The sequence below is a fragment of the Vipera berus genome, assembly GCF_964194415.1.
Source record: "Vipera berus genome assembly, chromosome: 11".
NCBI lineage: Eukaryota > Metazoa > Chordata > Lepidosauria > Squamata > Viperidae > Vipera > Vipera berus.
The window spans coordinates 20013760-20157938 of record NC_138214.1 but is presented as its reverse complement, the minus strand read 5'-3'; the positions used below and the strand labels follow the sequence as shown (position 1 = coordinate 20157938).

Here is a 144179-nt window from a genome sequence, read left to right as displayed (position 1 = left end):
GAGAACCAGTCGGTCCGAGTCTGACCGAACACAGTTAAGATCCTTTTCTAGATCTTATCTTGTGGCAATGAGGGTGGCAAAGCGCGCCTACTTCACCACCCTCATTACGTTCGCAGATAATCGCCCGGCCGCCCTATTTAGAGTGGTCCGCTCCCTTTTAAGTCAAGAGACGGGAGAGGACCCCCTACATGGACGGGCTGAGGAATTTAGTAAATATCTGGTGGACAAAATTGCTCAGATTCGGGCTGGTCTGGACTCTGACTGGGCAGTATCTAATGAGAGGAAAACGATGAAGTTGGCCGAGTACATTTGGGAAGAGTTCGATCCTGTGACTCTGGATGAAGTGGACAAGATCATGGGGAAACTAAGTGCCGCCACATGTTTGTTGGACCCGTGTCCCTCCTGGCTAGTCTATGCATCTCGGGAGGTTACACGAGGCTGGCTCCTAGCAGTTATCAATGCCTCACTGAGTGAAGGGTACTTCCCTGCTGCCTTGAAAGAGGCAGTGGTAAGGCCCCTCCTCAAGAAACCGGCACTGGACCCAGCTGTTTTAAACAACTTCCGTCCTGTCTCCAACCTTCGCTTCCTTGCGAAGGTCGTTGAGAGCGTGGTGGCACGACAGCTCCCTTTGAACCTGGAGGAAGCTGAATATCTAGATCCGTACCAATCGGGTTTCAGACCTGGGCATAGTATGGAGACGGCATTGGTCGCGCTGGTGAATGATCTCTGGCGGGCCCGAGATAGAGGTTATTCCTCTGTCCTGGTCCTATTAGATCTATCAGCGGCTTTTGATACCATCGACCATGGTATCTTACTGCGTCGTCTTGAGGGGCTGGGAGTGGGAGGCACCGTTCTGCGGTGGTTCTCCTCCTACCTCTCAGACCGTTCGCAGACGGTGTTGGCAGGAGGGCAGAGGTCAAGCCCTAGGCCTCTTAATTGTGGAGTGCCTCAGGGTTCAGTGCTCTCACCCCTCCTGTTCAACATCTATATGAAGCCGCTGGGAGAGATCATCCGTAGCTTCGGGGTGAAATATCATCAATATGCTGATGATACCCAGCTATTCATCTCCACCCCAAACCAACCCAGTGATGCCCTCGATGTGATGTCCCGTTGCCTGGAAGCGGTACAGATTTGGATGGGAGAAAACAGGCTTCGACTCAACCCGGCCAAGACTGAGTGGCTATACATACCGTCATCTCGTTTAGTCCAAGAGGTTCCATCTCTGACTATTGGAGGAGAGATGTTAAATGATAGAGCACGCAATCTGGGCGTCCTCCTAGATTCACGACTCAGTTTTGAAGATCACATTGGAGCCGTGGCTAGGGGGGCATTTGCACAGATTCGTCTTATATACCAATTGCGCCCCTTTTTGGACCGAGATGCCCTATGTACAGTCACCCACGCACTCGTTACCTCCCGTATTGATTACTGTAATGCTCTCTACATGGGGCTGCCCTTGAAGACCACCCGGAGGCTTCAGCTGGTGCAGAATGCAGCTGCACGGGTTGTGATGGGAGCTCCCCGATACTCCCATATTACACCCCTCCTGCGTGAGCTGCATTGGCTACCAGTTGCCCTCCGGGTGAGATTTAAGGTGCTGGTACTTACCTTTAAAGCCCTACATGGCTTAGGTCCGGGATACTTGCAGGACCATCTGCTGGCGGGAACAAATTCCCATCGTCCAGTACGCTCACACAGAGAAGGCCTCCTCAGGGTACCGTCAGCTAGGCAATGTCGGCTGGCAACCCCCAGGGGGAGGGCCTTCTCTGTGGGAGTGCCAGCCCTATGGAATCAGCTCCCCCCTGAGCTTCGGATGGCCCAAAACCTCCAATCCTTTCGCCGCGGCCTCAAAACACTCCTGTTCCACCAGGCTGACCTAGACTGACAGGCATTTTAATTAATTTATATTTAGTATTTATAATTTATTTTTTAAATTCTCTAATTTTAATTTATTGCACAGATGTTCTCAATTTTATTTCTATCTTGATTTCTGTACTTATTATATGTTTTGCTGTTAGCCGCCCTGAGTCCTTCGGGAGATAGGGCGGGATATAAATCCCATCAATAAATAAATAAATAAATAAATAAAATCAACAGAATTCCTTGGGTTTAGAATTGATGCACTAGGCATCCACCCTACAGAGGGAAAAATTAGGGCAATAAAATTAGCTCCAGAACCCAAGAACAAGGCAGAATTACAAGCTTTACTAGGCTTAATTAATTTTTATCACACATTCCTGCCTCACAAAGCAGCTATTGCTGAGCCCCTCCATAGACTTTTAGACAGGAAGACCCCCTGGCAGTGGCAGAAAAAACATAGGACTAGTTTTCAAACACTAAAGGACATACTGTCCAGCAATTCTACAGTCACTCACTTTATAGAAAACAAACCCATATTCTTAGCATGTGATGCGTCCCCTTATGGAGTGGGAGCAGTCATAAGCCACATGGATGAGCAGGGTCAACAGAGGCCTATAGCATACAGGCCTATAGCATACAGGCTTCAACTGAACCCGGACAAGACTGAATGGCTGTACGTACCGGGAAACCAGGAGATTCAGAACGTCCCACTGCTTAACATTGGGGACAAGTTACTTCCCCCTGTTGATAGGGCCCGCAACCTGGGTGTCCTCCTAGACTCGCAGCTCTCCCTGGAAGACCACATTGGAGCTGTGACCAAGGGGGCCTTCTCCCGGGTTCGACTAATTCGCCAACTACGGCCTTATCTGGACCTGGATTCCTTACGTACAGTCACCCATGCCCTTGTGACATCTCGCCTAGACTATTGTAACGCTCTCTACATGGGGCTGCCCTTGAGATCCACTCGGAAGCTTCAACTGGTGCAAAGTGCGGCGGCACGGACACTCTTGGGAGCCTCCCGATACTCCCATATCACACCTCTCCTCCGTGCGCTGCACTGGCTTCCGGCTGCCTTCCGTGTGAAGTTCAAGGTGCTAACGATGACTTACAAAGCCCTACATGGCATGGGTCCGGACTACCTTCGGGAGCACCTTCTGCCGATGTCAGCACCCCACCGTCCTGTGCGCTCCCACAGAGAGGGCCTCCTCAGGGTGCCACCGCTCAAGGAATGTCGGCTGGTGGCCCCCAGGGGGAGGGCATTCTCAGTGGGTGCGCCAGCCCTCTGGAACACCTTACCAACAGAAATCCGGATGGCCCCTGACCTCCGTACCTTCCGTCGCGACTTAAAAACTTTCCTGTTTCAGCAGGCTGGCCTGGCATGATAGCGTTAATTGGGGTCCCAGTTTGTGTTCATTAGTGTTTCTTATTATTTTTATTGTTCGATCTGTATACCTTCCTTCCTCTGTACACCGCCCCGAGTCCCTCGGGAGAAGGGCGGTTTATAAAAACTAATAAATAAATAAATAAATAAATAAAATATTATTCCAGGACCTTAACAAAGGCGGAACGGAATTATGCACAGATTGACAGGGAAGCATTGGCCATCGTGGCAGGCATAAAAAAATTCCACAATTATTTGTATGGTAGGGACTTTACCATTTACACTGACCATAAACCCCTGTTAGGGTTATTCACTACCGATAGACAGACACCACAAATAATGTCACCCAGGATGCTCAGATGGTCAATTTTCCTTTCTGCATACACATTCTCAATTAAGCATAGGCCGGGCAAAGAGATGGGGCACGCTGATGTACGGCCAGCCGATATCCAGTCAGGCAACATAAAACCCCTAGCTATCTGAAGGACTATGTCAAATAGTAAATTTCATCCAGGGGGGAAGGGGTGTTGTATACATAGTTATGGGAGTGGTTTCCCTTCGGCGGGAAAACCTGGTGCAATCATTGGTTGTTACTTCCCGGCGGGAGATTTTGAGCCGGGGATTGGTTACGTTTGAATGGAACCAAGTATATAAGGTAGGGTTCAACGGCTGCTAGCCAGTTGACCCATGTGAGTTCGAATAAACGTTCATTGTTAGACATTGCTGTCTCCGCTCGTCATTCCGGACTTAACAGCACCCAATTCTCAGCTTTGCAATACTGCAATATCTCTAATAAAACTATACCTTGCTCAACAAATGAAGCCCACAATTGTTTTTATAAAGAGTTTCGAGCTGTGGGCAGTCTGACAGTATGCATCTTTATTCATTTCATGGTAAAATCAAAAGGGGACAGCTTTTTTCTAAGAGATTTTATTTGAAGGCAGGAGCTTTTAAGAGTTGCAGCTGACCTCAGCTCCTCCTCAGGTCATATTCTAATGCTATCAACTTGAGTGGACTTTTTTCTTATTGAAGTTTGTATGGGATTGCAGTCTTAGACATGTGGATTATTAATGTTGGATTGAGCTGAAACATAAGTGCCAGCCAAATAGTATTAACAGCAAGCATCTCATGCAAGCTTCTGCCTTTAATAAAATCTGCTAGTCGGAAAAGAGGCTCGCAGACTTCTTCTGATCATTTGGCCACCGTAAGAGCACTGCCGTTCTCCTGAAATTTGAGAAGGGGTGGATAAAGTGCACAAAATTGAAATGTGGAGTATCTTATGAGAATATGTGGTTGAAAGATAATTTCTGATTGAGTTAAAAATGGTACATGATGGAGCTAAATTGTACGCTAGAATAAATAAATCAAATAAATCATTAACAAATGATTCAAAACTGAGCAATGAGTAAAAATAAATGTTTAATGTGTATATGGGTAAATGAACAAAGAAGGCTTGTGGGGAAACCAGGAGTGAGTTGACTGTAAATACAAATTTTGCAGAGATTTTTGAATGTACTTAATGCTGTGTTGGCTGAGAAACCAAGAGATTTGCAGAGAATTGTCAATAAATTGCATGGATCTGAAAGTTAATGTATCAAAGACCAAATTAATAGTCTTTAAACCAGGGGTCTTCAAACTCGGCCCTTTTATGACTCATGGACTTCAACTCCCATAATTCCTCAGCCAGCCTGGCTGAGGAATTCTGGGAGTTGAAGTCCATGAGTCATAAAAGGGCCGAGTTTGAAGACCTCTGCTTTAAACAGTGAAATGGGCTGAATAATTGCACATTATACATGAAGAGAAAGCATAGAGAAAGTAGATGAATTTACTTACTATGTTTACTGAAGATAGGAACATAGATGGAAAAAAATTAAGTCATGCATCTGCTAGTAGAAAAGGCATTGTATGTGTTCTGTAATGAAGAACGAAGGTTTGCCAAAAGCAAAAAGAAGAAGGCAAATGTGGCTGTGAGTAAGAGAAGAATTCTGGTCACTTTGTTTCATGGGAGTGAAGGTTGGATCCCAGGGAACTTGAGAAGTGGATATCGGTTCTGAATGGTATAAATTCAAAGAGGGCAGAATTTGATTTAGTGATGCCAGGTCGCATCTAATGCGAGCCAAAATTCAGTTAGTGCTAGCCTAAGCACATGGGGGGACCTGAGACAAGCACTTGTGCAGCTGTGCCATTGCACTTTTAGACCTTCCATGTGCGAAATGTGGAAAGGGAAGGCTCCATTGGAGGAGAGCTCAACAAGGAAGAGGCTCATTCTGAAGAACCACAGCAGGAAGGAGGAGGAGAGAGTGGAGATGCTTTGGATATGGGATTTTCTTCTATTACTGTTAGTCCTCCACTTACAGACACAGTTGAGGCCAAAATTCCCATTGCTAAGGGAGACAGTTGTTAAGTGAGTTTTGCCCTATTTTATGACCTTTCTTAACATAGTTCTTTTTTTTTATTGAAAAGTTTACATTTTATCTTTAACAATCCCCCCTCCCCCCCACCTATCCCTCCCTACCCCTCCCCCCCATTTCCCCCTTCCCCCCCCGACTTCCCAGAGCTAAGTACAGGGTATAAAAACAAAGAACAATCATAGACATCCATATGCTAACAACAATAAACTCTTAAATCTATCGCTCTCTAGCTCATATAAGATAACTACAAGCAATATTAATATTACATATAAAAAGAAAGAAAATAGAAAAAAGAAAGGAAGACTTATTCAAATGCTAAATGAAACTTCTTAGTCCCATATTTGTTCTGGATATAATCAATCCATTTTTTCCACTCCATAATATAACGTTCTTGCGAATGATCTTTCAGGTAAGCCGAGATCTTTGCCATTTCCGCCAGGTCAGAAACCTTTAGAGTCCATTCTTCTATAGTCGGCAGTTCCTCCTTCTTCCAATATTGACCTATTAAAAGTCTTGCTGCTGTAATTAAATTCAACATCAACTTAGTGTCCACAACAGTAGCATCTGTAATTATACCCAACAAAAACAATTGCGGACAAAACTTTATCCTTTGCTTGAAGATCTTCTGCATATTCCACCAAATTTTTATCCAAAAAGCCTTAACCTTTTTGCAGGTCCACCATATATGAAAATATGTTGCATCTTCGCCACCACACCTCCAACATTTTGGCTGATAGCTCGGATACATACTTGCAAGCTTTTTAGGATCTAAATGCCATCTATAAAACATTTTATAAAAGTTCTCTCTTAGGTTTTGGGCTTGTGTGAATTTTACGTTCCTCACCCAGATCTTTTCCCACGTGTCCATTGTAATAACTTCTTGGATATTCTGGGCCCATTTTATCATACAATCTTTAACAAGTTCTGTTTCTGAGTCAATTTCTATCAATGCAAGATATATCCGTTTGATATGTGCTGGACCCTGATTTCTAATTTGCTTTATCAAATTTTCGTCAGTCATTGCAAAACCAATTTTCTGATCTTCTTTCCACCTGGCCCGTAACTGGGTATATTGAAACCAAGTTTGAACAATCTTCTCATCTCGCAAGAGGTTGTACGGCTTCAAACACCAGACATTTCTTTCCAAGCTTAAAATCTCCTTATACGTAGTCACATCATGTTTGAAGCCAACATTTATGTTTTCTATTGCGTGTTTTGGAATTGCCCACAATGGCATCTTGTAATCTAACTTATGTCTATACTTCTTCCAAACTCTCAACAATGCCTGTCTTAAAATATGCACTTTAAACACATTCTCTACCTTCTTATCATACAACAAATATGCATGCCAGCCAAATAACAAGTCATGGCCCTCAAGATTTAATAATCTCTCTTGTGTCAAATTAATCCAATCACTTATTCCTGCTAACGCAGCAGCTTCATAATATAATTTAAGATTTGGCATTTTAAGACCACCTCTTTCACGAGTATCCTGCATAATCTTAAGTTTAACTCGTGGCCTTTTCCCTGCCCAAACAAATTTATTGATACCCCGTTGCCATTCTTCCAAATTAGAATCTTTCTTAAGAACCGGTATCATTTGAAATAAGAATAAAAATTTAGGCAGGACATTCATTTTCACTGCTGCGATTCTTCCCAGCAAAGACAATTGCAATTTTTCCCAACTCTCCATTTCTTTTTGAATTTTTCCCCATAATTTTTCATAGTTATTTTTATATAACTTTGTATTAGAGGGTGACAAAAACACCCCCAAATATTTGACCCTTTTAGCAATCTCAAATCCAGTTAATCCTTCTAAAAGAGCCTTTTGCGATACTGTCATATTTTTGGCCAGAATTTTAGTTTTTTGTGCATTAACTTTAAATCCAGAAACCTTCCCATATTGCATTATTATCTCCATCAGGTCCACAACAGAGTTCTCCGGCTGGGTCACCGTAACAACCAGATCGTCTGCGAACGCTCTCAATCTATAATCCTGATCTCTAATTTGTATACCCTTAATTCTTTCCGAATTCCGTATTTTTACCAGTAATATCTCCAATGTTAACACAAATAGTAAAGGCGATAACGGACACCCTTGCCTTGTGCCCTTCTCAATATTACATGCTTCAGTCAAACTATTGTTAACTATTATTTGGGCAGTTTGTTTTTGATATAATGCCCTAATTGGTTGCAAAAATTTATCCCCAAAATTCATTTTATCTAAAATTTTCATCAAAAATTGGCAATTCAATTGATCAAAAGCTTTTTCAGCATCTAAAAAAATTAGCGCCGCAGGGATCTGGTTGTTCCTTTCCAAAAACTCTAACACATCAACTATATGCCTCACATTGTTTTTCATTTGCCTACCACTAATAAACCCAGTTTGATCCCCATGAATCACCTGTTGCAGAACCCTCATCAATCTGTTGGCCAACACCTTAGCAAATATCTTGTAATCTGTATTTAAAAGTGATATCGGTCTATAATTTTTTACTTGGGTAACATCTTGATCTTCCTTCGGAATCAAAGAGATAAAAGCAGTTCTCCAAGACGGAGGCACCTTTCCCCCTCTCTGAATTGTCTGGAACAGTTCCTTTAACGGCTTTATCAACTCCAATTGTCCAATTTTTGTAGTAAATCGCAGTCAAACCATCCGTACCTGGCGCTTTATCCACCTTCAATTCCTTAATTGCTATAAGAATTTCTTCTTCTGTTATCAATTGGTTAATCCCCTCTTTTTGTGCCTGCGTAAGAACCGGGATGCTAGCATTCTCCAAATATACATCAATGTCTTTTTCATTAATCTTCTCCTTAGCATATAATTTAGAATAAAAATCCACAAAGGCTTCCTTAATAAGATCCTGTTGAAACACAACCTTTCCCTTATGTTCAATTTTGTCTATATTAGAAGCCCTTTGCTTTTTCCTTAGTCTGTAAGCTAGCCATCTACCCGGCTTATTAGCATTGCAAAAAGTATTATGCCTAGCAAACCGCAAATTGGTTGCCACTTGATCAGCCATCAATTTGTCAAATTGTCCTCTTAATAGCTTAATAACCTCCTTAGTCTTCACATCCAATGGGTTCAAAATTAAGGCCTTTTCTTTTTCCCTAATTTCATTCTCCAATTCTTTCCTTCTGGCTTCCAAAGTACGTCTGTATTTGTTATTCATATATATCAACACCCCTCTCATGTAGGCCTTGCTAGCATCCCAAACCATGTCCATAGAAGTATCCTTATTCATATTAATTTCAAAAAAATCCTTCATCTGCTGTTTACATTCTTCCACATTTCTCTGATTTCTAAACAAATTCTCATTTACGCGCCACGAGCGCCTGTCTCTATTGTCCTTATTGATCTCTAACCAAACTGGACTATGGTCCGAAATAGTTCTTGCACAGATCTTTACCTTCTTAATCCTAGAAAAAAAATCATTAGTCAGCAAAATAAAATCAATCCTGGAAAAAGATTGATGTCTGTCAGGAAAAAAAAGTATAATCCTTTTCATGTAGGTGTGTGTCACGCCAGATATCTCGCAGTTCCAAATCATCCTTCATTTCAAAAAAAGATTTAGGCAATCTGGCATGACTCGGAACACGCTTAAAAGAACCAGCCTTATCCATCTGTACGTCCAAAACACCATTCCAGTCCCCCATAAAAATAAACAATTTGTAATCCAATTGAGTAAGCTTTGTATGAAGTAAACTAAAAAAATCAGCTTGTTATTGATTAGGAGCATACAGTCCAACTAGAAGCGTTTTTTTACCTTCTAACAGCAAATCTATCATAACATATCTTCCTTGCTTATCTACTTCAATTAATTCCGCTGTTAAAGTACTTTTAACGTAGACAACCACTCCATTTTTCTTATTCATCGCAGAAGCAACAAATTGCGTGCCCAGCCTTGAGTTCGATAAATACTTTTGGTCCATAACCCTAATATGCGTTTCTTGCAAACATATAACATCAATCTTAAATTGTTTTAAATATTGAAAAACTTTCTTTCTCTTCTGTGGTGAGTTTAATCCATTAACATTCCAGGTTAAAAATTTAGTCCCCATGCGTGGCGCCCCGAAGCTTTTGGAGCACATCTTCAATAGCCCCTATATTTTCTTTGGGCCGCGCTCCTCCCACAGCTTCACTGTAAGTACGCTTTGAGAGTTCCATAAACTTCTGCTGGTCTTGCTCTTGTACTTGTCTTGCTCGTTTTAAAGCGGCACGCGTCAGCCTCTGCTCTCCAACAGCAGCCGATAAAGCTATAATTTGATCCCCTCCAGCACCATTCTCCTCTGCCTGTCCACCATCAGCCTCTTGAGATTTCCCCTCTCCAAATCCCTTTGCAGCTTCCAGGAGTGATAGAGGGGTTGCTTTTAAAACATTGTTGTAGAAATCACGCGCCTGAGTCACAGTAACCAATCGATATCTTTTACCTTCGTGCATCACCACCAATCCAACTGGAATCTCCCATCTGAACTTAATATCACGTTGCTTAAGTTCCTGTACAAGAAATGAAAAATCTTTCCTTCTCCTTAAAATCTTTGGAGGAATCTCTTTTAGAACCAGAACTTCTTGCTCAGCAACCACAACTTTAGTATCATAAGCAGCTTGAATAACTTCATCTCTAGTTGCTCTCTTTGTAAAATAGACCACCACATCTCTAGGTAACTTCCTCTGCCTTGCAATCCATGAATTTACACGAAAAATTTTATCCATGCATCCCTCTATTTCAGATGCTGGCTGGCCCAATACTGCTTCCAAAGCCTCAGAAATCAGCTGCTTTAAGTCTTCTTTAGGATTCTCTTTTAAGCCCCTGATTCTAATAGCATACTGCATCTGATGATACTGGACAAGGCTCAATTCTCCGTCCATTTTATCCCTTAAATTTTCATTCTCCAGTACCTTTACTTCTAGTATAGAGTTCTTTTGACTAAGATCCTCCACTTTTTCATCCAAACATTGCACACATTCAGCCACGCTTTCAACTGTAGACAAAATGTCTACCCTCATTGCACTAAACTTCTCTTCCATCTTCTCCTCCATTACATTAAACTTCTCTTCCATCCTCTCCTCCAATTTCTTCAGTTTCTCCTCCAGCTTTGCCATCTTATCACCCATCATTTCTGACATTACCTGGGATTGCTTTGCAAAGGCGTCTTGTAAGTCCTTAAGCGTCAATGCCACCGGAGGTGCAGGAGGAAGCAAAGCTTGCAACGATGTCTGTTGCACCGGAGAAGTTCCCGCACTCCGAAGAACTTTAGAGGAAGATTTAGCCGCCATCTTTCCCCACTTTCACTTGTTGCGTACTTTCACTTTAAAGCTGTAAAGTCCATTGAGCTAGGGAGTAAAAATAAAAATCCTCTTCACCTTGACCTCCTGTACCGCTCTGCCTGCTCCTTATTACTCCAAAGTCATTCCTTCTGGCAGGGGTGGTCGCAAACGCCTGGCTCTGCTCCAAAAAATCCCGGAGCAGAGACGCTCAACAGCTCGGAGCAACCCAGGCTGCGGGGGGGCTCAATCCTTCAGCCGCCCGAGCTTTCAGCTCAGGCGGCCCCGGAGAGCTCAACCCCTACCTGGGGCCTCACCCCCTACTCTTCTCCCGAGGAGGGGGCTTCAAATCCACCGAAACAGCTGATCGGCGCTGTTTTCGGTGGAAAAACTCAGCTGTGAAGCGGACAGCCCGAAACGGCTATCTTCGGCGCCGCGCCGCCACCGGAAGTCCTCTTAACATAGTTCTTAAGTGAATCACTGCAGATGTTAAGTTAGAAATATGGTTGTTAAGTGAATCTGGCTTCTCCACTGACTTTGCTTGTCAGAAGATCACAAAAGGAGATCACATGACCCCAGGCACCACGACTGTCATAAATATGAGTCAGTTGCCAAGAGTCTGAATTTTGATCACATGACCATGGGGTTGCTGCAATGGTTGCATTTGTGAAACCTGGTCATGTCACTTTTTCTAGTGCTGTTGTAACTTCGAACAGTCACTAAATGAACTATTGTAAGTCAAGGACTATCTGTACTATTATACATTTAATAAAAGTATAACATTTATGTTTTAAAAAATTAATTATGTATTTCCATCAAGTGTGATCCAAGTACCCTCTTTTCCTCAGAACTGCCACTTCAACTAGTACAGCCATTTTGTGGGGTTCATTATCTTCACCCCTGAAGACTTTCCTGAATGGGTGTCTGGTAGCAAGAAGAGGGACCGAGTGGGGCTGGAGGGTTTCAACAATGAATGCCCAGCAGGAAGAAATACTTTGTGGAGTCAGGGAGAATTAAATTGAAAAGCAAATAGAAAACAAGACTAAGAAAATCGTGGTTGGAGGGAGCTAGAGGCCCTCAAAAGAAATTAGAGAAATATAAAGAGCAAACCTCACTGCGCAAGGCCTGGGGAGGGTGAGGAAGCAAAGAAGGTACGGTGAGGAAGAGACAATCTTGACAGTATCAATATCTACATTTCGTTTCCTTTTCCTTTTGATGTACTTAATTCCTTTTTGCTTATTAGGATTTACAGTATATATCGCTTCACTCCAGCAGGCCTTTCAGTTCTTGGCTTATTACAGGTAGTCCTCGACTTACAACCACAACTGAGCCCAAATTTCTGTTGCTAAATGAAACAGTTATTAAGTGAATTTTGCCCCATTTTGTGAACTTTCTTGCCCCAGTTGTTAAGTGAATCAGTGCAGTAAAAGAAAAAGAAAAATACTCAATTCAAATAGCCTTAACAGGTAATACTAATATATAAAATATACCCATGTTTGAATTTTTGCACAGATGGAAAATGTTATTTTTATGATGTACTGCCAATAATTACTTAGCAGCTCTGGAATTCCAAAACCCTCCCATCTTAACTCCTTCTCCTCCCTCCATCATCCATCTGGGAAAGAATTAAAGCCTTCATTCCACTCTGGGCAGGGATCACTCTGCCAAGGTTGAGCTGTGCGGCCTTTTTTAGCTCAAAGACAGTTTCCTGGTTTTGCTGTAAAATGAAGAGAACAACTGTATCATACAATGAACTACTTCCTTGGTTGACATGTTGATATTTGTTAAACATCTTCCAAAAGGTCCTTGAATTAGTCCCAACATTAAATGACAAAGGTGGATGTCTTCTTCTCCACAATCCAGTTACTTCTGTTGGATAGCAAGATGGGTGAGATATAAATTTAATAAATAAATAATTTTATGCCATGGATTTTCCAGGCAAGCTGAACTGTAACTCTCATCTAGCATTTTGCCTATTGAATGGGGAAGACAGGAGACTTGGTCTAATATATCCAGGAAGTAAGCAACTGAAAGACTACAGATTCTCCTTTCACCCCTGAAGGTAAGCTGCAAAGTAAAGGGTCATATTACTGACTTCCCCACTCCAGAAGGGCCTTAAAGGGGATGCTCTGGGCCACACATTTTGCACGATGACCTGGGGAGGGAGAGAGAGAGGCTGGAATAGAAAGAACAAGGAAAATAGCTAGGACAACTGCTGAACACATTTTAAATGAAATCAGGGCTCTGTAAACAGAATGATAATTTTACCTTTAGATAATCACTGTATCTCCCTGCTACATGCTCAAATGCAGGATATTCAAAAGGAGATCACAACAAACATGAACAAAAAGTCATAATTAATACATCTTAAAAGAAACTCTCAGAATAAGAACCACCCACAGTTTCTTGCTAAACAGGATACTCTCACCTAGGAAGTAGAAGCAACTCTGGTTTTGCCCCTGGAGCTCTTCCCAGGTGCACATCCCTATGAAAAACTTTCTTATGTCTTTGTTGAGAAGAGAAGGAAGATGGCTTCCCTTGACTGGGGAGGGCAGGGCAGGCCAAAAGGACCTGTCCCATTGCTGCTCTCGGCTAGAACTGCTCTGTCTGATTTACAATCCCGAAGTCTAAGATGAACAAGAGAAGGAAATGCAATCTGCAAAACAAAAGGAGGAAGAGCCCAGTGAGTGCAAAGAATCTCTTTGGGCAATGAGGGAGATGGAGCAGCCGGCTCCTGAGTCCACAAGGGCCTGTGGTAATGGAAGAGGAAGGATGTAGGCTGATGACTCTTTTGTAGAGTTTATGATAACTTGTTTATTGCAATGTACATGGACTGTGTAATGCCTGTGGCAACAGAAGAGTAGGGACCTCTGCATTTTATGCCTCCAATGCACAGCGATTCAACACATGTCTCCCCTTACATGGTGGAGTTCCTTTTACAAAATGTAACTGTCTGCTTGCAAAGACACCCCTGGCTAACCATTGGTCTCTCTCTCTCTCTCTCTCTCTCTCTGTGTGTGTGTGTGTGTGAGAGAGAGAGAGAGAGAGACAGACAGACAGACAGAGAGACAGAGAGACAGAGAGACAGAGAGACAGAGAGAGACAGAGAGATGTCAAAAAGAATCTGATGTCTCTCTCTCCACCAGCTCCTGGTCTCTGGGATGTAGCACAGATAGAAATTCACCCATTACTTTAACACATTCCTGAAGATCCCATTATCCATTTGCAAACTGTGCTTCACACACCTCTTTTTAAATGGGTTGATCAATGGCAGAAGCATCCTGAGGGGAGGGAGGGATCAAAATCTTGCAGGTTGGACTACCATCTCATGAACATCATTGATCCACTAGTTGACTTAGAAAATGCAAAGCTCTGAACTTGACTGTTGCTGTTTTAACCGTTTAGTCATCTCTGACTCTTGGACCATTTATAGGCAAGTCCTCTCTATGCTTCCCTGTCAGGCTCAGCTTCTTTCAGTTGTTGGATGTTCATCTTTGTATCAGCTTTGATGTGACTGAGGCAGCATGTTCTTTGTTTGCCCCTTCTTGACCTTCTTCTTGTTCCATTCCAAGCATCACTGACCTCCAATGAATTTGCACGCATGACAGGGCCAAAGTAAATCAGACGTAGTCTTGTGATTTTGGCTTCTAATGATGTGTCTGGTTTTACATGATTCAGCATCTCTCTGTTAGTGGCTCTGGCTGCCCATGGTATAGGCAATACTTTACGCCAGCACCACAGTTCAAAGGTGTCAATTCTTTGATCGGCCCTTCCCAGTGTCCAGCTCACACATCCAGCCATCACTATAGGGAAGACTATTGCTCTAACTAGCCAGCTTTTTGTATTTATATCACTATCTCTGTTTTTTCAGATCTTATTCATGTTAGCCATTGCTGTGTGCTCTAAGGTTATCATGCGTTTGATTTTTGGAGTGAATACTTTTTGATCCAGGGAAGATAAATTCTCGAACTAATTCAATTTCTTCCTTGTTGATTTTAAACATCTCATGTCCATTTGCAGCTTTCATTATTTTCATTTTCCTGAAGTTAAGAACTCAATCCTACTTTTTCACTTTCATCCTTGGTTTTCCAGATCATGCTGCTGCTGGCCGAGGCGACTCCGGGACTCAGGGGTTTTTAAAACAGCTGCTAGGCGCTGCTCCCTGTGGCGCTGAGCCCCCCCCCCTCCGAAATAGCGGCTTGTGGATTCTAACGAGCGGTGCCGAGAACTGTCTGTCGACTTGCTGAACTCCATCATGGCGCTGAGCGCTGCCACGTCGTGAAGCTCGGGACGTCTGCTTTGTTTCCATCTGCTCGCGGGCCGAGGCAGCTTTGGGGATTGGGGATTGTTGGAACAGCTGCTGGGCGCTGCTTTTCGTGACACTGAGCCCCCCCCAACCAGCGGCCTGCTGATTTGAATGAGCAGCGCTGAGAATTCCCTGCCGACCTGCTGAGCTCCGTTATGGCGCCGAGCACTATTACAGCACCGGGAAGCCCGGGACGCCTTGCCTGTCTTCCTTCCTCTGCTTGCTCGCCGTGGATACCCTCTGTTGTCGGAGGGGCAGCGGCGATGATCCCACCGGACGGAGATTCTTCTATTACCATCGGCTGGCTGGCACCGTTTTCTGCGGTGCGGAGCCTCCTTCTCCTCCCGGATGGTGGTTGCAGACTGTGGGCCTGGTCATCGGCCTCGGCGGACATGCTAGCGAACTTCTTGATTCAATATAGCTGCTGGGATTACCTCTTGCCTCCGTTGGAAGATGGTTTGGACTGGCGGACGGGCACTGACTGACAGCGCTGATTGGCGGTGTGAGGATCGACAGAGGCCTGGCCTGCCTGTCCTTTGCTTTCTTTGTTGACAGGCAGGCTTTATGGCTGGCTCCGTACCTGATGGGAACTAAGATCTCCCTATTGATAGCCCAATGTGGACGGGACCGAACCGTGGTGGGAGGACGGTTTTGGACTGGTCAGCGTCCACCTCACTGGTGTGAGAGACCAGTTGGGGTGGGCCTGGCTCAGGATTCCCCTTTTCTCTCTCTGCTCCAGTTAGATGCCTCAGCCGGAGTGAGAGGACGGCTGAGGTTGTCTCTTGGATTTCCATCTCAGGTGAGAGCTGAGATGGCTTTGCAGATTGAGAGATATGCCCACTGGACTTCTTCTTTCTCCATCTATGTACCATCAACGAGCGACCCTCTGGATATACTTGCAACATCGGCCCTGAGAGACTATTCGAGCGCAATATGATCTATCGTTATTCCGAAGCGGACTTGTATGCCCTTAGGGCGGTTCCTGCCTCATGGGCGCGACCTGTCGCCTGTTTCCATACTCCCCTTAATGACGGGTCCAAGATTTGGGACTCCAAGAGGTGGTTGGGCTTAGACAGGGGCCTCGAGTTAAGACGCGCTAAGAGGCCCCGATAAGATTCTTAGCCGGTTATTTTAAGAGGTTAGGGAGGGGGAGGAAGGGGGGGGCAGGGAAGGAATCTGTAACCGGCACTCAGTCTGGACCTGTTAGAGGTCCCGACGGGACGGGGTCGGGGGAGGTGGCTGCTGGCGCTGGGAATGTGGGGGTGGGGCATCGAATCCCCACGGCGATAGGGTATGGCAGCAGGTGTTTGCACGGAGGGCCATATCAACATCTGGGATCGCGCCCCCGCTATCTCCGAGCGGTGGCGCGCTCCGACCCTCCGGTTAGCACCCTCTTACCCGGGGATGAGGGTGATCAGGTCCCTGAGCTCAGGTTGGTCTATTTTAACGCTAGATCCGTAGTTAACAAAGCTCCCCTCATCCGTGATCTGATCGAGGAGGAATGTGCAGATCTAGCGTGCATCACGGAGACTTGGCTGGGCTCGGAGGGAGGGGTGCCTCTCTCTGAGTTATGCCCGCCGGGTTTCCGGGTGCTGCACCAACCACGGGCTCAGGGCAGGGGTGGTGGGGTGGCAGTGGTTATTCAGGAGACTTTGTGTCCCCGGGAGGCCACCATTTTCCAGATGGCCGGGAGTGAATCCCTCCTCTTGAGGTGTGGTCCTCGGGTTCAGTTGGGCTTGTTGCTTACATACCTGGCGCCCAGCTGTGTGGCAACAGCTCTGCCTGAGCTGCTCGACACCCTCTCAGGGTTGGCGGTGGAGTTTCCCAGGCTTATAGTCCTGGGTGACTTCAACCTGCCATCACTGGGAGGGTCGTCGGAGTTAGCTCGGGAGTTCATGGCCTCCATGACAGCCATGGGCCTGACCCAGGTTATTGAGGGCCCGACTCATGAGGGGGATCATACTCTCGACCTGGTGTTCCTGTCTGGACAGTGGTTGGATGATCTGGGAGGGGGTTCCCCGTCCATCACCCCTCTGTCATGGACAGATCATCACCTCCTGAGGCTGGTTTTTCGTCATGCCACCCCCCGCCGCTGGGCGGCGGAACCGACCAGGTGGTTCCGCCCCAGGCGCCTAATGGACCCGGACCGGTTCCAGAGGGCGCTTGGGCCTATACCTATCACCCTTACCCACAGCCCAGTCGATGCTCTGGTGGAGGCCTGGGAAACGGCTGCCGCCAGGGCACTCGACTGTGTTGTACCCATGCGACCTCTGACCCGTCGCAGATCCCGCTGGGCCCCATGGTTCTCTGTGGAGCTCCGGGAGATGAAGCGTCGGAGACGAGGTCTAGAGAGCGGTTGGAGGTCCAGCCGATCCGAATCCGACCGATTGCAGTTAAGGACCTTTATAAGGTCTTATCTTGCGGCGATAAGGACGGCGAAGTCTAACTACTTTGCCGCCCTTATCGCGTCCGCAGATAATCGCCCGGCCGCCCTGTTTAGGGTGACTCGGTCCCTCCTTAACCAGGAGGTGAGAGAGGATCCCTTGCAGGGACGAGCCGAGGAGTTTAGTCATCATCTGGCGGACAAAATCGCTCGGATCCGGACCGGTCTGGACTCTGACTGGGCAGAGTCTGAGGTGGAGGAATCAGGCGGTCTTGAGCACGTTATCTGGACTGAGTTCGACCCTGTTTCCCCTGATGATGTGGACAGGATCATGGGGAGACTGAGCACCACCACCTGTTTGTTGGATCCGTGCCCCTCCTGGCTAGCTTATGCGGCTCGGGAGGGAACACGAGGCTGGTTCCATGCAGTAATAACTGCTTCTTTGAAGGAGGGTGTCTTTCCTGCCGCCTTGAAGGAGGCGGTGGTGAGACCCCTTCTCAAGAAGCCTGCTTTGGACCCGGCTGTTTTAAACAACTATCGTCCAGTCTCCAACCTTCGCTTTCTGGCGAAGGTTGTTGAGAGTGTGGTGGCGCATCAGCTCCCTCTGTTCCTGGAGGAAACTGATTATCTGGACCCGTACCAATCGGGCTTCAGGCCCGGACACAGCACGGAGACGGCATTGGTCGCGCTGGTGAATGATCTCTGGAGGGCCAGGGACAGGGGTTGCTCCTCTGTCCTGGTCCTATTAGATCTCTCAGCGGCGTTCGATACCATCGACCATGGTATCTTGCTGCGGCGTCTCAGGGGGCTGGGAGTGGGAGGCACCGTTTTACGGTGGTTCTCCTCCTACCTCCAGGGCCGCTCGCAGTCGGTGTTGACAGGAGGGCAGAGATCCGCCCCGAGGTCTCTCATTTGTGGAGTTCCTCAGGGGTCGGTTCTCTCGCCCCTCCTGTTCAACATCTATATGAAGCCGCTGGGCGAGATCATTCGTAGTTTTGGGGTGGGGTATCACCAGTACGCTGATGATACCCAACTTTTTCTTTCCACCCCGGACCAACCCAGTGATGCCCTCTCCGTGATGTCCCGGTGCCTGGATGCGGTTCAGGTCTGGATGGGGAGAAACAGGCTTCGTCTCAATCCTGCCAAGACTGAGTGGCTGTGCATATCGGCATCTCGGGTTAACCAAGTTATTCCATCCTTAATGATGGGGGGTGAGGTGTTACCCCCCGTTGATAGGGCTCGCAACCTGGGCGTTCTCCTGGATTCACGGCTCAATTTTGAAGACCATATAGGAGCCGTGACCAGGGGGGCTTTTGCACAGGTTCGCCTGGTGCGCCAGTTGCGTCCCTATCTGGACCGAGACGCCCTACGCACAGTTACTCATGCGCTTGTGACCTCCCGCTTGGACTACTGTAACGCTCTCTACATGGGGCTGCCCTTGAAGACCACACGGAGGCTTCAACTGGTGCGGAATGCGGCCGCGCGAGTTGTAATGGGAGTCTCCCGATACTCCCATGTAACACCTCTACTCCGCGAGCTGCATTGGCTTCCGGTTGCCCTCCGGGTGAAATTCAAGGTGCTGGTTATTACCTATAAAGCCCTACATGGCCTGGGTCCGGGTTACTTGAGGGAACACCTGCTGCCGGCATCAAATGCCCTTCGTCCAGTGCGCTCCCACAGGGAGGGTCTGCTCAGGGTTCCGCCGGTGAGAGATTGCCGGCGGGTGACACCCAGGGATAGGGCCTTCTCAGTGGGAGCGCCTGCCCTCTGGGACCAGCTGCCGGTGGAGCTGAGAACTGCCCCCGACCTCCGATCATTCCGCCGGGGCCTGAAGACCTGGCTCTTTGAGCTCTCGGGCCAAGGCTGAGGAGAAATTTTAATTGGGGTTTTAATTGTGTACAGGGTTAATTTAATATTTTTAATTCGGTTTTAACTTTTGTATGTTGGATTTTTTAACTCCCTGTAAACCGCCCTGAGTCCTCAGGGAAAGGGCGGTATATAAATTAAATAAATAAAAAATAAATAAAATTTTTTAAGGGCTTCCTTATTTTCAGCCAATAGTGTTGTATCATCTATGTATCTCAAAATTATTTATGGTTCTTCCCCCATTTTTCTCTCCAACTTCAGGTAAATCCAGATCTAATTTCCACCTGATCACTTCAGCATGCAGAATGAACAAAAATGGTGATAAAAATACATCTCTGTCTGAACTGATCCTGAACCAGTCTGTGTTGCCATGGAGGGTTCTCACTGAGGCCTCTTGATCTGTGTCTGGTGATCTAATACATCTGATCAGACGGGTTGGGACACCAAGATCACATAAAGCTGCCCACAGCTTATTGTGTTCTACACAAACTGACGAGCTCATGCTTAATGCATGTAACTGAAAGTGCAGTTGAAAGGGCTTTGGGCTTGTACTGGTAGTCTTTCACTTACAACCATAATTGGAACCAGAACATCTGTCACTGAGTGAAGCAGCCTTTAAGTAAGCCACACCCAATTCTATTGCCTTTTTTGTTGCAGTCAGTAAGCACAATCCAGCTTTGATTGCCGGAAGTCCCCCGGGATGGTCGCAAATGGTGATCACAGGATCCCTGATGCTGCATCTGCTGTAAATACATGCCAAGCACCCCATTTTTATTATATGACCACATGGACATAAGTGCAAGGACTGGTTGTAAGTTACAGTTTTGAATGCCATCATAACTTTGAATGGTTGCTAAACAAATGTTCATAAGTCAGAGGCTACCTGTATCTCTGAGGTCTGTAATGTGAGGAATTCCCTTCCCAGAGGCCAATGGCCCCTTCACTTCCTCAGCTTGTTATGTTCTGCTATCTCACCTCAACCTCCCCAGCAATGTCTCTCAACCTGGCTCTCCAACAGTGGCTGCATTGCATTTGAGCAAGACAGCAGCTGTCTTTCCATTTGAGGAAAACTTTGGTGGAATTCGACAGTTGGGTAAATATTGCTATGAAGGGTTTGAATTCTACAACAAGGGCCTATTCTACATTCCTGAAGGACTCCTGGAAAGAGAGGGGTTACATCTTACAAAGACCAGGAAGGAAGTGTTGTCAGGCCCTTCATCAATCTGGTCAAGAGAGTATTAAATTAGAATAAAAGAGAAAGAATGAGAAATATTGAGCAGTGCATATTAATCAAAGACCAAAAGTGAAAAGCAGGAAAAGGAGTCAGCCAGGAGGAAGGACTCACAGTGTCATAAGAAATGGTAGGGTGAGGGCGGTGGGCAATGCCATTAAACCAGGCACGGGGTATAGATGAGACAGAGTTAAAGATCCTAACTCAGGAACAAAAACATCACAGACAGGTATCCCCTGAAACTTCATTGGATGTTGCTTATGATTAGAACAGCAGTGAAAATCTACAACTTATTCAGAAAAACTAACAAAGAGGTTAAGGGTGATAGACTATAAATTTGCACAAATTCTTCTCCTCTCTTGCTGACAAATTCATCTGCCAAAAGGTGAAAGAAAGAACCAGGGTTTGCTATCCTGGACCTCGTCCTCACCAACAAAGAAATTGATTGAAGAATGAGGGAGGGAAAGTGATCCTGTCCTCTTTGAATCTGAGAGATCCACAGAAGGAGGCCCTGAGAAGAGTCAGCCGACACCACAAACACAGCAGAAGTGTGATGAACTCTGAGGAAAGACAGGTGGAATCCAAGGATCCAATGGGGTAAAATCCTGAGGGAGAACAATGTCCAGGAAAGACAGGAAATTCTACCATACTGAAGACTCAATCACAACCACAACTCCCCCAAGGGAAAAATTGGAGGATTCTCTAAAATGCTGAAAAGGAAAAAGGATATATTCAGGAAATGGAAGGAGAAGCACTGGTGGTCCTGGGGCAAATAGAAGGAGAGGGCACTTTTGGGCCACCTTGATTTGTACAAAATAAATATAAATCTAATAAACACAGTGTTATGTATTGATGTAAATTATTTGGGAACAGTTATAAAGTGTTAACTGCTGTGTTCGTTTAAATTCCAGCCTGTCTGTCTGCAGAATTGTAAGCTTGTGTTTTGGGTGGGAGACTTGCTTTAATTTCATTGGCCGCCGCCTATCGGCGGTCCATATAAATAAAAGTTGAGCAGCAGTTAGTGCTGTTCCTGTGTTAACTAAATAAACATTTTGTTACTTACTCCTTCGCCTCGTCAATGCCTCAAAGATCCCAGTATTTAACAGTGGCAATGAAGGTAGGATGTGCTGCTAAGGAAGAGAGAGCCAGAAGTCACTGGGGTAACACCAGGCATCAGCGCCCTGGTAGGAACCACATTCCTTCCTCTGCCTGCCAGCAAGCCACGCTAGAGGCACCCACATGCTAAGGGATCTGTCCCTAGGATCAACACAGAATCCCTTAGCAGCACAAGGCATTGAGAGGTCAGTAACAGCTAACCATGGCCAAGGTTGGCAAGCTGTCGGAGTTCAACGTGTCATACCCAGAGAGGTGGAGCTCGTACGTTTCACGAGTCAAGAACTATCTAAGGGCTAACCAAGTTAGCGAAGATGGCTTAAAGGCTGCAACATTACTTGCTCCAGCAACTCTAGAGTCAGTTGCGTACACTGAGCTCAAGAGAAAACTCAAAGAGCATTTCAAACTAAGGCTCTCCATCATTGCATGGAGACATGCATTCAAACAAAGGGAGCAGCAACCCTGAGAGTCAGCTGCCGAATTTGTGGCTAAAACAGGTGTCCAGGCTCTGCAACTTCACAGACCTAGAAGAGAGGCTTAGAGACCATTTAGTTTGCGGTTTGAGGAATACAGACCTTCAGCAGAAGGTGCTTGCGAAGGAGACCTTGATGTTCCAAGATGCCCTGAAAGAGATAATGGCAGAAGAAGCCACCAGGGGAGGGCCTTACAGCCTTCCAAGAATACTCCCAGCCCAACCTCCATCCACCATTAGGAATCGGAAAGGACCGATGACATAGACGGGGTAGATAACATCGACTGGCTGCAGAAGCTACCACAGAGAGGGCAGTGGCCATTTGAAAAGGAAGTTCCCCTTTGCTCAATGTGTGGGCTGTGGAGGCCAACACAGATGATTGGAGTTCAGGTTCTATACAGCAATGTGCTGGGCATGTGCCAAACAGAGGGACGTTCCACAAGAAGAATTTCCCAGGAAAGGTACAGGGGCCCTGGCCCCAGTAGAAGGTGTGTTTTTAGAACAGGTGCCCATCACCCCCTTAAAGAAAAGCTTACACTCAAAGTAAAGCTTCAAGGAACTGGAACTGGACACAGGGTCAGCCCTCTCTATAGTTTCTCAAGGAACTTTTAACCACATTTGCAGTTGCAGTGGCAAAAGAGTTAAACTCAAACCATCAAATCTCCTGCTGATGGATTTTCAAAACTCCCACATAGCAGTTAAAGGAGAAGCTACGCTCAAAGTACAGTTCAAAGAGTTTGAGGGTCCCTTTGATGTAGTGATAGTCAAAGGCCAGCGCACAAGCCTCATCAGGCTGCACTGGTTTGATGCCTTGGGTGCTTTAAAAGAGCAGGCAGGACAGCAAAGTTAAGCAACTTAACTTTATTAGGAACCAGGCAAAACAACAGAAGAACAACGCTCTTATTTATACTCACAGCTGTCAACGTTTGTCCAATCAGGGCTGAGCCGGTTTCCCGCGCCGTCTGCTTCGCCAATCAGAGCCGGCTGGTTTTGACAGCGCGTGCTGTTGCCAGGTGATTCTGACAGCCGAGAGCTGTCAGACGGTGGGCGCCTGCGTAGTTCTGTCCATTGCATTGCAGCCAGTAGATAGCAGCTGTCAAAAGCTGCCGCGGCTTTACCTCAGCCCTGTATATTCTTAATGTTAACGTTAATAAACATGTGAATACATAACATTGGGTATCCATGTGACTGGCATTAACAGAATGCAAGCAGTGGACCTGTCGTCAGTTTGCCAGGAATTTGCTGATGTTTTCAGCCCTAGCTTAGGAAAGTACAAGGGACCTCCAATTGCCCTCCACCTTGATCCAACTGTAACCCCAATCAGAATCAAGCCTTGCCCTAAAACCAAAAATTGATGAAGAGCTGGACGAGCTAGTGCAACAAGGCGCATTGCAGCCAGTAGATAGCAGTGTGTGGGAAACCCTATAGTAACACCACTTAAAGCCAATGGTGAGGTGCGCATATGCACGGATTATAAGTGCACTATAAATAAAGCACTTCAGCAGCATGCATATCCAGTGCCTGTAGTCAGCCATATTTTGGCATCACTACAGGGAGGTCGCGTATTTGCCAAATTGCACCTGACACAGGCGTACCAGCAACTTGGTGTGGATGATGCCATGGCAGAAGCTCAAACCATAGTAACTCACAGGGAAGCATTCAGGGTTCATCGTCTGCAGTTTGGGGTCAGTGTGGCCCCAGGGCTCTTCCAAAGCATGATGGAGCACACACTCAAAAACATTCCAGGTGTGTGCCCTTATTTCGATGATGTCCTCATAGCTGGGGAGTCAATAGAAATATTGGCAGAATATTGGCTCAAAGCCGTCCTTCACCGTTTCCGTGAGGTGGGGCTGGAGCTTAAGAGGGACAAATGCCAAATAGGAGTGGACTCCACTGAGTTCCTTGGTTTTCGCATAAATGCCGCAGGCATTCACCCAGCTGAATCCAAGCTCAAAGCTATTCAGCAGGCTCCCAGATCAAAGTCAAAGGAAGAGCTACAGGCATTTTTAGGGCTACTTAATTTCTACCATGCCTTTCTTCCACACAAAGCTACGTTGGCAGAGCCTTTACATAGGCTCTTGGACAAGAAGTCACAATGGCAGTGGACGAGCATCCACGAGCAAAGTTTCAAGGCAGTCAAATCACTGCTGTGATCAAACTCTGTACTGACACATTGTAATGAAAAGCTGCCTATCAGCATTGCATGTGATGCGTCCCTGTATGGAATGGGGGCTGTGTTGAGCCATTTAATGGCTGATGGGAGGCAAGCACCCATAGCTTATTATTCAAGGACTCTGTCTCCAGCACAACGCAACTACACCCAAATAGATAAAGAGGCACTGGCCATAATGGCTGGTATCAAAAAATTTCGTGATTTCCTTTATGGTTGTCCATTCACGGTATTTACTGACCATAAGCCACTTCTCGGTCTGTTCACAACAGATAAACAGACGCCTCAGATCCTATCTCCACGAATGCTGAGATGGTCCATCTTTCTCACCCTTTATAATTACAGTCTAACTCACAAACTGGGCAGGGAAATGGGCCACGCTGATGCGCTCAGCAGGCTGCCTCTGCCCAACTCAGAGCCAGACCCCGCACCTGCTGCACACATCCTGGCAATCCAGGATTTGCTGGAGTCTCCCCTTCATGCTGGGGATGTGGCCGCTGAGACAGCCTCTGACAAAACGCTAAGTCGCGCTAAGTGCTTAAGGGGTGGCCAGACAAGAGTCTGTGGGCAGAATTTCATAGTTTCAGTAGAAGGAAGGATGAGTTGTCTGCTCACAAAGGCTGCATTCTTTGGGGTAGTAGGATTGTAGTTCCCAACTCTTTGAGGACTAGGATTTCTGCATGAGGGACATCCTGGGATTGTCAGGATGAAGGCACTCGCGAGAAGCTACCTGTGGTGGCCAGGGTTGAATAAGGATATTGAGGTCCAAGCACAAAATTGCCACACTTTCCAGCAATCCAGACCTGAGATGCCTCTAGCCCCAGTACATCACTGGGAAACCACGCAAACTCCGTGGTCTAGAATCCACATAGACTTTGCGAGACCATTCCAGGGACAACTGTTCCTCATTGTCGTGGACAGTCACTCTAAGTGGTTAGAGGTTGCACCTGTCCCAACTATGACTACTGACAGGACCATTCAGGAACTGCACTGAATCTTTGCCACACCCGGGTTATCCGACGTAATCGTTTCAATTTACCACTGTGGAATTCCAGTCCTTTTTGAGGGCTAACATGATCAGGCATGCTACTTCAGCCCCCTTTCACTCAGTTTTGAATGGCCAAGCAAAACGCATGGTTTGAATGACCAAAGAGACGTTAAAAAGAATTGTCACCGGCGATTGGCATCATCGGCTGGCAGACCTTATACTCTGCCAACGCACGACACTATTTCTACAGGCAGAAGCCCAACAGAGCTCAGATGGGGACGCCGCTTAACTACCAAGCTGGACTGTCTGCATCCAGACTGAGTTGCCTTGGACACAGCACAGCCAAAGCCCGCTTGGAACTTGCAAGTTGGCGACAGGGCTTGGCCACGAAATTACAGACAAGGGGCACCATGGGTGGTAGCTGTGGTTTGTAAAGTGTCAGGACTACTTTCTTACGAAGTGGTCCTGGAAGACGGTCAAGTGCTGCACTGGCATATTGACCAATTGCGCAGGAGGGTAGCAAACCAGCCGCTGGCTCAGGAACAGCTGCCCGATGACTGGGTGAAGGTAATAAAGTCAATTTATCGGTGAGGGCATCCACAACTCCAGCGATGGACAGGAGTAAACAAGTCTTGGGGTTCAGGTTCCAAGCCCGGCCAACAACAGCCGGGCCCCCCTGCTGCCCAACATCACCGAGCCCCACCGCCAACACCTCCAAAGCCGCCGAAGATGTCAAATGGCGACAACAAAATCCGAGCCAGTCATCCATCTCCATCTCTCAAATATAAGTCACAACCAAAGAGGGGCTGTGGTAAGCCTCAGGGCACAGGTGTCATCACAGAAGATGGAGAAGGCTCACCTCTGTTCTTCAATATGGTTCCCAAGGGGCCACCGCAGCCTCAGGCGGCCCAGGCATCGGGCACCAGCAAACAGTTCCATAGGGTCTCCGCAGAAGAGGGAAGCCATCCACCGTCTGGCTCATCACTCGGCGCCACGAGCCACAGGTGCGGCCTCAATGCTGCAAGTCCCAGTTGTCTCAGGCCTCAGATGCCTTGAGTGCCTCGCCATCCGACTCACTCCACCTCCATCCTCTAGTGGCTTCGTTGGGTGCCTCCACCCTCCAAAAACTACCCCCAAAGGGCCTCCGCGGAGGAGGAAGCTCACTCTCGGCTCGTCGATCAGCTCGCCTCCACCCTCCAAGGAACCTCCCCCAAAGGGAAAGCTCACTGATCGAGCCGTCAGTCGGGCACTTGGGCGACACAGGCCCCAGGCGCCTCGCTGCCCTGGTCACCCCACCTCCATCCTCCAGCGGCCTCAAAAGGGGTTGCCACAGCTCCAGGGGCTCCCGCCACCCAGCCGAGGCTGCACGGCAGTCAATAGCCCCATCAATGTCCAAAAGGCCGAAGCTTGCCCTCCTGCATCTGGTGCTCAGCCGCGGGCCATGGCCATCTTCTTCGGAGGTGGACCAGGAAGTGCCTGGGTTCCCCAGGCATTCCACAAGGACTTGCAAACTTCCTGCTTATCTTCAAGATTTTGTCCTGAAATAATGAACCTATAATGTTGTATGTACCTTTATTGGGCTGCTAGCTAGGAATCACCTGTATTAGCTAGGATGGAAACGTGTTAACTCACACTATGTTATACCTTTTGTAAACTGTATTGCTGTAATTACTTTCCTTTGTTGTTATAATGTTTGTTCATTCTAGGTGGGAGGGGTGTAATGTATTGGGCTTGTTTTGTTAAGGGAACACCACGTGGGAAGGTTGCTTGAGCAGGGAAGCTGGCTAACGGCTCCCAGCTCCTCAGACAACCCATCTCCAGCGCCACTAGGGCAGCAATATGTTGCTTTAAACCTATTGGCAGCCACCTAGAGGCCAGGGTATAAATTGCTGCATTCACAGCCCTGTTTCTCAGTTCAGATCCTGCAAGCAATAAACAATGATCTTTGCTGAACTCACTCTCCTCGTCTTCGTCATTAAGCAACGAACCCAGTACATAACACCTTCTTCACAGAGACAGGCCTGGGACTCCTCCCCTCCGTCCCCCCATTGCCCCTCTTCACTTTGTCAGCATTGTTAAGTTTTGATTAGAGCCACATAGGTGAATGTCTGTGAATTGTGTCTTCTGCTTGTGGAAATAAAATGGAAAAGCTCTTCTATTTTAATTTTGGGTCAGGAGCATTTTTTCCCTGGGAACCGTGAGATGGTAAGTGAGTGTTCCCAGGCGTGGCCTTTGCTACCAATTATGGAAAAGTAGAGGAGCCGTAGATGCCCTGCTGTTGGAGGACGCAAACTCTTCCAGGAGAGGATGCAAAGCTAGACTGCTGAAAATCCAGAGCTGGCCGGTCTCCTTTGACTGCCAGCCCAAGATCCTCTGTGGGCTTTGGGTGGTTTGGATTTCCCCTGGGAGACCTGGACCTTCGAGGCAAAACAGTCAGGGTCAGGCACAGCTTTTCTCTTTTTGCCTGCAAGAAAAGGACTCAGATTATGCCAGGATGCTGTTTGTCTCCTCTATCCCTAAAGCAGCTGCTCCCTCTGCTGCTCAACTGGATGGTTCAGCTTTCTTTCTCAAGCCTCTGCAGTCATCTGGCTGCAAACCCCAAAGAAACTCCTGGTGGTGCCTTCACCTTGGGGAAACTTATTTTATCCTGATAGAGTCTTAGCTGATGGTGGCGTCTGGCCAGCCTGCCTTGAACTCAGAAGCTATGTGGGATTAGACCTGGTAAACATGTGAACAGGATACTACCAATGAATTCAGGGTTCTAGAGGCGACACCTGAGGAAGGGGAGAGGGAGGATAAAAAAGGTCAAGATGAAGCCCCATGCAGGTCTTCAGACAGGCGGTGATGACCGCCATCCTTCCTCTGCTCCTTTCTGGAGGCTGAACTGGGAAAGGGAAAGCCAAGCCAGTGCTAAGAGACCAACCCAGATGTGCCTTGAGGGAAATTCGACTTACCTCCTTAATATGCTTGGTGATCTTCTCAAAGATCTCCATGATATTAGACCTGCCTTATCTAAACTCTCCACTGACTTGCGGACATCTTTGCCTTTGCTCAAATCAAAGGCAACCAAAATTAATTTTGGATACAAAATTAATTGGCTACATAGAATGTTGCATTTGAACTACTCCTTGCATTGTGATAGTTTCAAATTGTGGTCCATGTTATCAACAAGGGCTAACTGTTGATCAAACTGTTTATTGCAGATGAAATTATAAAGGGGGTGATACTAAAATCTCTCTTGCACTAGAGCAGGGGTTTCCAAACTTGTCAATATTGAGACTTCTAGACTTTGACATCCAGAATTCCTCAGCCAGCATGGCTGAGTTCAAATGCAACCTTCTATGCAGCCAATTAATTCTGTATCCAAAATTATCTTTGGTTGTATTTGATCTCAGTAAGGGCAAAGGAGTCCACAAAGTGAGTGGAGAGTTCAGACAAGGTAGATTTAACATTGTGGAGATCTTTTAGAAGAAAAGCTCAAGATGCAAAAAGATCTTGACAGACGTGAACACTGGGCCCTATCTAAAAAAATGAAATTCAATGTAGATAAAAGTAAGGTTCTGCACAGGCAAGAAAAACCAACTGTATAGGTATAAATTAAGTGAAATTTAGCTTAATGCCAGTAACTGAAAGAGGGATCCTGGAGTCCTAGTGGACAATCACTTAAATATAAGCCAACAGCATCAGCAGCCCAAAACACCAATACAATCCTAGGATGGATTATCAGAGGGATAGAATCAAGATCATGTGAAGTGTATTACTGCTTTACAAAGCCTTAGTAAGACCACACATGGAATACTGCATCCAGTTCTGGTCACTGCAATGTAAAAAAGATGTTGAGACTCTAGAAAGAGTGCAGAGAAGAGCAACAAAAATGATTAGAGGGCTGGAGGCTAAAACAGATGAAGAACCATTACAGAAACTGGGTATGTCTAATTTAATGAAAAGAAAGACTAGGGGGAGACATGATAGCACTATTCCAATATTTGAGGAGCTCCTACAAGGACAAGGGGATCAAACTATTTTCCAAAGCACCAGAAGGCAAGACACGAAATAGAGAGAAGCTAAAGAGAGAAGCAATCTAGAACTAAGGAGAAATTTCCTAATGGTGACAGCAACCAACCAATGAAGCTTGCCTTCAGAAGTTGTGGGTGCTCCATCACTGAAAGCTTTCAAAAAGAGACTGAACAATCATTTTTCTAAAATGACAGGGTCACCTGCTTCAGCAGGGGTTGGTCTAGAAGACCTCCAAGGTCCCTTCCAACTCTATTATTCTATGTTCTATATTAAGAGAGTAAGCAGAATTTCATGGCTGGGTGAGGAATTCTAGGAGTTGAAATTCACACCTCTTAAAGTTGACCAGGTTGAAAAACAGAAGACGCCTGACCTCCAGATGTGGGTTGTTGGCGTCCTCCCTGGGCCTGAGGGCCTCCCCCTCCCTCCCTTACTCCCTCCAGCTGTGGCCCCCTTTCCACAGCAGTTCACAGCAGCTGCTGGTGATTGCGGAAGAAGCTCCCATGCCACAGCGGATGAAGCTGATGCAAACCCTCAACTGCCAATTTTGAGCAAGCAAGTCCCCCCATCAAGGCTGAACACCCAGCGGTCAGTCACTTCCTCCAGGCAATGACTCTGCACGGGAGGTAGCAGTGTTGAAAGAGGGCCAGGCTGCTGCAAGGCGGGTGGCTGATAAGCAGCACATCTGCCATCAGTTCAGCAAGAAGAAGGCCAGGATTAGGATTCTGTCTGCAAGAGATCATCGGGGACCTTGCAGGGAGGGGGTGATAAACCTCTTTGAGACCATCTAGGTGACCCCAAGAAGACCCAAGGTATTGTCCTGGCCTGGCTTCCCACATGCTGTTCAGAAAACACTTCTACTAGAGGAAATGGGGTGGAGTCCCCAGTTCCTTCCAGATGCAGGTCGTCCTCAGCTCACAATGTTTAGTGATTATTTGAAGTTAAATGGCACTGGAAAAAGTGACTTATGACCATACTTCTACATTTACAACCACTGCAGCAGGGTCACGGGATCAACATTCAGACGCCGGGCAACCGGCTCCTGTTTACAATGGTTGCATTGTCCCTGGGGGTCACGGGATTCCCTTTTGCAACCTTCTGACAAGCAAAGTCAATGGGGAAGCAGGATTCACATAACAACTGAGTTACTAACTTAACTAGTGGGGTGCCCCAGGGCTCTGTTCTGGGCCCAGTGCTCTTCAACATCTTCATCAGTGATTTGGACGAAGGGATAAATGGGGAACTCATCAAATTTGCAGATGACACCAAGCTGGCAGGTATAGCCAATACTCCAGAAGATAGGCTTAAGATACAGGAGGATCTGGACAGACTCGAACAATGGGCACTATCTAACAAAATGAAATTCAATGGTGAAAAAAGTAAGGTTCTACATTTAGGCAGGAAAAATCAAATGCACAGGTATAGCATAGGTGGTACCTTGCTCAATAGTAGTAACTGTGAGAGGGATCTCAGAGTCCTAGTGGACAATCACTTCAATATGAGCCAGCAGTATGCTGCAGCTGCCAAAAAAGCCAACACAGTGCTAGGCTGCATTAACAGAGGGATAGAATCAAGATCAAGTGAAATACTAATACCACTTTACAATGCTTTGGTAAGGCCACACCTGGAATACTGCATCCAGTTTTGGTCACCACGATGTAAAAAAGATGTCGAGACTTTAGAAAGGGTACAGAGAAGAGCAACAAAGATGATTAGGGGGCTGGAGGCCAAAACATATAAGGAACGGTTGCTGGAATTGGGTATGTCTAGTTTAATAAAGAGAAGGACGAGGGGTGACATGATGGCAGTGTTCCAATATCTCAGGGGCTGCCACAAAGAAGAGGGAGTCAAGCTATTCTCCAAAGCACCTGAAAGCAGGACAAGAAGCAACGGATGGAAACTAGTCAAGGAGAGAAGCAACCTAGAACTAAGGAGAAACTTCCTGACAGTTAGAACAATTAACCAGTGGAACAACCTGCCTCCAGAAGTGGTGAATGCTCCAAAACTGGAAGTTTTTAAGAAGAGTCTGGCCAGCCACTTGTTTGAAATGGTATAGGGTTTCCTGCCTGAGCAGGGGGTTGGACTAGATGACCTCCAAGGTCCCTTCCAACTTATTATTATTATTATTATTATTATTATTATTATTATTATTATTATTATTATTATTATTATTAAATTTATTGAATTTATATACCGCCCTTTCCCGAAGGACTCAGGGCGGTTTACAGGGTATAATTTTTAAAACATTAATACAAAAATTAAGACCAATTTAAAAAAGATTAAACTAAGTCCCTGCAACATGTAAAACCCCAGTTAAAACCCCAATTAAAACTCAGCCTGAGCCGGAAAGCTTGAAGAGCCAAGTCTTCAGGTCTCGGCGGAATGATCGAAGGTCGGGGGCAGTCCTAAGTTCCGCAGGCAGCTGGTTCCAGAGGGCAGGCGCCCCCACAGAGAAGGCCCTCCCCCTGGGTGTCATCCGCCGGCATTCTTTGACCGGCGGCACCCTGAGAAGACCCTCCCTGTGGGAGCACACAGGACGAAGGGAGCTTGATGCCGGCAGCAGGTGTTCCCTCAAATATCCTGGACCCAAGCCATATAGGGCTTTATAGGTCATCACCAGCACCTTGAATCTCACCCGGAGGGCAACTGGAAGCCAATGCAGCTCGCGGAGCAGAGGTGTTACATGGGAGTAACGGGAAACTCCCATCACAACTCGCGCGGCTGCATTTTGCACCAGTTGAAGCCTCCGAGTGGTCCTCAAGGGCAGCCCCATGTAGAGAGCGTTGCAGTAGTCTAAACGGGAGGTCACGAGCGCATTATTATTATTATTATTATTATTATTATTATTATTATTATTATTATTATTATTATTATTATTATTATTATTATTATTATTTGCAGTGATTCACTTAACAATTGTGTCAGGAAAGGTCATAAAACAGGGCAAAATTCATTGAACTGTCTTGCTTAGCAACAGAAACATTGGGCTCAGTTGTGGTCATAAGTCGAGGACCACCTGCAAGGCTGTGGCTCAACAGACCCCTCGTGCCGCCTCCCTAGGTTGGCCCTTCCCAGGTAGCCAGGAGCTGCAGCCTCCAGACCAGCTGCGGCTGACAGGGCAGAGGTCTGCCCAGTTGCCCTGGGACCCTCAGAGGAGGCGGCAGGCGAGTTTCAGGACCCGGTAGAGCTGCTAGTCAGCAGCAAGTCCTCCCCATCTAAGTTCTGTGGTGAGCGTTCAGCACAGGCCTGCTCTGCAGCAGGGAGAAAGGGGCCCCTCGGTTGTCAGCAGAAAAGCTTGCATGCAAACATTGATATGTTTCTTGTGTTTTAGAAAAGGAAAGCTTCACAGCAAGGTGAGAACTAGAGTTTCATTTAAGCATTTTTTATTTTTTTTATTTTTATTTTTTTATTACATTTATATCCCGCCCTTCTCCAAAGACTCAGGGCGGCTTACAAGCTTAGCAGTAGCCTTCATTCTATGTATATGCCTGCTTGTTAGGGCTTTCACACACACCCCAAGCGGCATTATTACAAAGTCAGCTTAATTGCCCCCAACAATCTGGGTCCTCATTTTACCTACCTCGGAAGGATGGAAGGCTGAGTCAACCTTGAGCCTGGTGGGATGCGAACCTGCACTAATTGCAGGCAGCTGGTGTTACTTAAGGAGGCATCAGCCCACTGCTCCACCAAAATTACACTTGTCTTTGGAGCTGAAGAGGGTCTTACTTCAACTTTTATAAAACATTTCTGGCAGCAACAATACTAACGGTCACATTGTAAAACCACGTAGTCCACTCCTAATCTCCATTTGGTTCTCGGCTCCTTTGGGTTCATATCCACTTAGGCGTTAAAATTATTTGATGCTGCAGTTTTAACTATTTCAACTATCTTTTGGGGTAAATATGCAGCTTTCTTCTCCTTTCCACAAAACATTCTTTGGTACAAGATCATTATTTTCTTTAAAGCCTTTGCATCAGAAAAGTGGCGGTAAAGACAACGTTGGCTTGGCCTGAGCTCTCAGCCGACACAGCAGCCTCTAGGCTCTTACAAGGCCACAGGCCAGCCCCAAAGTGGGGCAGGGAGAGCTGGGAGGGAGGCCGTCGGTCCAACGCCATTCAGATCCACAAACAGCCCCGTGTCCTACACGGACATTTCCTGTCACCTGCAAGAGATCCATCTGGGATGTTTGGCCATGAAGGGATTTAGGCAGGTGCCTGGGAGAAAAGCATCTTGAAATAAAGGGATGCCCTGGGGCTGTGTAGCAAGTTGCTCGCTTTCTCTCCTAGAAGGGGTCTGCAAAGACATAGTAGCATTTTCTGCTTGCTCAGAAGATCCTTCCTTGTGAGGTCCATCAACCTCTGCCAGAATTTGTCTTCCTCGGTGACAAGCCAACATAATCTTTTCTTTCTTATCAACTCTTCTTCAATTTGATAAAAGATCATTTGCTTTCCATGGGTGAAAAATGTTGCAGACCAAGGTGGTGGTTTTATCTCAAGTTAGTTTGGAATGGCAATTTTGCTGAATGATCTTCCCCCACCCTCATTCCACTGTACATCTTCCCTTGAGCTGTGCAGCCTCTCCTGATCCCAACCTTTACTTAAGGCCCTGGACCCCATCTCTCCTCTGTGACAGCCCCTCAAGGACTGGGAGACTGCTGTCATGTCACCCCTAGCCCTTTTCTTTGTTAGACCAGTCGTACCCAGTGCCCACAATTGTTCATTGTACATTTTTTGCCTCCAGTCACCTGATCATCTTTGTTGCACTTCTCTGCAATCTTTCTAGAGTCTCAGCATCTTTTAAGTGTTGTGTTGACCAGAATTGGATGCAATTCTGCTAATCAAGCTAAGCTATACTCAAAAAATCCTCCTGATTTGTTTCAATTATGCTCAGAAAATAAGTGGTTCCCACTGGTTGGTTTTCAGCCATGCTAACAGTGGCCATTTTTAGATTTTCATACTCTCTGCCACCACCACATTCTTAGATCTTCTACAGTGGGGGATCTTTGTTGGGGTTGGTCACCCAGGAACAAACTGGACATCTATAATACTATTTCTTCTATAACCAGGACCATATTGTCGAACAAGGTTTTACTGATGTCAGCAATCTTCTGTTACAGGGTTTGGGAAGGCTCAAAATGCATTTACTCATCCAAGCCTTTAAATAATTCTCTGATAATTTATTTTTATTGAAAAGTTTTAAAGTACATTTTTAAAAACATAAACTCCCTCCCTCCCCCTCCCCTCCACTTTTCCACCCTTCCCCTCCACCCCCTGACTTCCCAGAGCTGAATACAGGGTATAAACTTTGACCAACTTAAGCTAAAATATGCTAACCAACCAAAAAAAGACACTTTAGATTCTATCGCACTTTAACTCCTCTTAACATAACTAAATAACTAAATAATAATAACTAATTAATAATACATCATATAATACTAATACTTATTCACAGTGCTTTTTTTGTAAAAGAAAAAGGCGCCGGAACTCACATATGTCATACAACCCGCCTTGCCTACCTTACAAGGTTCCATCCAAAAAAGGTGCTGGAACTCTGTTCTGAGCGTTCTATGAGAAAAAAAGCCCTGCTTATTCATATACTAAATGAAACTTTCTAGTCCCATATTTATTCTGAATATAATCGATCCATCTTCTCCATTCCAAAATATATCTCTGTTGCGAGTGTTCTTTCAAATATGCTGAAATCTTTGCCATTTCCGCCAGGTTTGAAACTTTTAAAGTCCACTCTTCTATAATATAATATAATATAATAATAATATAACACCAGCTCCCTGCAATTAGTGCAGGTTCGCATCCCACCAGGCCCAAGGTTGACTCAGCCTTCCATCCTTCCGAGGTAGGTAAAATGAGGACCCAGATTGTTGGGGACAATAAGCTGATTGCAATAATGCCGCTTGGGGTGTGTGTGAAAGCCCTAACAAGCAGGCATATACATAGAATGAAGGCTACTGCTAAGCTTGTAAGCCACCCTGAGTCTTCAGAGAAGGGCGGGATATAAATGTAATAAAAATATAAATAATAGGCAGTTCCTCCTTCTTCCAATATTGCGCTACCAAGAGTCTTGCTGCCGTAATTAAATTTAACATCAATTTAATATCTATAACAGTACAATCTGTAATAATACCCAACAGAAATAACTGTGGAGAAAACCTTATCTTTTTCTTAAATATCTTCTGCATATTCCACCAAATTTTAATCCAAAAAGCTTTAACTTTTTTACAAGTCCACCATATAGTATATGATAATAAGTTGCATCATAACAACTACACCTCCAACATTTAGGCTGATAATTCGGATACATACATGCTAATTTTTTTGGATTAAATGCCATCTATAAAACATCTTGTAGAAATTCTCTCTTAAATTTTGTGCCTGTGTAAATTTCACATTTCTGACCCATATCTTTTCCCAGATATCCATCGCTATGAGCTCCTGAAAATTCTGGGCCCATTTTATCATGCAATCTTTAACAAGTTCCGTTTCTGAATCTATTTCTATCAGTGCATTATATATCCTCCTTATATGTGCTGGACTTTGATCTCTTATTTGTTTAACCAAATTTTCATCGATTGTCGAAATACCAATTTTCTGATCCTCCTTCCATCTAGCTTATAACTGATCATACTGAAACCAAGTCCGCACTATTCTTTCTTCTTTTAAAATATTGAATGGCTTTAATTGCCATACATTCCTTTCCATTCTAAGAATATCTTTATATGTAGTCACATCATGTTTAAATCCCACACTTATATTTTATATTGCATGTTTAGGTATTGTCCAAATTGGTATTTTATAATTTAGCTTATGTTGATATTTTTTCCAAACTTGCAACAGGGCATACCTTAATATATGTGTCTTAAAAATATTATCCACCTTCTTATCATACAATAAATATGCGTGCCAACCAAATAATAAATCAGATCCCTCAATATTCAGTAATCTCCCTTGTGTTAAATTAAACCAATCACTGATGATAAAGCCGCAGCCTCATAATATAATTTAAAATTGGACATTTTAAGATCACCTCTTTCACGTACATCTTGCATTATCTTAAATTTTACTCTTGGTCTTTTCCCTGCCCAAACAAATTTATTAATACCTTTCTGCCATTCTTCCAAATTTGAATCTTTTTTGAGTATAGGTATCATTTGAAACAAAAATAAAAATTTTGGTAAAACATTCATTTTCACTGCTGCAATTCTTCCCAATAAAGACAATTGTAATTTTTTCCAGCTATCTAACTCTTTTTGTATTTTTAACCATAACACTTCATAATTTTGTTGTTGTTATTAGTTGCGAAGTCGTGTCCGACCCATCGCGACCACATGGACAACGTTCCTCCAGGCCTTCCTGTCCTCTACCATCTTCTGGAGTCCATTTAAGCTCACGCCTACTGCTTCAGTAACTCCATCCAGCCACCTCATTCTCTGTCGTCCCCTTCTTCTATTGCCCTCAATCTTTCCCAGCATTAGGCTCTTCTCTAGTGAGTCCTTCCTCCTCATTAGGTGGCCAAAGTATTTGAGTTTTAGCTTCAGGATCTGGCCTTCTAAAGAGCAGTCAGGGTTGATCTCCTCTAGGACTGACCGGTTTGATTGCCTTGCAGTCCAAGGGACTCGCAGGAGTCTTCTCCAGCACCAGAGTTCAAAGGCCTCAATTCTTTTGCGCTCAGCCTTTCTTATGGTCCAACTTTCACTGCCATACATTGCAACTGGGAAGACCATAGCCTTGACTATACGCACTTTTGTTGACAGGGTGATGTCTCTGCTTTTTAGTGTGCTGTCTAGATTTGCCATGGCTTTCCTCCCCAGGAGCAAGCGTCTTTTAATTTCTTGACTACAGTCCCCATCTGCAGTGATCTTGGAGCCCAGGAAAATAAAATCTGTCACTACCTCCATTTCTTCCCCATCTATTTGCCAGGAATTGAGAGGGCCAGATGCCATGATCTTGGTTTTCTTAATGTTTAGTTTCAACCCAACTTTTGCACTCTCCTTCTTCACTCGCAACAAGAGACTCTTCAGTTCCTCTTCACTTTCTGCCATTAGAGTGGTATCATCTGCATATCTTAGGTTGTTGATATTTCTTCCGGCAATCTTAATTCCAACTTTTGATTCATCTAGCCCTGCCTTTCTCATGATGTGCTCTGCATATAAGTTAAATAGGCAAGGCGACAGTATACAGCCTTGCCGGACTCCTTTCCCAATTTTGAACCAATCAGTGGTTCCGTGTCCAGTTCTCACTGTTGCTTCTTGGCCCGCATATAGGTTTCTGAATAGACAAATAAGATGGTCTGGTACTCCCATCTCTTTAAGAACTTGCCACAGTTTGTTATGATCCACACAATCAAAGGCTTTAGCATAGTCAATGAAGCAGAAGTAGATGTTTTTCTGGAACTCTCTAGCTTTCTCCATGATCCAGCGTATGTTGGCAATTTGATCTCTAGTTCCTCTGCCTCTTCGAAATCCTGCCTGTACGTCTGGTAGTTCTCGATCCACATACTGCTGGAGTCTAGCTTGTAGGATTTTAAGCATAACTTTACTAGCATGAGAAATGAGTGCAATGGTGCGATAGTTTGAACATTCTTTGGCACTGCCTTTCTTTGGAATTGGAATGTAAACTGATCTTTTCCAATTCTGTGGCCACTGTTGAGTTTTCCAAATTTGCTGGCAAATTGAGTGTAGCACTTTTACTGCATCGTCTTTTAAGATTTTGAATAGCTCAGCTGGAATACTGTCACCTCCACTAGCTTTGTTGTTGCTCAGCTTTTCTAAGGCCCACTTCACTTCACATTCTAGGATGTCTGGCTCGAGGTCAGTGACCACCTCATTGTGATTATCAGGGACGTTAAGCTCATTCTTGTATAGTTCTTCTGTGTAATTTTGCCATCTCTTCTTAATCTCTTCTGCCTCTGTTAGGTCCCTGCCATTTTGGTCCTTTATCATGCCCATTTTTGCATTATCATGCCCATTTTTGCATTCATCTCTCCAATTTTCTTGAAAAGATCTCTGCTCTTCCCTATTCTATTGTTTTCTTCTATTTCTTTGCACTGTTCATTTAAGAAGGCATTCTTATCTCTTCTAGCTATTCTCTGGAATTCTGCATTCAATTGGGTGTATCTATCTTTTTCTCCCTTGCCTTTCGCTTCCCTCCTTTCCTCAGCTATTTGCAAAGCTTCCTCAGACAGCCATTTTGCTTTCTTGCATTTCTTTTTCTTTGGGATGGTTTTGGTTGCTACCTCTTGTACAATGTTGCGAACATCTGTCCATAGTTCTTCAGGCACCCTGTCTATCAGATCTAATTCCTTAAATCTATTTGTCACCTCTACTGTATATTCAACAGGGATATGATTTAATTCATACCTGAGTGGCCTAGTGCTTTTCCCTACTTTCTTCAGTTTAAGCCTAAACTTTGCAACGAGAAGCTCATGGTCTGAGCCACAGTCAGCTCCTGGTCTTGTTTTTACTGACTGTATAGAGCTTCTCCATCTTTGGCTGCAGAGCATATAGTCAATCTGATTTCTGTGTTGACCGTCTGGTGATGTCCATGTGTAGAGCCGTCTCTTGGGTTGTTGGAAAAGAGTGTTTGCTATGACCATCGTATTCTCTTGACAAAATTCTATCAGCCTGTGCCCTGCTTCATTTTGTACTCCAAGGCCAAACTTGCCTGTTATTCCGGTTATCTTTTGGCTTCCTACTTTAGCATTCCAATCCCCCATGATGATAAGGACATCATTTTTTGGTGTTAGTTCTATAAGGTGCTGTAGGGCTTCATAGAACCAGTCAGTTTCATCCTCTTCAGCACCGGTGGTTGGGGGATAGACTTGGACTACTGTGATATTGAGTGGTTTGCCTTGGATTCGAACTGAGATCATTCTGTCATTTTGAGGATTGTATCCCAGTATTGCTTTTCCTACTCTTTTATTGACTATGAAGGCTACTCCATTTCTTCTGAGGGATTCTTGCCCGCAGTAGTATACCTGATGGTCATCTGAATTAAATTCACCCATTCCTGTCCATTTTAGTTCGCTGATACCTAAGATGTCAATGTTCAGTCTTGTCATCTCTTGTTTGACCAGCTTGCCTTGATTCATGGATCTTACATTCATGGATCTTACATTCCAGGTTCCTATGGAGAAAAAATCTTTACAGCATCGGACTTTCCTTTCACCACCAGACATATCCACAGCTGACCATCCTTTCGGCTTTGGCCCAGTCGCTTCATTCTTTCTGGTGCTACTAGTACTAGCCCTCTGCTCTTCCTCAGTAGCAAATTGGACGCCTTCCGACCTGAGGGGCTCATCTTCCAGCGTCATATCGTTTTGCCTTTTGGTACTTTCATGGCAAAGATACTGGAGTGGGTTGCCATTTCCTTCTCCAGTGGATCACGTTTTGTCAGAATTCTCTGCTATGACCTTTCCGTCTTGGGTGGCCCTGCACGGCATAGCTCATAGCTTCATTGAATTACGCAAGCCCCTTCGCCACGACAAGGCAGTAATCCATGAAGGGGAACAGTTCATAATTATTTTTATATAATTTCACATTTGAAACTGAAAGATATACCCCCAGATATTTAATCTTTTTAACTATTTCAAATCCTTTTAATTTTTCTAAGACTACCTTTTGTTCTGTGGTCATATTTTAGGCAATATTTTAGTTTTTTTGCGTATTTATCTTAAATCCAGAAACTTTTCCATATAACAATATTGTCTCGATCAGGTCTACAACTGACTGAGTCGGTTGACTTAATGTAATAACCAGGTCATCTGCAAACAGTCTATAATCTTGATCTCTTATATTAATTCCCTTAATTTTATTTGAATCACGTATCTTATTAAATAATATTTCCAATGTTAAAACAAACAACAAAGGTGACAACGGACACCCCTGTCGTGTACCCTTTTCAATATTACATGCTTCTGTCAAACTACCATTAACTATTATTTGAGCTGTTTGCTTCTGATATATTGCCCTAATAGGTTGTAAAATATTATCCCCAAACTCCATTTTCTCCAGTGCCTTAAATAAAAATTACCAGTCCAATTGATCAAAAGCTTTTTCAGCATCCAAAAAGATCAGCGCTGCAGAGACCTGGTTATTTCTTTCCAAAAATTCCAATAAATCTACAATATGTCTCACATTATTTTTCATTTGTCTACCACTTATAAATCCTGTTTGATCACTATGAATCATTTGCTGCATAACCTTCATTAATCTATTTGCTAAAATTTTTGCAAATATAATCAGCATTTAAAAGTGATATTGGTCTGTAATTTTTGGTTTGGGTAAGATCTTGATCTTCCTTTGGAATCAACGATATAAAAGCTGTTTTCCACGATGGAGGCACTTCTCCTCCAGATTGAATTGTTCTAAATAACTCTTTCAGAGGTTCCACCATTTCTAACTGTAAATTTTTATAATAAATGGCAGTCAAACCATCTGTTCCTGGTGCTTTACCCACTTTTAATTAATTGCCAAAATAATTTCTTCAGCATTTATCAATTGATTCATCCCTTCCCTTTGCTCTTGTGTGAGTACAGGAATATTCATTTCTTGTAAATATCTATCTATATCTAAACCTTGAATTCTATCCCCAGCATATAACTTAGAATAAAATTCAATAAAAACCTTTTTAATATAATTTTGCTGAAACATCTCTTTACCCTTATATTCTATCTTATCTATGTTACGTGACCTTTGTTTTTTCCTTAACAAATAAGCTAGCCACCTACCCGGCTTGTTAGCATTACAAAAAGTATTGTGTTTAGCATACCGCAGGTAGAGATGCCACTTGATCTGCCATCAACATATTAAACTGACCTCTTAACAAAGTAATTGCTTCCTTCACCCTCTTATCAGATGGGTTCAAAGTTAGAGCCTTCTCTTTCCTCTTGATTTCCTCCTCTAACTCTTTACGCTTGTATTCCAATCTACGTCTATATTTATTATTCAAATATATTAACACTCCTCTCATATAGGCTTTACTTGCATCCCAAACCATTTCAATAGGAGTACCCTTATGCATATTTATATTAAAAAATTCTGTCAACTGTTTTTTACATTCATCCACATTCTCTTGATATCTAAACAAATTTTCATTTAATCTCCAAGATCTTCTATCTTTCCTCTCCTTATCCAATTCCAACCATACTGGACTATGATCTGATAAAGTTCTTGGACATATCTTAATCTTCTTGACCTTAGAAAAAAATCATTAGTAGTTAATACAAAATCAATCCTAGAAAAGGATTGATGTCGATCAGAAAAAAAGGTAAAATCTTTTTCTTCCAGATTTCGTTCTCTCCAAACGTCTCTCAATTCCAAATCATCTTTCATCTCAAAAAAAGATTTAGGCAATCTGGCATGATTCGGAGTACTTTTTAAAAGACCTTTTTTGTCTTTCTGTGCATCCAAGACTCCATTCCAATCTCCCATCAAAATACACAATTTATAATCCCATTGAATTATTTTATTTTGTAAAAATTTATAAAATTCTCCTTGTTGTTGATTAGGTGCATATAGTCCAACTAAAAGTATTTTCTTGCCTTCTATTAAAAGTTCAATTATAACATATCTTCCTTGTTTATCAGCTTCAATTAAATTGGCTGTGGTTTTTTTTAATTCCATTTATATCCTGCCCTTCTCCGAAGACTCAGGGCAGCTTACAAGCTTAGCAGTAGCCTTCATTCTATGTATATGCCTGCTTATTAGGGCTTTAAATTGTTAAATTCTTCTTTACATAAATAACTACTCCATTTTTCTTATCTAAAGCAGATGCACTAAACTGTACACCCAGTCTGGAATTTATCAAATATTTTTGGTCTGATACACGAATGTGCATTTCCTGTAAGCACACAATATCATTTTTAAATTGTTTCAAATACTGAAATACTTTCCTTTTCTTTTGTGGGGAGTTTAAGCCATTAATATTCCAGGATAGAAACTTTGTCACCATCTTTTGCGACCTGAAGCTTTCGGAGCGCGTCTTGCAAAACCACAAGCACCTGCTTCTTCGGTCTCACTCCTCCCACTGCTTCACTATAAGTAGATTCTTGAGATATAATTGTGGATTTCTGTTCTTCTTGTTCTTGTCTTATCTGTCTGGTTGCAGCCCGCATCATTCTTTGTTCCTTAACCTCTTCTAACGATGCCTGGGGCTGCACAGTTTCCGAAGTTTGCTGAAGTACTTTAACCATCCGCGAAATGACTTCTTCATCTCCCTGTGTACTCTCCATTTGTGTCTGTCGCCCTCCATCTTCCTTCCTTCCTATAAATTCTGGGGATGGCAGAGAACCTGCTTTCAATATATTAGAATAAAAGTCTCGTGCCTTGAAAACTGTGTTGAGATGGTATCTCGTGCCTGAATAATTCACCACCAAGCTTATTGATATCTCCCATCTGAACTGAAGCTGGTGTTTCTTTAGTTCATCTGCCAAAAAAGTAAATTCTTTCCTTCTCCTTAAAATTCTCAGTGGAATTTCTTTCAAAATTAAAACTTCTTGATCAGCAACTTTAAATCTATTGTGATAAAAAGCTTGGATAATCACATTTCTGATCGAGCTCTTTGTAAAATAAACAACCACATCTCTAGGTAGTTTCCTTTGCCTGGCAATCCAAGAATTAACACGAAATATTTTATCTATATCCCTTATAATTTCTTCCGCTTGACAGCCCAAAATCGGTTCCAGGGCTTCTGCCAGTAACACTTTCAAGTTTTCCTTTGAATCCTCTTTCAATCCTCTTATCCTCAAAGCAAACTCCATATCTCTATATTGTATCATAACCACCTCGTCCTCAGTCCTATCTATTTTATTCTCAGCTTCTGACATTTTAGCATCCAATCTCAAATTATTTTGATACACCTCTTCCACATGTTCATCCAAACGCTCAATGCAAACTGCCAGCCCCTGAAAGGCCACTAAAATGTCCTCTCGTATTTCTTTATTCTTCTCATTAATAAGTTCAGATATTTGCTGAGATTGATTTTTTAAAGCATCTTGTAAATCTGGTGTTTGCACCAGGTATCTGCACCAGGTGCAGGTACCTGCACCAGGTGCAGGTACCGCTGGGGGTGGCATCAGTGCCTGTAATGAAGAATGTTGAACTGGTGATGCACCAGTACTTCTAGGTGCAGAAGCTTTAGCTGATTTAGAGGCCATTTTAACACCCAATTAATCTTTGTTGCGCACTTTCACTTTTCCACTCAGCTTGCAACTTTGTTTCTCCCCTATTAAATATACAAATCCTTAAGTTCACTTTTAAACCAATTTCAAATATTTTGTGCAGAGTGACTTTAAAAAAACCAATTTCTTCCTTCTCAGTCTTTATATTTTATAATATATTCCTTGTCCTTTTATTTTTCACTAACAATTCACTCCTGCGCCATCTTTCTTCCTTTCTTTTAGTATAAACCGGAGTTAAAGATCTTATACTTGCTGTTTCAAAATTCTCCTGCACAGCTCTGCCTGCATCCAAGTAATCCAAAATACAATGTTTTGATAATGAATCTTGATAATTGTATTAAGATTAAATTGTGTTACAATATTGTCTAATCTAAGAGGGGAGGGGTGTTATGTATTGGGCTCAATGGTAATACCATGTGGGTTGCTGGAGCAGCTAACAGCTCTCCAGCAACCCAGACTACAAGTCTCCAGTGCTGCTATTGGCTGTCCCTAGGCGGCAAGGGTTGCTTCAAACCTATTGGCTGCCTCCTAGGGGCTAGACTATATGTTGCAGCTAGTTACAGTCCAATTCTCAGTTCAGATCTTGCAAGCAATAAACCATGAGTTTTCCTGAACTCACTTGCCTTGTCTTCATTCCAGTGCCAAAGAACCCACTACACAACACTGGCAACGAAGGTGGGATCCTGCTTCCCTGAAAAAGAGCTGAAGTCTTAGAGGGGAAGACAGCACACACCGGAGGGAAAAGGCATTTCCCCCCCCCCAGGGTCGGCTAGCAAGCTACGCTAGTGACCTCGTGCTCAGCGGACTCATTCCCTGAGCCAGGGAAGCAGGATCGGAAGAAATCGCAGGAACCAGCAAGAAACAGAATGCCGAAGGTCAGAAGACTTTGAGAATTCGATGTGAAGCATCGAGAAGAATGGCCAAGTTATTTGTCCCAGGTAGAAAACTACCTCTGGGCAAACCAAATTGTGGAAGAAGGCCTCAAGGCAGCAACGCTACTCTGCCTCTGCGGCCCAGCAACCTTTGATTTGGCCGAGAACCTCTTTGCTCCAACGCCAATAGAATCAGTCTCTTACGCAAACCTCAGGACGAAGTTAACCAAACATTTCCAGCCCAAGATGTCTGAAATGGCCTGGTGCTTCAAGTTTGACCAGAGAGTGCAGCAACCCGGCAAATCAGCTTCAGAATTCATCGCGGGCGTAAGGCAGGCCGCACGCCTTTGCAAATTTTAGAACTTAGAAGAGAGACTATGAGATCGGCTCATTTGCAGCCTACAGAACTGAACACTTCAACAAAGACTCTTTGCCAGACCGAATTTAACATTTTCAGAAGCACAAGATGAAGGTTTGGCTGCCGAAGCTGCCAGGGGCGCAGTTCAAGCAGTCCAGCCCTCCAAAATGACAAAGCATGAAGAAACGGTCCACCACGAGGACACCAAACACACCGAAGAGTCCTCCAAGGAGGAAGAACCAGAAATCAACAAACTTCAAAAGCAGCCCAATGTGCAACACCGCAATAACCAGCAGCAAGAGAACACTTACAAGGCAGCTCTCTTATCTAGATGTAAAGGGTGTGGCGGCAGCCATTTTCGCACCGATTGCAGATTCCAGTCAGCCACATGCAGAGCCTGCAGCCGGACAGGCCACATTGCAGCAGTTTGCAGAGCCCACCAGAGGGACCGGCCACCCAAACACCAGTCGGAAGAACCAACTAGGAGAGGTACTGGGGCTCAGGGTCCAGTTAGTGTGGGGTTTTTCAGAAGCCATAGAAGCATGTGCTGCACTGGGGCCCGACACTCCCTCAAACCTAAACGCAAACTCCTGGTAGAGCTACAAGGAGTTCCTTGTAAAATGGAATTGGACTCTGGCTCTGCAGTCTCCATTATTTCTCAAGACACTTTTAATTTCGTGTGTAGGTGCACAATTGGGCCAAACTGAGGCCCTCAGACATAATTCTAACTGACTTTCAAAATGCTCAAGTTAAAGTTAAGGGAGAAGCCACCTTGACTGTAAAATTTAAGGGGTTTTATAGGCACCTGGATGTCATAGTAGTAGGGGGCCAGAGAACGAGTCTCATTGGACTTGATTGGTTTGATGCCTTAGGTATTCAGATTACTGGTATCAGTAAACCTCTTGTCAATATGTGAGGACTATGCTGACGTTTTTGATTCTGCCCTTGATTCTACACAGGCCCGCCTAGCTCATTCAAGCTAGACCCCAATGTAGTTCCAATTAGGGTTAAGCCTTGAAGGGTCCCCTTTGCCCTAAAACATCAAATTGATTCTGAACTTGACAAGCTTGTAGAACAGGGCGTTTTACAGCCAGTTGATGGGGGGGGGGGAGTGGGAAACTCCTATAGTCACCCCACTTAAAGCCAATGGGGAAATTCACATTTGTGCTGATTATAAATGCACTCTAAATAAAGCCCTCAAACAACACGCGTACCCAATTCCAGTGGTCAACCACATTTTAGCCTCCTTGCAAGGGGGTACTATTTTTGATAAACTTGATTTAGCACAATTGCCGGTTGATGAGGCCACAGCTGTGGCTCAGACGATCGTGACTCACAGGGGGGCTTTCAAAGTAAAACACAGTTTGGAGTCAGTGTTGCCCCAGGCATTTTCCAGGGAATAATGGAACGCACACTTAAGTGCATTCAGGGCATCTGCCCTTATTTTGATGATGTTCTTATTGCTGGGGAATCCCCAGAAATGTTAGCCAGCAGGTTCAGAGCTGTTTTACAGAGGCTTCATGAAGCAGGCCTCAAATTAAAAAAGAACAAGTGTAGTATTGGGGTTCCTTCAACAGAATTCTTGGGATTCAGAATTGATGCTAATGGCATTCACCCTGCTGAATCTAAAGTGAAGGCCATTAAAATGGCTCCTAGGCCCAAATCCAAAGGTGAGCTACAAGCATTCTTGGGTCTCCTTAACTTCTATCACGCCTTTCTATCTCATAAGGCAGCATTAGCAGAGCCTTTGCACAGGCTTTTAGATAAGAAAGCTCCATGGAAATGGACTAATTTACATGAAAAAAGTTTCCAGGACTTAAAAGCACTTGTCAGAAAAGCCCACTGTAACTCATTACAAAGAGTCTAAACCAGTATGTCTTGCATGTGATGCATCTCCCTATGGGGTGGGGGCAGTTTTAAGTCACTTAGAAAAGAATGGAACACAGGTTCCTATAGTATTCTACTCAAGGACGTTGTCCTCTGCTGAGTGCAACTATGTTCAGATTGACAAAGAGGCCCTAGCCATTGTTGCTGGAATTAAAAAATTCCATGACTATTTATATGGCAGGGACTTCATGGTCTTTACAGACCACAAACCACTGTTGGGACTTTTTACAACAGACAAACAAACCCCCCACATACTGTCCCCAAGAATGTTGAGATGGTCTATTTTTCTTTCTGCATACAATTTTAAATTGATTCACAAACTGGGCAAAGAAATGGGCCATGCTGATGGCCTCAGCAGACTACCACTGCCAATAATGGAACCAGATCCAGCTCCTGCTGCCAGAATTATGTCCATACAGGACCTGCCTGAATTTCCCCTCCAACAGCTACAGCTGAATTTCCCCTGAAACAGCTACAGATAGAACACTTAGTAGAGTACTTTCATGGGTATACACGGGGTGGTTGGATAAAAGCCCAGGTTCTGAATTTCAGAATTATTTTGTCAGAAGACATGAGCTTTCTGCCCACAAAGGGTGCATTTTATGGGGAAACAGTCATAATTCCCTCTTCCCTAAGAGACAGGGTCTTACAATCATTACATGAAGGCCATCCAGGCATTGTCAGAATGAAAGCTTTAGCAAGAAGCTACCTTTGGTGGCCTGGCCTTGACAAGGACATTGAGGCACAAGTCCATGGTTGTTATACATGCCAGCAATCTAGGCCTGAAATGCCACAGGCTCCAGTTCACAGGTGGGAGGAAATGCATATTCCCTGGTCTAGAATTCACATAGACTACGCTGGGCCCTTTCAGGGACAGCTCTTTCTCATAGTGGTGGACAGCCACTCCAAATGGCTGGAAGTAATTCCAGTCCCTAACATGACTACTGCTAGGACCATCCAGGTGCTGAGAAAACTCTTTGCCACAAATGGGTTGCCAGATGTCTTAGTTTCAGACAATGGGGACCAATTCACTGCTGCTGAATTTCAGGCCTTCCTCAGAGCAAATCTCATCAGACTTGCAATGTCTGCGCCCTTTCATCCATCTACTAATGGTCAAGCTGAACACATGTGAGGACAACGAAGGAATCACTCAAGCGCATTGTAACAGGTGACTGGCATCACAGATTGGCAGATTTTCTACTCTGCCAGCATTCTACGCCCTGCACTGCTATAGGCAAAAGTCCTGCAGAACTGCGTTGGGGGAGGCGATTGATCACTAAACTGGACAGGTTGCATCCAGATAGAGTGGCAGCAGAAGCCTCTCGACCAAAACCCCCTAGGGGGCTGCAAATGGGTGATTGGGTTTCGGCCAGGAACTATGGTCATGGGAATTTGTGGGTTCCTGGTAAAATTACCAAAGCATCTGGGCCCCTATCTTATGAAGTGGGGCTGGAGGGAGGGCGAGTTGTCAGACAGCACATTGATCAACTCAGAAAACGGTTTCCAGAACGGCCACTAAGTGAGGACTGCATCATAGGTCCCTCCCAAGGTCCTCAAACTTGCGGCCAAGCTAGTCCTCACTTGGATTCTCAGGTCTTTTCCTTCATAACCGATGAGGAACCAGATGGAGAAGTGGGGAGTCCAGGAATGCAACATGGATCCCCTGAAGGAGCAAGCCAACCGGACTTCAGCAACCGCTGTGCCTACTTTGCTGATCAGTCTGACTCTGGGGTGGGCCAACCTGGAGAGGCCAGCCAGAGAGCATCTAATCCCCTTGACTCAGGAGCAACAAGGGACATGGGTCTAACCAGCCCACTGGGTAAGCTGGTAGACCACAAAGGGACTGGAACTCTGAGACGTTCCACTAGGGCACACAAGCCTTCTTCATATCTTGCTGATTACGTTGTAAAATAAAGATCTATAATGTTGTTGTATTGCAACTTGCCACTGTACTACAGAAACTGGGAGTTATGATGTTAACTGTCTAGTGTGCTGTCAGTGAAGCCTATTCATTCAGATGCTGTAAGTTAACCTTGTAACCTATATGGGTTTATTTTCTATTATTATTATTTAGGATTGTTTTGATAATGAATCTTGATAATTGTATTAAGATTAAATTGTGTTACAATATTGTCTGATCTAAGAGGGGAGGGGTGTTATGTATTGGGCTCAAAGGTAATACCATGTGGGTTGCTGGAGCAGCTAATGGCTCTCCAGCAACCCAGACTACAAGTCTCCAGTGCTGCTATTGGCTGTCCCTAGGCGGCAAGGGTTGCTTCAAACCTATTGGCTGCCGCCTAGGGGAAAGACTATATATTGCGGCTAGTTACAACCCAGTTCTCAGTTCAGATCTTGCAAGCAATAAACCATGAGTTTTCCTGAACTCACTTGCCTTGTCTTCATTCCTGCGCCAAAGAACCTGCTACACAACACTGGCGACAAAGGTGGGATCCTGCTTCCCTGAAAAAGAGCTGAAGTCTTAGAGGGGAAGGCAGTGCACGCCAGAGGGAAAAGTACTATTTTTATTCTAACAATAACAGAATCTTAAATGTCTGAGTGGGTTTCCCTCTCTCCCTTTATCTTCCAGAGAATCCAGGAGGGACTTGTAGAAGACACTTTCTCAGATTACAGTTCTTGGTCAGACGCAGATTTCTTTTATCTGAGAGTGAACTTGGTTGTGGGTCTTCTGCCTACAAGAGAGCACACTGGTTTTTCTCCCTACAATATTTTCCTTGCTGGGATTTCATTCCCTACAGCTAAGAAGACCTCAGCTAGTTGCAAGGGGGGTAATGGCAAAGTTCATCTATAAGGAAATTATTCAGTGGATGAGCTGGGAAGAGATTGAGGAGGAAGCAGCCAGGAAGAGAGAGGGGAGGAAAAACAGGTCTGATTTAAAAGGAAGGTCAAAAACTGATGGCTTATCTGTCCTACTGATGTTATGGCAGTGAGCATTTTGCTACTGAAGTGTTGCTTTGTTTTAAATAGATCCTGAATTTTTGAAATGTAGCACACTTGAAGGAAGCTGCTCAGTCAGTGTTTGAAGATTTGCTGCTCATTCTGAACAAGTTGCCCTACAGGAAACTCCCAATGAGCTCAATAGCTTAGCATTTTTTACTATAGTGGACCTCAGCAAAACTATGTCTCACTATTCCAATTATTTTCTTGTTTAATGCAAGATGTTATTGTTATTTTTTATTGAAAAGTTTTACAATACATTTTTAAAGACATAAACTCCCTCCCTCCCCCCCCCCAAACTTCCCAGAGCTAAATACAGGGTATAAACTTTACAAACCTACACTAAAATATGCTAACAAACTAAAAAAAACACATTAAATTCTATCACACTTTAACTCCCCTTAAACATAACTAAATTACTAACAAATAATGAATAACTAATGATACATCATATAAAACAAATACTTATTCGAATGCTAAATGAAACTTTTTAGTCCCATATTTATTCTGAATATATTCGATCCATCTTCTCCATTCCACAATATATCTCTGTTGCGACTGTTCTTTCAAATATGCTGAAATCTTTGCCATTTCCGCCAAGTTAGAAACTTTCAAGGTCCACTCTTCTATAGTCGGAAATTCCTCCTTCTTCCAATATTGCACTACTAAAAGTATGGCTGCCGTAATTAAGTTCAGCATCAATTTTGTATCTATAACAGTAAAATCTGTAATAATACCCAACAAAAACAACTGCGGAGAAAACCTTATCTTTTTCTTAAACATCTTTTGCATGTTCCACTAAATTTTAATCCAAAAAGCTTTGACTTTTTTACAAGTCCACCATATGTGAAAATACGTTGCATCCTCACAACCACACCTCCAACATTTGGGCTGGCAGTTCGGATACATACTTGCTAGTTTTTAGGGTCTAAATGCCACCTATAAAACATTTTGTAAAAATTCTCTCTTAAATTTTGGGCCTGTGTAAATTTTACGTTTCTAACCCAAATCTTTTCCCAAGTATCCATTGTTATAACCTCCTGAAAATTCTGGGCCCACTTTATCATACAATCTTTAACGAGTTCCGTTTCTGAATCAATTTCTATCAATACATTATATATCCTCTTTATATGTGCTTGTCCTTGATCTCTAATTTGTTTTACCAAATTTCCATCAGTTATCGAGAAACCAACTTTCTGATCTTCTTTCCATCTTGCATGTAACTGCCCATACTGGAACCTAGTTTGTACTATTTTCTTCTTTTAAAATATTTTCTTCTTTTAAAATATTATATGGCTTTAATTGCCATACATTCCTTTCTATCCTTAAAATTTCTTTATATGTAATCACATCATGTTTAAATCCCACACTTATATTTTCTATTGCATGTTTAGGTATTGCCCAAATTGGTATTTTATAATTTAGCTTATGTCGATATTTTTTCCAAACTTGCAACAGGGCATACCTTAATATATGTGTCTTAAAAATATTATCCACCTTCTTATCATACAATAAATATGCGTGCCAACCAAACAATAAATCAGATCCCTCAATATTCAGTAATCTCCCTTGTGTTAAATTAAACCAATCACTAATTGATGATAAAGCCGCAGCCTCATAATATAATTTAAAATTGGGCATTTTAAGACCCCCTCTTTCACGTATGTCTTGCATTATCTTAAATTTTACTCTTGGTCTTTTCCCTGCCCAAACAAATTTATTAATACCTTTCTGCCATTCCTCCAAATTTGAGTCTTTTTTAAGTATAGGTATCATGTGAAACAAAAATAAAAATTTTGGCAAAACATTCATTTTTACTGCTGCAATTCTTCCCAATAAGGATAATTGTAATTTTTTCCAACTATCCAACTCTTTTTGTATTTTTGACCATAACAATTCATAATTATTTTTATATAATTTTACATTTGAAGTGGAAAGATATACCCCCAAATATTTAATCTTTTTAACTATTTCAAATCCTGTTAACTCTTCTAAAACAACCTTTTGTTCTATAGTCATATTTTTAGACAACATTTTAGTTTTTTGTGTGTTTATCTTAAATCCAGAAACTTTTCCATATGACGTTATTATCTCCATCAATTCTACGACTGAGTAAGTCGGTTGACTTACTGTAATAACCAAGTCATCCGCAAACGCTCTCAATCTATAATCTTGATCTCTTATTTTAATTCCCTTAATTTTATTTGAATCTCGTATCTTAATCAATATATTTCCAATGTTAAAACAAACAACAAAGGTGACAACGGACACCCCTGTCTTGTACCCTTTGCAATATTACATGTTTCTGTCAAACTACCATTAACTATTATTTGAGCTTTTTGCTTCTGATATATTGCCCTAATATATTGTAAAAAATTATCCTCAAACTCCATTTTCTCCAGTGCCTTAAATAAAAATTGCCAGTCCAATTGATCAAAAGCTTTTTCAGCATCCAAAAAGATCAGCGCTGCAGAGACCTGGTTATTTCTTTCCAAAAATTCCAATAAATCTACAATATGTCTCACATTATTTTTCATTTGTCTACCACTTATAAATCCTGTTTGGTCACTATGAATCACTTGCTGCATTACCTTCATTAATCTATTTGCTAAAATATTTGCAAATATCTTATAATCAGTGTTTAAAAGCGATATTGGCCTATAGTTTTTGGCTTGGGTAATATCTTGATCTTCCTTCGGAATCAGCGATATAAAGGCTGTTTTCCATGATGGAGGCACTTCTCCTCCCAACTGAATTGTTCTAAATAGTTCTCTTAAAGGTTCCACCATTTCTAACTGTCAATCTTTATAATGGACGGCAGTCAAACCTTCTGTTCCTGGTGCTTTCCCCACCTTTAATTGTTTAATTGGTAAAATAATATCCATCATTTATCAATTGATTCATCCCTTCCATTTGCTTTTGTGTAAGAACAGGGATATTAACTTCTCATAAATATCTATCTATATCTACATCTTGAATCTTATCCCTAACGTACAACTTAGAATAAAAGTCAACAAAAGCCTTTTTAATAAGATTCTGCTGAAACACCTCTTTACCCTTGTAGTCTATTCTATCTATATTATGTGCCCTTTGTTTCTTCCTTAACAAATAAGCTAACCACCTACCCAGCTTATTAGCATTACAAAAAGTATTGTGTTTAACATACAGTAAATTGGTTGCCACTTGATCTGCCATCAACATATCAAACTGGCCTCTTAGTAAAGTAATTACCTCTTTAATCTTCCTATCAGATGGATTCAAAATTAGAGCCTTCTCTTTCCTCTTAATTTCCTCCTCTAATTCTTTTCGCTTATGTTCCAGTTTACGTCTATGCTTATTGTTCAAATATATTAAGACTCCTCTCATATAAGGTTTACTTGCATCCCAAACCATTTCAATAGAAGTACCCTTGTACATATTCATATTAAAAAATTCTTTCATCTGTTTTTTACACTCTTCCACATTTTCTTGATATCTAAACAAATTTTCATTCAGTCTCCAAGACTGCCTGTCTCCATTCTCTTTTTCTAGTTCCAACCATACTGGACTATGAACTGATAGTTCTTGGACATATCTTAATCTTCTTAATCCTAGAAAAAAATCATTAGTAATTAATACAAAATCAATCCTAGAAAAAGATTGATGTCTATCGGGAAAAAAGGTAAAATCTTTTTCTTGCAAGTTTCTTTCTCTCCAAACATCTCTCAATTCCAGATCAACTTTCATCTCAAAAAAAGATTTAGGCAATCTAGCATGATTTGGTATACTTCTAAAAAGACCTTTTTTGTCCTTTTGTATATCCAAAACACCATTCCAATCTCCCATCAAGATACACGATTTATAATCCCATTGGGTTATCTTGCTATGTAATAGTTTATAAAATTCTCCTTGCTGTTGATTAGGAGCATATAATCCAACCAAAAGTATTTTCTTGCCTTCTATTAATAGTTCAATTATAACATATCTTCCTTGTTTATCTATTTCAATTAAATTAGCTGTTAAATTGTTCTTAACGTAAATAACTACTCCATTTTTCTTCTCTGGAGCACATGCAATAAACTGTGTACCCAATCTAAAATTTATCAAATATTTTTGATCAGCTGCTCGAATATGCGTTTCCTGTAGACAAATAACATCATTTCTAAATTGTTTTAAATACTGAAATGCTTTCTTTCTCTTGTGCAGGGAATTTAATCCATTAACATTCCAAGTTAGAAACTTTGTCGCCATCTTTTGCAACCTGAAGCTTTCGGAGCGCCTCTTGCAGAACCACCTGCACTCTCTTCAGTTTCGCTCCTCCCACTGCTTCACTGTAAGTAGGTTTTTGAGATATGGTTGTAGCTTTCTGTTGTTCTTGTTCTTGTCTCATTCGTCTAATTGCGGCCCGCATCATTCTTTGTTCTCTAACCTCTTCTGATGGCACATGAGACTGATCCACTTCTGTAATTTGCTGGGATTCTTTATCCTTCTGCAAAGTAGCTCCTTCAGCTCCTTGTATACTCTCCACTCGAGACTGATGCTCTTCTTCGCCATTCCTTCCTTTAAATTCTGAAGATGGCGGAGAACCTGCCTTCAAAATATTAGAATAAAAATATCGTGCCTGCAAAACTGTATTAAGACGATATCTTGTGCCTGCATACATCACCGCCATGCCTACTGGAATCTCCCATCTAAACTGAAGTTGCCGTTTCTTTAATTCATCTGCCAAAAAAGCAAATTCTTTTCTTTTCCTTAAAATTCTTGGAGGAATCTCTTTCAAAATTAAAACTTCTTGCTCAGCAACTTTAAATCTATTGTTGTAAAAGGCTTGGATGACCACATTTCTAATTGATCTCTTTGTAAAGTAAACCACCCCATCTCTAGGTAACTTTCTTTGTCTTGCAATCCAAGAATTAACACAAAATATTTTGTCTATATCCCCCATAATATCTTCTGCTTGACGCTCCAAAACCGGTTCAAGGGCTTGTGCCAATAATTCTTTCAAGTCTTCCTTAGGGTCTTCTTTCAATCCTCTAATCCTCACAGCAAACTCCATATCTCTATATTGTATCATAACTACATCATCATCAATCTTCTCCATCACATTTTCAGCATCCAGCATTTTAGCATCTAATCTCATATTGTTTTGACTGAGCTCTTCCACGCGATCATCCAGACGCTCAATACAAACTGCAAGCCCTTGAAATGCAGCCAAAATGTCTGCTCTTATTTCAGTATTCTTCTCCTCAATAAGTTCAGCTATTTCCTGAGACTGTATCTTTAAGGCATCTTGTAAGTCCTTTATAGTTAATGCGGGTGCAGAAGCAGGTGCCGCAGGAGGAGGCATCAAAGCCTGTAATGAAGAATGCTGAACTGGTGAGGCACCAGTACTTCTAGGAGCCTTAGTTGGTTTAGAAGCCATTTTAACACCCAATTAATTTCTGCTGCGCACTTTCACTTTCCACACCACTTGCATCTTCTTCTCTCAAAGTATTCAGAGTTAAAGTTCAAATACTTGCTATTACAATATTCACAGCTCTGCCTGCATCCAGGTAATCCAAAGTTAATTATTGATTGCAGGGATGGTTGCAGCGTCCTGCTCTGCTCCAAAGCCTTGGAACAGAGGAGTCCCAGAGTCCGGAGCAAATTCAGGCTTCGGGGGGGCTCTCACCCTTCAACCACCAGAACTTGAGCTCTGGTGGTCTAGGGGAGCTCTACCCCTACCTAAACGCTCACCCTCCCTTCTCCCGAGGAGAGGGTTTCTGAGCCACCAAACAGCTGATCGTCGCTGTTTTTAGCGGCTCTAACAGAAACAACAGGGCTGACGGCCGAAACGGCCGCCATCGACGGAGCCTTGCCACCAAGTCAAGATGTTATTGTTATTGTTTAATGCAAATTGTAAAGTAAAAAATTTTCATACCTAGACGGTAATATATTTTTCTTAATAGATGCCCCAGAAATCTCCTCTTAGTACTTTCCTTTGTAGTGATAGCAAATTTAGCAGCTGCCTTGTTTAATGCAAATGAAAACAGGGTAGATGGGGTAGAAGAACCCTGGTTTATTGATAGAAGAGAATATTTGTAGCTCAGGGATGAACTGTGGGGTCCTTGGCGCTCTCTGAGCTTGGTGGTTTTCTTACAAACATTTCATTACCCATCTAGCTAACATCATCAGTAAAAAAACCATCTAGACTCAAACAGCAGCAAGGACCTCACAGTCCTGGCTTAGGAAGTCCATGGTGGATGAGCCCCTTAATTTTTGGACCAGCTTCTCTATTCCAGCATGGGATTCTGCAATCTGCCAAGTAATTAATTGCCTTTTAAAAAAATCTACCAAACTGTTTTAGGGATGATAGAGAAGTTAATTCATAATATCACTAATGAAAATCAGGAGTGGGTGAATTCTCTCCACAACTGCATCTAATAACTATATTTTGGTTTGTTTTTTTTGTTTTTTGTTTTAAAGTAAATCCCAAAGCTTAAAGGCACTCTTTCCATTAAGATTTTAGCAAATATTTAAATAAGAGATAAATGTATTTAGGAAAATGGATAGATTTACCAGCTTATGTAAAAAAAGGTAAAGGAGTCCCTGCAGATTTTACTCCTCTAGTTGCCGACTCTAGGGGATGCTGCACATTTCCTTTGGAGTCATTGAAGTCCTAAGTCAATGCTGGAGTCAACATTGTCCGAAGACATTTCCACAATCATGTGGCCAGCCTGATGTCACAGAGTGCTGTTTCCTTCCCACCAAAGTGATACCTGTTTATCTACTCACATTTGCATGCTTTTGAACTGCTAGATGGGCAGTTCACCCCATCGTGTGGCACTGAGGTCTTGAATCTGGGCTGCCGGCTTTCCAGCCAACAAGCCCATCTTAACCCCTGAGCCACTGTGCTGCCCCTGCCAACTTATGGTTTTAACTTTATTCAGAGCATCAGATGAGGCTTAGGCATAATTATAGAGCCTTAACCTAACCCTAATCCTTAATTTTATTATCAGCATTTTTGAAAAATACCTGAAAACCATTCAAAATTAAAAATATTTCAAATTAAAGGTTGTTTCTTGCTGGTAGCATTGATTCTGGAACCTAATCACCCACCATTATTTGAATTTGCTTCTCTTCCTTGTTTCAGCTACACTGCACCAAATACCTGCAGAAGCACTTTTCTCATAGCTTCCATCTCCCAATGTGCACTCTTAAATCCAGAAATCAAGAAGCATTTTGGTTGCTTTTCCTGAAATCATTCTGGTCCCTGGAATTAAGAGTTCTCTCTTCTGGATGTCATACCCATAAGGAAGAAATAACCGTCTGTATGAGAAACGTTAAAATTTTCTCTTCAAATTTTCTCTTTGATGATGGTTAATTAGTACAAGCCATTCAGTCCTAGATCTAAAATGCCTGTGTCTGTATAAGACGCTTCTCCAAATCTCACTCTTGAACTAAGTAACAAAACTGCAGGAAAAAGAGGGTGGGGGAAAAAACCCAACTTGATACTGCTAAGACTTGTCTTCAAAAATTTCTGAAAAATATTGTACCTCGTGCAAAAGACCACAGAGAAGAACTACTTTAAGCAATATAGTAAGTTGGGAACAAGTTTGGGCAATACAGGAAGAAGCAATTTCATGAATATATTACACTTCAAATATTACTATGTCCTCCTACTAGGGTCCATCCAACTGCTGGGAATGGAGCCACCCCGTTATTGCCAAAAGTCTTCTCAAGGGACTCTATCTGAGTCCCCAAAGCTAGCTTTCTGTGCCCTTGCTTGGGTAATGCGGAAGCAGGATCCAGATGCCTTCTCTATGTGGAATATGGGCAGGAATATATTTTGCAAATGATGGAGGGTCTTTCAAGCTCAAGGTTGTAATTCTGTGTCCCCAAAGACTCCAATACCAGATGAAGAAATTTGGTATTGAGAAATCTCTTCTAGCTTTCTCTGGCAGTCTTGAAGCTGACCCTGGTCAACATTACAAAAAGCCAATGTGTGTCTGTGTGTCTGTGTTTGTGTGTGTGTTAGTGTGTGTGTGTGTGTGTGTGTGTGTGTGTGTGTAGGGAGGAAGACAAGCACCACCGCTTTTGGGTAGGAATTGAGCCAGAAGCAAATCTTTGCACCCACAGCTACCCAGTCCTCTCACATGTTTCCAAAGATAGGGATGATTAAGGCCAGCCCATCTTAATAAGTTAAATACGTTGTTTATATTTATAAACAAGGAAGCAACAACCGAGAGAAGATGAAACAACCAAGAGGAAAATGAAAATAGCCATGTCTCGGTTGCCTTGCTGACTTCACTCTGGAAGGATATCAAAAAAATTCTGGAACGGTTTTGCGTTCATCAACAAAGTGATCCTGCAACAGTATTGCATCACAAGGATTTTTTTCCCTGCCTGTCCAGTGCAAAGCAAGTTAAGAAGACCCTGAGATGTTATGTCACACTTGTATGAAATGTCAGTGATTTGATTGTATATAAGAAATATGCAAATAGCATATGAAACTTAGTAGTTATTGGCTTTTCTCTAAACAATGAAGTCAATTTAGCCATTTCAGCAAGTTTAGTCATTTTCACTCACCTTTCCTCCATTGTAGCTATTGCCAAACCTATATACAGTATAGTATATCAGATATAAAAACATTTAGATGAGATTCTCCTGGAAAGCCACAGTGGTTCTTCAGCAGCCTTGTTTGGGGAAGGAGAGTGTGTGGGGTCCTTCCTGTATCCTGAGAAGTCCCTGTGAGGTTCCTAAGAGTTGGGAAGATCCACAGAGGCTGCCATCTTAGGAAATAAGTAGAAGTGGCCAAAGTGGCCCCTGCAACTGATGTCTGAGGCACCCGTCAAGCAGGGCAGGGCTTCAATCACACAGTGAGGGCTGCCATTTCAACTCTTCTGACCCTCCCTTGCAGACACTTTGGCTTCCTCAGAACAATCAAGGTAAAAATTTGAAAGACCCAGAGAATGAAATAAATAGAAAAGTTTCTTCCAACACATTAACATCAAGAAAAAAGTCAAGGAAACTGTAGACCCAGTAAAGAGAGAAGATGGCAAGGAAATTACATGCAACAGGGAGAAAGCTGAGCTGCTTAACGCATACTTTGCATCAGTCTTCACACAAAAAGAAACCACAGTCCAACACACACAAAAAAAACACACTGCAAAAGACATACTAGCAACAAAAATCAAAATAAACAAGAAAATGATAAGAGAACACCTATCCAATCTTGACGAATACAAATCACTAGGACTGGACAGAATACATCCCAGAGTTCTAAAAGAGCTGGCAGATGTTATCTGAGAACTGTTGCACCACATCTTCCACAAATCCTGGAGACCAGAGAAGTACCCGAGGATTGGAAAAGGGCTGATGTGGTCCCCATCTTCAAGAAAGGAAAAAACTATACACCAATCAGTTTAACATCAATAGCTGGCAAAATGCTAGAAAAGGTAATCAAAAAACAGATCTATGAACAACTAGAAGCAAACAAAGTCATAACTAGCAGCCAGCATGGGTTTGTTAAAAACAGATCATGCCAGACCAATCTGATTTCATTCTTCAATAAAGTGACTAAACTAGTAGACCAACAAAATGCAGTGGACATAGTATACCTAGATTTCAGTAAGACATTTGACAAAGTAGACCACAACCTACTCCTTGGTAAGCTAGAAAAAGGTGGAATAGACAACATCACCGCCAGATGGATCTGTAGCTACTCAATGAGTAGTCCCCAATGGCACTACATCCACATGGAGAGAAGTAATCAGTGGAGTACCACAAGGTTCCGTCTTAAGCCCAGTACTCTTCAATATCTTCATAAATTACTTAGATGAGGGAATAGAAGGGGAACTCATCAAATTTGCAGATGACATTAAACTGTTAGGAGTAGCCAACACCCCAGAAGACAAACTCAGAATCGAACAAGATCTTGAAAAAATTGAACAATGGGCCCTATCCAACAAAATGAGTAGAGTAAAGCAAAGTCTTACACTTAGACAGAAAAAACCAAAGCAAACAAATACAGATTGGGCAAGACCTGGCTTGGAGGCAGTAACTGTGAGAGGGACCTTGGAGTCCTCGTGGACGATCATTTAACTATGAGCCAGCAGTGTGCAGCAGCAGCCAAAAAAGCTAATACATTCCTGGGTTGTATAAAACAAAGGCATAGAATCAAGATCACACAAAGTATTAATATCACTTTATAAAGCCCTAGTAAGACCACACCTCGAATACTTGCAGCCAATTTTGGTCACCATATCACAGAAAAGATGTTGAGAGTCTGGAAAAAATTCAGAGAAGAGCAACTAAGATGATCAAAGGCCTGGAGACCAAAACGTACAAAGAACGGCTACGGAACTTGGGTTTCGCCATTTTAAAGAAAAGAAGAAATAGGGGAGACATGATAGCAGTGTTCCAGTATCTGAGGGGCTGCCACAAAGAAGAGGGGGTCAGGTTGTTCACCAGAGCACCAGAGGGAAGAAGAAACAATGGTTGGAAGCTGATCAAAGAGAGAAGCAACCTGGAATTAAGGAGAAACTTCCTGACAGTGAGGATAATCAACCAGTGGAATAGTTTACCCCCAGAAAATGTAGGTGCTCCATTGCTGGATGTTTTTAAAAAGAGACTAGATAATCACCTGTCTGAGATGGTATAGGTCCTCCTGCTTGAGCAGGGGGCTGGACTAGAAGACCTCCAAGGTCCCTTGCAGCTCTAGTCTAGTCTAGTCTAGTCTAGTCTAGTCTAGTCTAGTCTAGTCTAGTCTAGTCTATATTTCTCTTCTTACTGGAAAGTTGGAGGACAGATTTTGGCATCACTTTAGGAAGTAGGTATTCACCCCTCTTTATACTGGAGCAAGGAAAGCAACATGAGACAAGGGTGAATATGGAGATTAATGCTTCTAGGTACCTTAAAAGCCCCATTTTATTAGGATAAGCTCTTGCAGACTACCAGAGAACCTTCCTCAGATGTACACTCTGCAGAGATCACTACAGCCATAATTGGAGGGGCTGAGCCCATCAGGGGAAAGAGAGGAAATAGAGGAGATCCTTATTTCTGGATTGTGACCCTTTACAAAGCAACGTGGCTGTGTGGAGCCAATTTGGTCCAATTTCTAAATGAAAAACCTCTTTCTGAGTGAAATCTATAAGTCGAACTGAACTGCCAAGAAAATGGCAAAGTGTGCAAAAAGCCCTCTTTTCTGAACTAGTACATAAAAACAAAGTGATCCAGCTTAATCCAAATTGGAGTGTTAGATCAACTTGATTTTCCAAATCCGTTGTAAGCCTCTCCATTTTGGTAGCCTTCTTGACATTTCCTGGTGTTGGAACTTGGGGGACAAGATGGTGGCAATTGTGGCCCTTGGGGTGTGGGGCTGATGATATGATGCCAGGACTCCTGGTCCATCCAGCAATCTTATTTGGACCTTCAGGCATTGTAGTGTGTCTATGAGAAAGCCACCCAAAGAGTGGGGTTAAGTGGTTTTCAGGCTAGGGACTCAGCTGCAGGTGATATCTCCTTTGCAGGTATCTCCTTTGTCTGAAGAGGGTCATCCCAACCACATGGTCAGTTGGAGATAGGCCCTTTCTTGGTGGACTGTACTTTTGAATGTCAAGGTGAATAAAATTCTTCCCTTTGCATGACTCCAGGCCAGTTTTCTGGATTCTGCATTTTATCTGGGTTTCTGTTTTAATGTGGTCTCATTTGCAGTTTACACCTCTTTTAGATGATTATATGATTTATATGCTATTGTTATTATTTCAATACGGTGATGTTACTTTAATGGATTCTTACTCTATTCTTTATTAATTGCATAAACCTCCCTGGAGAATATTTTATTGCAAAGATAAATCTAACCCATCAAATAAATAAAGTAATGATTCATTTTCTATTCCAGTTTGTTATTTCAGTGAGGCATACTTTATGAACTGTCTCTCCCTCTATCCACTCTATTTTTAAGTACATGTATTAGTTTTTCCCATTCCTCTTTTATTTGAAATGAAAGAAGAAGTGATCAACAACTTAATTTGATGAATCTCTTTGCCCCTTTTCAAAAGACGGGATTTCTTTTTTAAAAACTCCTCACACACTGAGAGGTGTTGGTGCTGGATAAGGTCTGCTAAATAATTGCAAATGGTAAATACCAACTAATTCCAGACTGGCTTTTATTGCATGGACTGGAACAGAGAAGAGGATAGTCAACAGGTCATTCTCTTCAGATATCAGATTTCCTTTCCTCCTTTGCTTTTGAAAGTGAGCTAAATATTTAAAATGAGTTTACATATCCTCAATTCAAGATTAAGAGGAAGGGCTGGAATTTAAATTGGAAGCAGAACATTATTCATTAACACACATTTTTAAAATATCATTGTGTTCAGGAGAGAAAATGACATTACCCTTAAATCAATGTTTTTCAAACATGCCAACTTGAAGATTTATGCACTTCAACTCCCAGAATTCTCCAGCTGCCTTTAAAGTTACCAAATTTGAAAAACACTGTATTCAATGAAGCAATGAAGTTAAATTAATGTTTGAACATAGTTTTCATTCATTTCAACATTCAGGATAGATATGGTGTTGCAGTACCTACCCAACTTCACAGAGTAGTCATCGAGATATGTTTAAGCAGCTCCTATCAATTATGTATCCAATGTTTTTGATCTATGAGTGATAGTGTGTAAAGCATATTTTGCCCTTGAAAGATGTATGTTCTCATTCAGAGCCCCTTGGTAGCCTTGGTAGCCCTTAGATTCACCAAGAGTAGCTTTGCTCCAATCCACAGGGATAAAGCAAGGACTAACAGAGTTGGAAGGGACCTTGGAGGTCTTTTAGACCAATCTTCTGCTCAAGCAGGAGACCTTATACAATTTCAAACAAATGGTTGTCCAATCTCTTTTTATCTCTTATAAATTATTGTATAAATAAATTGATTTGAACAGAATGAAATATTATTTCAAAGTGACTTATAAATGTTGCTATAGCACTGGCCACATTCTGGTCTGACCTTTCAACCAAATTTTTCCCATGAGCATTTGACTGGGATCACACTTGTCCTGTAAGTTGTGGCATTGTGTGATTTACTTGATGGACTTTCAAAGAGGTTTAAATTAAGGTTTGGGAAATGTTAATGGTTGGAGGGCCAGGAAAGGAATCGTGGTTGGAAGAAGCATGCAGAGTTCTCATGACTTTGGGCAGAATTGAAGCTGCTGTCTTTCCTTCTCTTTCATTTCCTTTTTAATTCTATTTTAGTTCTATTCTATTCCCAGAATAATTATCTGAATTGGACACAGAGGAACAACCAAATTAGGTGCAGGAGCAGTCGATGTAGCAGGCAAGAACCAACGACTGCAGCACATTACTCAATTTTGACTTGTCAAACATCCAGCGATTTCCTGTCATCATCTGACCTCAGCGTTATCTTCCCCATTTTAGCTTCCTCTTAAGGAGAGCTCCCCTGCAAAACAACCTCTTCTCTTTGTGGACATCGCTACTCCTCCTCTTTGGCTTCAAATGGCAGAAGGAAGAGTCAAACTACCCAAATGAGGACTTCAAAGGGAGGAGGGTAAAGTATGCTTCTCAGGTTCTTCCAGGTGGTGCATTCCATAGATATTCTCATCTGGTTTGGTAAGAAGATGGATTGAATTACTCCTTTGGGGAAGGAGTAATTGGCCATTGTTTTCCAGGGAGTACAGTTACCAAAGCTGCCAATCCTGTTTAGCAATAAATGGTATGGATCCTTTCCACTTTTAGGAGTGGAATCTACTTCTTCTGAATAACTTTCTGTTCCCTAAAGATAGAGACGGACGGTATCTCCTGTCAAGGAGAAGATAAGTTTGAAAGGAGGGATGGAATCACAGCACTGGGGAGTCTCTGTCCACTTTCAAACTTTGAACGCTGGATTTGCAGATAGGTACATTTTCAAAATCTCACAAACCTATCTGAACAGGAACTAGAGTGGAACAAAAAAATGCACCCAGAGAATTAAAACAATTTCCATCACCGTTCAAAATTTGTTCTCTTTGAAACGTAAGTGGTCTAGGAATAAAAACCAAGACCTGGAAGGGAAGTGAACATTATTTGGCCTGCTGTCTTCCAACTTCATGCCTTTGTGTCCTTCCCAAAAGTTGTGTTAGGTAAGTAAGTTTAACTAATAGGTTTCTGTACCATTTCAAATGTACTATGGGTAACAGCACTACGTGCTGTTTAAACAAGACATTATTATTTGAATCTAAAGCTAAAATATTACAACCATTAACATTTAAATTTAAAGGTTTTTATTCTGGTTGAATTTGTGTCTTAAGAAACAACGTAAACAGATTAAATATCATTATTTAATTTTCCTACACAACATTCAGGTAGCAAAATAACAAAAATAAAAATGGGATAACATGAATCCTGATTTTTTCATTTAACACTGAAACAGTTCCTCTTCCATCTCTCTGTCAATTTTTAATCATATTTATATTCAATCTTCTGCATTAGAGCTAAATATTTTGTTCCCCAAATTTTAGAAAATTTAAAATTTTAAACATTTTAACTGTGCTGTACAGAAGAAAATTGAATAGCAAATATTTTACCTCTGTGTGATGAAAGTATTTGCTAAATACTTTCTATTGTTAAAAGCTGAAATGCAGGAATTTTTAAAAATGGGTTCCCATAGCTGCCAGATCCATAGTGCAAAAATAGGAATGATAGACAGAGGCCAGCAAAAAGACAAAAACATCAAGCTCTTCACTACACCTTGTTTTCAGGTGGGCCTTTTCACCCAGCTGTGCATTAACTGTAGCAAACTTAAGAATATTTTCTTGAACACTGTCTTTGGTCTTCACTTTTCTTCACTTTGGTTTATTTATTTATTTAGATTTCACATTTTTTAATATTAAAACATAAAAACAGTATATAAAAATTTAAATTTTAAAAGGATAATGAAGCCCTGCAAAAAGTGACTTAAAAAGGTGAAGGGCACCAGTCGGCCCCTCAACCGCCTGCTCTTCTGCCGCACCCTGCCTTGAGAAGCCGCAGAGCCTCTGCAGAATGCGGGGGGTGTCTCCCTCTGGGGAGAAATATTCCACGGGGGGGGGGGGAAGGGAGGCAACCACAGAGGAGGCTCTTTACCTGGACTCTGCCAGCAGGAGTTCTATAGCTGACGGGGTCTGCAACTTACCTTCCCTGTCTATATTATATATTACTATTCATGATTGTTCAGAAGGAGTGCTTCATATTATTCAGTCGAAGGGAAATTTATTGTGGCAATATGAAGCATTTAAAAAGCCATCAGAGATATTTTGTGATTTTTGAGAGCCATTTTTCATTTCCTTTTTACAATCTCAGGAATGTTTTTTTTATTTTTACAGATTTAATTATGACAAGTGTTTGTACCTTGTTTGGTGACAGGACTCAGTTACTTCTGGGAACATTAAACTGGACTTTGATTTAAAATTAAGATTAACTATTGAAATCAATAAGGTAAAGGTAAAGGTAAAGGTTCTCCGTGGTCATGTGGCCGGCATGACTAGACACCAAAGGCGCACGGAACAGTTACCTTCCCACTGTAGTGGTCCCTATTTTTCTACTTGCATTTTTACATGCTTTCGAACTGCTAGGTTGGCAGAAGCTTGGACGAGTAACAGGCGCTCACTCTGTTACGCGGCACTCGGGATTCAACCCGCCAAACTGCCAACCTTCTGATCGACAAGCTCAGCGTCCTAACCCACTGAGCCACCGCGTCCCTTTTTGAAATCAATAGGTGTGCCTAAAATTGCTATGCAACTTGACTCCTTTATTAAGATAAATTGGTAACTTGGCATCATCTTTCTTAATCTTAAATATTGACATTAATACAGAATTCTGGATCTAAACGAATAGGCATGTAATAACCATAAGCCCAGGGACGAGGGATGTGGTGGCTCAGTGGGTTAGGACGCTGCACTTGTCGATCAGAAGGTTGGCAGTTTGGCGGGTCGAATCCCGAGTGCCACGTAGCAGAGTGAGCACCTGTTACTCGTCCCAGCTGGCTCTTCGGCTTTGAAACGGAGATGAGCACCGGCCCCTAGAGTCAGAAATGACTAGCATGCATGTGCAGGGGAACCTTTACTTTTAACCATAAGCCCGAAAAACCTTTGAGACTTTCTTTTCAGATATGACTCATGAAATCCACAACCCATTAAGTAGGTTTTGGCCTAGGATGCTCTCCAACCGAGTTCATAGTTCAAGGGTGTCATGCAAGCCCAGGAAATTGGATTAATTGAAAAAATGTGATTGTTAACCATTAATAAGCATCTCATGTGACTGCAATCTTAGAAAAGTTTCAAATACTGGATAAGCTGTTCTTTGTTAATTACATGCTATAAAAATAGATGGGAATAAGAGGATTATGCTGTAGTCTTTTAATCCTCCCCCCCTCCCCGTCCCCAATGCTGCGCTGCATAAAATCTTTAGAAAACAAGCAAAAAAATTCCCAACAAATGTCATTTAACTAAAAATCCAGTGAAGGACTCAATTTCTCAGGAATCTATTACCCTGAAATCACCCTGGATAAAAACACTGCAAGGGGATTCAGCTCTAACCAGCTCATTTCAGCTGAAATCACAGCAGATACTTTTCAAGCTAATGCTGGAAGTTGTAACCAAGGCACATTTTCAATGTAAGATTTCAATTTAAGAAGTTATTGCACCAAAAAGCAAATGCCCAGGGTACCACCCAGATGGCTGGCACACATGTTCTGAGTGCAAATGAAGCCAATCTGATACATCACTAGGAATGGAAATTCTCTTTCAATGAGAACCTAAAACATGTAGGGGATTCCAAACAGTTCATTCATCATGGACAGTTAGCTTTTAATGGGCCTTTCATGGATTCATTAGCACACACCACCAACCTTCTAAATGGCTCTGGGAAAGCGGCATGCAGACTCAGTTGGCTGTTGAGCATTCTTTGCCACAGCCCTCTTGAAGCTGCAGATGCCCAGCCCTCTCTTGCCCTTGGATGCCCTTCCTCACAGGATCAGGGTTGCAAAACCCTGACAGCAACAATTAGGTTTTTATCCTCCTCTTTTTCTGCTGCCATCTAGTGTCTATTTAGGAGTTGCAGCTCAGATCTGAGTTCTAGGGGAGAACCTGTAGGGCTCCAAATGTTGGCTAATACACCCCCATCCTCCCATATCATGAGATAATTATGTCTAATTGTTGCTGGAGTTCAGCAACATCTAGATCAATGTTTCTCAGTTTCAGCTGCTTTGAGACATGTGAGCTACAACTCCTAGAATTCTCCAGACTACTGAAGTTGGAAAACAAGGATCTAGGTGTTCACATGTTTCCTCCCTTCTTCTCAGTTGGATCTCAGGTTAGTCCCAGATTGGACTGCAGTGTCCTTTTCAGCAAGATAGATCAGGGGAGAGGCAGGTCAATTATGGTTGTGATTACGGATTGGGGCTGGTCTTTGTTTCTTCTTCCTGTGCTGGCTTCAGAGATGGAATGATTTCCCATCCGAGAAGCTTGGGGTAGAGGGACAGAAAAAATTTGAGTAAAAAATATCAGAGAGAGGGAGGGGGAGAGAGAGAGGGAGGGAGGGAGGAGCCTTGTGGTTCCATGCAGATGTCTGCAGGGTAAGGTGGAAACATCAGGATGGGGGCCACACTTTGCGAGAACCCTGACCTCGGGATACTGTGCTTGGTGCAGACTACACATCACATTTACCTGCAGAATAGTCCACCTCCTTTAGTTGAGTTGTTGTGCTGACCCAGCCCAGGTCCTTGGTGAATATTGTATTAGGATGATGTGTGTTTTTTGTGTCTGTACCTGACCTTTTCCTCCATTTTATTGCTCTTTACTGTTTAAAGTGTGAGCTGCCCATAGTCGAGTTGAATGGCTTCTAAATTTAAATGGATAAAAAGCACAGTACAGCTTCACTTAGCACAGCTTATGGTTCCTTATTTGTGCAAGTCCAGTAAACTAAGCCAAGTAAACCATAGGTGAGTTAGCCAGTTACGCAGTCCAGAGTTTAGTCCCAGTCTGGTTTCACATCATTTGCAAACTCAAATGCACTTTGGCTATTTGTAGCCTATTGAAGGCTATCATATCTGCAGCCACTAGAGGACAGGAAACAATCAATTTTTGCAGCTTAGACACAGTGGTCCCATGTGTATATCCAGCCAAATAGCATCCAGCTTGGGCAAACCCAGCCAACAATTCATGAATCAGCAGACTGCTGTGTGACACTTCTCTCTGCCCAAGGGAGAGAGAGAGAGAAAGAGAGAGAGAGAGAGAGAGAGAGAGAGAGAGAGAGAGAGAGAGAGAGAGAGAGAGAGAGAGAGAGAGAGAGAGAGAGAGAGAGAGAGAGAGAGAGAGAGAGAGAGATGGGGGAGAAGCTGTTAGTACAATTGCAACCCATGCACTAAATGTTGGCTTCTCCCTTTCAAAAAGGAAGTAGCTCATGAAGCTAATTTGGGGCATTTTTTTCAATTCACCAGGTGAAATAGAAGAGAGTTGTTGCAAACATTATGTCTGTGTCCTTTCCAGACTGATTGATGTTTTTTATAAGCTTGTCATGGGAGGGAGCAAAGAGGGTGACCCTTGTTGAAGGACACCATCACATCTTGGGCACAGAAGGTGGATCTGGCCTTGGTTTTGCTGTTTGATCTGCAGCTGCCAAGCTCTGCCTTGAGGTTTGGTTAGCTGCATTAGCTGAGCTGCACAGGGGCTGATTCCATTTGCAGGACTCAGGTCATGTCTTTGATCTAAAGCTAAAGCGTTTATATGCCACTCCTCCTAACATTTCTCAAAGCACATTAATCACAAATAAAGATCATAATATGGTCACTGATTATATTGTGTCATCTATATATTCAATAATGCACATATTAAAATGTCTAGAAGGAATACAAAACTCCACTATATTTAGAAAAAGATAAGAAAAGAATCTTTCCTGTGAAAATCTTCTCCTCTGTGCAAAACTCAAGAGAATTTGGCAGGGTGTTTTTCTCAACAGGTGTTATTACTGACAAATTTAAAAAATTCTGCTGAGTGAATGTGCAGGCTAACAGCAGTTGTTTCTTCTTATTCTTCATATCCAGGTCAATTATGAATTCCACATAAGACCCTCAAACCTCTTGGGTAGTTTTAGTACATGCACACATACACACCAACAGGTGTTCATCTGGGATGGGAAGACATTCAAGGATGTAAAAGGTTTGGTACTTCATATCTCTAATTGCATTTAGATTTCCTCCAAAACTGTGAGCAGTAATCCAGTTTGATTGGTGCCCCAACTCTACCATGATCATCTATCTCTGTGGACTTCAGTAGCTGCAGGCTCACTCAGGCCTGTGTAGGGGTCCCTTATACTTCCCCTCCTTCTCCTGAGCCATCAGCATCTCTGACTGTTCTTACATGGGACCATCTGCACATCTGCACTGCGCTTCATCATCTAACTGTGCAATGCATAAAATATGTGGCAGAAATCTGTTTCCATAGCATACTGATCATTGGTATGTTTGCAACCAAATACAACATAATACTGAAACCAGATCAGCAAGCTAAGGCAACAGAAACATTCAAAAGAAATTCCTGGGCCATCCAGGAGAATCCAAAGCAGGCGGCTGGCCAGCCTTGGCAGGCCCAATTCAAGTCAAAGGCCGACTGTTTCAGATGCCTCCAAGATCAGGGAGATGCCAAGCTGCAGACAGAACATTTCATGGAGTTGCTAACTTTTGTTCTTTCACATTTTCAGGCTGCCTATTGATGAAGATGAAGCCAGCCACCTTCTACAGGAGCCCTCAGTGTTGCCCTCTGTGTATTTGACAAGCTGAGTTCGACACTCATTGTGGCAGTGTCAGTTTGTCAAATATACAAAGTGCGGCATTTGTCCAGCAACGGAACAGCAGATCTTCCAGAACTCAAGTTGCAGGGATATCAGAGGATGCAAAAAGCAAATGGCAAAATTTTGTATTTTTTCCAAGATTTAGGTACTGGTTTTCCCCATTCAGCATCTTTAGAAATGGCATCAACTCCAAGGATAGATACATATTCTGTATATATGTATTTGGTGGTGTCATCAATTCAGGGTAGACCAGGCTAGAAACCAGTCATGCGGGCTAACGTTGCTTTTATTATATGGCGTCAATGACAGAACCTTGCAAGTCTGAACAGGCTTCCTCCCTCTCTCTATCTTTGTGAGAACCAGGGAGGTGTTGTCTAAAATGCTTTCTCAGGTTACAGTTCTGGTCCTGATTCAGATTTATTTTATTTCACTATTATCTTGATAGGGGTCTTCCCCCTGTTCCTCAAGGTCATTCCTTCTGTCCATTACAGGTCAATGCTTTAAAAATTATTGCTTTGGGCCTTATGCAAAGACTCTTTGATGTTTATTAAAACAGCCTTTTTCCACTCATCTTCTTGGCCCTGACGAAAACATACTGCTGCTTTAAGGAATCTACTTATGTTGATGTAAAGTTAATAAAACTCGTAAAGGAGCTTCAGCTCTTTTCAGGCTTTTGTGTACAGGCATTGGATAATGAATTATTTCAGTTCGATCTGTGCAGACACATTTCCAAAAGCGTTTATGTGTGTAACTAATCAGGCAACTTTAATGAATAGCAAAGAGGTGTTGTGTTGAGCCACATAAATCACTCAGACTCTTTGCTGCCCTGCAGCTACTTTTGCACCCTGAATGTGGAACCCTCCAGGAGTCACCACAAGAAGAACATAAATGTTAACTTGAGGCTCTTTTCAGCCTCTGTGTTTACACGTATTTCAGCAATTGATTTTTAATTATTTGCTTTTGTCCATGTTATCTGAAAATAATGGACTGAAATTAAAATAATTGTGATTTCATGATCATCAGCTGGGTGATCATTGAAAACCATTTGAAGGTATGATACTATTTTTGTTGTTGTTTTGCAAGTGTGGATAATAGAAATAAATGCCGCCTTCGCTCCCACATCGGAATTCCTCTATTTGCTACAAAGGCAGAGGATGAACATGTAAAGGTTGCTAGCTGGGTATATAAGGTCCCAGTTTCTTACATGAACTTGAGATATCATATCAATCTAATCAGATAACCCAAGCGGAGACTTCTTGATCAAGCAGCACTTTATTTTATCAAATTAAGCAGCTGGGTGGTTAACAATCTGGAACGCTGGCAGAGTTACGTCCAGAAGTGCCACACCTTGGAAAGTTGGTAGCATTGCTTTATAAACTTTGTTAGCCAATGAAAATCAGACAACAAAGCCATTACATCAAAAAGAAGACACCAAACATTCCTGTACACTCCCTTATTCCCTCCTTCAGTACATCCCATCCATGTACATGATTCTCACGCATGCATGAGATTTCCCTAGTGCAAAAGCCGATTACAAAAACCAAGAAAGCAACAGTTAGACTAAACAATTTTCCTTTGTTCCAGAACCCTTCAGGTAAATAGTTACCAAACATGCCAACCTTTGAATCATGGAGCTATGAGAATAAGACTGTACGTAAAGAAATAACACACTTATACAGAAACCAAGCAAATCCTTTTGAAAGTATTTAAGCAAGAATAAAAGAAAAGAGGAACAAGTGATTATACTGTAATATTTGTCTTATGTATGTATGCATGTATGTATGTATGTATGTATGTATGTATGTATGTATCATACAGCAATGTTACCTTAGCCAGGAGTCTACAATGCTAACACAGAGAAAGCCTTTGCCAAGAGGTGCCCCTTTCTATTTAAGGTTTTTTTTTAATCCTCCCTTTGTTTTTATAAATAAGTCAAGGTGGCAAAAATACTCCTTCCTCCTCCTTTTTTTCCCCTAAAACAACAACTCTGTGAGGTGGGTTGGGCTGAGACTGATTGGCCCAAAGTAACCCAGCAGGCTTTGGTGCCTAAGGTGGGACTCAAATTCGGAGTCTCCTGTTAATTGGCCCATCCAGTCAGCTTTCATGCCTAAAGCAGGAGTAGAACTCACTGTCTCCTGGTTTCTGGCCTGGCCAAGACCTGGTCTAGCCAGATCATATCTGCTCTCTCCCTTGTCTTCCTTTTCAGAAGTGAAAGAAAGAAGGGAGTCTGCTACTATGTTTGTAAACCTCACAATAGGGAGGGATTGGTTGCAAGTAACTGGCACCTTGGGGAGCTTTACCGACTCCAAGGGAAGATAGGTTGGATCCAGTGGTTTCAGATCCTGAAGAGGGAAAATATCCAGGAAGGATGGGAAATTCCACAAAAGGAGGTACTGAAGCTACAATCACTAACAATCTCTGCAAGAAGAAAAAACAGGAGAAATTAAAAGAGAATGGAGTACACAGCACCCACAAATGCTGAAGAGAAAAGGGGACAGCATCACCATCAGATGGATTTGTAAGTGGCTGACAAACTGCACTCAACCATGTAGTCCTTAATGGAACTACATCTACATGGAGGGAAGTGAGCAGTGGCGTACCCAAGGTTTAGGCGCAGGACTCTTCAATATCTTCGTAAATAACTTAGATGAGGGAATAGAAGGGGAACTCATCAAATTTGCAGATGTCAGTCTAAAAATCCAGATGGATCTTGACAAAATTGAAGAAGGGGCCCTATCCAATACTCGGCCCTGGCTACACTGGAAGGGGTATGGGCTTTGGCAACACCCCCTTCCCTTTGCTCTTTAAGCATAAAGAAAGAGGAATCAAAAGTTTCACAATGTTTGTTTTACTTACATATATGATTTTAATAAGGGACACGGTAGCTTAGTGGGTTAGGACGCTGAACTTGTCGATCAGAAGGTCGGCAGTTTGGCGGGTCGAATCCCGTAACAGAGTGAGCGCCTGTTACTCCTCCCAGTTTCTGCCCACCTAGCAGTTCGAAAGCACGTAAAAAAAATGCAAGTAGAAAAATAGGGACCACTACGGTGGGAAGGTAACAGCGTTCTGTGCGCCTTTGGCATCTAGTCATGCCGGCCACATGACCACGGAGACGTCCTTGGACAAGCGCTGGCTCTTCGGCTTTGAAACAGAGTTGAAAACGACTAGCACGCATGTGTGGGGGAACCTTTACCTTTACCTTTATGATTTTAATATCTATTTAATATCTATTAAAATCAGGGCAATGTCAGAGAGTGAAATCGCAACTCCTTCACTTCACCATATTTCCACCAGAGCCTGTGTCTCTGCTTCTCTCTCCAGCCAAAGAGACTGAAAACACTTTGCACATGTTTGTATTTTCATATCAACTGAAAAACAATTTCTTAACATTACCATATGCAATAAAAACTCCTGCTACATGATTTAAGTCAGAATCCAAGTGAAAGGATCCCATGAAGACCGAGGCCTCTGCTAAAAGCCACACAGGACAATACATGTCAGATGATGTCATTTGTGCAGGGAGATGATGTTACTTCCCAACCCATGGATGCCCTAAAAATCAAAGGTGTCCAAATATCATTACCAAATTGTAAGTATTAATGAGTTGGAAGGGACCAATATTAAATATGTGACTGGACAGCAAACCTATTAAATGTTTAAATAATTTATTTGGTCCGATTTTCTGAGCTGGGTCATAAACAAACATATGATAAACAATAATGCCGCTTGGGTGTGTGTGAAAGCCCTAATAAGCAGGCATATACATAGAATGAAGGCTTGTAAGCCGCCCTGAGTCTTCGGAGAAGGGCGGGATATAAATGGAATTAAAAAAAAAAAACACAAATGGGCAGCTGCCAGGGGAAGACTTTATTCATTCAACCATGTATAATGGTTGAAGGTAGCCAACAACATTAGAGCTTTATAACAAGCGGGCTTTGATGTTTAGACATGCAGATTTAGGTTCCTGCCCTAGGCTATGACTGTGATTGCCCTGAGAATGTGTTAAATCTGAGAAGGAAGATCCTTCTTTGGTGTGGGTTATTATGAGAGGGTCATAATCCAGATGTTTGATGGAGCCACTGAGTCTAAGTGTTAGGATTGTATGTTTATTCAGTGGACTGAAGTTGCTAAAGGGAAATGGGGGGTGAATAAAAGGCTTTTAACTTTCAATGTTTTTTCTATGTTCTTTTTCTATTTAAATTCTAACGATTTGAATATTGAAAGTAGATGAAATGGGATCACATGAAGCTTTTGCTTTGGCCTCACCCACCATCCCTGAAAAGCAAGTCCAAAGAAGCCTTCAGGCCTGCTCACTTGGGAGAGAACTGTTCACTAACATTTCACACCTAGGATTCACACCAGGGAATCTCATGTCCTTTAGAAACAAAGCTGTTCCCTCTTGGTCAACACAGAGCTTTTTCAAACATCTTGCAATCTTCTTCATTATCATGGAGATCTGTGCAAAAGGGGGTAGAACAAGAGCACAGCTGATTTGCTTTCTCCAACTCTGCAAAGAGAAACCCATTAAATGTGGAGACCTTATCATTCTTCTCCAAGAGCATTGGCGGGAGGGCACTGAATCCAGTGTTGAAGGAAAAGTCTTCATCATGGTTCTGTCCAAGCCAGGGTTAAACAACATGGCAACTGCTTTAGAAAGAAGGTTGCAGTTTATTGTTCAGCAGAGCCAGACAGAAAGATGGAAAAGAGGAAAAAAAAGGGCTGAGCACATGTAGGGAGTGGGTTTTTATACCCTCTTGAGCCTTTTGTTTGGAGGTTATTTCCTGTTCCTGTCTGAGGCTTTATATTTCCTGTGTCATGTATTTTGACCTGTGTCCCTTTGGCATCTGTGGGTTAATCCTATTATGTCCTGTCTTAGACTTTGGGTGGGGTATGTAGATTTTAGGTGTCTTTGTCTTCCTAAACTTCTAGCTCCAACCTTCCTGGATTTACATCTGCATTTCTATAGAGCTGGTTTCTGCTTGGGAGAGGCAGACTTGGGGCTATTAAGAAAAACTGGGCATGCTTTTCTGCCTCTTTAAGATCCTTTGAGGAAATATATTTTTCTGGCCTTTTAATATTTCCTTCTCTGGGGGGCTGACTTCCCACACCAGCAAAGGAGAAAGCTCTTCCTGAAGGGCATCAGCACAACCACACAAGCTCCTTCTTAGGTGATTGCCAAGCCAACAACACCCAAGAGTCTGTATCTGACTAATTTGAAGACTGGGACATCCATAGGGAGTGGCAGCTTTAAAAAATCAAAAGAGGGGCTTCAGCTGGACAATTGAAGCCCTGCTCCCCTTTTTATGGGCAGGGTAAGGCTTTGATCCCAACATCTCTAATAAAGGGGCAGGCTTTGATTGTGCAGCTGAAGCCTCAACTTCACTCCTTTAACACAGAGAGACACAAAACCCCCATGATCATCCCTGTTCATTATGTTTATCAAGTGCTCAGTGGTTGCTACTAACTTTCACCTTATCAAATCCCAAATCCTAAGAGACTCTGCTTCATTCAATGCCAACACTCTGGAATCCAACTTCATATTAATCCGAAAGGGGCCTACATGTTCTGCCCTTCTGTAGAGCAGTGTTTATTTTATCAAATTTCTATACCAGCTATCTCACATAAATGATTTTGGCAGTTTACAAACAATATGCTGGCTGAGGAATTCTGTGAGTTGAAATCCATTCATCTACAGGATTTCACCAAAGAATTCTTTCCTCTTAAGTCAATATTAGATTATTTTGCTTTAAAATAAGCCAATGAATAAAAACAAACCTAGGAAAATATTTGAATGCAGGACAGAAAAAGCTGCAGTATTTGCTTGCCAATTAGAGAAGAGGGAACAACAAATGTAATTTCCACCTAATTATTGCTAATTTAAGCAATAATCCCAAAGCTACCATTTCCCGATGTTTTGCAGTGTGATTCATCAGTTCAAAATGTTTATAATACAAGTGTTTTTTATTAGGACAAATGTGCTTTTGATCAGATGGAGGAGTACAGATAGTGTATTCAAGGCAAACTGCAAACAAAAAAATCAAATACATGCACATTTTAGTGTCAACATTTTTTAGTCCAAAGAACTCCCATTCAACAAACCAAACCTGCCAAATTTGCAAGAAGGAGAAACTGAGAAAACAGAGTCACCACATGAGGAGAGAGTGAATCAAAGTTTTGCCCAGCCCTGCATCAGCTTCTCTTGGGCAGGGAGAAAAGTCTAAGCATCAGCTACTGGGCAGGTGGAGTTGCTAGGCTGAAAGAAGCCCATTTGGAGGTCCATACAGGAGAACCCCCAGTTGGGAGGAGGAGGACCCTGTTCAGATAAGGCAAGTTAATATGTGTTCATGTGGAGGAGCCAAGATGAATGTCCTTCAAAGCGCAGCTCTTGAAGATGTAGCAAGATCTACTCTTTCCTGTTACTAGTTGGCCATCAGTTCCCCAACTGCTTCTCAGTTACCAGGATCTCATATTCATTGTCCATCTTTTCACCCATTACCACGTACTCAGCAGCTTTGGTCGGCTCCATAGTATAATTGTTACCGAAACTTGAATTCGGTTCCTCATACAGGCAGGTACTGTTGACCTCTGGACTGGTTGGGATGTCTTCATTGCCCAGGGTGAGGGCATTATTGTTGCTGAATTAGACAGAAGATGGTGAAATTAGGCACGCAAGACAGGGTGTTCCACTTACCCAGGAAATGCAAGCCTGGTGAAAGATGCCTTTGCACAACACAATTTTTGTAGGACTGACTCAGAGAGATTCCCATTTGCTGCCTCTGCAAGTAGCCTGCCCGCCTCAATTAACAGCTGCCTTGCAGAGAACATGAACTATTTTGAGACCCGCAGTTCTGCTTTTAAAAAGCACAAAGGGTAACTTAGTGACATTTGTCCAGCACAAACCACCCTGATCCCAGTTGCCTTCTGCTCTTCCTCTCAAAAACATGCACACATGTGTGTGCACGCGCGTGCACACACACACACACACACACACAGAGAGAGAGAGAGAGGCAAGCAGAGGAGAAAGAGAAAAGAATAAGAAGCTTGTATGGGGGAAATAAGAAATGTATACGTAAGAAGATACAGTTTTCTCAAATCACTCTCAGATCCCCCATAATGATGGGTGACAATCTAGCTGCATTTACTATGTAACAAGAGGTGGACTGTTGTGATCTAAAGTGAAAGCTGAATGTGGAGACACTGATTTTAGGGTATAGTCCCAGATGTGGTGCAATGGTCAAATCTTATGGCAAACTAAATTATGGGTTGAAATCATCCAGCCTTTTGAAAAGAAAAACTGGTGAAATGCAATTTTTAAAATCTTGCACAGCCATGGATTCATGCAGCACAATTCAGCAAGATCAACTTAATCTCTTTGCTGGTTTGAACAAGCCTCTTTTAAGAGCTCTGGGCCCATCCTGGAGGGGCAGAAAAGTCCACCAGCAGAAAATCCTGCCTTGCTTGCTTGCTTTCCTATTTCTTCACTGCCCGTCTCACTCAGAAATGGCTCAGTTAAGGATAACATAAGCCTCCTCTTTTACTCAGACACCAGAGGTTAGATTTATTTTATTTTTTTATTTTAATTCCATTTATATCCCGCCCTTCTCCGAAGACTCAGGGCGGCTTACAAGCTTAGCAGTAGCCTTCATTCTATGTATATGCCTGCTTATTAGGGCTTTCATACACCCCCCAAGCGGCATTATTACAAAGTCAGCTTAATTGCCCCCAACAATCTGGGTCCTCATTTTACCTACCTCGGAAGGATGGAAGGCTGAGTCAACCTTGAGCCTGGTGGGATGCGAACCTGCACTAATTGCAGGCAGCTGGTGTTACTTAAGGAGGCATTAGCCCACTGCTCCACCAAGATGAAGGCAAGAACAGAATAAAGGCATAACAGAATAAATAAATAAATAGTTCGGGGGGAAGGGACCGATTATGCTGTGGTTCACTGCAGGTATGGATGCGGCACCTAGCACAGTTTGTCCCAACCTCAGTCACTTTAAGAGGTGTGGACCAACTGCCAGAATTTATCAGCCAGCATGCTGAGAAAGCCACACCTGTTAAAGTGACTGAGACACTTAAGGCACACTGCTGGCCTTATGGTTACTTGAGGCAAGCCTGCTTTGCCAGGTCTTCTGCAAAAGTAGCAATAAGAGACAGCTGCATCTTCCAATGATCTTTTGCATAGAAGGATGAAATCTGTGACTCTTTGGTTATTGCTGAACTGCAGTGCCACCTGCCCCACCCAGGACATGCTGGTGGGATCGTGCTAGAAAACACCCTCAGCTCTTTTAGCACCAATATCACTGTGGCTGTCATTGTGGCTGTGTTGCACAACATTCTTAACCCAGGTCAACTAAATCCCACAATGTGCAATTTCCATGTTGTGCAAAAGCTTGACTGGTTTTAATTTTTTTCCTCTTTGTTCTTTAATGTGTTGTATCCTAATTAAACATGTAACTCTACATGTTTAATTAGGACAGGATTTCACTTGCCGTTCAGGAAGGTAGTATTATTTTTCCAGGCATTCAAATGGCTCCTTCTATGCATTTCCTTTCTGCACCGAAAATGGGAACTGCAGGCTCAACCTTTTTTCACCAAGTCAGTTATTTACACTCAGCTCTCCAGAATGTACCCAGTCAACACAATTTACTATTGCAATCCCAGGATGAGATGATTACTTACTATGTTACTTCATAAATATTATCTGAAAAAGAAACAGCATTTTAATGACTTTTTATTTTGAGAAAACAAAGTTACCATTAAATTAAAATGCAACTACAAAACTGTAAAAAAGAAAAAAAGAAGGTAAGATGGAATGAAATAGAACAGAACAGAACAAATTAAAACAACTGGATAATTGGAGATCAGAATGGACAGTTTCTATGGCTACTCTTATAGTGTCCTGTTTTGAATTGATCAAGGCCCAGCAGCCTCTTAAAGTTGTCTTTGATAGCAGAGTGTTGGTGTTGTGCTTGTGTTTATTAACATTATACTGTGCTCAGATGGACTAGGGGCGACATGATAGCAGTCTTCCAATATTTGAGGGGCTGCTACAAAGAAGAGGGGGTCAACCTATTCTCCAAAGCACTAGAAGGCAAGACAAGAAACAGTGGATGGGAACTAACCAAAGAGAGAAGCAACCTAGAACTAAGGAGAAATTTCTTAATGGTGAGAGCAGTCAACTAATGGAACAGCTTGTCTTCAGAAGTTGTGGATGCTCCATCAATGGAGGCTTTCAAAAAGAGACTGGACAGTCATTTGTCTGGAATAATATAGGGCCTCCAGCTCGAGCAGGGTGTTGGACTAGAAGACCTCCAAGGTCCCTTCCAACTCTGTTATTCTATGTTCGACGTTCTGAAATTTCACTTCACATGCTTGAAATGTTCACTCACATGATTATAAGCCAGTTTTCACCCATCACCACACATATTTGAAATCTTGCACAAGAGTTTTCCTCTTTAGAATTCAGAATTTGTGATCTTAAATTTACGGTAGTCTATAAGTGCTACTCTGGGCTGTACAGAGATTCACTATGAGTAATTTGTTCCTAATTTGCTCCACACTTCTGATTCCTGAAATCCAAGTTATTCTACTATTGTCCCCGATCCCCAATCTGAGAAAATGAGCACCCCACAACTCACCACTCTTAGTTCTCTTTCTGCAAAAGACCACTGAGATGACCACAAGGGTAAAAGCTGCAGATAGCACAGCGATCAGGATGATGACATACAATGGCAGAGCCTTCTTCTGAGTACCGGGAGCTGGAGCTTGGTAAACAGAAACGGAGATTTCCATCAAGTTTCACATGACCTTTCATCTTTAAGATAATTGATGCAAACCAACAGGGCCTGTTGCCCACCTGATGTCTACTGGATAGCTTTTGATCGGCCATTTGACTTGCAGTATCAGATATGCTTTGGAAATTATTAATAATAACAAGGTCCTGCACTGTAGGAGCCTAAGGGTTTTGAGGCCTCTCCAGCAGCCTCAGAGTAACAAAAGAAGAGAAAAGAAAAGAAATTATTTCATGGGCACTTGGTAATCAGAAAAACAGCTGAATGGGTATTGTTCACATCTGGAGGCCAGAAGGTTGGGGAAGAAAAAAGTATCCTTTCTTGGGCTGGTGACCATAGTATTTGGTTTGGTATCAAGGACCACACTGGGGTGTGCAATATCACATGGTTGTTCAGGAAGGCCATAAACAGGAAGTGGGTGAGCCAGAATGAAACATGCAGACTAGATTCACACTTAATAAATTGACTTAATATACTGCCTCCTGAAATGATCAGCCAACTTCTGTCCATTCATGCTCTTCTCCTCAGATGCACTTCTCATCCATTGTCTTGCTAAGATCAAATCAAAGTTCATATTTGTTACTCACTTTTGTACTCAGGGCCTGATCATTCTTGATCCCGTCTCTTCCTGTTATACCACTTGAAGAAGCCCACTCCCAGGGCATCCAACTTAACTTGTCTCCTGACCTAGGCAACCTTCACCTGCCTCTTGAATGCATCCAGACAGAAATCTTTGCTTCTTTAGGCAGATCTTTATTATTGGCTATGAATTTTCTACTGAATTCTGTGCATCTTAAAATTTCTCTGTCCATTTTAGTAAACATTCTATCACACAAAATTCATCTACTTGAACTAATTTTTCATCATTTTCATATCATAAAACTACCTTGATCATTGATCAGTTAATGGTTAGATCCACAGTCCTTGCTGAATCTTACAATCTATAGCATATTGTTGAAAATCATTTGGATTCTCAGCCAACAACATCACATTATCTGCACAAAAGTATGCATGTGTTCATATTCCCAACCAACACAACTCTAATGAAACCAGAAATGCTAGTTTAGATTTTATCCCTAAATACAAAATCATTCCTCCTTTCCTTACTCCCTGCTGGGTGTTGACCCGTTCACTGAGCTTTCTTTTTATTCTTGAGTGAGAATTCCTCCCATCCTGTTCAAAGATCAAATCAATTTATTACAGCCATATGGCGAGAAACAATAAAACATCCAATTGTAGGTTACTTATATACATACATATATAAAAATGCACTGAGCATGATCTAATGGTAGGTAAGAACTCATATAATAAAACTAATTTTAAAATAAAAAATTATTAAAAGGATCTAAAAATAATATTTATCCTATTTATGTGTCCAATGAATCCCCAGTGCTGCTGCACAGAATCTAGCCACCTGCGTCGTAATCACAGCTTGTTCGTCCTTAAGCAGCCACTGGAGATAAGTAGTCTGAGAATGGCCAGGATACCTATTGATTATTGGGAGGATATAGTTTTTTCAAATAGAAAGAGCACTGAAGGAGTATGTGTCCAATGGTCTCCACCTCTCCTGAACCACAGGAGCAGTCTTTCAGTCAATGGTATCTTTTTATTCTTGCTATGCAGGATGGCCGATGGAAGCGCATGGCACCGTGTGAGCGCAAATGCTTTCCGGTGGTTTACTGACTCCAACTGGCTAAGAAAACTGGTGGGAGCAACAACGTATCTAATAGGGTCTGGAGCCAGAAACAGGGGAGCTATCCCTAAGTCTGCTTGCCTCTCGAAGTCCTCTACCCCTTGTTGCAAAGTTTGTTTTGCTTGATTGTAGTCCAATTTGAGTATTGAGGCTGAAGAGAAGCCTAGTTTGGCAAGGTTGGACTCAACTCCCTTGATCCATGAAGAGAGGAAAATTTGTCTTGGAGGAAAGGCCTTGCGGAAAGAAATTAAACTTTAGCCAGATATTTAAAGAAGCTATACAGATTCTTGCTTCAACTTTTATCAATCCTGTCTCCAAGCGCAGAAGTACAATTTAGGCACAGCGCGGCATCTAGAGAACTGCTCTAATAAACTTGAATTGATCTTTCCAATGGTGTGAAGCACGAAGCTGAGGGTCTGAGCAAGTCCCGTAGAGAAACTGTCCTAGCAACTTGGCCAGAAAGAGCTTAATTGCGGCTGGAACATAATGTCTTCCCGTTGTGTGGAAAACTTTGAGGATGGTGTTTGCTGATCTTTGGCCAGAAGCAGCTGCATATTCTCCACATGCTTTTCTTGAACCAGTGTCATGGATGATCACCCCTAGGTACTTAAAGGTGGTTACCTACTCTATATTATGACCATTTATTTTATTTATTTATTTATTTAATCACATTTATATACCGCCCTTTCCCGAAGGACTCAGGGCGGTTTACAGGGTGAATTAAAAAACAAAGATACAAAAGTTAAAAACAGATTAAAAAATTATATTTGTCCCTGCATAAGTAAAACCCCAGTTAAAATTAAGATTAAGGCTAAAATTAGAATTCTCAGCCTGGGCCAGAGAGCTCAAAGAGCCAGGTCTTCAGGTCCCGTCGGAATGAACGGAGGTCGGGGGCAGTCCTCAGCTCCACTGGCAGCCGGTTCCAAAGGGCAGGCGCACCCACTGAGAAGGCCCTATCCTGGGTGTCGTCCGCCGGCAATCTCTTACCGGTGGCACCCTGAGAAGACCCTCCCTGTGGGAGCGCACTGGACGAAGGGAGCTTGATGCCGGCAGCAGGTGTTCCCTCAGATATCCCGGACCCAAGCCATTTAGGGCTTTATAGGTCATCACCAGCACCTTGAATCTCACCCGGAGGGCAACCGGGAGCCAATGCAGCTCGCGGAGTAGAGGTGTTACATGGGAGTATTGGGAAACCCCCATCACAACTCACGCGGCTGCATTCTGCACCAGCTGAAGCCTCCGAGTGGTCCTCAAGGGCAGCCCCATGTAAAGAGCATTGCAGTAGTCTAAACGGGAGGTCACGAGCGCATGAGTGACTGTGCGTAGGGCATCTCGGTCCAGATAGGGTTGCAACTGGCGCACCAGGTGAACCTGGGCAAAAGCCCCCCTGGTCACGGCTCCTATATGGTCTTCAAAATTGAGTCATGAATCCAGGAGGATGCCCAAGTTGCGAGCCCTATCAACGGGGGAGTAACACCTCACCCCCCATCGTTAGAGATGGAATAGTCTGGTTGACCCGAGATGCCGATATGCACAGCCACTCAGTCTTGGCGGGATTGAGACGAAGCCTGTTTCTCCCCATCCACACCTGGACCACCTCCAGGCAACAGGACATCACGGTGAGGGCATCGCTGGGTTGGTTCAGGGTGGAAAGAAAAAGTTGGGTATCATCAGCGTACTGATGATTCCCCACCCCGAAACCACGAATGATCTCACCCAGCGGCTTCATATAGATGTTGAACAGGAGGGGCGAGAGAACCGGCCCCTGAGGAACTCCACAAATGAGAGGCCTCGGGGCGGATCTCTGCCCTCCCGTCAACACCGACTGCGAATGGCCCAGGAGATAGGAGGAGAACCACCGTAAAACGGTACCTCCCACTCCCAACCCCCTGAGATGCCGCAGTAGGATACCATGGTCGATGGTATCAAAAGCCACTGAGAGATCTAATAGGACCAGGACAGAGAAACAACCCCTGTCCCGAGCCCTCCAGAGATCATTCACCAGCGCGGCCAATGCCATCTCCATGCTGTATCCGGGCCTGAAACCCGATTGGTACGGGTCCAGATAATCAGTTTCCTCCAGGAACAGAGGAAGCTGATGCGCCACCACACTCTCAACAAACTTCGCCAAAAAGCGAAGGTTGGAGACTGGACAAATAATTATTTAAAACAGCCGGGTCCAGGGCAGGCTTCTTGAGGAGGGGTCTCACCACTGCCTCCTTCAAGGCGGCAGGGAAGACACCCTCTTTCAAAGAAGCAGTTATTACTGCCTGGAACCAGCCTCGTGTCTCCTCCCGGGCCGCATAAACTAGCCAGGAGGGGCACGGATCCAACAAACAGGTGGTGGTGCTCAGCCTCCCCATGATCCTGTCCACATCATCAGGGGAAACAGGATCGAACTCAGTCCAGATAACATGCTCAAGACCGTCCGATTCCTCCACGTCAGACTCTGCCCAGTCAGAGTCCAGACCGGTCCGGATCTGAGCGATTTTGTCCGCCAGATGATGACTAAACTCCTCGGCTCATCCCCGTAAGGGATCCTCCCTCACCTCCTGATTAAGGAGGGAGCGAATTACCCTAAACAGGGCAGCCGGGCGATTATCTGCGGACGCAATGAGGGCAGCGAAGTAGTTAGACTTCGCCGTCCTTATTGCCGCAAGATAAGACCTTATAAAGATTCTTAACTGCAATCGGTCAGATTCGGATCGGCTGGACCTCCAACCGCTCTCTAGACCCCGTCTCCGACACTTCATCTCCCGGAGCTCCACAGAGAACCACGGAGCCCAGCGGGATCTGCGCCGGGTCAGAGGTCGCAAGGGTACAACACAGTCAAGTGCCCCGGCGGCTGCCCTTTCCCAGGCATCCACCAGGGCATCGACTGGGCTGTGGGTAAGGGTGATGGGTATAGACCCAAGTGCCCTCTGGAACCGTTCCGGGTCCATTAGGTGCTTGGGGCGGAACCACCTGGTCGGTTCTGCAGCCCAGCGGCGGGGGTGGCATAATGGAAGACCAGCCGCAGGAGATAATGATCTGACCATGACAGGGGAACAGTGGTTGGTGAACCCCCTCCCAAATCATCCAACCACTCTCCAGACAGGAACACCAGGTCGAGAGTATGATCCCCCACATGAGTCGGGCCCTCAATAACTTGGGTCAGGCCCATGGCCGTCATGGAGGTCATGAACTCCCGAGCTAACTCAGACGACCCTCCCAGTGAAGGCAGGTTGAGGTCACCCAGAACTATAAGCCTGGGGAACTCCACCGCCAACCCTGAGAGAGTGTTGAGCAGCTCGGGCAGGGCTGTTGCCACACAGCTGGGCGCCAGGTATGTGAGCAACAAGCCCAACTGAGCCCGAGGACCACATCTCAAGAGGAGGGATTCATTCCCGGCCATCTGGACAATGGTGGTCTCCCGCGGACATAAAGTCTCCCGGACAACCACCGCCACCCCACCAACCCTGCCCTGAGCCCGTGGCTGGTGTAGCACACGGAAAACTGGAGGGCATAACTCGGTCAGAGGAACCCCACCCTCCGAGCCCAACCAAGTCTCCGTAATGCACACCAGATCCGCACATTCCTCCTCAATCAAATCATGAATGAGGGGAGCCTTGTTAACGACGGATCTGGCGTTAAAATAAACCAGCCTAAGCTCAGGGACCTGATCACCCTCATCCCCGGGCAAAAGGGTGCTAACCGGAGGTTTGGAGCGCGCCACCGCTCGGAGACAGCGGGGGTGCGATCCCAGATGTTGATATGGCCCTCCGTGCAACCACCTGCTGCCATTCCCTATCGTCGTGGGGATTTGAAGCCCCACCCCAACATTCACAGAACCAGCAACCACCTCCCCCAAAGCCGTCCCGTCAGGACCCCTAACAGGCCCAGACTGAGTGCCGGTTAATGATTCCCTCCCCAACCTCCTAACCCTCCCCCTCCCTAACCTTTTAAAATAACCGGCTAAAAATGTATCAGGGGCCTCTTAGCGCGTCTCAACTCGAGGCCCCTATCTAAGCCCAGCCACCTCTCGGAGTCCCAACAATTGGGCTCGTCATTAAGGGGAGTGTGGAAACTGGCGGTTGGTCGTGCCCAGGAGGGAGAAACCCCCCTGAGGGCATACAGATCAGCTTCAGAGTAATGGAGACAGACCATGCAGCAATAAAATGTCCACATAGGGCAGATGTTATAAATAGTTCCAATGGGTAGTTCGATGGGGTATTGTTATTCAGATGAAATGATATTAAGTCCAGTAGGCATGTCTCTCGATCCACTAGACCAGCTCAGCTCTCACCTGAGATGGCAATCGAAAAGGAAGCCCCAGCCGTCCTCTCACTTCAGCTGAGGAGTCCAATCTGGGGTGGAGAGAAAAGGGACTCCTGGGCCAAGCCCACCCCAACTGGTCTCTCACACCAGAGAGGTGGTCAATGACCAGTCCAAGACCGTCCTCCCACCATGGTCAAGTCCCAGGCCAAATTGGACTGTCAATGGGGAGGTCTTGATTCCAGCCGGGCATTGAGATAGCCATAGTACCTGCCTGCCAGCACAGAAAGCAAGCCAGGCCTCTGCCGATCTTCGGGTCGCCGGCCACTGCCGCCAATCTGGGGGGGGAGGGCAAAAACATCCTCTCCCCCAAGCGTCCACCCGCCAATCCAAACAATACTCCAGCGGCGAACAAAGGCATTCCCGGCAGCAATCTAATATCCGGGCATTCACCAACAAATCCACCGAGGCCGATGTCCAGGCCTACAATCCACTGCCACCATCTGGGAGGAGAGGGGGGGGGGCTCCGCGCTGCCGAAGACGGCATCTGCCAGCTGATAACAATCCTGACTCCTGATCGAATCTCCAGCCGGTGGAATCATCGTCGCTGCCCCTCCGAACAAGCAGAGGGTATCCACGACGAGAGGACAGGAAAAGGAAGACAGGCAAAGGACGCCCGCAGCATTCCAGCATTGCTCGGCAGGCCGGCAGGCCGGCGACATCTGAAGCGCCGCTATCCGAAGGGGGGGGCTCAGCACCGCCGAAAACTGCGCCCAGCAGCCATCTCTGCATCCACCACCCCCCGGAGTCGCCCCATCATACCATGCCGCGGCTGGGCCTCCCTAAGCTGACCCATTTAGAGCCCTTGTGGAGCGCCCGAGCTCAAACTGCAGCCGCCGCCATCTTGGGCAAGAAGAAAAAAAACTTAGATACCATGAGTAGAGTTTTGACCTTTTTGCAAAAGCCATAACCTTTGTTTTCTCATAATTTATGTCCAGTTTATTGTAGTTGCAATACTGGATGAGAGCTCGCAAGACTCTTTTAAGGCCTACTGGTGTCCTGGGGAGGATCTGCATAGAGCAGCAGGGGGTGGTAGTTTGGTTTATTTAATCATTTTACCATGTCATTTATATAAAACTTGAAAAACAAGGGAGCCAAAATGCACCCCTGTTTAACCCCCTTTTGAGTTTCAACTGACCTCGAAAGGGCCCCTTGCATATTGCACCTCATCTTGAGGGATGTTTTAGTATGGAAGGCACGTAACAGATGGAGAAGCCTGTGATCAATTGAAGCAGCTTCCAGCTTCTCCCGTATCTTAGTCCTTGTTAACCGTGTCGAAAGCTGCCTTGAGATTTATAAATGCAGCCTATAATGATACAGATCTATTTGATACATATTTTTCAATCAAATGATGAACAACTAAGCACTGATCTATGGTGCCTCTCCCCTCTCTAAACCCAGCTTGCTCTTCAGCAATCAAATTCTCAAGATCCAGCCAGTCCTTTAATTTATCTTGGAGATGTTTGGCATAGAGTTTGCTGATTATATTTAGCAGACGTATTGGTCTGTAATTGGCAGGGTTGACTCTCTTTCCCTTTTTATAAATTGGGACCACAATTGCTAAGCCCCAATCCTCTTGGACATGGCCAGAGGAGTCTATATAGGTGAATAGCACCACCAGGATTGGTATCCACCACTCCATATTGTTCTTTAGTAGTTCAGCAGAAATGAAGTCAGCTCCTTCCTGGTCCTGAGTTGGCCAATGAGGGACTTAATTTCAGTGAGTTGTCTTGAGGGACGACAGCGAGACAGCAGGCACGGTTCAAAACAGCATTTATTTGGGCAGAGGTCCCGGGCGAAACAATGCCGGGAATCTCTCGTATTTATAGTAAACAGGGACAACAACAACAACAATCAAGAACCAATAAACAAGCAAGAATCTCCCGCCAGACTAGGACGCCCAATAAGAAGGAGACCGGCTAAAGATAGGCGCGGCTGAAGCGGCTTGTTGCCGGGGCCAGCTGGCAGCTTTGACAGCTCCGGCTGAGCTGCGCATGCGCGGCTCTCTGGAGTTTGACAGCTGTCAGTGCACTGCGCATGCGCGGCAGTTTGACAGCTGTCAGAGCCGGCCAGTTTGACAGCTGTCAGTGTACTGCGCATGCGCGGCAGTTTGACAGCTATCAGAATTGGCCGCTAGCCGCGTGTGTGTGGGGGGATTGCCGCGGCAGCCTTTTGACGGCTGTCAACGGCTGCCGGGGATCCCTTATAGATGTGAGGGGGCTGTTTATGTCAGAATATGTAACACCCCTTCCCCCCTCGCCCCTGGAAGTTTAGGTGGGGTCAGTTCCACTAGTCCTGCTGCCGGCCCATTCATAGTCCGACAAGTACAAGGGAGCCTTCCGCGGTCTGGTGGAGCGGCGGAGGCTCGGGCTGGGTTGGCTTGTGCTGGGCTGGTCTTCCCTTTCCGCGGTGGGGAGAATTTCGGGGTTGGTAGGTTGGGGGTCATCGGCGACGTCCGGAACGAGCAGTAGTGGGCTAGGTGGCGTTGACGGTGCTGCTGGGGAAAATGGTGTGCCCGGTTGGGCTCGGGAACTGCGATCCTGCATTGTGCATTTCCGCAGTTGGTCAGCGTGTCTCCGGATGAGCCTTCCGTCCCCTAAGTCGACGAGGTAGGAGACTGGGCCAGTTTGGTCGGAGATCACGCCTTGCAGCCACTTGTCGCCGACCCCGAAGTTCTTTGCCCAAATGGGCTGGCCGGGAGGGAAGACCTTGGCAGATGGTGCGTTGGTTTGTTCGGCGGCTGCCCTGTCAGGGTGCAAGCGGTCCAGTTTTGTGACTAGGCGGCGCCCCCAACGGAGTTCGGCCGGAGACTTGCCGGTGGTGGTGCATGGTGTGGAGTGCTGGGCCAGGAGGTATTTCGCCAGTCTGCAGTGCCAGTCGCCGGAGATGATTTTTCTTAGAGCATCTTTGGTCGCCTTCACCATGGCCTCTGCGAGACCGTTCATGGAGGGGTGAAAAGGCGCAGAGGTGGCGTGCCTAATCAAGTTTGCCTTGATGAAAACCTGGAAGTCATTAGAGGTGAATTGGGGCCCATTGTCAGATACGATGACATCTGGCAACCCATGGGTGGCAAATACCCTCCTTAAACCCCTGATTGTGGCTGCTGAGGTTGTGCTGGCAACCGGGATGACCTCGAGCCATTTGGAAAAACTATCTACTATTATTAGAAAATTTTGTCCCTGGAAGGGGCGGGCGTAATCAACATGGATACGGGACCAGGGGTTTTTTGTCACTTCCCATTTGTGGACAGGAGCGTGAGGAAGCGGTGGCCTGGTCTGTTGGCACATGTTGCAGGTTGCGACAAAGTGTTCGATGTCTGCATCGAGCCCTGGCCACCATAAGTAGCTGCGGGCGAGGGATTTCATCTTGACCACCCCAGGGTGGCCTTCGTGAAGGGAGGTTAAAACTTGTTGCCTGTGTGGGGCGGGTATGATGACCCTGCTTCCCCAAAGGACGCAGCCGAGGTGAGCTGACAGTTCCAGGCACCTTAGGAAAAAAGGCTGAAATTCTGGCCCCGGGGATGTAGATTGCCAGCCGGTTTGGACCCAGGTCAGAACCCTGCCCAGGATTTTGTCCTTGGTGGTTGCTGCAGCTATCTCTTTGGCTGATACGGGTTGGTCCGGCAATTCCTGGATGGCCAGGATTTGGCCAGCGGGTGCGGGGTCTGGGTCGAGGTTGGGCAGGGGCAGTCTGCTAAGGCCATCTGCGTGGCCCATTTCCTTGCCTGGTTTATGTTCAATTTTAAAGGAGTATGCTGCTAGAAATGTTGTCCAGCGAAGCATTCTGGGGGATAGGATTTGTGGGGTCAATTTGTCCCAGGTGAAGAGCCCTAGCAGGGGTTTGTGGTCAGTGAAGATTGTAAAGTGGCGGCCGTATAAGTAATCGTGAAATTTCTTCACGCTCGCCACCAGTGCTAGGGCTTCCTTGTCAATTTGCGCATAGTTGCGCTCGGCTTTGGACAAGGTCCTGGAGTAATATGCGATGAGTTCCATCGCTGTGGAGGTGGCTGAGGACAGCGCCTATGCCATAGGGGGAAGCGTCGCAAGCGACACAGAGGGGCATTTTCTCCTTGTAGTGTGTTACGGTGGACTTGCTTGAAAGGAGTTGTTTTAATTTGTTGAAGCTATTTTCGTGGGCCTGGGTCCAGAGCCACTGGGCTCCTTTGTCTAATAGCCTGTGGAGCGGCTCTGCTATGGAGGCTTTGTGGGGGAGGAAAGCATGATAGAAATTTATTAACCCCAAAAAGGCTTGTAATTCTGCCTTATTTTTGGGGGGGGTGCTGCCCTGATGGCTTTGACTTTAGAATCCGTGGGGTGGATTCCATTAGCGTCAATTTTGTAGCCCAGGAATTCCGTAGAAGGAACTCTGATGGAGCACTTTTCTTTTTTTAATTTGAGGCCGGCGGTGCGAAATCTTTGAAGCACTTCCCGCAGCCTGTCAGCTAGTATGTCTTCCGATTCCCCTGCGATGAGCACGTCATCGAAATAGGGGCAGACCCCAGGGATTCCCTTGAGAGTCCGCTCCATGGTTTCCTGGAATATTCCAGGTGCTACAGCTATTCCGAACTGCAAGCGGTTCACTTTGAACGCTCTGCGGTGGGTTACTATAGTTTGGGCATTGGCGGTTCGATCTGAGACTGGCAGCTGTAAGAATGCATGGGCCAAGTCTAATTTGGCAAATATAGTGCCTGCCTGAATAGAAGAAAGCACGTCCCTGACAGCTGGTACTGGGTAGGCGTGGGGGTTTAAAGCCCGATTCAGGGTAGCTTTATAGTCCGCGCAGAGGCGGACCTCCCCGTTAGGCTTGACAGGGGTGACTATGGGGGTTTCCCAAGTGCCCCCATCTGTTGGTTCTATGACTCCCAGCCCTATTAGTCTGTCCAGCTCTGCGTCGATCTTGGATTTGAGGGCGAAGGGAACTCTTCTTGCCTTAATCCTAATGGGCAGGACTTCAGGATTTAATTTTAGGTCAATGGGGGGGCCATTGAATTTCCCCAGCGACCCGTCAAACACGTCTGCGAATTGTTGGCAGACGGCCTGTAAATGGTGAGGCTGGAAATGGTTTACGCCTAAGATTTTTATCCCTAGGGGTTCGAACCAGTCGAGGCCAATGAGACTGGCTCGTTTTCCTGATGCGATTTGGGCTGTTAATTCCCCCTGGAAATGTTGATAGCTAATAGAAAGCTTCGTTTCCCCCTTTAATTTGATAGGGGTGCCCTGGAAATCAGCTAGCAGAATTTTTGAGGGGGTAATAGGAAATCGGCGCCTGCATTGGCGCGCAATCCCTTGGAGAGTGTCCCAGGACAGAATGGAGACTGAGGACCCAGAGTCCACCTCCATTTCGCAGGGAATCCCCTGAATCCGGACCTGAATTTTAATTTTTGGGCGGATAAAACTGGTAGTTAGGGGCCCCTGGTCCGTATTAGTGGTCATGACAGATGACCGTAGGGCCTTCCCTGGTAATTTGGGGGAGGGAATATTACCTTCCTGGGCCGCCTCCAGGTCGTGAAGGGTCTCGTGGCCGGTGCTGCGGCAGGCGGAGCGAATGTGGCCAGTTTTGCCGCAGCCGTGGCACTTGGCGTTTCGAAATTTGCAAGATGCCCTGGCATGGTTGCCACCGCAGCTGGCGCACTTGGAGCGGTTGGTGGTCTCCCTTTGGCCTCCGGCCGGACGATCTGGCCCTTTGTCTCCCTCCCGGCAAGTCTGGGGGTTGGTGGGTCTCGGACGGATGGCGTCCACTTCCGTCTTCTGTTCGGTTGTTCCTGGGTCGGTACTTCTAGGGTGGTCGTGGTGGACTGACCCCATGAAGGGATTTCCAGGTGGCAGCGCGTCTTCCCGATGGCTATCTTCATATGCCATAATTTCTATAGTTAATTCGGCCAGGTCCATCGTCGGCTTAGTAACAAGCTTCTTCTGGAGCTTCAGGTTCCTCAGACCGACGATGACCTGGTCCCTTATGCGGTCCTCGAGGTCTGGAAAACGGCAGCGATGGGCCGCTTGTCGGACCGTGGCTATGAATGCCTTGGCCGACTCGCCTGGCCGTTGGTACTGGCGGGCGAAGTTCAAACGCCAGTACAGCTCGGACCGTCTCGGGGCAAAATGACGATTGAGGCGATCGACCAGCTCGGCATAAGGCACAGAGGCCACCGGAGCAGGGTCGCAGAGCCCTACGGCGACATCATAGACCGCCGGGCCGCTGAGGCAAAGGAGCGCTGCGGCTTTGGGGCAATCCTCGACAATGTTGTTGACGAGGAGGTACCCCTCCACTTGCCCGAGATGCGATTCCCAGCCCTCGGGCTGGGAGACATCAAATTCTCGGACATGCCCAAGATTTGCCATACTGTCAGGTCCACGGGTCTGCTTGGGGCGGAGTGCGTGGAGGGCTCTCCCGACCAGCAAGTGACTTCAGCGGTGTCAGCTGGTGGGACGGCTTCCCTCCTTCACTTGTGGCTTCAGCTAGTGACTTCAGCTAACAAGCAGACCCGAATCCCATCCTCGTCGCCAGGTGAGTTGTCTTGAGGGACGACAGCGAGACAGCAGGCACAGTTCAAAACAGCGTTTATTTGGGCAGAGGTCCCGGGCGAAACAATGCCGGGAATCTCTCGTATTTATAGTAAACAGGGACAACAACAACAATCAAGAACCAATAAACAAGCAAGAATCTCCCGCCAGACTAGGACGCCCAATAAGAAGGAGACCGGCTAAAGGTAGGCGCGGCTGAAGCGGCTTGTTGCCGGGGCCAGCTGGCAGCTTTGACAGCTCCGGCTGAGCTGCGCATGCGCGGCTCTCTGGAGTTTGACAGCTGTCAGTGCACTGCGCATGCGCGGCAGTTTGACAGCTGTCAGAGCCGGCCGGTTTGACAGCTGTCAGTGTACTGCGCATGCGCAGCAGTTTGACAGCTGTCAGAATCGGCCGCTAGCCGCGTGTGTGGGGGGGGATTGCCGCGGCAGCCTTTTGACGGCTGTCAACGGCTGCCGGGGATCCCTTATAGATGTGAGGGGGCTGTTTATGTCAGAATATGTAACACCCAGACTCTGAAACTGGAGGCCTCTCAGCTAAATCCTTCATTGTATACCTTATTCTCTCATTGGGGAGGTCTCATACATACTCCAAAAGTGGAGTACAGTATATGGGAGTCTAATGGAGTATAGATTATTTCAGAATGGCAAGCTATTAGATGCTTAAGAATAAAGAAGAGTTCTTTTGTTTTCCTGCCTCAATAAGCTGTTCCCAGGAAGACGTTTTGTCTTGTCTCTTCTTTAGTGCAATCAACTGCTTAAATTGTTTTTTTTTGAGAGTGAGTTGATGATTAAGAGTTGTTTTATTGCCATTTCCAGTCTCACTTTTGCACACCTTATATGCCAAGGCAAAAGCTTTTTTTGGCTTCTACACAATCCTTATCAAACCATGGTTTGGAGACAATGCAGGGCCTCTTAGCTGAGACGTTTTGGTCATGTGCTAGTAGTGGTTGTAGCTTATAAACTAGGTTTTTATATAGTTCTAATAAATCTTGAATAGGGTTGGCTGATATAAAGGCTGAGTGGATTTTTTGAAAGTTGTCCTCTGATAGGGCTCTCCTCACCTTCTGGTCAAGTTGTTGGGTCCATTTGACCCAACATCTTGTTAGGCCTGCTGTAGAAATTGCAGGAATAAAACAGTCCCCAGAGGGTATCTGCTAGATAAAGGGCTTCATATGTATACACAGTGGTAGATGACCACTTTCTAGATAAGGTAGGACTTCAAAAATTTCTATGTAATGTAGTAAGTCCATAGAAGTTAGGATATACTGTAATCACAGGTGCTAGTTTTGGTCCCTTCAATAAATGTAAACTTTCCAGGATAGCCGCCAGCCCATGAGCTGTTGGATGTGAAAAAGTTAAATTTATTCACCATCTTTGCAAGACAGAGGCCTGCATAGTTAGCACTAATGTCTTTAGAGAGTCGTGTGAGGGAGGTGTTTCCATCCTGTTGCATTTGGCAACCAACCTGCATCTCCCTTTTTATGCAAAACATTTCTTAATTCAAGACAATCCACTAACAACATGTACTTCAGGAGGTGTACAATAAGGTTTCTTTTTATATTCACAAATGTCTCAGGGTCACAGAGCAAAAAGCTGCATTTCCCTCCTGAAACTCTGACTTCTTTGCCTTTTTCAGAATTGGCTAAACACCTTCTCAGGCACAACTGAACAAACCAGGTAGTGCACAACACATAAAACTGGCAGACTGTCTTAACTTTTTGATTGCATTCTGCAGATAGTCCTGCAACACACTAACTCCCTGAAGTGTTTGCATTTGTTCTTGCCATCCCTCCTTTTGTGTAGGAGAACAATAACAACTTGGAAGAATTGTCAGTCTTTGTACCATAAAATCTGCATTTTACTCATAGTCCTAGCATTTTTCATTAGCTATGTTCACCATTGCCCAGAGCTTTTTTAAAAGTGAAAACAGATAGTCAGAGGTCTATTGGTTGTATTTTTGTGTATAAAAAACCAGACCTTTTGAGACTTCCAGGTGGCAAGGCTCCATTGCCGGCAGCCATTTAGGCTGTCAGCCCCGTCGTTCCATAGAACCGCTGAAAACAGCGCCAATCAGCTGTTTTGGCGGCTCGGAAGCCCGCTCCTCGGGAAAAGAGGAGGGGGTGAGCGGGCGCAGGGGTAGAGCTCTCCCAGACCGCCAGAGTTGAAACTCTGGTGGTTGAAGGATTGAGCCCCCCCGAAGCCTGAGTTTGCTCCGGACCTCGAGACGCCTCTGCTCCAGGGCTTTGGAGCAGAGCAGGACGCAGCAACCATCCCTGCCAGCGAGAGTGAACTTTGGATTACTTGGATGCAGGCAGAGCTGTACAGGAGAATCATGTTAAAGCAAGTATATGATCTTTAACTCAGTGGACTTTGTGGAGATTTCTAAAAGTGAAAGTGCGCAACAGATTTAAGTGGGTGAAAATGGCTGCCAAATCATCTAAAGTTCCTAGAAGCGCAGGGGCTTCCCCGGTGCAGCAATCTTCGTTACAGGCTTTAATGCCCCCTCCCCCTGCACCTGCACCTGCAGCAGCTTTGACAGTAAAAGATTTGCAGGACGTTTTGCAAGAGGCTATGAAAAAGCAATCCCAACAATTAGTTGAACTTATGGATGAGAAGCTTACAGATCTTATGGATGAGAAGCTAACAGAAATGGGGGCAGACATCTTACTTGCATTTCAAGGCATGGCCGTTTGCATTGAGCGTTTGGACGAGAGAGTGGAAGAACTTAGTCAAAATAATATCAGATTAGATGCTAAAATGATGGATGCTGAAACTGTGATGGATAAGATTGACGACGATTTAACCATGGTGCAGTACCATGAGATGCAGTTTGCTGTGAGAATTAGGGGCTTAAAAGAGGATTCTAAGGAAAATTTGAAAAAAGTAGTTTCAGAAGCCCTGGAAGGCGTTTTGGGGCGTTCAGCAGAAGATATTATGGTGGATATAGACAAAATATTTTGTGTTAATTCATGGATTGCAAGACAAAGGAAATTACCTAGAGATGTGGTGGTTTATTTTACAAAGAGAGCAATTAGAAATGAGGTCATTCAAGCTTTTTATAATAGTAAATTTGCAATTGCAGAGCAAGAAGTTTTGATTTTAAAAGAGATCCCTCCAAAAAATTTAAGAAGAAGAAAGGAGTTTGCTTTTTTGGCAGAAGAATTAAGAAGACGGGATATACAGTTCAGATGGGAGATTCCAGTGGGTATGGTGGTGATGTATGCAGGCACGAAACATCGTCTTCTTACAGTGTTACAGGCACGTGATTTCTATGCCAATGTTTTAAAGGCAGTCCCTATACCACTTTTGGAATCTAAAAAGAAGAATGGTGAGGGAGAGCGTCAATCACAAAGTAAGAATGCACAAGGTGCTGAAGGAGTTATGCAGCTGAAAGATGGAGAATTCCAGAAAGCTACAGGAGTGGATCAAATTTCAGTATCATCGGAAGAGGTTAGAAACCAAAGAATGACACGTGCTGCTGCTAGACGAATGAGACAAGAGCAAGAGCAAGAACAGCAGAGAGTTATGACAGCACCTCAAAAACTTACCTAGAGTGAAGCAGTGGGAGGAGCGTGACCAAAGAGAGTGCAGGTGATTTTGGAAGAAGAGCTCCAAAAGCTTCAGGTCGCAAAAGATGGCGACAAAGCTTCTAACCTGGAATGTTAATGGTCTAAATTCATGCTAATATGCCTAAATATTTTTTTGAGATGAAGGATGACCTGGAACTGAGAGACATTTGGAGAGAAAGGAATTTGCAAGAAAAAGACTTTACTTTTTTCTCCGACAGGCATCAATCTTTTTCTAGGATTGATAATTACCAATGATTTCTTTTCTAGGATTAAGAAGATCAAGATTTGTCCAAGAACTATATCTGATCATAGTCCAGTATGGTTAGAGATAGAAAAAGATAATAGGGATAGACGGTCTTGGCACTTAAATGAAAATTTGTTTAGATACCAGGAAAATGTGGAAGAGTGTAAAAAACAGATGAAGGAATTTTTTAAAATTAATATGCATAAAGGTACTTCTATTGAGATGGTTTGGGATGCAAGTAAAGCTTATATGAGAGGTGTATTAATATATTTGAATAATAAACATAGACGTAAATTAGAATTCAGGAGGAAAGAATTAGAGGATGAAATTAAGGAAAAAGAAAAGGCTTTAATTTTGAATCCATCTGATGGGAAGATCAAAGAGGTAATTACTTCACTTAGGGGTCAGTTTGACAAGTTAATGGCAGATCAAGTGGCAACTAATTTGTGGTATGCTAGACATAATACTTTTTGTAATGCTAATAAACCAGGTAGATGGTTGGCTTATTTGTTAAGGAAGAAGCAAAGGGCTGCTAATATAGATAGAACATAAGGGTAAAATAGTGTATCAGCAGAGTCTTATTAAAAAGACTTTTGTTGATTTTTATTCTAAGTTGTATGCTAGAGATAAGATTAGAGATGTAAATATAGATGATTATTTGACAAGAGCTAATATTCCTGTTCTTACACAAGAACAAAAGGAAGGGATGAATCAATTGATAACTGATGAAGAATTTTTTTTAGCAATCAAACAATTGAAAGTGGGTAAAGCGCCGGGTACTGACGGATTGACTGCTGTGTACTATAAAAATTTGCAGTTAGAAATGGTGAAGCCTTTAAGGGAATTGTTTAAGACAATTCAAATGGGAGGAGGGGTACCTCCATCTTGGAAGACTGCTTTTATTTCTTTGATTCCGAAGGAAGACCAGGATGTCACCCAAGCTAAAAATTATAGGCCAATATCACTTTTGAATACTGACTATAAGATATTTGCAAAAATTTTAGCTAACAGATTAATAAGGGTAATACAACAAGTAATTCATGGTGACCAAACTGGATTTATAAGTGGTAGACAAATGAAGAATAACGTGAGACATATTGTAGATTTATTGGAATTTTTGAAAAGAAACAACCAGATCCCTGCAGCGTTGATCTTTTTGGATGCTGAAAAAGTCTTTGATCAATTGGATTGGCAATTTTTGATGAAAGTATTAGAGAAAATGGAATTTGGGGATAAATTTTTACAACCAATTAGGGCAATATATCAAAAGCAAACAGCCCATATAATAGTCAACAATAGCTTGACTGAACCATGTAATATTGAAAAGGGTACAAGGCAGGGGTGCCCGTTGTCGCCTCTATTATTTGTTCTAACATTGGAAATATTACTGATTAAAATACATGATTCGGGAAAAATTAAGGGAGTTCAAATAAGAGACCAGGACTATAGATTGAGGGTGTTTGCAGATGATCTGGTTGTTACAGTAACCCAGCCAGATTATTCAGTTGTAGAATTGATGGAGATAATAATGCAATATGGGAAAGTTTCTGGATTTAAGATCAATGTACAAAAAACTAAAATATTGTCTAAAAATATGACAGTATCACAAAAGGCTGTTTTAGAAGAACTAACGGGATTTGAAATAGTTAAAAGGATTAAATATTTGGGGATATATCTGTCAGCCTCAAATGTGAAGTTATATAAAAATAATTATGAAATGTTATGGGGAAAAATACAAAAAGAATTAGATAGTTGGAAAAAATTACAACTATCTCTATTGGGAAGAATTGCAGCAGTGAAAATGAATGTTTTGCCAAAATTTTTATTTTTATTTCAAATGATACCTATACTTAAAAAGGATTTAAATTTGGAAGAATGGCAAAAAGGAATTAATAAATTTGTTTGGGCAGGAAAAATACCACAAGTTAAATTTAAGATAATGCAAGATACGTGTGAAAGAGGTGGTCTTAAAATGCCGAATTTCAAATTATATTATGAGGTTGCTGCTTTGTCAGCGATAAGTGACTGGTTTAATTTAACACAAGGGAGATTATTAAATCTTGAGGGTCATGATTTGTTATCCTGGTGGCATGCATATTTATTGTATGATAAGAAGGTGGATGGTAGAGGACAGGAAGGCCTGGAGGAACATTGTCCATAGGGTCGCGATGGGTCGGAAACGAGAAGGTGGATAGTGTGTTTAAGACACATATTTTAAGGTGTGCTCTGTTGCGAGTTTGGAAAAAGTATAGACATAAGTTAAGCTACAAGATACCCATTTGGGCAATACCTAAACACGCAATAGAAAATATAAATGTGGGATTTAAACATGATGAGACTACCGTCGTGAGAGGACGGTGGTTGGCCTGTCCTGGGGGTGCACCCAGCTGAGTGGCAGTGGCTGGGTGGAGGGTCGGGACACCTATTTGTCTTCTGTTTAGTCCCTCCTTCTGACTATGGACTGCCTGCATCTGGACTGCTCTTATGCCTTATCTTAGGTATTCCTCTACGGACTTGCTCGCCCTCAGGGGTGCTCCCCCTTCCTGGGGGCGACCCGCCTTTCCAGCCGCGTACAATCTCGAGGAAGGGCCCACTTATTGGGACCCTGAGAGATGGCTGGGCACGGGTAGGGGCCTCCGACGTAAACCTAACAAGAGGCCCCTGGTTTGTTTTTTGTCAAAAAATTTTCGGGGGTTAGGGAGGAGGGAGGGTACTTCTTTTGGTTGTTTGGACGAGGGGGGCAGTCCAACAACCTCTGTTCAGGCCAGTGCCGAGGCGGATCGCGGGGGGGAGGAGCGGGGGTCGGTTGCTTCTGGGGCTCCAGGGCCAGTCGTGGGATTACCTATTCCCACGACGTTAGGGAATGGCAGCAGGTGTAGGAACAGAGGGCCGTATCGATCTCAGGGAAGGTCTCTCCGCTGCTTACAAGCGGTGAGGCACTCCGACCCTCTGGCTCTGCCCCGAGGTCCCGGGAGTGAGGATGTGCAGCCTCCTGAGCTCCGGCTGGTGTACTTGAATGCCAGGTCTGTCGTTAATAAAGCTCCTCTCGTCCGTGACTTGGTCGAGGGTGAGCAGGCGGACCTGGCTTGCATCACGGAAACTTGGTTGGGCCCAGAGGGCGGTATTCCTCTGGTTGATCTTTGCCCACCAGGTTTCCGGGTGCTACACCGGCCTCGGGCTCAGGGTAGGGGTGGGGGAGTGGCTGTTGTTATGAGGGAGACCTTGTGCCCACGGGAGGCCACCATTCCCCAGATAGTCGGGTGTGAGTCTCTCTTTTTGAGATGCGGCCCTGGTGCGCAGTTGGGCTTGCTGCTGGTGTACCTTTCGCCTAGTCACGCAGCAGCAGCCCTGCCTGACCTTCTCGATGTCCTCTCTGGGTTGGTGATTGAGTTCCTGAAACTTATAGTTTTGGGGGACTTCAATCTACCATCTCTGGGAGGATCATCTGAGTTGGCTCGGGAGTTCATGGCTTCCATGACGGCCATGGACCTGACGCAAGTAATTTCGGGACCGACTCATGAGGGAGGCCACACCCTTGACCTAGTTTTCTTATCTGGATGGTGGTTAGATGATCTTGGTGGGGGCTCCCCAATTGTTATGCCCCTGTCATGGACCGATCATCATCTCCTGCGGCTGGTCTTCCGTTTTGCCACCCCCCGCCGTGGGTGTGTGGAACCTATCAAATGGTACTGCCCCAGACGCTTAATGGATCCCCAGAGGTTCCAGGCGGCGCTGGGGTCCCCACCTGCCTCCCTTGCTCACAGCTCGGCAGACGCCTTAGTGGAAGCCTGGGAAAGGGCAGCCACTGAGGCTCTTGACCGAGTTGTACCCCTGCGGCCCCTGACCCGGTGCAGATCCCGTCGAGCCCCATGGTTCTCTGTGGAGCTCCGGGAGATGAAGCGTCGGAGACGGGGCCTAGAGAGCGGTTGGAGATCCAGCCGATCCGAATCCGATCGATTGCGACTAAGAACCTACACTAGGTCTTATCTCGCTGCGATAAGGGAGGCGAGGTCTAACCACTTCGCCACCCTTATCGCGTCCGCAGATAATCGCCCGGCCGCCCTGTTTAGGGTGACTCGCTCCCTCCTGAATCAGGAGGTGAGGGAGGATCCCTTGCAGGGTCGTGCCGAGGAGTTTAACCAGCATCTGTCGGACAAAATCGCTCGGATTCGGACCGGTCTGGACTCTGAGTGGGCAGAGTCTGTCGAGCAGGACACGGGTGGTCTTGTCGATATCACCTGGGAGGAGTTTGATTCTGTGACTCCGGAGGAAGTGGACAGGATCATGGGGAGGCTGAGCACCACCACATGTTTATTGGACCCGTGCCCTTCCTGGCTGGTCTATGCAGCCCGGGAGAGGACACGCAGCTGGTTCCAGGCAGTTATATCGGCTTCTTTGAGTGAGGGTAGCTTCCCCGCCGTCTTGAAAGAGGCGGTGGTGAGGCCTCTCCTCAAGAAGTCTGCCTTGGACCCAGCTGTATTGAACAACTTTCGTCCTGTCTCCAACCTTCGCTTTCTTGCGAAGGTTGTTGAGAGTGTGGTGGCACATCAGCTCCCTCTGATCCTGGATGAAGCGGATTATCTAGACCCGTACCAATCGGGTTTCAGGCCCGGGTACAGCACGGAGACGGCATTGGTCGCGCTGGTGAATGATCTCTGGAGGGCTCGGGACAGGGGGCATTCCTCTGTTCTGGTCCTATTAGACCTCTCAGCGGCTTTCGATACCATCGACCATGGTATCTTGCTGCGGCATCTCGGGGGATTGGGAGTGGGAGGCACAGTTTTACAGTGGTTCTCCTCCTATCTCCAGGGACGCTCGCAGTCGGTGTTGGCAGGAGGGCAGAGGTCGACCGCGAGGTCTCTCATTTGTGGAGTTCCTCAGGGGTCGGTCCTCTTGCCTCTCCTGTTCAACATCTATATGAAACCGCTGGGTGAGATCATTCGTGGTTTTGGAGTTGGGTATCATCAGTATGCTGATGATACCCAGCTTTTCTTTTTGACCCCAAACCACCCCAGTGATGCCCTCACCGTGATGTCCCGTTGCCTGGAGGCGGTTCGGGTCTGGATGGGGAGGAACAGACTTCAACTCAACCCCGACAAGACCGAGTGGCTTTGCATACCTTCATCCCGGGTTTATTCGGACATTCCACCTCTTGCTATGGGGGGCGAATTATTACCCCCCGTAGATAGGGCTCGCAACTTGGGAGTCCTCCTAGATTCACGGCTCACCCTGGAAGACCACATAGGAGCTGTGACTAGGGGGGCTTTCGCCCAGGTTCGCCTGGTGCGCCAGTTGCGGCCCTATCTAAGCCGGGATGATCTATGCACAGTCACTCACGCGCTCGTGACCTCTCGACTAGACTACTGCAACGCTCTCTACATGGGGCTGCCCTTGAGGACCACCCGGAAGCTCCAACTGGCACAGAATGCAGCCGCGAGAGTTGTGTTGGGAGTTTCCCGATACTCCCATGTCACACCTCTGCTCCGTGAGCTGCATTGGTTACCAGTTGTCTTCCGGGTGAGATTCAAGGTACTAGTTATGGTGTTTAAAGCCCTACATGGCAGGGGTCCGGAGTACCTTAGGGAACACCTGCTGCCGGCGTCAACTTCCCTCCGCCCTGTGCGTTCCCACAGAGAGGGCCTCCTCAGGGTGCCACCGGTCAGAGAATGTAGATTGGTGGCCCCCAGGGGGAGATCTTTCTCTGTGGGCGCCCCGGAGCTATGGAACCAGTTACCGGTTGAGCTCCGGACGGCGCCCGATCTTCGCTCCTTTCGCCGCGATCTGAAAACATACCTGTTCGAACAAGCCGGCCTGGCCTGAGGGGGGATTGGTGGGGTTTTTATTATCATTTTATTGGGGTTTTATTAATGTACTTATTGTTTTTTATGGGCATGTATTTAATTACTTTTTAATTTTTGTAGCTTTGTGTTTTATTCTTGCCCTGTACACCGCCCTGAGTCCTTCGGGAGAAGGGCGGTATAGAAATATTAATAAATTAAATTAAATTAAATATAAGGAAATTTTAAGTTTAGAAAGGAATGTATGGCAATTAAAGCCATATAATATTTTAAAAGAAGAAAAGATTGTACAAACTTGGTTTCAGTATGGGCAATTACAAGCTAGATGGAAAGAGGACCAGAAAACTGGTTTTTCGATGACTGATGAAAACTTGGTAAAGCAAATTAGAGATCAAGGACAAGCACATATAAAGAGGATATATAATGCGTTGATAGAAATTGATTCAGAAACGGAACTCGTTAAAGACTGCATGATAAAGTGGGCTCAAAATTTTCAAGAAGTTATAACAATGGATACTTGGGAAAAGATCTGGGTTAGAAATGTGAAATTCACACAGGCCCAAAATTTAAGAGAGAATTTTTATAAAATGTTTTATAGATGGCACTTAGATCCTAAAAAATTAGCAAGTATGTATCCGAATTGTCAGCCCAAATGTTGGAGGTGTGGTTGTGAGGATGCAACATATTTTCATATATGGTGGACTTGTAAAAAGGTTAAAGCTTTTTGGATTAAAATTTGGTGGAATATGCAAAAGATATTTAAGAAAAGGATAAAGTTTTCTCCACAATTGTTTTTATTGGGTATTATTACAGAAACTACTGTTATAGATATTAAGCTGATGTTGAATTTAATTACGGCATCGAGACTTTTAGTAGTGCAATATTGGAATAAGTAAGAACTGCCGACTAGTGATTGGATTAATTTGACACAAGAGAGATTATTAAATCTTGAGGGCCATGACTTGTTATTTGGCTGGCATGCATATTTGTTGTATGATAAGAAGGTAGAGAATGTGTTTAAAGTGCATATTTTAAGACAGGCATTGTTGAGAGTTTGGAAGAAGTATAGACATAAGTTAGATTACAAGATGCCATTGTGGGCAATTCCAAAACACGCAATAGAAAACATAAATGTTGGCTTCAAACATGATGTGACTACGTATAAGGAGATTTTAAGCTTGGAAAGAAATGTCTGGTGTTTAAAGCCGTACAACCTCTTGTGAGATGAGAAGATTGTTCAAACTTGGTTTCAATATACTCAGTTACGGGCCAGGTGGAAAGAAGATCAGAAAATTGGTTTTGCAATGACTGACGAAAATTTGATAAAGCAAATTAGAAATCAGGGTCCAGCACATATCAAATGGATATATCTTGCATTGATAGAAATTGACTCAGAAACAGAACTTGTTAAAGATTGTATGATAAAATGGGCCCAGAATATCCAAGAAGTTATTACAATGGACACGTGGGAAAAGATCTGGGTGAGGAACGTAAAATTTACACAAGCTCAAAACCTAAGAGAGAACTTTTATAAAATGTTTTATAGATGGCATTTAGATCCTAAAAAGCTTGCAAGTATGTATCCGAACTATCAGCCAAAATGTTGGAGGTGTGGTGGCGAAGATGCAACATATTTTCATATATGGTGGACCTGCAAAAAGGTTAAGGCTTTTTGGATAAAAATTTGGTGGAATATGCAGAAGATCTTCAAGCAAAGGATAAAGTTTTGTCCGCAATTGTTTTTGTTGGGCATAATTATAGATGCTACTGTTGTGGACACTAAGTTGATGTTGAATTTAATTACAGCAGCAAGACTTTTAATAGGTCAATATTGGAAGAAGGAGGAACTGCCGACTATAGAGGAATGGACTCTAAAGGTTTCTGACCTGGCGGAAATGGCAAAGATCTCGGCTTACTTGAAAGATCATTCGCAAGAACGTTATATTATGGAGTGGAAAAAATGGATTGATTATATCCAGAACAAATATGGGACTAAAAAGTTTCATTTAGCATTTGAATAAGTCTTCCTTTCTTTTTTCTTTTCTCTTTCTTTTTATATGTAATATTAATATTGCTTGTAGTTATCTTATATGAGCTAGAGAGCGATAGATTTAATAGTTTATTGTTGTTAGCATATGGATGTTTATGATTGTTCTTTGTTTTTATACCTTGTACTTAGCTCTGGGGGGGAGGGGGGGAGGGGGAAATGGGGGGGAGGGACAGGGAGGGCTAGGTAGGGGTGGGGGGAGGGGGGGATTGTTAAAGATAAAATGTACTGTAAAACTTTTCAATAAGAAAAAAGAACTGCCGACTATAGAAGAGTGGACTTTAAAAGTTTCTAACTTGGCGGAGATGGCAAAGATCTCAGCGTATTTGAAAGACCAATCGCAACAGAGATACATTGTGGAATGGAGGAGATGGATTGATTATATTCAGAATAAATATGGGACTAAAAAATTTCATTTAGCATTTGAATAAGTAGTGGATTTATATGATGTATAACTAGTTAGTAGTCTTTATTAATATTTTGACGATGGTGAGTTAAAGTGCGATAGAATTTAATGTTTTATTGTTGTTAGCATATTTTAGATTATGTTTGTTTGTATTTTTATACCCTGTATTCAGCTCTGGGAAGTCGGGGAGGGGGGAGGGGAGGGGAGGGAGGGGGAGGGGAGAGGGGAGGGGAAGGAGGGGGGTTTTTTGTATTCAAAAATGTATTGTAAAACTTTTCAATTAAAAAAAAACAGACCTTTTCTCTTGCATAGGAGATTTCAAAGATGGCAAAATTCTGATATAAAAAGTGAATCAAAATGGTCAATTCCAGGGGTATCTGCAAAGGGGATTAAAACCTGCATTGATATTGAAGCCCAACCCTTGTGTGTCACATCCCCATACAAACATCAGGTTTCAATTTCTACAGGGCACTGCATCCATCTTGCAGATTTTGACATTGCCTTGTAAACTCTCCTGGCAGTTCTAATTTATTTTTTAAAATGATACTAAGTGGATTCCATAATGAGCATCAGGGCATCCTGGATAGTCTTCAGTTGTCAATGTCTTTTTTCCTTTTCCTTTTAGAGCATTGGCCAGCAAACAGAAGAGGGAGAAGGAATGTTTGTAGTAGTAGTTTGCCACCAAAAGCGCTCATGACATCTTATAACTAGCAGTAGATCAAGAGTGCTCTAAAGCAGAGATTTTCAAACCTGACCACTTTAAGATGTGTGGAATTCTGGGAGTTGAAGTCCACACATCCTAAAGTGGCCGAGTTTGAAAAACACTGCTCTGACTCATCCCCTTGCCTTTTTCCCACCTCCAGTGACATAGGTGGTCCCCAAATTTTCCCTCCTCTTACTTTTCATCTGTTGTGCTGAAGAGTTCCCAAAAGCTGTGGATGAAGTCACCATTCCTTCTGGAAGATAAGCCAGAGAGTCCAGGTCAGCAGGAAGAAACTAAAGCCAGTAAGATCCAGGCTGCACAATGGAAGCTTTTGTGCCTGCTGCCCCACCTGTAGTGCCAAGATGATGCCCCCATCCACAGAGACCCAAAAGTGGGTCTGTTCCAAGGGTAGAGCAAAGGATCCTTTTTGGCAGAGAGGTAACTGCTCCACCACCAATGGCATACTCTGCAAGCAAGAGGTGGGTGAACAGAACTATCCAGAGCTGTTAGGGGTTAGCTAAGGGAAGCCAGTAGAGGCCAGAGTCAGCCCATGCACACAACCTATGGGCTCTTCTGCACATTCATTGCTGACTGGAGATGCCTTGGAGGTGACATTTGGAGGACATAAATAACTCATGCCCCTTCTACTCCCCCTGACCCATCACAGGGGCAGCCTCTACTTCCACTCTTGAAGGGGGGGGAAATCCCTGCTCCTTCCAGCACAATTCATGCCATGGAGGCTGTTTGAGGGTGGGGACCAGTTTTGCTCTTACTGGCCCCCAGGAACAGCAGGGGACATGTCCCCACCTGCTCCTGGACAAGGATTTGCAGGACCATAAACTTTCCCACAGGGCTAAGGAGCCCTCTCATCTGTTTCTCTTGCCAACCCTAGCAGACCAGAGAATGAATCCCTGGGAGAGATGGCAACTCAGGGGACAGCTGAATCTCTCCCTGAGTTTTGGGCTGGGCATGAATAGCACTCCCATCCATGAATTAGATGTTACAATGTCTGAACCATCCAGGAAAGCAGCTTTACTGGAGGCCACATCCTCTAGTTCAGTGTTTCTCAACCAGGGCACCTTTCAGCTGTGTTGGCTAGCTGGGGAATTCTGGGAGTTGTAATATTTCCATCTTCAGGTTGACAAGATTGAGAGAAACACTACTCTAAATGATCCCTGTGGAAATTCAAAACTACATTAACCTATCAACTCTACAACGAACATAGCTGCAGCCATCTTGCTCATTCTAGGTTGCCACATGAATGGGAGGGGGTGCGGAGTATCTTTGATAAGTTTAAATAATTCTGTGTCCCGTGGGAACCAAGGTCATTCTGTCGGTTATGTTAGGGGGTTGGGCAGGGTGTTAGAAAGCCCGCTAAACTATTCTATTGGGGAACATAACTGCTTGCATATCACTGGGGTGGGAAGTTTGACTTTGTAATAGTGTAACTCTTTGGAGGGCATTTCAGACTTGGTTTCACTTTTGACGTGCCAATATTTTGTATCTAATAAACATGTTTGTGAGGAAGCCTCCAGTCTCAGAGTTCTGATTTATTTGGTCCTGTCTGTTGGAACCATGACCTGACCAGAATAAACATCAGCTGACAAGACCCACTGTGTGAAATTATTATTTTGTTTTACTTTGTTAAAGAAATCTCAGTGGAAAACCAGGCCCTGATCTAAAGGTGGTGTCCAAGGAGGGAGGGGGAGGAAGTGATGGCAACACAAGATGAAAGCAACATTCAAATGATGCCAATTATAGCACTGTGCAATGACACCATGGAACACGTGAGGTCATTGTGCCTTGTGCCTAGTGCCAAGGCTTTCTCTGTTCCAGGTATTCAGAAAAGTCAAGCTGGAAGCCACAACCATGTCATCAAAGCCCAACACCTTTGTGTGTGTATTGCATGACTGTAGCCACCATCTTGACTTTTTTAACCCTCTCCCTGAAAGGTTATGGTCTTTCACCTGTCCTGGTGTGGGTCATTTCAAGCCTCCTGGAGGTTCCTGCTACAAAGTTTCAGACTGGCGTCCCTATTTCTGCCAGGATGTGAAATGCAGATTAATTGAGCATCTTCCCAAATAGATGGGAGCCTCCCTAACAGAGAAAGAGACAGGAATGACAGAAGAAAGTGGGGTGCCCTTGGAGGGGTCAAGGTGCCTGGTCAAATCTCTCCCCCCACCTTTTATAAGCCTCACATGACATGAGATCAGCTACATGGGCTTTCAGGGACAGTGGGGCCCCCTGCCTCCTATGCCCACACCTCCAATGCAGCCACTGCATTTCAATGGCCATTGAGCACCCCACCTGTTGGGTGTCCCCCTGGCTCAGCACTTGGTCCTCCAGTGGAGACTTCAGAGGCATCTAGAAGGGAAATGCAGCAGAGTTACTGTCCCACCTCACGGCTTGTTTTCCCTTCAGACCTTTCAACAATAGCCTATCTTCAGAGATACAAAACCCTCTTAATATGAGAGATGAGTTTTGGTGTAACTGGTAAATGCTTCATTGAACTAGTAGCCAAACAAGGCTACTTCCTGTCCAACTTTCCCTTCTTCTTTGCAAACCACAGAAATGGTGGCCGTCCTATACCAGAAAATTATCTTTCAGGCACTTTTGGAAAAGTCATCAGAGAAGAATGTTTGGAGCAGCCACCGAATGTGGGAATGATGAAAATGGTGGACCTGCCCTGAGAGACCCAGATTCAGGCCCACTCAGAGCCAGAGAAGTTCACTGGATGATTTTGGGCCTCTTAAACTGACCTTCTTTGCTGCTTCCAGTTATAAAGAAAAATAGGAAGAAGGAGCTACGTCCATTGTTTGAGCTCCTGAGGTGGGAACATATAGACCTAAAGGTATAAGCAAAGCCTGTCTATGAACTGGTGCTTCCATATATGCCTGAACTTGTAGCACCAGTAGGAAAACAGAATGGTTGAAAGGCTGCAGGTCGTTTACACAAATTAGAAAGGCACAGTGTGCTTTGCTTGCTTTTGGTTTAGTCCCTGGTTGTTATGATGTCTAAACCAAGCTTTAGTTCTTAGCATGTGATGTCAACCAAACCAGTTATGGTTTGTTCAATAGTTCATGCTAAAGTAAATCCTGCACAGACATGTGTGAATCTGACCTAAGTTTGGTTCCACTACAACTTGTCCTTGACTTACAGCCACAGTTGGGACCACAATTTCTCTTGCTAAGCAAGGTGGTTACTAAGTGTGTTATGTCTGAATCCATGACTGTTTTTGCCATAGTTGTTAAGTGAATCATGCATTTTGCATGTTAAGTGAACTTGGTTCCCCCCCCCCCGACTTTGCTTGTCAGAAGCCAGCTGGGAAAGTTGCAAATGGTGAGCATGTGGCCCTGGAACACTGCAATCATCAGAGCTACATGCTGGTTGCCAGCTGCCCACATTTTGATCACATGACCATTCTGTGACAGTTGCTTTTTCTGGTGCAATTTTGAATGGTTGTTAAATGAATGGTTGTAAGGATTGCCTGTATTGTATTAATAGACAGAATTAAGACCCTGGACCTCTTCATAAAGGTGTGATGAAAATATTTTCCATGGACCATCCAACCCTGAATGCAATCCTTTACGTGATGTGATATTTCTGAAGCATCCTCACCTTTCACTGTCAGCTGAAAGGAGATGCTCTGCTCCTTTTGTACATTAAACCTGTTTTCAGCTGTGCAGAAGTATCTGGCAGAATCCAACACCTGCAGGTTGTCAAAGGCCAGCATGGCACCCCTCCACAGCTCCTTGGCTTCTCCCCCAGGGCCTTCTTTGTACCACCGGTAGTTGATGGGTGGAGATCCACTGGCTGAGCAGGTCAGACTCATCTGGGTCCCACTGGGCAGAACCGATTCCTGGCTGCTGGCTTTAATGACTGGCTTGGAGGCTGGAACTAGACAGCAGAATTGCTAAGCTTTCTCAAAGTACCTGTAGCAATTAAGACCTAAACAAAGGGAGAATTGCAAGCTCATCAATGAAAGGGAAATATGGCTCTCAGGCCTTATTAATTCAAATACCATTTTCTTTGTAAGTGGAAAATTAAAAGTATGAATATTCAAAGCAAAGCTGTGCTGCTTCTGCTTCTGAGGAGGAGTCAGATCTGTGGTTATGATGCATCCTTCTCTCACCTAAATTCTTCTCATAGCTTTGAAGTTCTTGAGAAGAAGAAAAGAAATAACTAAATCAAAATGGAATGCTATAAAATTAAACAAAAGGCCTTGTGGGGTTTTGCATGAGGGTCTCTGGCCCTGCAGCCAGACTGACATGTTTCTGCCTAAGATTACCTTTTACCACCTTGAGCTGGAGGGTTTTTTCTCTAGTGATTCTGCTCATGTTTTGGGCTTCCCACTCAACTAAGCAAATGAATGAACCAATATCAGTCATTTCCAGTTCCTTGATGTGGAGAGAAACATCTCCGGGGGGCTTCTGTGCAATGTTGACTCGGTTTCTGAAAGCAGCCAAGAAGATGTGGTCCCCAGAGGCATCGTGCAGCAAGATGGAGCGAGGAGCTTCACCTGGCAGGAAGAACTTCCAAGTCACCTTGAGCTGCTTGAAGTCATGGGAGGGTTCATACACACAGGGCAAAGTGGCTGGAGCTCTCCATATCCCGTTGACAATGTGGATGCCAGTCAATTCCAGGGCAGCTAGAGAAGGAGGAGGAATGTAAGCGGAAGATTTAGGTGCTGCTGACACCAGAAGGTGAATGCAATGGTCTCAGGAGAAGAAGGGCTGTAGGGGAGTAGAGACTGTCTCATTGTCTCATTCAAGGTGGTGTGAACCAGACTAAAGGAGGAAAAATTTGTCAGGCAAGGAGCTGCCCTTCCACTAACTTGTATCCTCCACAGCAATCATTTTCTGTTCATTTGGCAGAACCTACTTTATTTGCAAGAATCAGTCAGGAGTGAATACATTTATAGTTGCTGTTGTTATAATTTTGCAACACTCAGAGTCAAAAAGCACATGTGATGGTTTGATCACATAAAAGCCAGTTGGAGTTTTCAGTTGCACCATGCAAGCTGCCATCTTGATTTTTGTGACCATGCCCTATGGACCCCCCAGAGGATGAAAACTAAAAAGCACCCCTGCATTACTGAGCAGAAAAGGGTTACCTATTCCTGATCTAAATCAAACTGTGAACAAGCAAGAAGTGAAAAATGAAAAAGAAAGAAAAGCTGTGAAGCTGATAGAGGGTGCAGAACGAGTTATTGGGGGGGTACTGCATTGTGAACGTGGTTAGAGAAAGGGAGATTCTGTTGGCTCAGAGAACAGGAAGGCAGCAGAAAAAATCTCAGTCACCAAAAGGGCCTTTCATTTGTCTGATCATTCTTTGATTTGTGCCCAGACCAAAGAAATCAGGGGAATTTTGCTTCTCCCTGATTTCCTCTTAAGCCAAAAGAAGAACCACAGCCAAACAGCCTTCTTTCATCTGGAGGCTAAAACGTACAAAGAAGGGTTTCAGGAACTGAGTATGTCTAGTCTAGTGATAAGAAGGACTAGGGATGACATGATAGCATCTTCCAATATTTGAAGGGCTGCCACAAAGAAGGTCAAAACACCTCCAAAACACCTCAGGACATGAAGTAACAGATAGAATTATAACAAAGAGAGATCCAACCTAGAATTAAGGAGAAATTTCATGTCAGTGAGAATGATTAACCAGTGGAACAACCTGCCTCCAGAAGTTGTGGGTGCTCCATTCTAGGAGGTTTTTAAGAAGAGACTGGACGGCCATTTGTATAGGGTCTCCTGCTTGAGTAAGGGTTGGACTAGAAAACCTCCAAGGTCTTGTTTGTTATTCTGTTATAATAAGAAAGATTCAGCTGAGGAACACAGTCCTCATTCCTCAGTGATCTTTTTTATTATAGCAACTGCAGATTCTAGTCTGCAGACACTGAGGTGAGTGTTGCTGCTGCAAGGAGGACCCTTTTCTCCTCCATTCAGAGACCTTAGAGGTTTGGGATATAGAATGATAGATCTCAGAGGTTTTCTAGTCCAACGCCCTGCTCAAGGCAGGAAACCTTGTACTATCCTGGTCACATAGTTGTCCAGTCTATTTTTGAAAACCTCCAGCGATGGAGCATCCACAACTTCAGGAGGTAAGGTGCTCCATTGATTAATTTTTCTCACTGTCAGAAAAATTCTTACTTCTAGGTTGGATTTCTCTTTAACAAGCTTCCACATATTACTTCTTGTTCTGCCTTCAGGTGTTTTAAAGAATAAGATAGTCCCCTCTTCCCTGAATCAGCACCTCAAATGCTGGAAAAAAGTTATCATGTCCCCCCTTCCAATCTTTCACTTTAATAAGCTAAACATACCTAGCTCCCTCATGCGATCTAGCCTCCAACCCCTTTATCTTCTTTGTTGCTCTTCTCTGCACACTTCCCATTTTTAAAGTTGAGGAGGAAACACAACAATTATTTTTAAATTTCATCTCTCTTGAGTGATGGAATTGAGGAGCACGTGCTCTGGTTTTTGCTTTGTTTTTGTTTTTTTTTTACTTTATGGATACTGGCAAGAAATGCAAAGTTAGTATTGAATGTGAGCAAAAATTGGGTAGCTGTCAGAAACCACTCCAATCTGCATCTTAAGAAAGAAAGACTCTTGGAGACAAGATTATCCAAGCAGGAACTTTTACTAAGACATACGTAGATGATAGAGGGTATAATAGACAAGATCTGAAGAATCCCCTCACAGATCGATATTTTTAAAGTGTCCCCAAGCAAACTCCACCCCTCAGTTCATTTGGTCAGTTCCAGATCAGCCAAGTTCCAGGTGTCAAGCCCCTCGTGGGAAAAGGAAAACATAAGTCCATTCCTAGCAGATCAATCCCTCCCCTTCACATTCCATCTGGAGTGTTAGATGTTTTTGTGCCAGCCCATGGCAGTTCCCCAAATAGGTCATCAGATGAGAGCAAAGAGGCTTCTTTGCTCCCACTGGTGGGTCAGGGGTCCCCGGCCCCTACAGCCCCATTGGCGAGAGTGTTTTATGGTTAGGGAGGGGCTGAGACCCCCCATAAATACCTCTGCTCAGGGGCTGCTCTTTGTTCGTCTTTTCTTTCTCTCTTGCATGCATTCTCTCTCTATCATACAAGCATGGATGCCTCCATGCCATATAGCTCTTTCTATATAATCTATCGATGAATAAAGCTTCATAATGATTGCATCTTTGCATCCTGCCTCTTTTACTTGGAAGCACCTTAACGATCCATCGATCTCTCGTGAGTTCATTTCACAAGTTGGTAGCAGAGAGGATGGCTTAAGGCAACGCTTTCAAGCTTGCAGATAGCAGTAAGATGCCTAGATTTGAAACTGAAACGGATGGCAGGAGATCTCCGATTGTGACCAGAAGTCTTCAATCAAGATCAGCAGCTCTGCTCCCAGCCCCTGACGCAAGCTCAACACCAGGAACACCTTTACAAGTCTCCCTACAACTGCACGCCACAGAGGGAAGCATGGAAGGTGTACAGTCCGCCCAAGACTGTCCAGATGCAGCAGAAGCGGTCCGGGCCCAACACAGGCACCGCGTGGACCAAATGACTACACAGGAATGCAAGGAGCTGCTCCTAAAATTCCTTGCAGTACAAAAGACGCCACAAGCCTCTCCACGGGGGACCCCAGCGCAGGAAGCCTCTGAACACCTGGTGAGTCTTTCCCAAGCGACCACGAGGCCCCCTAATATGGCGCGCACCACCCTGAGTGACCCCGGGACCCCAGGGCTTTTGGCGCGAAATTCCCAGCCAAACTGTGACCTACAACTTCCTGGGGCAACCGGAAGCAAGATGGCGGCCCCCAGGAAGACCACATGGCCTGATACCGGAAACAAGATGGCGGCCCCCAGTAACCCCACATGTTCTAATAAAGATAGGCCTCAATTAAGCCTGGAGGCCCAGCAATCGGTGGCATCCAGCCGTAGCAACATGCAAACCCCTGGGTCCTCCCCACCAGAAACCCTCAAGACCTATGATGGCAGTAAAGCCTGTCCAGCCGAGGTTGATACAGCAGGGCTTGAAGCAGCCATCCAGGTCCTGTTTGCGGCCCTGGAAGCAAAAAAGACAGCAGCTCCAACATCGGGGGTAACCAGCCCCCAACTATCCTTTCGCCGCCGCCCAGATGCTCTCCTTACCAGATGGCCTTCGGGGGGGTTGGCCCCCTCCTCCAGCATCGGCTTTAGCCATCCCCAAGGTTTTCAGGACCAGCGATGGGCTTCTCAAGGCAATCCACAGCATCTCTGGGGCATCCCTGCCCCATCTTGCAATCCAGTACGGGGGGGCTCCAGGAAGAATCTCCAGAGTTTTTGCAGCCTTCAGCCCTTTTTCAAATCCAAATGCCGGCTGGCAATCTTGGGCAACACCCACCCCCGGATCACATGATTTCCGGGCATGCCCAGATGGGGCCATCTGAAAATCAGAGAAAAATACCACCAACGACCACTAGAGGGGTCCCTTTACCTTTCATCTCAATGGAAAGCTCTCAGATGTTTTCAAATCAAGATAAAACAAACAAGAATTCATTTGTACCTGCGTCTCCCCTACCACATGACTTTGAAAAACTCAAAATTGGGGGGGAGAACTACCACAGTTGGAATAGAAATGTGCAGGTATGTCTATTAAAGGATGGGACTCTTGAGATGGTTCTGAATCCACCACCTCTCCCATGGGGATCGCGAGAAGAGTGGTGTCACAGACAAGCTTACACCACTCTGTTGAGCTCACTGGATGACAACTTGTTCCCTAGCATTCCAGATGGGCTCACAGCTAGCGCAGTTTGGCGGTTATTATACAATTTATTCAACAGCAACAGCATTGGTTCCCTCACCAGACTCACAACTGAGTTTTACAACACAAGACTCAGGTTTGGGGCCAGCATGGCAGAACATCTCGGAAAATTAAAATCACTCAGGGCACAACTGATGTCCAGAAACTACCGTGTACCTGAGGAGAACATGGTCGCTGTCATTCTGGCTTCCCTGGACAAAAATTGGAGCAATTTTATTATTTCACTGGAGGGGGCCAGGAATGAAGCCATGACTCTGTCCTACCTTGAAGGCAGACTCATTGAGGAAGATAGGAGACGAAGAGATGCAGGAGAATACACCAGAGTCACCACCCAGCCAGCCAGCAGACGACACCGCAACTCAGAGCAGGTTAATGCTCTACTCATGTGTTTCATCTGTGGCTCTGAGGGGCACCTCAAGAAGGACTGCCCCCATTATCAACAAGGCCCCAAGCGTGGTCCCAATCAAGGAAGGGGCAAGGGACAAGGAAGGGGGCGTGGCGGGGACAAAAGTAATACCAAAGGCAATTTTGTGTCTACTTGTACTCTCACCCCCACCACAAAGGCTGATAGCCCCAATGACTTATGGTTACTGGACTCTGGAGCTTCATCTCACATTACCAACATGAAACAAGGTTTTAAAAGGTTAAAGAAAATTAACTCATCTGTCAAAGTGGCCAATGGAGATAAGGCTTTGGTTGTTGGGGAAGGCACTGTTTCTGTACCCGGGCTTGGAAAAGTTGAAGGGGTATTACATGCTCCCTCCATTGCCAACATTAAGCATTATTTTATTTATTTATTTTATTAAATTTGTATACCGCCCTTCTCCCGAAGGACTCAGGGCGGTGAACAGGGCATATATAAATAGCAAATACAAAAATTAAAAGGGAATTAAACAAATGCCCAGATAAAAAACAATACAATATAAGAAACCCATTAAAAAAAAACCTAACGTCCCCCATCAGGCCAGACCAGCTAGTTCAAATAAATGGGTCTTCAGACCGCGCCGGAAGGAGCGAAGATCCGGTGCCATCCGGAGCTCAACCGGCAGTTGGTTCCATAGAGCCGGAGCGCCCACAGAGAAGGCCCTCCCCCTGGGGGCCACCAGTCGACATTCTCTGACCGGAGGCACCCTGAGGAGGCCCTCTCTGTGGGAACGCACAGGGCGGAGGGAAGTTGACGGCAGCAGCAGGTGGTCCCCGAGGTACCCTGGACCCATGCCATGTAAGGACTTGAAGATCATAACCAAAACCTTGAACCTCACCCGGAAGACAACTGGTAACCAATGTAGCTCGCGGAGCAAAGGTGTAACATGGGAGTACCGGGAAACTCCCAAGACAACTCTCGCGGCCGCATTCTGTACCAGTTGGAGCCTCCGAGTGGTCTTCAAGGGAAGCCCCATGTAAAGAGCATTGCAGTAGTCCAGGCGAGAGGTCACGAGCGCATGAGTGACCGTACACAGGGCATCCCGGTCCAGATAGGGCCGCAACTGGCACACCAGGCAAACCTGGGCGAAAGCCCCCCTAGTCACGGCTACTATATGGTCTTCCAGAGTAAGCCGCGAATCTAGGAGGACTCCCAAGTTGCGAGCCCTATCCACGGGGGGTAAAAACTCACCCCCCATAGAGAGAGGTGGAATGTTTTGAATGTCCCGGGATGCCGGAATGCACAGCCACTCAGTCTTGTCAGGGTTGAGCTGAAGTCTGTTCCTCCCCATCCAGACCCGAACCGCCTCCAGGCAACGGGACATCACAGCGAGGGCATCACTGGGGTGGTTTGGGGTCGAAATGAAAAGCTGGGTATCATCGGCGTACTGATGATACCCAACTCCAAAACCACGAATAATCAAATTATTATCAAATTATGTGACGATGACAGGGTGGAAGTTTTATTTCGCAAAGGGGGAGGTCATGTCACCCAGAACCAGAGGGTCATAGAAAGATCCCTCAGCCAGCCTCAGGGATTTCCAAAGGGGGTGTGGATAAGAAATCCGAACCTCAGCTGTCACCTGAAGCACCGCTCAAGGCAACCAATGCCAAGAAGGTGTCAGTGGGGAAGCCACTCCATGATAAGTGTGCCCATCTCTTACACCAAAGATTAGGTCATGCGAGCTTCCCTGTGGTTAAAAAGATGGGAGAGTTTGCTGAGGGAGTCCAGCTCAAAGATTGTGAGGTGTTCCTGGACTGTGCCATCTGTAAGAGGTCAAAGAGGAAGGCTGCGCCCATCCCCAGGGTGTCACTGCGTAAGGCCCAATACCCGTACCAACTAGTACATGTTGATTTGGTTGGGCCTTTCACACCATCCCTAGGGAAAAGTCAGTATTTTCTCACTGCCGTCGATGATTTTTCACGGTACGGCCACGTGTATATCCTCACAGAAAAATCCGAAGCCTTTGACGCCATAAAATCACTCTACAACTTTGTAGAGACCCAGTATAAGACCAAGATCGCACAACTGCAGAGCGACCGCGGGGCTGAGTTCATGTCCCGAAAATTCCAGGACTGGGTAAGGTGTAAGGGCATCCGCCATTTTCTTACCGCGCCTTTCACTCCAGCTCAAAATGCCGTGGCAGAGAAAAGAAATGGAATCCTACAAACTATGATCCGTAGTCTGATTGCAGACGCTGGGGTCACAGAATCATACTGGGCAGAGGCGGTGAAATACGCCAATTACACCTTAAACCGCACCTGGAACAGTGTTGTGAACCAGAGCCCATATTTCCTAGTTCACGGTAGGAAACCAAATCTGGGACATTTAGGTGTGTTTGGGTCCTACGCATGGGTCCACATCCCCAAGCAGCTGCGGAAGAAGGGGAGATCTGTCTCCCAAAGACTGAGGCTCTTGGGCTACGCTCCTGGCTCCAAGGCCTACCGTTTCCTGGGAGAAGGGGGCAGGATTGTGACTTCCCAATCTGCCTCCTTCGAAGACGACTCCAATTGGGCCCAGATTCACTCCAATGATCTGAGCCCATATATCAACCGTCCCAGCAAGGGCACACCGACTACGACATCACCTGAGACGTCCACATACCCTGCCACCGACGAAAGTGTGGAACAAGACGAAGATGTCATCCCACCTGGTTCAGATGGGGAGGATGAGCCGTCCAGTTCCCCAGCGACACCTCAGAAACCCGCGGAAGAAAAGGGCGGTGAGTGGCAGAAGGTCAGGAGATCAAAGCGGTCCAACAAAGGGATCCCGCCAAAGAGAATTGACATTGGGCACATCGCGTCTGTCAACAGTGTTGTGGTCACCCCAAAATCCTTCTCTGACATCCAGGAACTGCCCATCGAAGAACAGGAGAAATGGCAGCTCGCGATGGAGAAGGAAATGCAGAGCCTGAAACAACTCAAGGTCTTCACCCCCCAGCAACCTCCAAAGGAGAGGAAAGTCATTGGCACAAGGTGGGTTTACAAGGCAAAACCACTTGCCAATGGCCTCTACCTGTATAAGGCCCGTTTGGTAGCTCAGGGATTCGCCCAACACTACATGGAGGACTATGGGGAGACCTACTCTCCAACTGTCTGGGCAGAGAGCGTCAAGACCGCCCTCATGACTGCAGCTGCTCTGGGGGAGGAAGTCTTCCAATTCGACATCCAGACGGCTTACCTCCACGCCAACCTGGACCGGCAGATCTACGTGAGGGCCCCTCCTGGCTACCAGCAAGAAGGGGGAAATACATGGTTGCTCCACAAAGGGTTATATGGCCTCAAGCAGTCGGGGAAACTATGGTATGACTGCCTTAGAAAAAGTTTAGAACGAGTTGGTTTCACTGCATCCCATGCAGATGAATGTGTTTTCACACGCAACTCCAAGGGTACCACAGAACGGGTGTTAGTTTATGTGGACGACCTACTATATGTAGGGCCTGACAAGGAAGGGTGTGATGAATTTGCCAAGGCCCTGGAAGAAAGGTTTACTCTGAAGTCTTTGGGGCGGGTTGACAAGTACTTGGGTGTGCACATCTTGGCCACTAAGGGGGGGTTCGCTCTATCTCAGAAAGAAAAGATAGAGGAGTTATTGACCAAATGCAAAATGGCAGAATCCAACCCAATGCATAGCCCGATGCAAAGTGACTATTTCAATCACACTCACAAGGAGGGTCCTGAGTTCACAGATAATAAACTTTACAGATCTGTGATTGGCTCCTTGCTATATATCAGCAATTGGAGCAGACCTGACATAGCTTTAGCTGTGAATCTATTGTCCAGGCATGTGGAACACCCAAAGGAATTCCACTGGACTGCTGTTAAGAGGGTACTTAGGTACCTCAGGGGCACGACCGATGCTCTCCTTGTGCTGGAACCAGAGAAGGGGAAGACGGCCCAGCTCTCCGCTTACTCAGACGCAGACTGGGCTGGCGACACCAAAAGTAGATGGAGCACCTCTGGTTTCCTCATATTGCTAAATGGCTGCCCTGTCCATTGGCATGTTAGGCAGCAAAAATTTGTTTCTTGCTCCACGGCCGAGGCTGAATATGTCAGCCTGTCAGACACGGCCAATGATTTGATTTGGTTCAATGATCTGATAACGAGCATCTGGGCATCTCCTCCTCTGCCCATCCAAATTCAAGAGGATAACACAGCCACAATTGCAATCTCGGGGGCTTATGCTGTGGGCTCTAGGTCCCGCCACATAGACATACGCTATAAAAATGTCAGGCAGCTTGCCAAAGAGGGTTTTATACGTGTTGAGCATTGTAACACTGTAACATTGTAGCTGATCTGTTCACCAAACCTGTTCCCATTGATCGGCACAACCTTCTGTGTAAGCATTTGTGTTTGGTCTTCTGAATGTGCATATGCATGTCTATGACACCTGCTCGCCCCCTCACATACACTCACTGGTCCCTGTCATTGGCTGGCAAGAAGGGGAATTGTTAGATGTTTTTGTGCCAGACCATGGCAGTTCCCCAAATAGGTCATCAGATGAGAGCAAAGAGGCTTCTTTGCTCCCACTGGTGGGTCAGGAGTCCCCGGCCCCTACAGCCCCATTGGCGAGAGTGTTTTATGGTTAGGGAGGGGCTGAGACCCCCCATAAATACCTCTGCTCAGGGGCTGCTCTTTGTTCGTCTTTTCTTTCTCTCTTGCATGCATTCTCTCTCTATCATACAAGCATGGATGCCTCCATGCCATATAGCTCTTTCTATATAATCTATCGATGAATAAAGCTTCATAATGATTTCATCTCTGCATCCTGCCTCTTTTACTTGGAAGCACCTTAACGATCCATCGATCTCTTGTGAGTTCATTTCACATGGAGAAACAAACCAGAATCCCCCCACCCCCTTTCTTAGTTGCTTGTAAGATAAGAGGGAGAATGCCTCTCATCCATCTTATTGTGATGGGTAACAGGCAGGCTAGATAAACAAAAAGTTACATATAAGGAAAGGAAGTGGAAGCAATAAACCCCCATGTTTATTCCCTTTCCTCCTTGGGAATGGCAGAATCCAAGGGGGGGGGGGTGAGATTTGGGTTTGCACAGAGAATAAAGTTAGAAATGAAATATAAATGGATTCTGACAGTAGCTATCAGTCTGAATACTGCAAAATTACAAAGATGTCTGGAAATTAAACATCACCTGAATTTTCCAAAAGAAACTGCAGAACTTGATGAGAAAAAAATGGCCTTTTGTACATTTTTGTGTTGTGAGATGACTTGCCTTTCAGCTTCCTATCTAGTCAGTTATTGCTCAGCAAAACCAAGAGAAGCTCATATCAATAGAAGAGAATATATGTAGTTCAGGATTCAACTATGGAATCCTTGGTTTCATTACAGTACCTAATTAGGTAACACTATCTGAAGATGTTGGCTAGCTATGTAATCAAACGTCTGCAAGCAAAAAACTAAGTTCAGAGAGCACTAAGGATTTCCCAGAAGCTTATATTGTTGCAGAAAAGTTGCATGCATAAAAGATTTGATAGAATGCCTGAGTAATCAAAATCCTACAAAAATTGTTATTATTGCCTGATAATTCATTTATTATTTAACATGATTTCAAAATGTATCAAAAACTTTGGTGAACAGAAACAAAAGAAACAAGTAAAAGAGTGCAGCTGGCTTCTATCTTCAAATGAATGAATCCAATCATGTTTGAAGTGTATCCATCTTAACTGAGTTTATGTACGGGTTCTGTGTTGCAAATATGCTTATTTGCCAGTCTCTTCCTATCAGAACCATGGGAACAGAAATATTTAAGTTGATTAATTGAGTTATGGAAAACCATGCTATCTTTTGGCATTTATGCTGCCTCATAGCCACCAATGCAGGAGCAGTTAGGGTTGAAATAATGTCAGGTACTGCAACCCCCATTGAAATAAGGCTCCAGATGTATTTTATCAAAACTTCATTAAATTTCAAAAAATATATAAAATACAAAAAAGCAGAGAAAGGGAATTAGAAAAATGAGGAAAAGGAGCTAACAGCAAAATTAGGGAGTGCAAGCAACAGCAGCAAAAGAAAGCTATAGAAAAAAAGAATTTCCAATTTTCTTCAATATAGATGAAAAACTATAAATCAGCAATCCATTAAACTTGAATGGCAGCACTTCTACCACCCTCAGTGCCTGTAATCATTAACAGTCCAGACAGCAGCCAATCTGAAACCATCCGATATTAAGGGTAATCCCTGCTGTCTTTGCAAGTCATACACTGCAGTGAAATGCATCCCTTAAGAACTCAAAACTGCACTCAACAAGGCAGTTAAAATGATGGATTTTACACAGGTAAGACCGAAATATTTACTGTGAAATAAGGAGTCTGCCTAACTCATTGCTGAAGTGAGATGCCAACAAACTAACAAATGTTGGTTTGATTCTATGAACTGCAAGAAGAGTTTTAAACTTCAAAGTAAACTTAAACTAAAACTCAATTTTGGAGTGAGCAAATTTTTAAAAACAATCTTGATTGCTTTCCAAATCTCAGCAAGTTTTTATTAACATAAATTTCCATCAAAATCCTGGTGTTGCCACACCTGCCTCACTTCTGCGTCACAGTCAGCAAAGATTTCCCCCTCCAATTCAAATACTGGATTGGCCTAGAACCCCTTTTTCCCCTGTACTTCCTAATGCCTTTGAACTGCCATTAAGGGAGATGGGATGACTGATGGACATTTCTATTTACTTCACATTACAAACATTTCCTCATGTAGAACTGGAGAATTTCTGGATGCAGCTTTTAAGAGCCTGACAAGTATTGAGATATTTTTTGATGTTTACATGGAAAATCCTTTCTTTACATGCAGAGACAAAAAAACAAACCTAGAACTCACAGAATGAAACTTAAGGATGTAGATTGAGATTAGACATGAGATGAACCTCTTGACAGTAGTACCATAAAGTCACGCATCTGAACTCACCTTTCCCAGGGACAATGGCCACCAAGCCCAGAATCCACAGCTGGACCCATCTTTCCATATTATTTGCCACTTTCTTGCTCTCCACTGGCGAGATGCTGTCCCTCTCGAGACCAGGAGTGAAGTAAGCACAACTTCATTTCCCCTTTTTGCTTTATTATCCTTCCTTCCTTCCTTATTTATTCACTTTTTGAAAGAATCTCTCAAGATGCTGAGTGTCCCCAACACAACAGGCATGAACTAATTAAAGAGGCAGCCAGTGAAATCATGCCACCTTGAAAGCTTTGACAGACCTTGGTGGTCAGGACTGCATGGACACTCTGGGATATTATCCTTGAGATAAGACAGCTAAGGGGAGACTTCAACATTTCTGAAAGACTGGGCAGGTGAGAGGGAAATATCTAAGCTTGCTGGCTCAAATCTCAGAGGAACACTGGCCTTATACCATAGGAAAAGGGGAGAACATCAGGAAATGTTTCCGACAGTCGAAGTGGTTCAGTTGGAGAACAAACAGCCAGGGAATGTCTGGGTTCCTGCATTGAACAGCAAGATACAAGTGTTCCTTGACATATAGCCATTCATTTAATGATAGTTCAAAGTCACAACAGCCTTGGAAAGAGTGATCTGCAACCTGTCCTTAGAATTACGGCCATTGCGTCACCCCTAGGACCATTTGTGCACAGTATGGGAGCTTGGCAACCAGTTTGTATTTATGATGGTTGCAGTGTCCTACAGCCACATGGTTGGAATTTGTGACCTTACCAGCTGATTTCAAACTGAGCAAGCTGGTTTGGTTAACCACATGATTTCTTTAATGACTGCAGTAAAAACTTTTGTAAAATCAAGTCCAAACACATAATGATTTATGTAACAGCCACATTGCTTAGCGACTGAACTTCTGGTCCTGTTTGTGGCTGTAAGTCAAGGACTGTCTGTGGACAGGGTCACCCAGAGCTCCGACATTCTGTTTATTGGAGGTGGACAAGCAGAGGTTGCAGAAGAATTCCCCTCTGTTCCTCTATCAAGCAGGCCTTTGTGCTTGTGGCAAAATTTTCCAAAGGAAACACTCCTTGTGCTAACTGAAGATTATGGTCTGTCTACACAAGTCCTCTTGTTTTTCATTTCTCCTTGCTGGTTGGGGAATCAGCTCCCGGTAAGATCAGAGCAGATACAGGAACTACAAGTGTCTCTAATGTTCTCTGTATTTTTCCTCCAGCTCCTCCCTTGGGTCAGTCCTACAGCTTTTTGAAGAAACTTATTTTGGCATTCCAGGGATAATTTATGGCTAATTGTTCTCCATCTATAAGTTACCAGCAACAATAGCATGTTAGTGTTATTCTTTGGTCAACCTTAATTTGTAGATCTGTGCATGTGCACAGATGTACTGTATATACCAGTGCATATCTTGTATCACACTTTTCTATCAAAGACTTTCAAATAAAAATAAAAAAAATATCTTGAAGATTGATTGATATCAAGTCGCTGTCAACGCTTAGCAAACATATATATGTTTGCTAAGCGTTGACAGCAACTTGATATCAATTAAGTTATGGATGTCTTGTCAGAGAGAAGACACATATATGTGTCTTCTCTCTGACAATACATCCATAACTTAATCTTCTGGTCTTTCAACGGTGGCCCCATTGCCATTCTAACTGAGTTCATCCTCCTTGCCACTGGTTGCTCTTGTCTTCTCTTTCCTTTCATTTTCCCCAGCATTTGAGCCTTATCCAGAGAACTGGTCTGTGATTTCAATAATATAAGTCCTTGTATCTGTCAAGATAAATTATTCTGCTTTGAACACATAATGTAATGGTTCCAACAGATAGACATGAATAAAGCAGAACTCCGAGGCCGGCAAATCCCTCAAAAAACATGTTTATTAGTTACGAAATATCGGCATGTTCAAGAGTTAAACCAAGTCTGGATACACATGTAACAATTCCCCAATACAAAGTTAAAAATCCCACCCATAAAACTATGCAGAGTCTGAAGTTGGATGACTTGTCTTGAGGGATACAAGGACTTAGGTGTGTTGAAATCAGAGGCCTGCCAGCATACTGATTGCTCTACTTGTGGTTATTCTACAAGAAAATAGAAAATACCACAGACAATCCCAGGTAGACCCAAACGTCAGGGGGGACTTTCTGGATTCCTTCTGGATACCTTATTCAGCACTTCCCCTCCACAGGTTTCTCAGTCCACCCTCAAATTCAATCCCACTTTTCTGCACAGCATCCTTGTCACTGCGTTTTTTTTTAGTTTTGCCAGCTTGGCTCATTTCTATCTGTACATTTTCCCCTGCTCTCTGCACCTGTGTGACTATCTTATCATGTAACCATAGTGAATCTCACATGTCCAGCTATGTTATGGTTTCAAACTGTTTTGTGCACATGCCTAGAACCAACACACACTGATTATGCAGAGTTATGTTGTTATGCAGATTCAGATTGGGCAAGTGATAAGAAATCACGTAAAAGTACTTCAGGTTATATGATGTTTTTAAATGGATGTCCTGTTTACTGGCATGTGCGTAAACAGAATTTTGTTTCTTGTTTATCTACTGAAGCTGAATATGCTTGTGTTTCAGATGCTTGTAATTCTCTAACGTGGTTTGATGCTTTAGTCACAGATATCTGGACACACCTGATTCGACCAATCACTGTGATGGAAGACAACAAATCTGTGGTTTACATATCTGAAAATCGATTTACAGGTTCCAGGTCTAGACACATTGACATCCGTTATCAAAACATAAGACAAGCAGTTAAACAAGGTTTTGTGAAACTGCAATATGTGTCTACACATGATCAAATTGCTGATATGCTGAACAAACCACTTCCTACAGCCCAACACAAGTATCTACGCAAGAAGATGTGTCTTATCTGATTTTCTGCTTCGCTAACAAAAGAAGGGGATGTCACTGCGTTTTTTTTAGTTTTGCCAGCTTCGCTCATTTCTATCTGTACATTTTCCCCTGCTCTCTGCACCTGTGTGACTATCTTATCATGTAACCATAGTGAATCTCACATGTCCAGCTATGTTATGGTTTCAAACTGTTTTGTGCACATGCCTAGAAAAAATTTCTCACAGTTAATTTCTTACTTTCTCTTCTGCCTGACGAGAGAATGTAGTCAGCTAGGTTTTGCTTTGTTAGTCCATTAAATGTTTTACAGTAGAATATGCCTCAGATTTTCTTTCTTTGATATTCACCATGCATCAGATGAGCCACGGTCCATCCTCTTCTGATAGGAAGGTTAATTCTTCTGCGACAATCCTATCCTGGAGTAATTCTTAAATAAGAGACTTTAAAGCAGGGCAGGACCAGCATTTTATTCAATGGAGGGCCCAAGAAAACAGCCAGGGGTGTTGGTGGTGGGAGAAAGAAGGATGTGTTCCTGTGTACCCCATAATCACCCAGAATTGGTCTGGAGTTGACTGGCACCTAAATGTAAATTAAATAAATAAATAAATCTACAATTTACAACAGGTCAAAGCTCCAAATCAAAATGCTGTTACATACACCCCCTCCCTCTATTTCCATATTGTGCAATTTAATAGGAGGCCCCTGATTACTTTTTTATCGAAATTTTTTATGGGGTTGGGGAGAGGGGTGGGAGATGGGGGTTGTCTGGCTATGGGGGGTGGCCAATCAACCATGGCTCAGGCCAGACTTGGGTCTGACCGCGCGGGGGGAGAACAGGGTGTGGTTGTCTCCGGGGCTCATGAGCGGGTCGTGGGATTACCGATTCCCACGACGGGGAATGGCAGCAGGTGGATAGACAGAGGGCTGTATCGTTACCGGGAGGGCCGTCTCCGCTATTTGCAAGCGGTGAGGCGCTCCGACCCTCTGCTTCTTCCCCGAGGTTCCGGGAGCGAGGATGTGCAGCCTCCTGAGCTCCGGCTGGTGTACCTGAATGCCAGGTCCGTGGTTAACAAAGCTCCCCTCGTTAGGGATTTAGTTGAGGGTGAGCATGCGGACCTGGCTTGCATCACGGAGACTTGGTTGGGCCCAGAGGGTGGGGTCCCTTTGGTTGACCTTTGCCCACCAGGCTTCCGGGTGCTACACCGGCCACGAGCTCAAGGTAGGGGTGGGGGTGTGGCGGTGATTATCAGGGAGACCTTATGTCTGCGGGAGACCACCGTTCTTCAGATAGTCGGGTGTGAGTCTCTCTTTGTGAGATTTGGTTCTGGGGCGCAGTTGGACTTGCTGCTGGTGTATATTTCACCTAGTCGCGCAGCGGCAGCCCTGCCCGAACTGCTCGATATCCTCTCGGGGTTGGTGGTTGAGTTCCCCAAACTTATAGTTTTGGGAGACTTCAATCTACCATCCCTGGGAGGCTCATCTGAGCTAGCTCGGGAGTTCATGGCTTCCATGACGGCCATGGACCTGATGCAAGTAATTTCTGAACCAACTCATGAGGGAGGCCACACCCTTGACCTGATTTTCTTATCTGGACGGTGGTTGGATGATCTTGGTGGGGGCTCTCCATTTATTATGCCCCTGTCATGGACCGATCATCACCTCCTGCGGCTGGTCTTCCATCTTGCCACCCCCCACCGTGGGGGTACGGAGCCAATTAGATGGTACCGCCCCAGACGCTTAATGGATCCTGATAGATTCCAAGCGGCGCTGGGGTCCCCACCTGCCTCCATTGCTCACAACTCGGCGGATGCCTTAGTGGAAGCCTGGGAAAGGGCAGCCACTGAGGCACTTGACCGGGTTGTACCCTTGCGGCCCCTGACCCGGTGCAGATCCCAGCAAGCTCCATGGTTCTCCGCGGAGCTCCGGGAGATGAAGCGTCGGAAACGGGGCCTAGAGAGCTGCTGGAGGTCCAGCCGATCTGAATCCGACCGGTTGCGGTTAAGAAACTACATTAGGTCTTATCTCGCAGCGATGAGGGCGGCGAGGTGTAATTACTTCTCTACCCTCATCGCGTCCGCAGATAATCGCCCGGCCGCCCTGTTTAGGGTGACTCGCTCCCTTCTTAATCAGGAGGTGAGGGAGGATCCCTTGCAGGGTCGTGCCGAGGAATTTAGTCAACATCTGTCGGATAAAATCGCTCGGATTCGGACCGGTTTGGACTCAAGCTGGGCAGAGTCTGGCGATCAGGACACGGGCGGTCTTGTCAATGTTATCTGGGAGGAGTTTGATTCTGTGACCCCTGATGAAGTGGACAGGATTATGGGGAGGCTGAGCTCCACCACATGTTTATTGGATCCGTGCCCTTCTTGGCTGGTTTATGCAGCTAGGGAGAGGACACGAGGCTGGCTCCAGGCGGTTATATCTGCTTCTTTGAGTGAGGGTTATTTCCCCACCGTCTTGAAGGAGGCGGTGGTGAGACCTCTCCTCAAGAAGCCTGCCTTGGACCCAGCTGTATTGAACAACTTTCGTCCAGTCTCCAACCTTCGCTTTCTTGCGAAGGTTGTTGAGAGTGTGGTGGCGCATCAGCTCCCTCTGGTCCTGGATGAAGCGGATTATTTGGACCCTTACCAATCGGGTTTCAGGCCCAGGTAAAGCACGGAGACGGCATTGGTCGCTCTGGTGAATGATCTCTGGAGGGCTCGGGATAGGGGATATTCCTCTGTCCTAGTCCTATTAGACCTCTCGGCGGCTTTCGATACCATCGACCATGGTATCTTGCTGCGGCGTCTCAGGGGATTGGGAGTGGGAGGCACAGTTCTTCAGTGGTTCTCCTCCTATCTCCTGGGACGCTCGCAGTCGGTCTTGGCAGGGGGGCAGAGGTCGACCCCTAGGACTCTCGCTTGTGGAGTTCCTCAGGGGTCGGTCCTCTCGCCTCTCCTGTTCAACATCTACATGAAACCGCTGGGTGAGATCATTCGTGGCTTTGGAGTTGGGTATCATCAATATGCCGACGATACCCAACTTTTCATTTCGACCCCAAACCACCCCAGTGATGCCCTCGCTGTGATGTCCCGTTGCCTGGAGGCGGTTCGGGTCTGGATGGGGAGGAACAGACTTCAACTCAACCCTGACAAGACTGAGTGGCTGTACATTCCGGCATCCCGGGACATTCAAAATGTTCCATCGCTTTCTATGGGGGGTGAGCTCTTACCCCCTGTGGATAGGGCTCGCAACTTGGGAGTCCTCCTAGATTCACGACTTACTCTGGAAGATCATATAGTGGCCGTGACTAGGGGGGCTTTCGCCCAGGTTCGCCTGGTGCGCCAGTTGCGGCCCTATCTGGACCGGGATGCCCTGTGTACGGTCACTCATGCGCTCGTGACCTCTCGCCTAGACTATTGTAATGCTCTCTACATGGGGCTTCCCTTGAAGACTACTCGGAGGCTCCAACTGGTACAGAATGCGGCCGCGAGAGTTGTCTTGGGAGTTTCCTGGTACTCCCATGTTACACCTTTGCTCCGCGAGCTACATTGGTTACCAGTTGTCTTCCGGGTGAGGTTCAAGGTCTTGGTTATGATCTTCAAGTCCTTACATGGCATGGGTCCGGGATACCTCGAGGACCACCTGCTGCCGGCGTCAACTCCCCTCCGCCCTGTGCGTGCCCACAGAGAGGGCCTCCTCAGGGTGCCTCCGGTCAGGGAATGTCGACTGGTGGCCCCCAGGGGGAGGGCCTTCTCTGTGGGTGCTCCGGCATTATGGAACCAACTGCCGGTTGAGCTCCGGACGGCATCGGACCTTCGATCCTTCCATCGCGGGCTGAAGACCCATTTATTTGAATTAGCTGGTCTGGCCTGATAGGGGTATATGGGTTTTTTAATTGGTTTTTATTATTCTATCATTGTTGTATTTTAATTGGGCATTGGTTTAATTTTCTTTTAATTTTTGTATTGCTATTTATATATGCCCTGTGAACCGCCCTGAGTCCCTTGGGGAGAAGGGCGGTATAGAAATCAAATAAATAATAATAATAATAATAATAATATTGCCTGACACCAAAGTCCCTTCTTCAAGTCTTCAGACAGTCCTTTGTCTGAAATGGTAAAGGCTCTCCTGCTCAGCAATGGTTGAACTAGAAGACCTCCAAGATCTCTTCCAACTTTGTAATTTTATTATTCTTCATTGTATGAAATTTGTCATCACAATTCTTTCTGAAAGCCACATTGCTCTGCTACTCTGGATAAATGCACTGGAAAACAACCCAAGGTCTTATGGAAAACTGCACCAACCTCTCTGTCTTATTGGGGAACTCACGTTTTTGAGCAAGACCAGCCAAGCCTTCTCAGGATGCAAGAGATCAACAGCCTTTTCACTTTGTTTAAGTCCAGCAAACCTACTGAGGCTGCCTTGCAAAATGCAAGAGCTGGGTTTCCTTAAGTTACAAAAGAGAGAATATGCTGACCAGAAGAACAGTTGCTTCTCCTTTTCCTGGGGTGACTCCAGTTTGCAGGGGGTGACTCACAAATGGAAACACTTTTTAAAAGGGGCAGAAATATTTTTCCACATAACTGCAACACCACTCCTTCATAGAGGAAACTGGAGGAGTTTGTAGAGAGTGATTACTAAGGAAGAGCCATTGATGTAATGGCAACTTTACAGACCCTGATGAATGCAGGAACTATTTCCACAATGCCAAGTGGGCACATTCAGTGAGCAACAATCCTGGCCATTTTCACTTCCCATTTCTGAAGCAGTGATGTAATCAGGTTTCTATTCCTGCAATTACTTGCAGAACAGGAGACGTACATTTTTGCATGATGAGGGAAGTGGAGACTAAAGCATATGATGAATGATTGTGGCAACTGGGAATGTCTATGTCATGGTTCCGATAGATGAAACCAATTAAAAGAACTTCAAGGCAATTATTTCTTACTTAAAGAACATTTTATTCAGGAAACAAATATTGGCACTTACATAGTTGAACCCAAAACAGAGATTCCCTCCCCACAGATACAAAGTAACGTTGCAATTCCCACCCCAAAGAAGCTGTCAGAAATCACATGCTCCAATTAATGCAAAATGAGGGATTTCTTCCCAGCTCCTCAGCCAGATAAAACTTTATCAAGCAATGTCCTTGAGTTCCCACACAGCTGCAATTGTTATGGCTAACTAAACCCTCAAGCATTTACACCATCCCCCCTTTTACATCCAAACTTCAAAACAGTAAAAGGCACTCTAAAAGCAAATGTAACATGGCTACTGAATCTCAGTTGTCATGGCATTACAGTCTACTCTAACAAAGAGAATAACTAGGGTGACATGATAACAGAGCAGAGCAGAACAGAATAGAGCTGGAAGGGACCTTGGAGGTCTTCTAGTCCAGCCCCCTACTTAAGGAGGAGAACCTGTACCATTTCAGACATGTGACTGTCTACCCTTTTCTTAAAAACCTCCAGTGATGGAGTGCTCATGATAGTCTGCCAATTTTTGATGGACTGTCACAGAGAAGAGGGGTTGACCTATTCTCCAAAGTACCTGAGGACAGGACCAGAAGTAATGGGTGGAAAATCATTAAAGATAGATCCAACCTAGAATTAAGGAGAAATTTCCCAACAGTGAGAACAACAAATCAATGCAACTGCTTGCCTCCAGAAGCTGTGGGTGCTCCATCACTGAAGATTTTCAAAAAGAGACTGGAGAGCCTTTTGTCTAGTGGTATTTAGAATAACAGAATAACAGAGTTGGAAGGGACCTTGGCGGTCTTCTGGTCCAATCTTCTGCTCGAACAGCAGATCTTATACTATTTTAGACAATTGGCTGTCAAAGATAGCTATCGTGTCACCCCAATCCTTCTCTTTCATAGGCTAGACATATCTACTCCCTCGATTGTTCTTCATACAATTTAGCCTCCATACCTTTTATTATCTTCGTTGCTCTTCTCTGCCATTTTTCAGGGTCTCAACATCTTTTTTATATTGTGGTGATCAGGACTAGATGCAGTATTCTAAGTGTGGCCTCACTTCTTGTTGTGTTGACACTGTTGATGCAACCCAGGACTGCATTAGCTTTTTTTAGCAGCTGCAGCACATGGCTGGCTCATACTTAGGTGGTGGCCCATTTGGTGAACCACTAGGTTGAACATTTATACTAGACTCAAAAAAGTATTTTCATGAATTCAGAGCATTTTGGTTTCCCTAGCAGGGTTTATTAATTGTATCACCCTCACACACGTGTATACCCACACAAACATTTTACCTTCACTACAATATACAAAAAAAGAACTGTTGCATAAGCAAAGAAGGCAGAAACCTCTTTTAAGCCCAAGGAAAGCCATTCTCTGGGATATGTGGTGGGGGGAGGAAGCAATAAGATTCTCTTATTGTAGCCCATCACATAAAGTTGGTGGAGCAGTGGGCTAATGCCTCCTTAAGTAACACCAGCTGCCTGCAATTAGTGCAGGTTCGAGTCCCACCAGGCTCAAGGTTGACTCAGCTTTCCATCCTTCCGAGGTAGGTAAAATGAGGACCCAGATTGTTGGGGGAAATAAGCTGACTTTGTAATAATGCCGCTTGGGGGGGGGGGCGAAAGTCCTAATAAGCAGGCATATACATAGAATGAAGGCTATTGCTAAGCACATTGATTTGTAGCTTAGATTGTAAGCCGCCCTGAGTCTTCGGAGAAGGGCGGGATATAAATGGGATTTAAAAAATAATAATAATAATAATAATAAAAAAGTTCCCGTTTTCCTGCAGAGCTGATTTTCAGATCTGGCTACCTAATGGATTCTGAGAATAAATCACCTAGGAAGAGTAGTACAGAGACAAATGCAGAAACAGTGAGAGATAAGGTAAGTCAGAAGAATGTGCTAAGATTGCCAAAGTAGGCTACCTTGAACTTCTTCCAGTTTCTTCAAAGTAAAACCAGTAAAATACTTCTTGGCAAGAAGGAAAATGTAGAGTTCTATTTTTTTCTCAGTTTCTCCAGGAAGTTGATATGCATTCCACTGGGCAACTGTGAACAGCTAGTTGGAGGAGCAAAATTCCAGCCTGAGGTTGTTAAAAATATGATGGACTATCTATCTCTAGGGCCAGACAACATAATGATCTGCCTGAATCTCTCTCTGCTGCTCTTGCAAAAACATGTTCTATGCCAGGCAAGAGGGAGATTTGGTCCTTCACTCCATCCTTGAAAAACATTGCTGGTTCTTGCATATCCTTCAACTATTATTACCTATAAAGCCCTACATGGCCTGGGTCCAGGGTATTTGAGGGAACACCTGCTGCCGGCATCAAACGCCCTTCGCCCAGTGCGCTCCCACAGGGAGGGTCTGCTCAGGGTTCCGCCGGTAAGAGATTGCCGGCGGGTGACACCCAGGGATAGGGCCTTCTCAGTGGGAGCGCCTGCCCTCTGGAACCAGCTGCCGGTGGAGCTGAGGACTGCCCCCGACCTCCGATCATTCCGCCGGGGCCTGAAGACCTGGCTCTTTGAGCTCTCGGGCCCAGGCTGAGGAGAAAATTATTTTAACTGGGGTTGATTTAATATTTTTTAACTTGGTTTTTAACTTTTGTATGTTTGATTTTTAACTCCCTGTAAACCGCCCTGAGTCCTCAGGGAAAGGGCGGTATATAAATGCAATAAAATAAAATAAATAAATAAATATTATACTCTGCCTGAGACAGAATGCTGAAAATGCCTGTAATTTTGCTTTAAATGAATTTCACTGCTGGTATTCACAGATTTGCTGCTTACAATAAAACTTTTTTGGTTTTCATTAAAATTTCTCAGGCTCTTTCTCTCTGAAGGAGCTTTTTCTTGTATTTGATTTCTTTGACATTGTAAGGTCATGCCTCAGCTATTCCCTCAAGAAAGCAGAACTCTATAAAGATTGTATGATAAAGTGGGCCCAGAATTTTCAAGAAGTTATAACAATGGATACTTGGGAAAAGATTTGGGTTAGAAATGTTAAATTTACACAGGCCCAAAACTTAAGAGAGAATTTTTATAAAATGTTTTATAGGTGGCACTTAGACCCTAAAAAATTAGCAAGCATGTATCCGAACTGCCAGCCCAAATGTTGGAGGTGTGGTTGTGAGGATGCAACATATTTTCATATATGGTGGACTTGTAAAAAGGTTAAAGCCTTTTGGATTAAAATTTGGTGGAATATGCAAAAGATATTTAAGAAAAGGATAAAGTTTTCTCCGCAATTGTTTTTATTGGGTATTATTACAGATACTACTGTTATAGACACTAAGTTTATGTTGCATCTAATTACGGCGGCAAGACTTTTAGTTGCGCAATATTGGAAGAAGGAGGAATTGCCGACTATAGAAGAGTGGACTTTGAAAGTTTCCAACTTGGCGGAAATGGCAAAAATTTCGGCATATTTGAAAGACCAATCGCAACAGAGATATATTGTGGAATGGAGAAGATGGATTGAATATATTCAGAATAAATATGGGACTAAAAAGTTTCATTTAGCATTTGAATAAGTAGTGGATTTTTATGATGTATGATTAGTTATTTGTTACTTTATTAATATTATGATTCTGGAGAGTTAAAGTCCGATAGAACTTAATGTTTTATTTTTGTTGTTAGCATATTTTAGTTTATGTTCGTATTATTATACCCTGTATTCAGCTCTGGGAAGTCGGGGAGGGGGAGGGGAGGGGAGGGTTGGGGAGAGGGGAGGGGGAGGGGGGAGTTCATTGTATTTAAAAATTGTAAAACTTTTCAATAAATAAAAGAAAGCAGAACTCTTGAAATGAGCAGTATTTCAAAAGGAACTTTTATTGAGAGGTAGTGATTAGCCATCTTAAATCCAGGGAGAAGTTACATTTTGGGGGTATAGAGTTGGATTGGTGGTCGTATTCTCAAATGAGCTCAAGGTTTAATAGGGATAAGCAGGAATTTGGAATCAATATAATCCCACAAGAATTAGACAAGATTTTATGGGGAAGTGATGCTAAATTTTTATCTAAGACCTATAATCTACTTTTGTTCCATGGGATGGAAGGGGGAACAATAAATGACGTAATGATTGCCTGGGGGAGAAATATTGGTCGCACTATAGAATTAGAAGAGTGGGAACAAATTTGGAAGAAAAATATAAAATTAACGTTAGCAACGGCATTTAAAGAAAATATGTACAAAATGTTGTACAGATGGTACTTAGCTCCCGCACGAATTTCAAAAATGTTTCCCAATGCAAATGATAAATGTTGGAAATGTGATTCTGCCAGGGGCACTTTCTACCATCAATGGTGGACTTGTCCAAAGGTTAGGCGTTACTGGACCAATATAAAAAATTGGTTATTTCAAATAACAGGATATGATCTTCAATTGGACCCAGCTATTTTCCTCTTGGGGATGAAGCCACAAGAAGTACCAAAAAATGTTTGGTATCTAGTAATACATATTACAACAGCGGCGCGTATGATTTATGCGCAATATTGGAAGACGAAGGAAATCCCAACGGACTATCAAGTAATAGAGAAAGTATTACTATGCGCAGAGTCAGATCGAATGACATATATTCTCAAAGGGAAAAGTGAATCACTTTTCAATAAAAGTTGGGACTCCTGGTACTCATGGTTACAAAATGGAATATTTAATCTCAACGGGGGAAATACCAGATGATTGTGTATTATTATTTGAGGTATAGAATCTGGAGATATACCGTATATACTTGAGTATAAGCCGACTCGAGTATAAGCCGAGACCCCCAATTTCACCCCCAAAAACTGGAAAAAGTTATTGACTCGAGTATAAGCCGATCCGCCGTTCTGCAAGCCTCCGCCGCCGGCGGAGGCTGGATCCGCGCTCTGCAAGCCTCTGCTGCCAGCAGAGGCTCGATCCGCCATTTTGCAAGCCTGAATACACAGGAATACCCTGTGTGGCTGCGGCTCTCGGGGAAGCCCTGGCTGTCCGCTTCCTCGCTCCACGCTGCCATTCAGGGCCCGCGCGTTCCCCGGGCAAATCGCGGCGCCCAGCAGGCGAGGAAACACGCCCGCTCCAGTCGCCCCCCCTTCCCTCAGGAGACGCGAAGCAAGTGACCGCCCGGAGCTTACCGAGGACTTGCGCGCGGCCGAGGCTTCGGTGCTTCCAGGATCGCGCGCACCTCTCCCAAGCCGCCGCCGTCCGGAGACCTGCCGAAGTTTGGGGAGGTTTGGGGAGGTGCGCGCGCACCTCCCCAAACCTCCCCAAACGTCGGCAGGTCTCCGGACCTCCGCGCCCTGCCTGCCTGCTTCTTTCCGCTGCGGAAAGAAGCAGGCAGGCAGGGCGCGGAGGTCCGGAGACCTGCCGACATTTGGGGAGGTTTGGGGAGGCGCGCACCTCCCCAAACCTCCCCAAACGTCGGCAGGTCTCGAAAAGAAGCAGGCAGGCAGGGCGCGGAGGTCCGGAGACCTGCCGACGTTTGGGGAGGTTTGGGGAGGTGCCCAAACCTCCCCAAACGTCGGCAGGTCTCTGGACCTCCGCGCCCTGCCTGCCTGCTTCTTTCCACAGTGGAAAGAAGCAGGCAGGCAGGGCGCGGAGGTCCGGAGACCTGCCGACGTTTGGGGAGGTTTGGGGAGGTGCGCAGGTCTCCGGACGGCGGTGGCTTGGGAGAGGTGCGCGCGATCCCGGAAGCACCAAAGCCTCGGCCGCGCACAAGTCCTCGGTAAGTTTTTTTTGTTGACTGGAGTATAAGCCGAAGTGGAATTTTTCAGCCCAAAAAGTGGGCTGAAAAATTTGGCTTATACTCAAGTATATACGGTATACAATTATAGATTTCTAATATTTGGTAATTAAAGGTTACTTAGCCTGGGATGCACGAGAAAAAGAAATTAGGGGTAGTATTACACTCCCCGGTCTTGTCTAATGTTGTTGTTTTTGTTTTTTTGGTGTCTAGGATGTTTTGGTGTTTTTCTAATTGATGCACTTTTCAGTACTTTGTAATAATGTTCTTGTTTTTTTATTTAAAATTTGTTTAATAAAATTTATATATAAAAAAGAGAGAGGTAGTGATTACAGAGAAAGCAGGCAGGATCTAAATTTCTCATGTGAAAAGGTTTGGCTAAACTCCAATTGGTCAAACCCCTCCCTACCGTCCAGTCCATGAGAGCCAATCCAGAAGTGCAAAGGTGTTGTGAGAACTCCAAGCCAAGAAGGTGATAAAAAGTTGATCTCAGGTGCTGCGACCTTGGTTCTCGGAGATGTGACAAAGCAGATGGCCCCAGGCTCATCCCTCCCCCTCCCCTTTCCCAGGAAGATACATCAAAGCAAAATGGGTTCGTTTCAGAGAAGCCCCAGGTTCCTCCCTCCCACCAGAAGGGCAATGTCCCAATAGGGATCTATGGAGACCTGATAGACATGCTTATGATAACTTTAAAAAAAAATACAGAAAAATTCAGTGAAGATTTGTGCAAGTCTCTACAAAAATTCACAGAAAACATTACTGACTGGATTTTCCCCAGCCTGGGCTCCTTGCTCACAACCTGGAAGTGGCTCCTCACAACAATTCCAACCAAGGAGGGTAATTCAGATTCATTTCATGCCCACTTTCAGATTATTGTTGACATCTTTTTTATATATCCATTTTCATATTATTTAGTAATTAAACAGAAGATAAATTAATAAACCAAGCACAATTTTAAAAACTCAACATTCAGAAAACATTGTTATCCACAGCACTGAAATGGTGGCCCAGGAATAAGCTTCAGCAATGAAGTCAAAGAGTCCCATTAAAGTGGCAAACTTTATAAATCAGGAGTCCCTAATTTTTTTTCATATTTGTAATGTGCAAGTTAGAAGAAATCATAAACCTCCAAATAAACAGTCACGTGTATACATTAGCTCATTTTTCCTTGAAGATCTACTTCTCCTTTTGAAGCCACATTCTTAGAGCAAAAGCAGAAGCTTTCATTAATAACTGAATCAACTGCCAGAGCTAATGTTATGCTACAAGAGTGATGGCACGCTACTTCTCATTTGACTGGAGCTGTGGGCAAACTCCAGTGTGCACTCAAGGTCATTGCAACCCTCCTAAGGGTCATTGCAACACTAGGAGTGCCTCTCTGTTACTGGTGTGAGATTTAAAAACCCAAAATTTGATACTCACAACTCAAAGACAAGTCTGGTTAACAAAAACAAAGATTTATTGAAAAGAAATTGAAAATAATAAAGAAAATAATAAAGAAAGAAAGCGTTTGCAAACGCGGCCTCTTAGACCCTTCCCAAGTTGCATTTATACTTTCTTTTCTCAATACATGCCCCCCCCAAGAAACGTAAGTTAGTCTTTGAAGTCATTTACATTTCTAAAAGATCTTCTTTGAACCTTTACTTCCAAAAGACTTATTGTAACAACTTCCTTACATTTGTCACTACACTATCTTGTTTTACTCACCTTCTTGAGGTGAGTATCCTTTTTAACATTTCAAAAGAACTTTGTTGATTACCATGTGTAAATTCTCTGTCTAAGCAGGAAATAGATGGCCCCCCACATCTTAGTGTTACATTTGATACAATTCATTGGTGTTACCTCACTGCTTACTTATTGGCCTCACTGCTTACCTCGTCGCCTGCCTCATTGCCTGTCAATACTAATCCCCAACACGGAGGGCCCGAAGGCCCCCTGAGGGACGCCAAACAGCTGGAGCCCGAAGGCCCCCTAAGGGACGCCAAACAGCTGGAGCTCGCGGAGCTCAGCCGAGCACGTCCGCCATCTTGGGCAACTATAAAGAATAACCTTTATTTTTTTTCCTTTACTGGCCTTCTCACCCACTTTCCTTGTATAAATGAAAATTGGTCCAATTCTTCTCACAGTGGGCTAGGTGACTCCAAAGCTGAAAAGGAAATTAGAATACAGAATAACAGAGTTGGAAGAGACCTTGGAGGTCTCTTAGTCTAACACCCTGCCCAAACAGGAGACCTTATACTATTTCAGACAAATGGCTGTCCAATCTCTTCTTAAAAGCTTCCCATGATGGAGCATCCACAACTTCTGGAGGCAAGCTATTCCATTGGTTAATCATCCTCACTGTCAGGAAATTCCTCCTCAATTCTAGGTTGGATCTCCCTTTAATGATCTTCCACTCATTACTTCTTGTCCTGCCCTGGAGAATAGGTAGAAATCACCACCCTCATTTGCAAGTCTACTGTAGAATCAATTTTACACAGCTGCAAGCAAAAAGCAAACAAGAGCCCAACACAACTGACAGGAAGATTTGACAAACTGCGGTTGGTTTTCTGATTGATGCTAATTTAGTCACAAGAGTGGTAAATCTGCAGCCACAAGGAGCTCTCTGGCCACCTCAACGTGCCCAGTTACCTGCAGCCCCTGTATTCTTCTACCCCACCCTTTTGCCTGTCCTCTCCAGGTTGGCCAGAGGATGGGAAACAAAGCAGGAGGATAAAGTTGGTGAACTCATTTCAACTTAAGGGCAACTTTCAAAGGGAAAAGGCTCATTTTGTAGAACGTACCCTGGTAACCCAAATTGGAAGTTTATGTGTCAAAAGCCTCCCCAGTGATGCTTTTGACACAGCAGCGAGAGTTGGACAGCAAATTCATCTTCCAGATCTCCTGTTCTGCCTAAAATACTAAAGTACATGTCAGCCTAATTTCCTGACTTCATTCTCTCTCTTAGGTCTGGACCCAGAGAAATTTGTTTTAAAACCTCGAGGTAGACTTAGTTGACCAACTTCATTGATCAGCTTTCATTCTTGTATTCCAGCACAGGTTAGTCTGCTAATAATCACTACTTTTTTTTCTTGCTCAGAAACAGATGCTGCTAGTGGCAACACTAAGAAAAGCAAAATTTAAGAAGCATCAGAACCATATAAAGCAGGCAAACAATCCAACTCAGTCTTTGCACAAATCAACTGCAATGTAGAAGTCAACTCAAATTAAGACAGTGTAATTTGTCCTAGAGCAGGTGAGTTTCCCAGAGGGATTATGTCAGAATCCATTTATATTTCATTTCTAACTCTCTTTCTGTGCAAACCCAAATCTCACACACCCCCTTGGATTCCGCCATTCCCAAGGAGGAAAGGGAATAAACAGGGGAGTTTATTGCCTCCATTTCCTCCCCTTAGATGTAACTTTTTGTTTATCTAGCCTGCCTGTTGCCCCTCGCAATAAGATGGATGAGAGGCATTCTCTCTTTCTAACCTTACAAGCAACTAAGAAAGGGGGTGGGGGAATTCTGGTTTGTTTCTCTGGATGGAATGTGGAGGAAGAGAAGGGGTTACCAGAAATACTGGAAGAATACTGGGACCTTGCTGAAGTTTTCAGTGGGGAAAGGGCAGATGAGCTTCCCCCTCACCAACCCACAGACTGTGCTATAGAATTCAAACCTGGGGCAAAAGAAGCCCAGGCTGTACTCCATGAGCCCCAAAGAGATAGCGAAGATGGAAAGATTCATAAATAAAAACCTAAAAGGGGGATTTATTGAGCCTGCCAAACCCAAAGTGGCCACCCCGGTCCTGTTCAGGGAGAAGAAGGACAGCATGATGTGCTTATGCATAGATTATAGAGCTCTTAACACAATTAGTGAAAGCAATCTGTATCCCCTACCCCTAATGAAGGATATGTTATCCCACCTATCGAAAGGAAGGATTCTTACCAAACTAGACCTGAGAGAAGCATACTACCGCATTAGGATTAAGGAAGGGGACGAATGGAAGACTGCATTCAATTGTCCAATGGGTTGCTACCAGTTCAAAGTCCTGCCATTTGGACTGCAAGGGGCCCCTACAGTTTTTATGCAACTAATTAATGAAGTGCTAAGAGAGCACCTATATAAGGGGGTCCTGGCTTACCTAGATGACATTCTTATCTTCACTGAGACCAAAGAGGAGCATATTAATCTAGTCAGAGCAGTTCTGAAAGAATTGCGGGCCACCCACCTATATGCAAAATTATCAAAATGTGAATTCCACCAGGAAAGAATAGACTACCTGGGGTATCGTATATCACCACAGGGCATTGAAATGGACCCTGAGAAAGTCAGGGCAGTATTAGAATGGGAACACACACACACACCGCACAAGGGAGCAATTGCAAAGTTTCCTGGGATTTGCAAACTTCTACCGCCAATTCATCCCTTCGTTTGCTCAAATAGCCCTGCTCCTCACAAACCTGTTGAAAACGAAGGGGGGGTCCCCAATGAAACCCAGCCAGCCCTTGAAGTGGACAATGGAATGTCAAGCGGCATTTGAGAGGCTAAAGAGGCTTTTTTCTGCCAAACCTGTACTGAGACACCCAGATCCCGATAAACCCTTCGTAATACAGGCAGACACGAATGATGTGGAGGTATGAACTGTATTATTACAAGAAAATGACAAGGGGCATTGCAACCGTGTGCATACACGTCCAGGAAACTCACAGAGACAGAACAACATTGGGCCATGTGGGAGAAGGAGGTTTACGCTGTGAGGTGGTCATTACTTACATGGCACCATTTCCTTGAACGAAATAAAATCCCCTTCCAGGTCTGGACAGGCCACAAAAATTTGGAAGTGCTAAAAATACCCAGGAAACTCACTCTTAAGCAAGCCCGCTGGTCCCAACATTTTCACCGATTCCATTTCACTCTCACTTACTGGGGGGGGAAGAATTTCCTGGCAGATGCATTATCTAGCATGCCCCAATATAACAGCACATGGGTCACTGACTCTAACCCACTTATGCCCGAACAACTGGCAGCACCAGTAACCACCAGTGCCCAAGTTAAAATAAAGCCGCAGGTGGATAGCCAAACTGGAATAGAATTCAGAAAGTCATTGGAAACTGGTGAATGGTTCCATAAAAATAGACATCTGTGCACAATCAAAGACAGACTACCCTGGGTGGGTGAGAAGTTATACATACCTGCCACCCAGAGGATCAATTTCATGCAGTTGTGCCATGATACAAAATCAGAAGGACATTTTGGGTTTGTAAAAACCCTACACTTACCTAAAAGGCAATGTTGGTGGCCATCCATGAAAAAGGACATAGAAAGCTACATGGCCAGCTGTCAAACTTGCACGATGGCTAAGAGACTGCAAGGGAAGTCGCCCAGACTGTTACAACCAGTGGTGAACCCCTCAGCCCCCTGGAAAGAAATAGCCATGGATTTTATAGTGAAATTACCAGAAAGCAATGGGAACACTGTCATCTGGGTGGTCACAGATCTGTTTTCCAAACAGGTGCACTTTATCCCATGCCAAATGATTCCCACCGCAAAAGCCTTAGCAAAACTATTCGTGCAGCACATTTACAAACTGCATGGAGCACCCCCAATGCATCATATCTGACAGGGGAATACAATTTACGTCAAAATTTTGGAAGGAATTTCTCTCCCTCTTAGGAACCACCCAAGGACTGTCATCTAGTCATCATCCTCAGATGAATGGATCAACTGAACATTCGAACTCAGTACTTGAGCAATATTTAAGGTGCTTTATTAATTTCCATCAAACAAATTGGACAGACAGACAAATTGCGCAAAAGCAAGCAGCATTTTGTGGACCAGGAAACATAGTTTGTCCCATCCAACCGGGTTATCCAGGAGCTGCCTGACAACAGTTCTTGTGCCATTTTACACCAAATACAAACTCAGCTAGGAATACTGTGTGTACTTACTCTCAGTACAGGCCTGGGCCCATAACCAGTGTTAAGGAATTTGGTGTGCAGAGGTAGCTTACAATAACGCTATCCACTCCAGGAATTTGGTGTGCAGAAGTAGCTTACAATAACGCTATCCACTCCAACACAGGCTACACTCCTTTTCAAATAGCCACTGGTCAAAGTTTCAACCCTGTTAGGCATATGGTGTTAGCCTACAATGTTGGGTTGAAAATATATTAACCATAATGCTATGGCTTTAAGAAGTTAATTGGCCAATGGGTGTGTAAGTGTTCTCATGGCCATAAGAGGAAGCTAGGAAAGTAGCTTCTCTCTCTCTCTGAATTCACTGCTCTCTACTGTTACTGTTTTTGCTCTGCTGTTGGTTTACTACTGTTGTAACCTGAACTGTGTATTGACCTCTGGACCGGTAAGAAGACTTTGTAGTTTGGACTGTTGCTATTATTTATGACCTTGGACTGTTTGTTTTTGACTGTGCATTTTTGTTTTTACACCACCTCAAAAGTAAACTACTTTTTACTTTTATAACTCAGTGTATTCTTGTGTGACTCTTGCTGCTCTCAGTACCCTTCCTTGTCTGTGCAACTCTTTGGTAGCACAAGGAGACCTCTGCACACCAAATTCCTTAACACTGGTTATGGGCCCAGGCCTGTACTGAGAGTAAGTACACACAGTATTCCTAGCTGAGTTTGTATTTGGTGTAAAATGGCACAAGAACTGTTGTCAGGCAGCTCCTGGATAACCCGGTTGGATGGGACAAACTATGTTTCCTGGTCCACAAAATGCTGCTTGCTTTTGCGCAAGGAAGGACTATGGACTTTAGTAAATAACCCACCAGATACTACTGCTTGGGATCCAGATGATGAAGAGGATGCAAAGAAGTTAGACAACTTTAAACGTAGCAATGAGAAAGCTCTTTGCATTATTGGACTAACACTGAATGACCAGCAGCTTGTCCATATTCGTGGTGAGGAGTCTGCTGCTAGGTGTTGGGATGTTTTGCGAAGGCTTTATGTTTGTGACAGTGTGGGTGCACATATACACCTTACACGTAAGCTGTTTAGGGCTCGTCTGCAGAAGAATGGAGATATGCTGACCCATTTAAATTACATGAAGGCAACTTTTCAAGAGCTTCATGAAAAGGAGCTGATTTTTTCAGAGTTGCATCAGGTCTACATTATTCTGTCATCTTTGGATGAGAGTTATGATGAGTATGTTTCTTCTTTGGAAGTCCTGACCAGAGAGGAACTGACATTGACTAACATTACTGGGAGACTGCTGGAAGAGTCCAGAAGGAGGAGTGACAGAGACCAGCTGAGAGAGACACAGCCACGAGAGGAGCAGCAATTTACCACTGCTTACAACGTCAAGAAATGTTTTTCTTGTGGGGCTAGAGGGCATATAGCCAAATTCTGTAGAAAGGGAAGAAAACAGAATGTAAATAGCAGTGGGAAGGCTAAGAAGAGCATTGGTTTGGCTATTTCTGGTGAACCAACATCCAGAAATAATGAATTGTGGGTTGTTGATAGTGGGGCTTCACAATGCATTACTAAAGTGAAAGAGAGGTTTGTTAATATGAAAAACAGCAACCAACATGTTTCACTGGCAAACGGTTGGAAGATGAAGGCCTCTGGTGAAGGTAATTCCTATTGTCCATGCATTGATGAACAGTTACCTATGTTATATATACCTAAGCTAAGATTCAACCTGTTATCTGTAAGGGAATTGGTTAAAGTTGGGTTTGTGGTAACATTCAGAGGGGAGCAATGCACTATTGAGAGGAATGGAACCTGTGTAATTGCTAATTTGAAAAATGGTTTATTCGTTCTCACAAGTAACCAGGTTAGTACAGTTAAAGCTAACTCAATATGTGAGAACAAGAAGCCACATGATGAATGTATACATTTATTGCATAGGCGGTTAGGGCATGTAAACTTTAACTCACTACGTAAAACAGTTGAGTTAGTAGAAGGAATTCAACTGAAGCCATGTAGTAAGTATTTGAATTGCAATGCCTGTAATCAGGAAAAGAGCAAGGCAACTCCTGCACACAGGATAAACAGCTTCAAAACAACTGTTCCTTTGGAAGTTGTGTTTGCTGAGTTAATTGGACCCATGAAACCAAGTTTAGGAGGGTCATGCTATATGTTAAGTATATTGGACCACTACTCTAGATATGGTTTTTGTTATCTGCTTAAGTCAAAGGCAGACACTTTCCAACAATTTGCAAACTGGCTGAAGTTTGTGGAGAGAAAAACAAAGAGAAAGGTTCAGTGCATAATTACTGATAATGGCACTGAATTTACAAATAAGCATTTTGTTGATATGCTACAATCAGCTGGCATTGAGCATAAACGTTCAGCCCCTTATAGGCCACAACATAATGCATTTGTTGAGAGACGTGGGCAAACGTTACAAGCCATGATGAGAACGATGTTAAGAGATTCTGGCTTAACAGATAGACTGTGGGGGGAGGCAGCAAAATGTGCAAACCATGTTCTGAATTTAGTTGTTAATACTTCTACTGGTAAAATACCATATACAATATGGCATGGTAGAAGACCAAACCTTGATTACCTGCACACGTTTGGCACCCCAGCTTGGGTCCACATTCCTGCACAACTCAGGAGTAAAGGCCAACATAGGGCTAGGCAATTATACTTCGTAGGTTACGAAGCTAACCACAGATCCTATCGTTTCTGGGAACGAGGCACAACTAATGTATATAACAGTGCGAGTGCAAGATTCCTTGAGCACGTTGGTTGGGATAGGTTAGAGCAAGAAACTGTTAATACTGATCCTCTAGTGTTTGAGGACTCCTCTGATAACGTAACTAGTAATGATAATACATCTCCTGTAAATATAAAAGATGAAGAGGAGATAGGGGAGATAAAAGATGAATCAGAGGAAGAAAAGGAGCCAGAAATTCAAAGCCCTGTAATTCCTTGGCGTTCAACGCGCATCAGACATCCACCTGATCGCTATGAAGCTAGTATATGTCAAGTTAATGTAGAGCCTTCTAACTATGATGAGATCAGGATGTATCCTGAAAAAGAACAAGCATCATGGAAAGCTGCAATGAACAGGGAGTTGAAGTCTTTGCAGAATCTTAAGGTTTATCAGAAAGCAAAACTGCCACCTGGTGAGCAAGCTATAGGTTGTAAATGGATATATAAAATAAAGAAGGGAGTAGATGGAACTATAACCCATAAGGCACGTTTGGTTGCACAAGGTTTTGCCCAAACTACTGAGGATTATGACGAAGTGTTTGCACCCAGTCTGAGGGCAACTACTTTAAGAGCAGCTTTAGTATGGGCGGCTAAAAACCAATATATGGTTACCCATGTAGATGTTGAAACTGCATATCTACATGCTCCATTGCAACATACTATTTATTTAAGAATACCACCAGGATTGACCAATGATAGAAACCATGATTGTTGGGAATTAAAGAAAAGCCTCTATGGATTGAAACAATCAGGCTATGAGTGGAATAAATGTATAGTTAAAGAGTTAAGTGCATTAGGTTTTGTAGCCAGTAATGCTGATCCTTGTTTGTTTAGAAGAGAACACAACGGAGCATTATCTTTTCTTTTATTATTCACAGATGATATTGCAATAATAACAAAAACTGAGTTAGAAGCACAAACTATCATTTCAAGATTGCAAAATAAATTCACAATTAGAAATCTTGGGAAAATAAGCCACTATTTGGGGTTAGATATTGTGAAAACAAATAGGGGTTTTAAGGTGTCGCAAGCCAGTAAAATATCTCAGTTATTAAAGAGATACAATATGGAAATGTGTAAACCAGCAAAAACTCCGATGGCTATGGATTTTAAGGACACTAATGTTGAGAGTCCTGTATTTGATAAGACTATGTACCAATCTTTGATAGGAAGTCTTATGTATCTGAGTAATTGGACTAGACCTGATATTTCTTACTGTGTAAACCAATTGGCTAGGTACAACAATGAACCAACTGTTAG

General features: G+C 44.3%; 1 protein-coding gene and 1 long non-coding RNA gene across 2 annotated transcripts; one reads left to right on the top strand and one right to left on the bottom strand.

Moving 5' to 3' along the window:
- The first annotated feature begins 63195 nt into the window (after positions 1-63195).
- LOC308673158 lies at positions 63196-70559 on the top strand. Its single transcript, XR_014027590.1, has 2 exons — positions 63196-63251; positions 68760-70559. It is a non-coding gene; the product is annotated as an uncharacterized lncRNA (long non-coding RNA).
- Positions 70560-75453: 4894 nt separating this feature from the next.
- Positions 75454-120822, bottom strand: VSIG4 (V-set and immunoglobulin domain containing 4). The gene is made up of 8 exons (XM_081336473.1): positions 120722-120822; positions 108882-109241; positions 108212-108490; positions 106901-106957; positions 104790-104846; positions 79147-79272; positions 78188-78209; positions 75454-76140 (listed from the first exon to the last, which is right to left on the bottom strand). The coding sequence occupies exons 1-8, from the start codon at positions 120777-120779 to the stop codon at positions 75936-75938; spliced, it is 1164 nt and encodes a 387-aa protein (XP_081192599.1). The 5' UTR covers positions 120780-120822; the 3' UTR covers positions 75454-75935.
- Positions 120823-144179: the final 23357 nt, after the last annotated feature.

Bases quoted from the DNA above. Each gene is read 5' to 3' on its own strand.
- VSIG4 (XM_081336473.1), bottom strand. From the start codon at position 120,779: ATGGAAAGATGGGTCCAGCTGTGGATTCTGGGCTTGGTGGCCATTGTC. The intron at 106,958-108,211 runs GTGAGGATGCTT...TTTCCCTTCTAG, and splicing joins CTTTCAGCTGACAGTGAAAG to ATGCCTCTGAAGTCTCCACT. The intron at 76,141-78,187 runs GTAAGTAATCAT...TGTCTAATTCAG, and splicing joins AATATTTATGAAGTAACATA to CAACAATAATGCCCTCACCC.